Consider the following 144179-nt stretch of genomic DNA (forward strand, 5'->3'; position numbering starts at 1 on the left):
ATACGTCAAGCGGAACTAACTGTACTATTTGAGGAGTGAAGTGACTTCATTCTCAACTTCCAGAGAAGTGGTTTTGAGACCCACTAGGTGTTATATTCTGGAGAGTTCCTGTATCTGTTTAAGGATGCATGTTACACCTTCTCCATTATAGTATGCAGCAATAATGACCAGATGAAGAGCTGAAATTATGGGACAAGCATTAAATGGGCATTCCCAACTGCCTAGCTGTTAAGCAGGAACACTTTGCATCACTTTATGAGGAGGTAGCACTGCTGGGTAGCCATTGATTGGCTCTTTAACTTTAATTGTAATGGTGGAAAAAGTAGTATTGTTAGTGTACAGTGTACAGGGAAATTCTGACTTGATTGCTTGATCAACACGCAACACTTTCCTGCCTTCTGGCACCGTTATAAACTAAAGTGCATTAAAATACACAACTTCATTATTTACTAGACATTACAAATCAATTTACCTGATGTACTCCTTTTACCCCAATGTTCTTAGTTCTGGAAACCTTCCAAAAATTCCAGTAAAGTTATGCTAAAGACAGTCATACTGACACTTTTATTAACATGGACAGGAAAATGTATTGGAGGAATAAGTTACAACATTATAAAAAAAAGTTATTTCCTGTCAGGAATAAATGAACATGGAGTTCGAAAACAGTCAGAAGTAAGTCCTGAATAGGAATGAATAATTAGCAGAGAAAGGGAAGGAAAATTGAAACAGAGTACCTGGTATGAGCTGAAACAGCTTGGGGATCATGAGCCAGAATTTTCCTCTCTGCGTGCAGAATTCTCTAACATAAAGATTGATTACCTATCTATCCGTCTTTTGCTAATACCTAGCAAAAGTTACAAGTTCACAAAAAGTCAGTCAAACAATGGAATGTTGGTGCCTGCTCTTTCACAGTTGGTATCAGAACGTTGTGATACCCTCTGACATTGTCATCATCTAACAAAATACAGCCCATTATTCAGGAAAACGTGTTAGCTGTATATTACCCAAACGGAAATTCCAATACCTCAAGTTTAAAGTCAAACTGCTTTGAGGTTAAAAAGGACAAGCCATAGTAACATGGAGAATATGGAGACTAGACAGACTGCACAAATTGAACTGCACGCTCCATGTCCGGTAGTAGTACAGACTACTATGTTTCATCCAAAAGTGCCAACGCATGATTAAAACAAACACAAACAAAGATGGTCCTCATTTAATATGCATGATGACCTTCAAGCCCCATTGCTAAGTTGGAAGGGTTGAAGTTGCATCTGTGGGCACACACCCAAGGGTGTAAAGGACACCGCAGGCACAGTTGGTCGAGGCTTGCAACACCTGGCATGTGGACAATTTCACCTAATACAAGAAGCAATATTTTTGTAGATAAATAATTACATTGAGCATATGATATACAAAGTGAGCCAAAATGAAGTACCACATTTCAAACTTTTATTCTACAAAAACGCTGCAAGATAAAATAAATTTCATTATGACACAAGAAAGGGTATATAAAATAATTTTTTTTACTGTGTGTGTCATCATTAGTGATAGACAATTCGAGATGATTTCTGAACGTGCACATGACACGTTTAGCCATTTCGAAGGGGAGTAATGACAATTCCGTGGCGAATAGCATCCTTGAGGTTTTGAGGTCAGTGTGTGTATACCTTCAACTTGAGAGAGTCCCACAAGAAGAAATCGCATGGAGCAAGATCAGGTGAACGTGAAGGCCACCTGACATCACTACGCAAGGAGATCAGCTTCCCTGGAAACATCTCCCGCAAAACTTGCATGGTTCTCCGTGCCGTATGAGCTGTTGCTCCATCCTGTTGAAACCAGGCATCCACCAAATCCATTTCTTCCAGTTGGGGCCACAAAAAATTCTCTAGCATTTCAATGTAATGTTCTGAAGTGACGGTGACCGTCGCTTCCCCCGTCTCAAAAAAGTAAGGGCCTACAATGCCAAATTCTGCAACGACACACCAAATTGTAACACAATCACTGTGCAGGGAGCTCTGATGAAGTTCACGAGGGCTGGTTTCAGCCCAGTAGCAAATGTTTTGCTTATTTACACAACCATTCAAATGGAAATGTGTCTCATCGCTGACGTCACATGACGATGACATCTCGATGAACGGTTTGTAGAATGTTTGCACACAACTCCCTACAGGTCTTCCAGTCTCTCTCAGTGAGTTCCTGCATTTCCATCATTTTGTATGGATAGAAATTAAGGTCCTCATGCCAAATCCTCTTCAAAGACGTGTTGGAAATGCCTAAGGCAGAAGCAGGTTTAGGTGCTGAACATCTAGGAGACCTGAAAATTGATGCCCTTACAGCTCGGATGTTTTGAGGCGTTCATACAGTCTGAAACCGGCCTGGAGATTTTCTGTTTAATATTGTGTCCATCTGTCTAAATTTAGCCACCCACTGAAGAATTGTTTTCCGATTTGGGATGTCACCGTTAGGAGGAATGCTGAAGTGCTTTGCGAAGACGCATTGCGTAGTGATGATGGATTTGTTGTTTTTGAAGAATGCTTTGACAGTGAACCGGACCAAGGCATGTTGCTGACTGAAAACTACAACGGATCACCTATCAAAGGACCCCCACCCCAACCCACTCGCCTGCCTCTTCCTCACATTATGACCTTGAGAAATGTGGTACTTCATTTTGGCTCACCCTGTAAAACTGAAATAAAATATACTTTATAAGACAACGCTGAGGGTTGCATTTTAATAATCAGTTCAATTACTGGGGGAGCTTATTATTATTTTCTACAACATCTTGTGATGCAATGCTGTATTGGTCATTAATGCAGAATTGCCAACTGTCTGAGACAGCTGCTGAGACAACACTCAAAAAGACTGGCCAATAAGCAGTTACTGGACATATTGAGTTTATACAGGACATGATTTGTTGGTGTTGGTGGGGTGCACCAGCAAACTGAGGGATTCTCAGCAATTAAACATCACGCATGGACAACTTAAAAAATGATTTGTGCCTTAGGCAAGACCCTCGCTTCCCCAAGTAGACATGGGCAACATTTCTGACAACCATAATGAAACAGGACTGTCGAGCCACTTCCCAAGAACCTTCCCTTAGATGATGTCACTGGACATGCATTTTTCAGCAAATAATTATCCACTCAGTTTCACTTCTTTTATTATTTTTCTGTGAGGAAAGAGGTTAAAGCATCAGGTGAAGAGATATGTGTCTCAGAATTTGAAAGCTAAAGGTGTGAGCACCTCCTGCATAGAATATCAAAAGATACATTTAATTTTCAGTATAATATTCATGGCCTCATACCATGTTTTGTTGTCTTTCGCCATCTGCTACCCAATCACCTGCTGAAACAAAATGCCCTTATTTTATAAAACTTTCACCATCTGAGCGCATAATGAGGTTAAGAGGGAGAGTTCAATGTTCAGTCTACAAGCTTCAACTTAAAAATTAAAGAATTCAAAAATACAGTAATTAGAGTTCGTGGAGATTTTGAAGTTGTTGTTTACACGTGTATTCATTTTCTTGAGGCACCTTTGCCTTTAGTAGGATGTTGCATTATTTCTCTGACAGATGACTGACAGGCAACTACTTTACCGACATCATTTTTTTTCTTCTCTGCTGTGTCTCCTGCTTTCATGTTTTTGTTTCTAGTTGAAAATATTGTGTAGGTGTGCCAATGAGTGCTTTGTTGAAGCTTTTATTTCATTTACTTATTTTCCATATTCAGATTTTTGAAAAGTATATGTTTCTATACTTTTTGTCTTTTTGGGAGTTAGAGCTTGGTGGAGGAGTTTAGGGGTCGTCATAGTAACAGATTTTATACCCCTGTTGTTGGCACATTTAAATTTAAAAACTTTTTTTCACTGCTTTCATTAAGTTGTTTTTTACGACAATATATCTAGCTCTAGACAGATATATTCAGACATTTTATCAGAGTTTTAAGGTGTACACCCTGCTCACGTGTGATGCTTACTTTGGCTTTTTGAGGTTTGGTAGAACAGCAAAATGTAGTTAATGAATATTTCACAACTAACATTCCTCTCCATTTCAATTTAAAGTTACTGAAGTGCACTCTACTTAAGTTGCAGTTCTCAGCGTCTAAAACGCATGCCTGATAAAAGATTGATGCCATAATGAAGAAAACTAATTAAATAGGCTAATTTAAGAATAAATAATTCAGTTGAAATTAGTTTGCTACAGCAATCATGCAGTAAAGTAGCCACAAAAGTGAGCAAATTACAATATTTTATGTATTTATGTATAAGCCTGATGAGGAAAGTGGATAAAATGTCAACAAGTTTATAATAATATACTGTATAACAATGAAGTGTTTTAAAATTGTATTAGATTTTTATAATTTAAGATAAACTAAACCTAATATATTTTAGACAGATTATACATATTCTAAAGACGTCTTTCTCAAAGTTTTTTTTCTCTTGATCTGATCTGGCTTTTTTGTGTCTTTGAGACCCAATCCATGTCATGACAGTCAGCTCAGAGGGGGTCCCATTGGAGAATCTGGGCTGACAGTCATCATGGCGGTGTCAATCAATGGGGGGTTTAGAGAATCAGCCTTGACATTCAGAAGGTGGGGTTGCCATCAACCATCATAGCAGAGCAATGTCAATTACTTAAGATGCCCGGCGTGACACATCACAAGACACTTCACAAATCATACACAAGCCTTTTCCATTGAATCCAACGGTGAGTCAAGGCCCTGCATGTTGCAAACGTCAGAAACCTGAAACTATGTTCTAAAGAATCAGTGTTGCAAGTTCTGATAACTTTAATGTTGAAATTAAAGGAACAATCTGCTGACTTGTTTTCTCTGTTGTATTGAAACTTTATTCTCTTAAGACTTACAGTAAGTTTTCAATTCTTAGTCACTTCAGTAGTTTCAAATTTCCATCCAGATCTGTCAGCAGCAGGTGCAAAGCAGGAATCGCCCACCTGAATTAGAGACCAGGCCTTCCCATGACACCAGTTTGCTTAACACAAGCTGAGATGTGGGAGTAAAACTTACAGCATATGCAGGTGCTGCAGTAGTTGCCAGCAAATAATAGAAGCAGTGATCAGGAAACGAAAGACTGAATGGAAGGTTTGGAGTACAGTAGGCAGAAAAGCAATTGTACTTCCTTAAAATAAGACATTACCAAAAATGTCTCAAACTGCCGGATCATTCACATCTGTTTTTCAGTCTTTTATAGCTGCATTCATTTTAGCTGGTTTTGTTCTTTTATCTTTGTGCAGGATGATATTGACCATTTGGTGGTTATCAAAGTTAAACCATATGAATTTTATTTAAATCTTCAGACTTGTGCAAAACTTGAGCATAGTTGGCATATGATAAAACAAGAGGGTTTTCATCTTGCCAGGGTAAAAAGTTTTTGTAAAAATTCTAAACACACACTAGAACAGCATATTTCTCTAATCTGATTAACACTAATAGAAATAATCCACATTTTTTGATATGATTATCAGACTCCTGCCAATAGCTCTTCATTCAATGCAGATGAACTTCTGAGATTTTTCATAAATAAGGTTTGAGGTGTAGATGGAATCCAAAATATCTGAAAAAACATGGGAGTGAGTCCCAGCCAGGGTGGGTCAAGGTTCTTAGCCTGGATGGGAGGCCAGCACAAGAAACAGGGTGAAGATCGACCTTCCTTAACCAGGAGATGGACAGAAGATGCCAGTGCAGCAGTAAGTACACTGGCATCTGGGCAGGGTTGGACCGAAGAACAATACCTGGCCAAGAGGACACAGCCGGGACAACCTGGCAGGGCTACATGCTCCACTGTCACTAACTAACTGGTGTGTTTTTCTTTTGTTTTTTCTGTCCTCCTGGACATTCGACCGTTTTCTTTGTTACATATTATTGCCTGATCTTGTTTGTTTATGTTTTATATTAACTTCTATTAAATGTCATTTTGTAAAGCACTTTGAGCTACAGTACATTGTTTGTAAATGAATGTTGTTATTATTGTTGTTGCTGTAGGTGGCAGCCTCCCTGGGCAGCACTGCCTGTGTGGACACCCACAAGGCAAGGCACGCTGGGAACCATAGTCTCATAGCCAGCCATATCGGGTTCCATGGATGCCTCCAGTGGGTGCTCCAGGGATCTGTCATCTATACTTTGTGGGGCTTTTGTTTGACCTGGAAGCACTGCTGGGCCCAACAAAAGAAGCAGCTCATCCATATCATAGGCTCGCCTGGGAGGAGTGCATGTGAAGAAAGAGAAAGAGAAAAAGAAAAAGAATTGTGTTATGCCACTATTACAAAGAAGCGTTTTGTAAGGTATTTTGTATAATAAAACATGTATTTGCACCCAGGACTTGTGTCTGTGGTTTGGGGTGCTGCAACGCCCCCTACTGATCAAAATTCACACTCCATATACAGCATCCAAACTGGAACTTGAAGAAAAGAGGATCCTGAAAATGTGATGTATCGGAGCTGCCAGTGTAAGGGAAAGACTTACTGTGTGAATTCGTGAAGTGCTTGAGACTGTGCCAGCGAGGACATTCTGAAACATTTGTACCAACACATTAAATTAGAGATGAACTCATACAACATTTTAACTTTTTATTTTATTTTCTGATAATAATTTGCATGCAAGGAGTCTTATTCTATTAACCAGATGTTTACCCAAGACATTTAAGTTGTTTAACTATATGTATAGTATAGGGATTCTCAAACGAATATACCATTTATCTATGTGCTGATTGGTGTAAACTGAAATGTTTTTGAATATGTTATGTAAATGAACTTAACGGATTAAAGAATCTGTTCTGTTAGATTAATAGGTTTTCTCATAGTGAACTCAGCTGTTCACATGGCAGGGCTTCACCAGCCTAATGCAGTAAAGGACAGCCATCTCATCTCCAGAGTACTGTTTATTTACAGAGTATGTTCCCTGACACCACCATGTCCACCAAACTGAAATGTGTGAATTGAAATGTATTCTACTTTTGTATTATGCCAGTACTATTAAGTTATTACACTAATAACACTTAAGCAATTAGCCTAAGACAGCAGCATTAATCTCACAGGGTATATTCTATGAAAATGTTATGTTTAGAATCATAACATAAAGGCAGAGGTACTTATACTTTGTATTGAATGAAAATACAAAAGAATTCAAATGTTCTTTTTACAATACTCTATAAATGCTTTTCAGTACTACATTATATACACTGCTGTAGAAAGCCACAAATGCTTTCTGTAAATTAGATTTTGTCTAACACATGACAGGAACGAGGGCTTGCTGTGTGCTCAACAAACTTATTGGACTATTTAAAAATGAAGAATATTGATAGGCCAAGAATGAGAAAAACTAAGAACAAGACACAGACTCTTGTCCTGTTCAGTTCCTAAGAGCTTATTTAAATTAGACATTCCGCCTGCTTTTAGAGAGTCAAGTCTCTGCAAATTAACAGCATGATTAAGTGATCAATTTCATAAATTCTGCCTTCTTTCTGTTCCTCCTGATAAATCTCCATGTCCTTACTTTCAGGCATGTCCTCCAATTCCTGCATCTTTCGATTAGATTGAAGTGCTTGGCAGGGCTTGCTAGATTCAGATACTTTAATATTTTTGCACACTTCAACAAAATTTTCCACTTAACCTTCTCGTTTCAAGGCTAAAAAGATTAAGTTCTTTGTGTTTCTGTTCTCGCTGCACTCTATCATCTAGCTCAGGAGTCATTCATTTTATTTGTACATTTTTCTCAAAGTGTTGCAGTCGCCGTGACTTGGGAAGCCTGAAAGTGTGGTATGCAGTGCTCTGAGATGAGTTTTAAAGTTAATTCTCTGGTAATAATCTCGGGTTTTCCAGAGTTTTGATGTTTTATTCAACATACTAGAGGTGAGCTACTGAAACTTTATTTCTCATTTTAATGTGATCAATATTTATGGATTTAAAGGCTTTGATAAGCAACATTAATTGCATAATTGAAATCCGTAGGAATTTAAAGGAATCATTCAGAATGGATTTCTAATTGGTTAAAGGCAAGAAATAATGACTATGAATCAGAAGCTGCATTATACACTGAAGCAAACCTCAAGGATTGACATTGAAACCCTTCCTAATTGAGGCATTCTAATGAGTCCTGAGAAGAATAACAAGATTAATTTGTGGTCTAAGAGGCTTTAACTATGATGAGAAAATAAACATATTACATTTATACTCTTCAGAAAAATAATTAAGGTGCAGCCATCCAGAGTGTTATTTTTAACCATTAGTGGAGTGTGTGGAGGTGGGGGAGAGAAATGAAGTTGTCCACATAAAGCAATGCAATGAATGTAAGAATCCTTTACTATTGTTCTAAAATCTCTTCACTTGTTTTCTTTTACATTTTTTGACAAAGAGACTCCTATTGTGCAGGTAAATATAGTTTATTACTGTGTGACAATGAGTAAATAAAACAAGGAAAAATTATTTGGCCTATTTTTATGCAATGATTATAAAATGATGTGTAATTTCGAGTCACAGATTTACATCCTCGTCACGGAAAGACCAGCTTGCAATGGGCAGTTAAAACAGTGGTTTGGCAAATCTGTTTTCACTGCATCGTCATCAATATCGGTAGTTTAACAGCCATTTTCTGGTATTATCCATTCTTTTCGAATAATCTGAAGTCAAATCTTCTTTGGCCTCCATCTTCCCCAATAATCCTCTGCTTTTCGCTTAACACATTTAGACTAAGTTAGTCTGCTTCTCCCCTGTGCAAAACCTCAGCACTCTGTCACTCTGTAACACTCCACAAATCATCTGACCATTGTCATCTCCATTTTTTTTTAGCTTTTCATTGGTCATACGTCAGTTTCTTAAAACATACTACCTCTCACACAGCTTTCATAAACTTTACCCTTCAACGCCTGAGATATTCCTTTATAAGTCACAATGAGAAACATCTGGAATTTCTTCAATGCACCTACGTCTCACCCTGGCTGTCATTGTTGTGTCCACACTTCACTAAGTAGCAGAAAGATCTTACTTTCTCCAAAACAATATCATTGATATCTAAATGCACACTTACTACATCAACAACATTTATTTTGATAGCACATTTTCATATCAAAAAATGTAGCTCAAAGTGCTTTACATAATGAAGAATAGAAAAATAAAAGACACAGTAAGTAAATAAAATAAGTCAACATTAATTAACATAGAATAAGAGTAAGGTCCAATGGCCAGGGTGGACAGAAAAAACAAAAAAATAAAACTCCAGACGGCTGGAGAAAAAAATAAAATCTGCAGAGGTACCAGACCATTAGACTGCCTGACCAGTCCCCTCTGGGAATTCTACCTAACATAAATGAAACAGTCCTCTTTGGATTTAGGATTCTCACGGAAGGACTTGATGATGATGGTCATGTAGACTTCTGCCTTTTAATCCATCCATCATTGTTGGAGCATCATGAAGCTTTGAGTAGGTGGAGGTGGTGCAGGCCGCCACCACAAAGAAACTGAAAAAGAAACAGAAGAGAGAGTAGGGGTCAGTACGGACTTTAGAGCCACCATGTATAGTTATTATGAGGAAATTGAACATACAGAGTATCAGGATTAAGTTACAGTGAAGTTATGAGAAGGCCATGTTAAAGTAATGTGTTTTCAGCAGTGTTTTAAACTGCTCTACTGTATCAGCCTGGCGACTTCCTATTGGCAGGCTATTCCAGATTTTAGGTGCATAACAGCAGAAGGCCGCCTGCCCGCCTCACCACTCATCAGCATCCTACATCGCTCTCACACACTTTCCACAAATATATATCATAACTACTACCTGTAGAAACCACTGTATTTTTATGCATCAATTTCCAGCAAACTACCCATTACACCAGTGGTTCTCAACCTGTGCTGCGGGCCCCCCTAGGGGAGTGTGAAGTAACAAAAAGGGGGGCGCGAAGATGTGAAAAAAAGAAAACAAGAATTAAAAATATGAAAAAAAACATCTGTTGGAACCAAAACAAATTAACTTAAACTACATTCTGATACTAGAACAATAAATATAGAGTTCGATAAATGTCGAGAAAAGTTAAGTAGGAATAATAAAACATGCATCTACATTTAAAAAAAATGTTAGGGGGGGCCGCGATTAAAACTGTTATGAAAACTTGGGTCACAAATACTTAAAGGTTGAGAAACGCTGCATTAGACTGATTGTCTCCCATATGCACTAACTTTTTCCTTGCTTTCTGTCCTGTCGTTTCCAGTCATCACCTTGCACTGAAAAAAGTATAGCATTGATGTTGTTCATTCAAACTAAATTTTCTCTTTCAAGCAACTTAAGATTAGCCATTTAGTGTTGTAGCTTGAAATATTTGGTTTCCGATCTCAATCAAAGTAAAAAAAATGTGTTTGCACAAAATTAAGTTATGGTGGAGGGACTAAACATAAAAATCCTATTTCAGTTAACCTAATATTTTAGGTTGTTCGTGTGCTGTGTTTGAGGGGCCATTTGTATTTTCCTTCGGTCGAACTTTCCAGTGTGCTGGTTTTATTCAACTGCCAAAAAAGAAGAACATTTTCCCGAGTGGAGTGGACGTGGCTCTACAGGTATATTTAAGATTTACACTGCAAAATCCTTGTGTATTTGCACTAGATTTTTAAATAAATATAAAAAGTACAGTATGGGAATGTGTTATGTTCATAATATTTCTAATAGCATAAAAACAGGTTACGACCAATAAACCATTTAAAATTGTAACAACTTAAAAAATAGATTTACTTCAGTATAAAACAAGTGGATTGCACCCAATCACTTGAAATGATTTGCCTCAACTTAAAAATTGTGGGTTCAATAAGATAAAAAGAATTACATTGGTTCAGCTTGAAAATATCAAGTGTGAATCATTACCTTCATTATTTTAAGTTGAATGGAGTTTAGACTTTTTTCAGTGTGGGCAACCATTTCTTTGAAACCTTTTGCTTCCAAACTAGTATTCCATTTCAAAGTCTTCTCCTTCTCTTCCATTTAACTTTAAACCCCAAAATAAGTTAATTGATCTAAAAGAGCTCTCATGATAATAATTCATTCACTTATTTGGCCGCTCTCTCTCTGTCACTATCATGAAAATCAACAGATTCAGAATGGATTCCTGGTGCAACCTTTACCTCTTTCACCATACGCATCTGCCATCCTGACCACTGTTTGTGCTCTCTCATACATTAACATCATTGTAGATGCTAACCATTCATCCTGTGAAAGAAAAGTTAACTGTGTGCAAGCTACTAAGGGTTAAAAGCTGGCAAAGCTGTTTTGGTCTAACGGCAGGTTATTCATACAGGCGTCGGTTATAAGACAGGGTGCAGTAAGCGGGCCTCGGACAACTTCCTCTTTAGGAACGCGTTAGACACAAGAAAGATGACCTTACCTTCTTTAGGGCCCATCTGACACGTACACAAAAAAGAAACAGATCGCAGAATTGTGCATTGTAAGATTAAATGCTTAGGCGAAACGATATTATGCTTTTTATAAGTAAGGGGAAATGGGAGGGATGGAAAGAAATATAAAGCTGACTGAAAAAGGCATGAATCCATGTACTCGTCCGTGACTGAATAAAAGCTGTTTCATTGAACTGTTCCTGTCTTCCTCGGAGGGTTTTTCCGCAAACCACACCTAACTTCCTCAGTGCTTATTTCCACACCTCATCTTTGCCTCACAACAAAGATTCCATCTGTTGTTCCCTTCCCAGGCATGAAACCAAGCTGCATTTTGCTAACTTTCACTTAATCCCTGATTCTCTTCTCCAGCACTTTCTCAACTAGCTTCATAATATTCTCCGCAATATTTTTGCAAAATTCTCCCACCCGGGATCAGGTAACTTTTTCTTCACCATAACAACTGAAGTCATTAACTAAACTAAATTGAGAAATGAGAGAACACTTTTTGGAAAATGTCTAATAAAAGGCAACCATTCTAAACCCTCTTGCCCAAATTAAGTGCACACACCGGACTCACTGTCCACTAGCGGGGCAGACAGATTGTCAAAACATACTATTGCTACTAAAACATTTTCATAATCAACGCTCCCATTAGAATCAAAAACTACACTAAGGTGTAAACAGAACAGAACAACGCATTCTAAGGTTCTGTTTTGCCTTTCAGCTTTACCACAAGACACTTCATTTAGGTTCAGTTTATCAAGACCTTCATGCTTCAGCTATTTACCTGAAATCTGTCAGTTGAAAAGGTTCAAGTATCTCCCACACAAATCTTTAATTCAAACCTCTTACTTACTACCTAATCTTCATCTGCCCAGCCACAAAACCTCCTCCTCCCAGTGTGTCAGGTCTAGAACCATCATAAACTGGGTTTGCCCATCTTTAGGTCAGGCTAGAATACCATGGGCTCTGCCATACTCATTGTAACTGTTATCATTGTACCTCTTCATCAAGGAAATATTGAAGCACACATATGTAAGGCCAGATGCCCGTATTAATGCCAGCACCCTTTAGTTGCATTTAATGACATGCCAGAGGGACAATGCCCTTATTCTAACCCAGGTCACTGGTGTAAAATCTGTGGCAAAATTGTTCTCATAAGCTTTAAATATTTTCTTAATATCTTCATACTTTTTATATGGGAAGGAAACACCATTTGTTGTAATTTATGGGAAAAATGAAATACAATGAAGGTATACCAGTTTGTAAATTTACGTTCTTTTTACTCCAGCCATTTTTCATGTTCACCTTCCAGCATTGATGGACACCTGTGACAGATTTTGAGAAAGTGCTACTCACAAAATGAGTGACCAGAAACAAATCAATAACAACACTCAATAAACTACTATATGTAAAAGTTTATAGTCATGGCTTGTTCTTTACCAAATATGATTGAAGTACAAGATCCACAAGATGCAAAGGGGTACATGATAAAGCCAGATATTAGCTGTATTCCTCCTCACTTAAACACCTGACATCGGTCGTAAACCTTGATCTGAAGGTTTGCTGGATTGCAAACCATTTTTTATTTGCTATTGTTCTGCTTTTTGTTGCTTTAGTGTAATGCATTTGGTCTTTCAGTTAAACAACAATGAACCAACCACCGCTCAGTACACAAAAGCTTATTTCTGTTTTTTTTAATAGATAATTAATTTAGCAGAGGATCAATGATGAGGGTAAAAGTGAACCAGCCACCATTACAAGCCTTTATGGATGGTGTAACCTTTACAACGTGGCCAGTCACAAAAAGCAGGGCGAGGAAGGAGGAGATTGAGAAGCTTTGACTAACATTAAGCTGTGTGAATCTGGAGCTTGGTTCTAAACAAAGGGAGGAGAGATAATAATACCCAGTTATTGAGAGGAAATACCTACTCTGTCAAGATAAAATAAAAAGAAAATTTTCTTTGTCACTGTGGTTTCCTCCTCACTCATTAGTTCATCTGTTTTCTCAGCCTACTTTAGACATCATGTTTGAACAGATTTCTAGTTACAAGGCTGAGATGATTCATTTCAGGTTACACACTCACATACTGTACATCAGCACTTGCTCTATTTATAACTACAGGCAGACAAAAACACAAAAATGTCAGCTACCGCAATAGCACGTGCAGGTAAAGCAGCTGCTGATTTTCTTTGGGCCAGGCAGATGAATGGTAGGTACAGACATACAAGCTCGGTTTGTTGATGGCCAGAGAAACACAAGACCACCACATAGTTGGAAGAGTGAGAAAATAGAAATAAAACTCAGACTCTACCTAGCACGTGACATTTACTTTATGGGAAGAGAACAACTACAGCTCAAGGTAAATGGCCAGCTTAACAGGACAGGATATCAAGCAGTCAGGGAGACAAAGCTCACTTAAATGGGCAGGATGGTTGTTGCACAAGGACACATCGATGGCTAGGCAGGAGCAAAAGAGTTTAAATAAAGTAAATTGTCACGCGTGCTTATCAGTGGTAAGCAGTACCACTCTGGGACACACATCATCTCCTCTTTCTCCCACACCTTTGAGGGAAGCTCACATTCCCTTTACATTCCTTTGCATTCCCCTGCTATACAACGTGGGTCCTGTCATTCTGGAGAGAGCAGACCAGACAGCTCAGCCTTGGTAACCCGGAGGATTGCTTTACTTTACTGATTTAAGTTTTGCTTGTATTCTTCACACCTTTGAGCACCTGTTTAAGTTATTTGGACTTGGCAAAAGATTAAAAGGGGTGACCCAGTTGGTGCCTCTGTGACCAGTGTGTTCCCCTTGTCAAGGTCAAACTCTTTCCAGGAAAAGAAAAAAACAATCTATCCTGGATACCAAGTCCCTTGTTCACTTAAAGTAAAACAAAACCTAAGTATTTTGATTCAAGGGAAAAAAAAAAAAAAAATCAGAAAGCAAAAGCCAGTCTTTTTTTCCAAAAGGAAGAATTTGAATAAGTATTACCCAGTACATAACTTTCCCTCCATATTTTTGAAGTGAAGGACAATTTTTTATTATGCTGAATGAAATAAAAAAAATCATATTATCCTGAACAAATATACAGTGGCATGCAAAAGTGTTCAATTCCACTGAAAGTTGTCATAATATTCTGCATGACAAAAGATTTGTACACCTATTTATCCATTCAGTATCTTTAGTGTAAACTCTTACGCTGTAATAATACATTTTCAAACTCAAAATCAACCATTTTTTGTAATAATCAGGATAGAATTGAGGGTGTAGAGGTGATTGAACCACTAGGGTCACGTGACCAGAATGGAATACAATTCTCAGTATTTTATAAGAGTGCAGAGACAAAAACTAAAATTGTTAAGTTGAACTTTGTTGGGGCAGATTTTGAACAAATGCGACAAAGTCTAAGTAGGATAGACTGAGATAAGCTTTTAAGTGTGGAGACAGTCTAGGAGCAGTGGAACAGTTTTAAAAATGTTTTACATGTAATGCAGGACAGATACAGGCCTAAATTTGGAATTAATACGAAACTATAAAAAACTCCACGGTGGATTAATAAAGATTTAAAAAAGAAGTTGCAAAGGAAAAAACGGCTTTATAAGGCATATAAGACTAATGACTGCAAAGTGAATTGTAGCGCGTATGAGAAAATGAGGGCAACCATTAAAAAGGATATCAGAGAGGCTAAAAGACAGTTGGAGAGGAATAGAGCAGATAAGGCGAAAGAAGACCCCAAGAGATTCTTTCAGTATTTTAGTAGTAAAAGAACAATCAAGGAGGAGGTCAAGTGCATCAGAAATAGTAAAGGGGAATTAAAAGATACAGACAGTGAAAAAGTGAATGCCCTAAACTTACATTTTTCTGAGGTGTTGACAAGTGAGCAAGTGGATAACCTCAGAGCAGTAACAGGGACTACTAAGGAGGTACTGAGGGATTTGGAAATTGTAGAGGGAGAAGAGCTGCTCAGATGAAATAAGATGAAATCAAACAAATCACCAGGACCAGATCATATTTAGCCTCGTGTTCTTAAGGAGGCTAGTGAGTACAAATAGATAGATAGATTGATAGATAGATACTTTATTAATCCCAAAGGGAAATTCACATAATCCAGCAACAGTATACTGATACAAAGAAACAATATTAAATTAAATAGTAATTAAAAATGAAAAAAATATAAATAAATATAAACCCTTGACACATATTTTTAGGAAGTCATTGCACACTGGAGAGATTCCGAAGGACTGGAAAATGGCAAATATCATCCCATTATATAAAAAGGGTGACAGGGCAGATCCAAGCAACTCCAGGTCTCCAGGCTACAAAAAGGACATAGCAGTGCTTCCAGAGAAGAGCGACTAGTCTGATTCCAGGGCTACAGGGTTGAGTTATGAGGAAGGATTAAACGAGCTGAGCCTTTACAGTTTAAGCAAAAGAAGATTAAGAGGTGACCTAACTGAAGTGTTTGAAATTATCAAGGGAATCAGTCCAGTGGATCGAGACTGTTATCTTAAAATGAGTTCATCAAGAACACGGGGACACAGTTGGAAACTTGCTAAGGGTAAATTTCGTACAAACATTTAGAAGTTTTTCTTTACACAAAGAACGATAGACACTTGAAATAAGCGACCAAGTAGTGTGGTAGACAGTAAGACGTTAGGGACTTTCAAAACTCTACTTGATGTTATTTTGGAGGAAATAAGTGAATCGGACTGGCGAGCTTTGTTAGGCTGAATAGCCTGTTCTCGTCTAGAGTGTTCTTACGTTCTAATTTTCTGTAGATTATTACCTAAAGAAGAAAAATACAAAGGTTAGTATTTGCACCAGTATTCAAGCCCTACACATTGATACTTTGTCAAGAACCCTTCTGCTGCAATAACAGCCTTAATTCATTTGGGCTAAGGGCAGTATGTATCACTTTTGCACATTGTTCAGGAGTGACTTTTCCCTATTGTTCTTGTCAGAATTAAAAGAGATCCTCTAGGTTGGTGGGATGGCACTACTGGACAGCAGTTTTCAAATAGTACCATAGATTCTCGATGGGGTTAAGATCAGGGCTTTGACTTGGCTATTCCAAAGCATTCACCTTTCTTTTTCACCCATCGCAGTGTCGCCTTGGCCTTATTCTGGGTCACTGTCAAAAATGAATGGCAAAATGGTAAAATGAATCACCTCCCGAACCATGGGTTTATAGCAGACTGAAAGAAGTTCTACTGCAATATTGTGTTCATCCATTGTCCCTTTAACACTGAAAAGATTTCCAGTCCCAGCACATGAAAGCACATCCCCACAGCATGATGCTGCCACCGCCATATTTCACTGTAGATATGGTGTTTCTTGAGGCCTGGGCAGTGTGAGTTTTATGCCACTCTTACCTCTTTGAAGTTGCCCAAAATAATTCTACTTTGGTCTTATTTGACCATATAACCTTCTCCCACATCTTAATAGGATCTTTCTCATGCTTTGTCACAAATGCCATACGTGGTTGTATGTGGATCTTCTTAAGGAATGGCTTCTTTCTTGCTACCCTCCTGTATAGAGAGCTCTTGAAATTGTGGACCCATGCACCTTGACTCCAGTTTCAGCCAAAGAGCACTTCAGACTTCTGAGAGTGATGGTTGGATTTTTAGTAGCCTCTCTCACCGGTCAACGTCTTGATCTCATGTTTAGTTTTGAGGTACAGCCTGTTAATAGTCTGGGTGCTCAGATGAACCTTCCACTTTCTGATGATAATTTCAATAGTGATTAATGGGACATTCAAACTCTTCAATATTTTCTGTAGCCATTTTCTACCTTGTAAATTTCAGTGACTTTGTTTCTCACATTACGAGAATTCTCCTTTGTCTTCATTTTTGCAGGGATTGTCCAACAACTATGGCCATAACAAAGGATGCTTTTTATATCCAGAGAGATATAAAGGTCTTACAAGTAGTACTAATTATGTTTAATTATGGTCAAATAACTGTCACCTTGGTGTCATTTATGATTAATTTGTAATTTGTGTAAACCTGCAGGTTCCAAATCATAGAGGTTTAAATACTTATGCAAACGCAAACTTTTGAATTTTTCTTCTTCAGTTAAATATCTACAGAAAATGGTTTATTTTTACTTTGGAAATGTATTGTTACAACAAAATAGTTCACATTAAAAATACTGAATGGATAAATATGTGTACAAATCTTTTGTCATGCAGAAAATTAAGATGACTTTCAAGGAGATTATACTTTTGCACACCACTGTATAACTCTTTCTCCAGTTATGCTGTATCTATGGCATACGTATTTCCAAACACAGCAAATTATTATCCCTTAGAGCTAGGGTGAGAAGCACAGACATCTGGGAGAAGCTTAGAGTAAACCTTCTGAATCAACTTGTGGTGGTTCGCACATCTGATACACATGCCCCCCATGTGCCTCCCTGCTGGAAGGAGACCTTGCCTAAGAACCAGCGCCCACTGGGAGTGTTATATTTCACAAATGGCCTAGGAATGACTTGGGATCCCACAGTATGATTTGGCAAGTGTGGCTGGTTCGTTCTGACCATTAGGATACTGCGTGTGAACTTTGGTGGAACAGTCTGTCAGACACTCAGCTCGTGGGTGGAACGGGAGCCAGAGTATAACGCTGAAAAAGGTGATGAAAAGAGTAGTATGTTGGTGGGTAAGTACATCAGGCACTCTGCCCAGTAGACAGGGAACCCTGTATTGTTGAGGTAGGCACAAAGGACAGCTACGTCTTAGTTATTTGTACCTATTTTTGTTGCTTTATTCTCTCCCTTGTATTATTAGTTACTTTCATAAAACTATCTTTTTTGTTTACTTTTTGGCTTCACTGACATTTTATGGTCTCTTGGCAACAAACATTTGAGTGGATTCAATAAATTGAATATGAATGTGTGGAGTTAGAAAGCTTAATGTTTAAATTCTTACTCTATTGAGGCTTATTATTCACTTAAATAAAAATACTCATATAGCTTAGCTCTCTCATATATGATAAAGTTACTTTCTAAGTGATCAGCACTGCTGCGCCAAAGGTCCAGAAGACTGTCATCAAGTCATAGTCCAGGTGAAGCTTTCATTTCCCCCATGTACTTACTCTCTGGGCACCCTGGTTTTGAATTGTTGGATGTTCATTATCAATTGATATACATTTGTATTATGCACATATTAAAAATTCACTCATGTTTACATACATTAACTAGCTTTGTCAATTAAATTTTTTATCAACAAGAAGCAAAAAGCCATACAACAGCACGATGGATAGATTAGTGTCCGTTAAACTCATTAATATGATTTGTTCTTTTTTAGCATAAAATGTCTAATGTAACATAACCATAAGTATAAAAGTTGAATAAGTTATAGCGTAATGAAAATTGCATAATTAGATCTGGACCACCCTATATGTTGGCCTATACACACACTTCATATGAAAACTGAATGTAGTGCCTTGTCAGTCAGTTAATGGCTTCCAGCACAGCAGGCATGCCGGAGATGAAGCTTAGTCAAGATATTCCTGACCTGTCGACCAGTTCCCTGAAAAGTGACAATAGGAAGTCTCTATAAATTGACAAAAAGCAAAAAAAGTTCTTTAATTGCAAATTAGCATCATTGGCCCTCTTAAAAAGGAACTAAAATAGCTCTGTCTGTTGTGACGGACAGCCGGGTCCCATGCCCGGCCGGGACGCCTCTGATGCATACGTCCCGGGGGAGCCATCATGGACTTTGCAATACCTCCCCCGGGGCGCTTGGGGGCAGTCTCCCTGGCAGTGGATTCCTCCTCAATCTCCCCCGTGGCTCCATGGGACATGGAGTCCACCACAACAGCCCGGTTGGGAGATGGGGTGGCCGCTAGGGGGTGTTGCAGAGATCCAGCCACCACACTGGACGGTTTATCAGCCCCACCCGGAGGTGCAATTAAGACCAGCTGGTCAGGCACCTGGATCACTCCCGGTGGGGCATAAAAGGGCCTGCCTCCCAGCAATCGAGGCCAGAATCGGGAGGAAGAGGACGAGGTTGCCTGGGAGGAGTGGTGGAGCAGGAAAGTTTGGTTTTGTGTTGGTTTGGTGCTTGGGACTGTGTTTGGGCTGTGTGGCACGGGGAAGACGTGTCACACGGCTGAAGAAAAAAGAAATAAAAACCTTTGAGTGTGAACACGTGCCTCTGTGTAAGTCTGTGCCGGGTCGGGCGCTATATAGCGCTTGTTTACACTGTATATTGTATTCTTTCAGTTTTGAGGTTTAATGTGTTTGTCACATCTATGCACATTATAAGAACAGCTCAGTGATATGAATTATTATACGTGAGAGTCATTATGTAGCTGACTTGGCTGCATTTCCTTACTTGATCAAGGGTGTCATCATGGCCGGCTCCTCTGACATATTGTGTTTTTGTAAACATATTCACAATCTCCCGACTTTCGAGGGGAAAATAGCGGACACACATTTCAGGCCTCTTTTTGTGCATACACAAGTTGTCTAAATCTGACCCCTGTACATTCACTTACTGTAGGTTAACATGACAGGAGGACTGTTGGATATTCAAGCTGTGCACAATCTCTGAATGCTCGGAATCAGCATGCTTATTCAACTTTATTTTAAAACATCCTTGCATATATTTTGTAATCAGCTTATTCCAGTTCAGATTCATTGGTAGTCTGGGGTCTTGACTACATTTGCTGCGTGGCATGAACCAAATGTGGATGGGCAATAACATACAAACACACAATCTAGGTTAAATTAAACATGCAAAATCTGCTCAGACAGAGCATTGTGGAGCTGGAAGTTCGCAGCTCTATCCAGTGCGCTATCGTGCTGCTCAGTATAAAACATTTTAAAAATGGCTAAACATACTGAAAATCATTGAAACAAATACGAGAGAGCGTTTTGTGTGTTTGCTATTTATGACAACTAGACAGCAGTCATCAGAAAACCTTGGCAGTGATGGTAGGTGGAGCAAGTAAAGCGGCTCATTAACATTTCACAAGACTGAGATCTTAACTGATCCTACTGTCTTCAAGTGCTTTTTATTATTTATTATTTTGTTTCACGGAAAACAGGAATGCATATGCATATTTGAATTTGTACTCTAATTAAACAAATGGCAAAATGAATGGTACATTTAGTGGAAAGATATCTATAAATCAATACTTCATGAGACAATACTTTTGAGAATCCTACTGTATTTTGTCATTTTACTGTACAATTAATTGACAAAAATGTTTACATTTTATATTTATCTTATTTCTAATAAACTATATAATGGAAGCCATATTCATCTTTAGCACATGTATTACTATAATAAAATTACAGAAGAATTACATTAGGTGAGCAGCTACATCCTCTAAGCACTTTATTAGTCTCTTTGGTGTGCTCCAGTCACACGTCTGGGTGAGGAAGAAAATTAATAACTCTTCTGCCCATAGATGTTTTTTTAATAATTTTAAAATTATATTCACTTAATCTTTTTGTGCTTTTGGCTGTGGCTGGCACATCCCAGCCCAATCACCACCAATTTGACACTTGCACGTTTTCCCCATGTGCTTTCTACTTTCTGCAGCTATCAGCACATCCCGAAGAAGTGCGAGCGAGGTTCATTAGTGACACTAAACTGGCTATGTGAGGGACCGCGTTCTGTGTGACAGGCTGCTTCCACTCTTGTGCCCAGTGCTGCCACAGTCTGTTTGAGTAGGCAGGTCTATAAAATGGATAATTTAATTTACTCCATGCATTCTGTGTTTAACAGCACATCTTGTTATCTAATGCATTCTAGTTTGTGTGGTTAGCACCATCATTTGTGTTTTTTTTTTTTTTTTAATTCAGCCATAAACCACATCAACTTTAAAGAGGTTTAGCTTCTCTGGAAGCCCTTTACAGACTGGCACTCCAGCCTGGTGTGTTAATTGGTCTTTTTTAACTCAGATTCTAATCTATATACTGTAGGTGTTTGGCTTCACACTGCACCTTACAAAGGCAAGTTGACTCTGCTGATAAGTGGTGCGACACTTGGGGTCACTGTTACCCCGTGAAACCCACCAGGCAGGCCTCCAGGACACACTTGTAAAAGCACCAAGAAGAATCTTTTAATATTTTTCTTCAATAAAGTGCACAAGCACCACACACGCCACAATTCTCCAACAATAATCAATATTCAATGCAAATAAACAAATCCTCCGCTCCCAGCAGCTCCGTCACACTCCCTCCCAACTCTGGCTCAGCTCGCTGGGTTTCCCATAGTCCTTTATATAGTCCTTGACCCGGAAGTACTCCTGTCCTCCAGTCCACGTGATTCAATAGCACTTCCAGGTCAGATGAAGACTTGTATTTTTTCTTCAGCCCGGAAGTACTTCTGTTCTGCCATTCCCGTGACTTGGTAGTACTACTGGGCTATAGGGAAAATAAATCCCCCTGTCTCCCCCGCAGCGTCACACAGCCTCACCCACAGCACCCAGCAGGGCTGTGAAGCCAAACTCCATCTCCCATGGTGCCCTGCGGGAATCCGGAGCACCTCTAGGCTGCAGGGAAGTCTCCATCTAGTGGCCTGGATGTGTCGGCTGGGATGAACTGCCGGCCGTCTGTCACAGTGGTAATCTGCAGGCTTAAAGAGATTAATAAAATGAGGGAAAATGGGTGTGATTTACATAACAAAAAAAAACACGCTGGGGTTTACAATGAACATTTAACAGATGTAGTGTGGAAATTTAGAAACTGTAAAATGTGAACAAACATTTGCACTGTGAGAATGTGTTACGTGACCTCTATGCACACAAGTGTACAAACACTGCATTTTGAGTCATCCATTCATTTTCTAAGGTACCTCAAAGGCTGGCACGTGCAAATGCTTTTTTACGATGTATAGTGTAGTTAAAATGAGTTTATGGAGGTTCAGCCCCGAACACAGACAGACGGACAAACACCAGCTGTCCAAGAAACACATACGTTTAATATTTTTGCAGTGTATTACAGCACCTCACAATGCCATTCCATACAAACACTCAGTCCCTTTCTCTTTCTTCTTCTTCTTCTTCTTCTTCTTCTTCTTCTTCTCTGTCGCCCTCACTCCTTCTCTCACAAGCTCCGTCCTCTTCCACCCAACTCCGGCTCGACTAATGGAGTGAGGCGACCCCTTTTATAACACCCCAGATGTGTTCCAGCTGCTTCACAATGATCTTCCAACGGCACTTCCTGGTATGGCGGGAGTGCCGCATGAGCACTCGGAAGCACTCAGGGTGTGCCAGGAATTTCTTCCGGTTGCGGTGGATGTGCAGCAGTCCAGGGCTCCATAGTCATCCGGGCGCCCCCTGGCGGTGACCACGGGCCCCAACAAGGTTGAGCTTCTAAGCTCTGATCCCATGGCCCTGATGCAGACCAGGGCTGCTGCCCTCTCGTGGTCCAGATGAGGTATTGTCCTTCTCCCGGTCCCTCCAGTTGTCCCGGCTGGGCAGGATCCCCAGCCATCCGCCACAGTTAAAAAAAGGCAGGCTAGAGTGTTGGTGGTGGGAAAGGGGCAGGGCATGACACCATAAGATTCATCAACCTCAAATGCATTTTCCTTGCATTTCTTTTATAGCACAAATTGGTGTTATGATTCATTGAATGAAGTGGAAAACAATCGTAAAATTAACGCCCTTAAAATAGCATTTATCGGCAACTTATTAATAGTGCCATCCCATTCAGGGTTGGACCCTGCTTTGTGACTAAAGGCATCATCCCTAAACTGAAATAAGTGAGCTTAGAATTAAATGGATAGATGAGCATCTCATTAGCAGAACCTAAAAAAAGCATTCCTACCTTTCTGTGAATTCGATATTTATGACTGAGGCCTGGAAACACTTCTCTGCACAAAGAAATGTGGGAATCTGGAGCACCTCAGGTAGCAGAAGTATAAAACCTGAAAACCTTTAAAAGGAATCTGGATGAGATGTTGGGATGACGTAGTTATTAGCTAACCAGATGAGGCTGATGGACTGAATGATCTCCTCTTATTGGTCAAACATTTTCCAATCAAATAATACTGCATCTGTACTGAGGACACACATGTGCTGCTTTGTCAGGTGAAAGCATTGTTGATTGTGCTTTACCAGCCTCGTTTCATTCATTCAATATACTTACAAAGAGCTGAGTGACTTCATATGAAAAAAAATAGAGAAAATGAAACTGTGTGGTCTAAGCACAAATGTGAGCTATTTGTGTAATTGCTTTTTTAGGCAATCAGAAATGGTCCTTCAGGAGCCGTGGTGACACTGTTCATTTCCTTCATTTGGCAATTAGCCTACCATTCTCTGCCTAGAGTATTGCACAAGCTGTCTGTAAAAATGTGTATGTTATTTATTGTCTTTAAGTGATCCTGTGACCTTTGCAAAGCAAATCTGTTGTTTTATTATGTTTTATGTTCAGACACAGTAATCATCACAGCTACGTATATTTAAAACTGGCCCTGCCTCAGAGTCAAACTGTCTTTTGCATTTTATACCTTGACATGTGATTCATTTCCCAGTCAAACACATTGAAACCTGCTTGCAGTCTTTGGGAAAATTTCCAAATTTTGACATTACAATTCAGGCCTTAATTATTTATTTATAAAATGATTTTAAATATATTGTAATAGTCTAGAAAAACTTGCAGGAGGTCAAACCAAACAACTTCAATAATGGTGGCTTGGTGACACAATAGTTAACTCTACTGACTGCATCTGAATCTTGTCTGGCTGATTTCTGCCGGATGTCTGAGCATTCTTTCCATATGCATTATGGGTTTATCTCCAGGTACTCTACATTTTTATCACACATACCAAAAACATACAAGTTAGGGTACTTTCTGCCTCTAAATTGCCCCTGGTGTGAGTGAGCCGGTCCTTCAATGAGCTGCCATCCTGCCCTGAGGCTGTTCCTGCCTTCTGTGTGATGCTGCCATGGTAGACTCTATCTCTGTGAATCCCTGAAATGAACAGAAAATTGGTGAATGTTTGGACCTTCCGCCAGCGTTGTGATAATTCAACTCATATTAATGGGGATCTAAAGTAGGATGTCATTTGGAATGTTTGATATGAGGCTGTTATTTTTCAATGGACCGTTTCTATGTGACAGAATGTATTCTGTTAGGCTGCTATACAAAGATATGTATGTGGGTACGCTGTAATCCGATAAAAGAAATACTACTCTTCCATCTAGTTGCTGCTTGTATTATTTAAAGTGGCTACTACAGTAATACCATTCTCATATTTAAATGTTATGGTGTACAGGACACAACGCAATTGTTCAGAATCCCACAAATGATTCAGGTTGACAAAATGGTTCAGACTACAGAATTCTGTACTTTTGCAGAAAGGAGGCTTTCATCTTCTCTAATTGTGTTTCTAATTGTGTAATTGTAAATGACATGACTGGTTAAGGGCGGCATGGTGGCGCAGTGAGTAGCACCGCTGCCTCACAGTAAGGAGACCTGGGTTCGCTTCCCGGGTCCTCCCTGCATGGTGTTTGCATGTTCTCTCCGTGTCTGCGTGGTTTTCCTCCCAAAGACATGCATTGGCGATTCTAAATTGTGCTTGGTGTGTGGGTGTCTGCCCTGCCCAGGGTTTGTTTCCTGCCCTGTGTTGGCTGGGATTGACTCCAGTAAACCCCTGTGACCCTGTAGTTAGGATATAGCGGGTTGGATAATGGATGGATGGATGACTTGTTAAGTAATAGCTTCTTAATTAGCCACTAGGATGATATACACTTCAAAAGGTTGTAGGTACGTTTCTCTGGCATATTACCTGAGTTCTCATTGTAGGATATGTCAGATTTGCTGACTTCGGTGGTTGATCTCATTAGTGGAGCTTGTCACACTTAGCAACTTAGTTTCCAGCACAGCCATGCTCCCCCCTTTCAGTGACAATTAATGTGCTGCGTGACAGAGACAGCGCTGTACAAAGTGTGAAGCGGTTCGGCATGTTCAACTGCAATCTCTGCCCTCTTTTTTTAATTTTTCCAGTTCTGTCATGGTATGTAAAACGTGAGACATCAGACAAACAAGCTTCCCTTCCTTATTCCTCTTTGCTGCATTATATGCATTGTACTTGACATTCATTGGTTGTCAGCGTCATGCACACAAGGCCAATCCCTACCACTAACGACAAAATGTTTGATTTTGTTAGAGCAAGTCATGGACTAGTTGGACTGGGTCACTAGGTATGTCACATTACGCAACTGACCTCCATGGAGGTGCACCGCCAACTGTTTTTGACTCACTAAGATTGTGTTAATGAAATGAAGAGCTACAAATCGCTGGAAACGTTGTGTGATGTGACATGGCCTTCTGTGTGACATAGTCTCTAACTAACATCTTGGAGTTTCTCTTGTTCAGTCGGGGTCTTATCAGTAATCAGTTTAGTTATTTAGATGAACTGCTCTAATCTACTCTTTGGTAACACAACATAATAAGAAATATTAATATCTTGCTTTGGAAAATCTCAGCCTTCCTATAAATTCCAGTAAACCCTTATAGTGTATGAGAGACTACAACAGAAAGGTAAAAGCACTGGACTGTTTGCCTTGCTTTGACTGAAATGCCCTCAATGTAATTTTCGTCTGTTATTTGAATTTTTAATTTTAAACTGGCACAAACAAGCACAGTCATTTTGAGCACTACCAACCATCGTATATCAATCCATCTATACTCTGATAATCAAGACCTGAACATTACAATCTCAGTAACCACAGACAAAAGGCAGACATCTGTCCTGGAAAAGAAAGCATTCTACTTCGATAAACCATAAGGCCAGAATTCCTTTTCTAATAAATATTATTATTTGCTTAGCAATATGTCAAACAACCCAGCTGCTAAAGTCGAGGCTCTAGCTTACAAGCCCCAGTGTGCTCGTCTACACATCATAAGTCATCATAACTCACACTTCACTTGTACATTCCTATCAGTTATCATCTAAATAAAATAACTGTTTTAATGTTCTAGGCAGAAGTAATAACTTATACCTTTGACCTTGTTCCAGCAGTATTATTAAAAGAGACAAATTCAATACCAGCTAACCACATTTTAAGCACAATCGATAACTTCATCCCCTCTGACACTGTTTCATGCACCCTTGGGTCTGCTGCAGTGAATTTTACTGTTTAAAGCATGTACTCTCATTTCTGTCTTTTTTTTTATATTAAAATATAGTTCATTTTAATATTTTAAAACTAAAGGAGAATGTATTAAAAGTGCTGTCAGGTTGGTTTCTTCTTAGGCTGTGGGGTTTTCCCTGGCCATGCCTGTAACAGTCAGCAGGTGATTCCTAACTGGTCTGGTGAAAGTGCACGTGGGTCACATTTAAGGTCGATGCTGCCTTGTGCCCAAACATACCTTTCAACCCTGCAGGTTCTGAAAACACATTAATACATAACACTAAGGGAAGAGTACTGGTTTGTGTTTATTAGTATTGTTTCTGTAGAGGAAAATAAGATAATCAGTTTGTACTACAATTTCACCATTAATACCTTTTGATTTTTTTATAAATACCTTGAAAAAGATACACCCTGTGGTCCAACAGTGCTTTGAATAAATAAAATATTAAATTACAGCTAGGTTCCTCAGATTTTATGCAAAATTTAATATTCCTGTAAAATGGAAGACAAGATTATAATGTCTGAGGTGAAAGAATAAGCAGCAGAGGATATTGAAGGCTTAGCCTTCCGTTTTGAGCAACAGTTGATTAATAACATAAATTAATAAACACATAATAAATTAAATGTATACATAAAAAATGCTTTGATATCACCAATATGTATTTTCAGTGGCCACTTTATTAAGTAACACAAATTACCCGCGGGTGGCACGGTGGCGCAGTGGTAGTGCTGCCTCCTCGCAGTAAGGAGACCCTTCTGGGTTCGCTTCTCAGGTCCTCCCTGTGTGGAGTTTGCATGTTCTCCCCGTGTCCGCGTGGGTTTCCTCCCACAGTCCAAAGACATGCAGGTTAGGTGCATTGCCGATTATAAATTGTCCCTGGTGTGTGTTTGGTGTGTGTGCCCTGCGTTGGCTGCCCAGGGTTTGCTTCCTGTCTTGTGCCCTGGGATTGGCTCCGGCAGACCCCTGTAACCCTGTAGTTAGGATATAGCGGGTTGGATAATGGATGGATGGATGGAAATTACCTGCTCCCCCAAACAGTCAATTATGTGGTTGTAACTCATTATATGGAGCACACAAACATGGTGCAGAGGCTTTGTTGTTTTTTGTCTTAACCTTGTAAGAGAACTCGATGTTGCCAAATGTGATGAGTTTGCATCATTTTTAAAACAAAGGTTACTGATATTCACGTTAGCATAATACAGCCTGCAGATGTTGACATTTCTGACAATAAGCTTGATACCAGCCTAACTACTTTTAAAACTATAGATATCAATTGTCTAAACATGTTCCATAGACCATATACCTAAAGTGATGTTCAAGCAGACATTTTCTTTATTTACTGAATGGGTACTTCATATTGATCATATATCACTTACTGTATAATATGCACTTTTGCAGATGCACATGTACCCATAATAGCCACAGTCCACACTATTCCTGATCAATAATTCCAGCAGAAGAGTCACATCACTAAACAGACAGCATCTCAAACTAATTACGCAAACGAGTCAGTGATTTCAATTTATACCGATGGTCTGCAAAGTTCCCTGATCTCAATCCAGTAAAACACTTTTGGGATCAGATGGAATAAGACTATAAGAACATGAATATGTGAGTGAAAATTTGCATGATGCTTTTAAATGAGCATTAAACAGCCCATAAGGAATGCTCTCAGCACCTTATAAAATTAATTCTGTTCTAGAAGCTAAGAGGGAGTCCTACCTGGTACCTTCTTGAAGTAATGAATGTTCCTCATCCTTTTCACTCCACTGGCTCACAGCTTGGATTGGCAGTGAGACTGTCAATTTCTGATCCACGAAGAAAACGAGGTTGTCAGTTCTCTGTTCCCCAAATGGAGAAAGGCATCAGCTTTTAGTGTCAAAGAGAAGTTTTAGAGTTTTGCAGAGAGACAGCGTAGTTTTACACTGGGGAGGAGTGCCCTAGGGACTCTGAGATTTTCCACAGAGTTCCCTTGAGAGAGCCAGAGAGTGTCCAGCATTCCCCAGGATGGGATGAGTGTAACTAGTTTAAAGGGAGTGTATAACTTCTCCTGTTTGGATTAAAGTCCCTTCTCGTTAAAAATATCAATGTGTCCTCAAAAGCGAGTTCTTGTGTCGATCAGATCTGTCATCCCTTGAATTATAGCTCTTAGTTCTTACATGAGCCCATTTTATGTCTTCTGGCTCAAGAGGTCTGCAGAGGGGCGTCTAGAGAGATGTCAGTGCTACTCTGATTTACACCACTGTTATCAGATGAAGTCCAGGCAGGTCCAAGTAGAAGCTTAGTTTGAAATGCAAGTGGGGTAAGACGCAGCTGGATGCCTACATCCCTGTTGAATTTGCTTTCTTAAAACAGGCCTAATGTGCCACTAATGCCTAGCAGAGCGGACAATCCCACTTTGTCCTGCATGAGTGACATGGCATGGATTAGGTAGGGCCTCTCAATGAGTGTCACTTGTCAAACTTTGAAATTGCCTTGTGTATGAATTATTATACTCTAGTGGCCTATAAACCACAAGGTTTCTGCTTCAGTCCTTGCCTTCTACTCACTTTGGGAGCTCTAACAAAGTCGCTTAGCCTGTCAGATGTAAAAATAAAGGAACAAAGAAAGAACTTGTACAAGTCCGATTGTGTTTACTGTAGAAAGGAAACAATAAAAAAAATGCTTTGATTCACTTGCTGCCTTGTGCCCGGTGATGCCAGGATTGGCTGTGGCCACTAACATACCTGTAATTTAATATGTGGGATTGAATAATGAATACATAATGTGATGAACTAACATTACAGCCAGTATTGTACTGAAAAGTAGGTGAGGAAAATGAATACAAAATAGTCAGATGGGTATTATCTGAACTAACTAATGCATACAGTACTTGTATGTTTTTTGATATTTAACATTTTGTAACATTCAGGATTAGAAACAGGTGAAGGAGTGACACATAAAGGTTCATTGAGTCTAAGCAATAAAGAAAGACTTGATAAATCTTGAGCATTCCCATTAGAAGTGTCCCATGTCTGTATTCACCCAGATATATAGATAAAGGGCATTGTGCTTGACTTGTTTTTATGTCTCATTAGAGAGGGAAAAAATAGAAAGCCTTGTCGGTAGAAATGGGACAACACATGACATTTCATAGTTATATGACTGCATGCTTATATAGTCTTGTATTTGTCACCTCTGCTGGCCTCAGAAGACATATAAAAGGAGGTATGGCTTAGGATGATTCTGTTTCTGAGTTATAGCATTTTGCTCTGGGACAGCATCATGCACCAGACTCGACTTCTCTTGCGGATGAATTGTGCTTGTAATTAATTGCTTTCATGCAGACCTTTTGGTTTTGTACTCTGGAGATATTAAATAGCAGCTCTTCTTAGATTCTACCTGCAGCTCTAAAGTATCTAGTGTATGCCTTATTATAATTTAGTAGTCATATGAGAGTTGGAGACCTTTCTTCTCAAAAGACGGGCAATATTTTGAACAAGTTGCTTGACGATTGCTGAATTTTTTTTATCCGATCTACAGGTGTCACTCAATTTTCTTTTGGCAAGTAATTTTGTGAAGATGGGGGCTCAAATAAGAAATTATATTTGATTAACGTATGAATGTTTTAAGGAGACAAACTGATTCATTCTTTAAACCTTGATTAATTAATTACCCCACAACAATTTAAAATGAATTGTGTGTTACTTGATATTCATAAAGAAGCGGATGTAGTGACAGATGACTTTTTCTGTGGGGAAATAAAAAGAATTACATCTCTCAACAGCCTAAACAATCCAGGCTGGCATAAATGGTTTTCAATCAGACATAATTATCAACTCTTGCGGGCTCAAGCAGCCTAGCCTGTAAAAAAAAACGTCTTATCCTCGTCTCGATGGGGTACCAGCGCCAAACTCTCATATGCAGTCTTACCTCTTCAACAATAATAATAATAATAATTACATCTTTGTGTCTCTTTTTCCTTACAAAATATGTGAGCTCTTATGATTTTAAAACAGTTTCTTTCATTCTTTTTCCTGCCACCTCCGCATTCATGTACCTTCATTATTGGGTCTGAGTTTTAATGAATATAAATAACATTTTTGCTATTTAAGAGAAAAAAAAAAAGTTTTTCAAGGTGGTCTTTTTAGAAAAGAAAAATTGCAGAATGCTTTTAATCGTCATCAATGAAACCTTTGTCTGGGAGTTTTAGCACTTCAAAAAAATCAGCTTGACATTTGAAATCAGAGATCTAAAAGCAAAATGATCTCCTGCAAAGTGGAAGGACTCTGTTGACCAAGTAAAAAAAAATGCGACATTGTCATTAGTTTGTGCACAATGCATGTGGAGGAATATAAAAAGAGACAAAGAGTGATGAGCAAGCCCACCCACAAAAATAATGAGGTAGCTGTACAAAGACCTTCTTTTAATCTCCATCAAATGCACAGTGTCATTTAGAATCTACAGAAGCCCACGGTTTTTACTTAAAAAATGGGTCACGTAAGAGCTGGATTTCTCTTGATTTCACATTTGGCTGCCAAGCTGTCCCACGGTTACTTGCATGCTCAGATAAAAAGGAATGTAACAGATTATTTTCTCCTAATGAGCAAATCTAGCTAACATGCAAAGCAGTAATGCAAAAAAGAGTTCATATCTACTCATTTGTATTCTCACTTTTAGACCGTGAAATAGAAGGCATTCACAAATATCCATTCATTTGCTTTGTCTCCAGTAGGCAAGCTGTTTTAAATCCTTCTGTAAAATAGCAGTTAGGCCAAAATGTGAAGAAAACCTAAAAATGAATACAGTGAAATCTGAGTAAAATTTGGACAACCGTCCTTTCGATTGATTTAAGTTTTTCTGGGCTTTCAAGCTAAAGGATGACACTTCCTGAAATAAATTCAAAGATGGCCTGTTTATTTGTATCTGATAATAAAGAATGTTTCTAAATTACATGAGGTGACAAAAGTGAAGGAGAGAATTGTGTTTAAAAGCAATGTGCTTGAACAATTCCTCATGGTAATCCACTTTTCCATTTTGTAAATTACAGATCTACACTGTAAGAAATGACTGCAGTTATTTTCAGTAAAGCACCACAGAACCTTACTATTTAATTGCGTGACAAACCGTAACTGTAGTTTGCAATGTAACATGGGTCCCCAATATAAAATCAGTACACTCGTAACAATAAAGGTGCCAGAGTGACTCTCCAGAGTGGGAAGCAATTTCGGTTTCCAAAAGACTCATCCACATGAAAGTTCCGGAAAGAACCTTAAATTTATTTAGGTCTACACAGTGAATAACCATGAAGAGATGGTAACAGACTTGTGAAAAGTCATGATTTTAACGGGACTCTTGCTGCATCCAAGGTTCAAGGTTCTTTTATTTGCCATTTGTGCATAAAACCAACAGTCAAAGCCCATTGTAATTCTTGTGCAGGGCTCTGTCCGAGTCATAGTAAAACATTAAAAAAATATAAAAACAGTAAAACAATATAATAATTAATATAGATTATACCAGCACTATACAGAAAGATGGTAATATCTACACAAAAAATACAATATATTGTAGGTATTCCACAGTTAAAATATTGCACATTTTTCACTCATCATTTACATGACAAGTGAAGTGAGGTAGTGTGGGGTTATTACACATATTCAATAATTTTGTTTTGCCATCAGTCTTATAATTAGTTGTGTTAGTGAATTAAAGGAGTGGATGGATTAGAACTACTTGTCTTTAAACACAGATAGAACAGAAATGTTAATTGTTGGAGGGAATGACGCTGATCACAACAATATTCTGTCGTCATTTAAATCAGTTGGAGTCCCCATTAATTTCACTGAATCAGCCCGAAATCTCTGAGTTATCTTTGACTCTAGCATGAAATTAAGGCGCTTTCTAAATAAACAGGATTCTGAGAAATTAATTCATGCATTTATCTCTAGTAGGATTGACTACTGCAATGCGGTGTTCACTGGATGTTCAAACTGTTAATGCAAAATACTGCTGCCAGTATTATCACAAGAACAAGAAAATACGAACACATAACTCCAGTTCTTAAATCCTTACACTGGCTCCCGGTTAAGTTTAGGGCAGATTTCAAAATCCTCCTTTTAACATATAAAGCCTTAAAATGGCTATGGTCTGGCTTACTTGTCTGAACTTATCATGACTTACAAACCAAGAGCGCACAGTAAGATCTCAAGATGCCGATCTGCTTAGGATTCCAAGGATTAATAAAATAACAGTAGGAGGTCGAGCTTTTAGTTACAGGACCCCCTAAACTGTGGAGTGGTCTGCCTGTTACTATAAGAGATGCCCCATTGGTCTCAGCTTTTAAATCCTGGCTGAAGACTCACTACTTTAGTTTAGCAGACCCTGACTAGAGCTGCTGATTAACTGTGCAGACTGCATCTCTGTTGTCAGTCATTAGCACTAAAACAGAAGTAACACGATAGTTAGAATTGAATACTAACCCTCACCTATTCTGTTTCTGTTCTCAGTACTCAAATGTGGCACTTGGTGCCACGGCCCACCTGCCAAGTTGTTGTGCCTGCCTATGGTAAAGTCATCCCTGATGGAGGATCACAGGAATCATGGGAAAGAGAGGTCCTTTCATCGGATTGGCTGGCCCAGCACTGTTTCAGCTGTGGAATGGCCAAATGGGGGAGGCAGCTTGATGGATGAGGTCTCCAGGACTCTAAAAATATCCAAATCTTATTATGTGATGTCATCCACTTTTAAATTCTGCTACGTACTTCTAAAATTTTTATTTTTATACTGTATTGAGGATTTGTTCTGTTCTGTGTATTGTATTGTATTGTATTGGCCCCCTTTTTTTGACACCCTCTGCAAGCCCAACCTACCTGGAAAGGGTCTCTCTTTGAACTACCTTTTCCGAGGTTTCTTCCATTTTTTCCCTACAAGGTTTGTTTTTGGGAGTTTTTCCGTGTCTTCTTAGAGAGTGAAGGCTGTGGGGCTGTCAAGAGGCAGGGTCTGTTAAAGCCCATTGCAGCACTTCTTGTGTGACTTTGGGCTAAACAAAAATAAATTGTATTGTATTGTATCGGTCTGACTGTGGCGGGGAAAAAGCTAATGAAAACCCTTGTTCTGAGATTGATGATACTGTCCGCTCTGCTGTGTCTCAGATTGTAAGTACAGTTTTTGTGTCTGAGGAGAGAGTGAGCTGGATGGACTGAGTCCCTGATAATTAAATAATGATGTGCATACATAAAGTCCATGGAAGGAGGTTTTGTCCATATGATCCTCTTCTCAGTCTTTATGACTTTGCCTGTGTGGTGTTCCCATACCAGATTGTGATACCTGTGGTGAGACTGCTCTCCATCAGTCCTCTGTAGGCCTGGGTGAGAGGGCGATGGTTCAGGCAGGCGTTCCTGAGCAACCTAATAAAATAGAGCCTTTGCTGGGCTTTTTTCACTGTGGCTGTGGTGTCCAGCTCAGGTCTGATGTAACCTGCAATCCCAGGAATCTGTGGCTGTCGGCCCTCTCCACCTCAGTCCCTTTGACGATAAGAGGCTGTAGATGGGGAGGATTCTTCCTGAAGTTCAATATTATTTCTTTGGTCTTGTCTATGTTGAGGATGAGGTCATTCTCCTCTCTGTAGACAAGAATGTTGTTTACCAGGGTCCTGGATCCTGACTCTCCCCCACTTGATGAGCCCCAAGATGGTGGTTTCATCACCGTATTTAATGACGATGGTGTTTTCCTGGGTGGAGACGCAGTCATAAGTGTACAGAGGGAAAAGTTTGGGCCTTGTAGTGATCCAGTGCTGATTGTGAGCTCAGCAGACACCAGTCCTCCCATTCTCACCACCTGTGGTCTATCTGTTAAGAAGTCCAGAATCCAATTGCAGGTGGGAGTTGGGACACCAAGGTCTGTCAGCTTCTTGATCAGTTTTCCCAGGTGGATAGTATTGAAAGCAGAACTGCAGTCTAGGAAAAGCATCCTGGCATACGTTCTGCTACTTTCCAGGTGTTGCAGAATGTGATGTAGGGCTATTGCTACCGCATCATCCACTGATCGATTGGGGTGGTAGGCAAACTGGAGGGAGTCAACAGTGTCCGGGACCATATGGTTGATAAGCAATACATGCAATAACACAAGCACTTTTTCTTAACCCGTTACTGTCCTGCTAGGTAGCCCAGCAAATATTAAAGATTTTGTTTTTAGGAAGTTTCTGGCTGTTTTACAATAACATACTGCAGTTCTTATTACAGTATTTAACAATTTTATGGTGTGTTATTAAAAACATTTTTGCCAGTCATTTACGGTAAACCGTGCAGCGTACCTTTACAATATTGAACAGGCAGGCACTGTGGTGTAGACGATAAGGCTTTGACAGTCAAACCTGAGGCAGTGGGCTGCAATGCCATGACTAACACTGAGTGACCATCAACAAGTCACCTCACCTGCCTGTGGTCCAAATGGAAAAGCAAAAACCAATCGTAACCAATCATATCTTCCAAATATTTGTAAATCAAATTGGGATAACAGCATTTACCAAATAAGCAAATGTACGGGTATTGTTATGTTGGCAATTATTTCAAAGGAAAAATATTTCACAACATAACATTGTCAATTTAAGGTATTTAAAACAATTCATTGGCAAGTCGAGTTGCTAGGTAACATCTGCAAATCAAGAAGTAAACTAGATTACAAATAAAATGCAATGTTACTGTAAAAAAACACCCTCTATTTTACTTACAAGAAGAAGCTGTACATTTGAATTCAGAAATACACTGTAATTGCTTTTTACGGTAATTGACTACAATTTCACAACATCTTACTGGCAATTTACTGTAAATTATATAGCACATTTTGTACAGTGCCTATGGACAGCTTTGAGCAGAAGATGTGAACAAACCCTGGACAGGCTGTTACCTAATTACAAGGCATACCTCCATTATACACACTTATCCCTATAGGTAAAGCTCTCATCAATTACACCACCATAAAGCAATTTTTAGTTGCTGCCTTCATTTACACCATCTTACCAACTCGGGGGCAGTTGCAACATGCTGTCGTGACCACCAGTCATGTTCTGTGCCATCCCCAGTGACTCTGTCAGAGTGGTCTGCAACTCAAAAAAAAGGGTAAGTCATAATAGTGGGCTTGTGTGTGCAAGAGACGTCAACCAATGAATGTTCACCCGGAAGTACAATGCATACAATGTGAATGCAATGAAAGAAGATAAGTCATTGTTTTAGGCCATGAAAAACAGAAGAGAGGCTTGTCAGTCTAGTGTCTTGTGTCATAAGCATAATGCAAACTCACCATATCTGGAAAACAATCCTACCGCCCCTGGCTCTGTCAGGCAGCATGTCAATTGGCTGTAAAAGATGGCGATGTTGTGATACTGGCTGAAATGTCATGAGACACTTATGTAATCTGTCATCCTCTGTGATTTCTAGTTGTGTAATTTGACATTTTCAAGGTGACAAGATTCAGAAACCACAGTTGTTAAGTTTGACATAATCTGTGACTAGTCATGTTAATAAAGTACTGGTCTATCTATCTATCTATCTATCTATCTATCTATCTATCTATCTATCTATTATATAGTGCCTTTCACTCTATCTTTCTATCTATCTATCTATCTATCTATCTATCTATCTATCTATCTATCTATCTATCTATCTATCTATCTATCTATCTATCTATCTATCTATCCTAAATGGCTTTGAGATATCAGAGAAAAATATACACAGACACAGTAAATCCACACGAGTGATGTAAGGGCTGGTATTCTACTATAAAGGGAGATGAGGCAGGTTTTTATGTGTCAAGAACTGTGAGTCCCAAAATACACAAGTCCTATAAATACTTCCTAACATTGCTTTCTAAGGATGATTGCTGGCAAAATCTTGACTAGAAACAAAAGAGGCCTTGAAGAAACTTTATAAAATAAAAGATTTATTTTGAACATAATTGCTCTGTAGCAAAAGAAGCACCTTAGAGTGCAAGGCACTCCACATCAGACAGAGTCAAAAACAGGTTAAAAAATCTAGGAAATCACAAAAAGCACAATAGAAACATGAGTAAGCACTCCACTGCGAAATGAACCACCAGGAACAATGGAAGGCCCTCCAATTTATACTGGCAGTATACGGCATTTCCTGGCGATGATTGACAGGAAAGCACAAGTTACACAACACATGCTACATATAAACATAGACAAAACCAAAAATAAGGAATAAACATTAAGTATATAAATTAAAGAATCAAAAATAAACCTGAATCCCAGCCAGAGGAAGAACCCTGACTTAGCTATGACATTATGATAAAGAATAAACATGGTCAGAAGTAACCTAAAGTTTGTTAACCAAAAATCAAAACTGATATGTCATCCAGCCTAAAAGTACTGTAGTTCCAAAAAACAAGGAAAAAAAATCAAAGCCCATAGTCTTTAGCCAGCAAATCACTGAACAAAATTGCACTTGGTACAATAAAGGACTTTAACCACAAACTACCCTTTCTGCCTTATTATCACAGATACCTCTTCTGGTCATCCAAGCCTAACAACTCTGTAGTTGCCAAAGCAAATTGTTAGCAACCATAAAAAAGAAAATGATGTCACAGGAAGACAGTCAAATATTTTAATATCTTTAAATAAGTGGTTTACTGATTCTGCATAATTCCAAACTACAATGTAAAAAAGAAAATCCAGGAAAAGATCTAATATGTGAAAAAAATGGAAACAAAATCAAATTATGACAGCCGGATATGAAGGAATTCTGGATCTTGGGGTGGGTCGGTAGTAACACTGACCACTGCACTCCCATGCTGCTTTGCTTCTTTTTGTGGCAGTGGCTTCAGGTCCTGGTCTGATCTCTATTTATGCTAGATCTAAGAAAAAGAAAATGACTCCAGGTCTAATCTTCTTCATCTTCACAAAGTTAGGTCTTTTACTGAAACTGACCACTCTAATCTGGCCTACTATAGGCATGTGAATGTGAGTACAGTATGTGATTTGGAGTGTAAATTCATTGTTTTATATTGCCAGCACTAAATATAATAAATAAGCTGTGAAGTGTTTCTTCTGCGGGATGTTTAGGTGTGATGCAATGAACTATACTGTACATGAACTGTGAACTTCCTTTCTAAGACTTTGCTATTCATACTCACAGAATATGTTATTTATTAAGCATAGCTCAACATATTTCTCAGTTTATATATGTTTTGTGTCTGTTATGTATCAAACTGACTAGTTTTGTCTTTAACTTATAAGCCAGGCTGTAAGTATTTATGCATCCATGGGACTGAGAGAACATAGATAAGACATGAAGTGCTAAGTTGAGGTTTTTGAACAAAACAGCTAGCAATTCACCAATTATCACTGAGTAACATCACAGGGTCTGAATCCTCACGTGGGAGTACTGGCAGGAAGGACAGACTGCCAGAGTATGAGAGCGAGTGACTCTGTCCAGCAGGGCTTAAAAGACAATGCCCATGTTTCAGCTTGACTTGATAACACCACCCTTAATGCCACTCCATCTTATGGACACTGTTCCTGTCCTGGTACAGTTCTTCAGCCAGGGCTTATTCCCTGCCTCATGCATATTTTCTGCTTTATTGTTGTTTTTGAATTATTGTTTGTCATGTCTTTAACTCATTTCGGTCAGGTCTGCATGTTATTTGTTATTCCTGGACATCACTGTTGTTGGCTCCTTTCTCTGCCTAGAGATTGAGGTCAGAAAGGTCAGAGAGGTGGTGGATCATTGAGACTTGTTTGAAGGTTACCAGGTTTGTTTTCTATTGTTATTTATGGTTTTGTGGATTATTGCTTACTTTCTTGGATTATATTTTGGGAATTATTGGCCTTGGATTGCCTTTTAGGCAAATTATTATTATTTTTTTTTTGCTATTTTTGTTCCTTTTTGATTATACAATAAGTTCTCAGCTGAATATGATGCTTTGTTTTGGGTAGTCTCAATAAGACAGAGGTTTGCATTGCCCTCTCCCTTGTGATGCATTTTGGACTTTAAAGCCAGCTCCCCCTTTTGGACCTGGGCAGGTAGCCTGCCCTGCAGGTAGTAGTTGGGGACAGGCAGCCTGGGGAGAGGTAATTCTTGGGTGGATCTAGCAATGTTTGGCCTGTTTGTGGAGCGTTTTGAAGGTCCCACACCTCTTTCACCATGTTTGTGACACAAAATCATAATATCAAATTCTTAAAGTAGCCTCCTTTTTATTTGAAGTCTTTGGAAGGCAAAAGGGACTTTACCTCCAGATTGTCTTACTCATTTATTATTATTTATTTCTGTGTCTATATTATTCATTGCATTTGCAGTTATTCATATATCTTAGTAACATTTGCTTTACAGTGGAACCTCGGTTTACAAGTAACTTGGTTTATGAGTGTTTTGCAAGACAAGCAAAAATTTTTAATAAATTTTGACTTGATAAACAAGCGATGTCTTGCAATACGAGTAGTATGTATAAACTTTGTCTGCTGAGCGTCATGTGATCGCAACTGAGCTGATGGTTCTACTCCCTCTCTCCTTATCTCGCTCACTCGCTCACCCAGCGCGTCTCTCTCTCTCTCCTTATCTCGCTCGCCCAGTGCGTCTCTCTCTCTCTCTCTCTCTCTCCTTACCTCGCTCGCTCGCTCGCCCAGCGCGTCTCTCTCTCTCTCTGGCAATCGTCTCCTATTCTCCGTCTGAGTCTGTGTGCCTCACTCATATAGTCAACATCTGTTTACTACAGCATTGTGACTGTGTGTGTGTGCGCTGTGAAGTGTGAGTCCCCATCTTGCTCCCCAAAACACAAAGCTGAGTCTCAGTACTTTAACACCAGCTTTATTCAGCTTGAAACAGCAACAGCGCTGTTATTTATTGTAGCAGGATCTTTATAATGTTCCTTGTATGACCCATTGACGACAGGCGCTTATAGCATGTCTGCGATCTTTTTGGATGCGCTTATACGGCGAACTGCTACAGCGCTGGGAGACTGCGATTGCTTTGGGGCGCTCTTCGCGTGTTGTCCGTTGGGTGGAATCCCACATGAGTTTAGAAACTCACCCCAGCCATGATTCTTTATAAAGGTAAAGTGCAGGTTAATTTGTATTATGTATTTTACTTTATATTTTGTATTAATCATTTTTATATGAATAGTTTTGGGTTGTAGAACGAATCATCTGAGTTTTTATTATTTCTTATGAGGAAATTCACTTTGATATACGACTGCTTTGGATTGCGAGCACGCTTCCGGAACAAATTATGCTCGCAAACCGAGGTTCCACTGTATTTTAAAACTGTCATATGTTGTCTGCACATCTTGAATGACTGACATAATAAAGTATATACAGAAAAGCAGATCTGAGTAGGTTGCCACTTCTTTCGAACAGGGTTAGCCGCCAAGAAGGGACTCCTTCAAAAGTGAGCAGCCTGGGAATGAATAATGCCCCTTGGTAAGTGGTCAGTGGTTAGGGGACACCCGTCTGGTGTGCTCAAGCCAAAGCTACTGAGTGCTTATGTGCAGTGCTGACGAGTGAGATGCTGGGCGGGCATCATTTCAAATCAGTGTTTAAGTGGGTATAGTGTGCACATGTGCTAAACCTGAGAATACAATTGTCCATAATGAATCTGGAGAGACCCACTGACTCCACAATAAAACAGCTTAATAATAACAATAATTCATTCTGTACTTCACTTTAATAAAATGGTTTTCAAAGCACTTTCCTAGGATGCAAACCCATGATCTCCTTACTGCGAGGCAGCATCACTACCATTGTACCACCTGCTTAGCGAAGAACTTGTGATCCATCCAAGGATGGTTCTTTCCGTGTGTCTTATTATTTTCTTCATAGTCTCACTCTGCATTTAAAAAATAATAAGATTTTCAGAATGGATAACTGTGCAAAAAAACTTTAAAAAGGTTTATTGCTTTGTCCTACTTTTACACTAATTGATTCATGAGACCTCAGCAGGGTGGCTTGAGAGTTTTCAATTAGCGAAAAAAAGACGAGGATTTTTCACCTAAAGCATTGTTGAAATATTTGCATAATGATCAATTACACTGACCTTATGCAAATGAGCACTACTTTGGGTGACCATATGCTAATATCCTCCTCATGTCGAAAGTCACATACATTGCTTCTCCTCATTGCCCAATCTGTTGCCGTGTTTTAGCAAATGGATTGACTTTTTGAAATTCTGCAAGTCTGGTTTATAAGACCGAAAGAAAAGTGCAGAATGGACAGCAAAACTCACTCAGTCTGACCAGACATTCAGTTACAAGGCCACCCTATTAGCCACTGTCGGAATTACTCATCTTTTGTTAATAAAGTGGTGCAGCAGTATACAGTAGCTTATGACTCAGTTTCTTTCAAACATTTGCTGACAAGTTGATTGCTCATTTTTCCATTATTCCTGAAGTGGCCATACATGTGGGTTTATATAAGTTTGCAGTACGCAGGGGTCTGGTTATCACTACCATGCCAGTCTTGGTTTGTGACTATTTCTTACAACCTTAAGATACTGCAAGGATCGTACTAATGATTTTTTTTTTATTTTAAACATTATGCTTTCTTTTCCCGTGTCAATGTTCCATTTTACTGAGGATGTTAAAGCTAATAAATTTAATTTGGCTTTTTAACATTGATCAACAAAAAAGAAAAGTCTCTTTAATGTCCAAATGAAAACCTCTGTCTTTGATCTAAATTAATTACAAATATAAAACAAAAAATAATTGATGGCATAAGTAGTCAGCTCCTTCAGGTCAATACACCTTGAGTTTGTGTGCACAGGTCACTATCAGCGTTGAACATCTGTGACGATGTGGGTTCGGCTCCATGCTCCCATCTGCTATTCGGGAGCCCTTGAACCCAACACCGTCGATAATGTCACCGAGTGAGCTAAACAGTGAGGCAACATTTGAGCAAGGGGATGGTTAAAAAAAAAGTGCATAGTGCTTTCATTAAAAACAGTCCCTCAAAAACAAAGTATTCATAAAGTGCAGTGCTTCAAATTCTTCGTTAAATAATTCAATAAGAAAACGTGGAGGTTAAAAAACAATAGAAAAAAAAATCCTTTGAAAAACGAGGTGACAATGTTCAGCAGGAAGCAGTCTTTTCAAACACTAAAAACCCGGTGTCTTCAGCTACCATGGCGGCTCCCCTGCTACACCCATCTGGGCTGCTCAACAGGAGAGTCGCCTACCCTTCACTCAGGTCCAGTAGCCCTCCGCTCCTTGGCTAGGTCGGGCTCCCAACCGGACCAAGACTTGGACAATTTTCCCAGCGGCCAAGGCGCTAACGCCGGGACTAGACCAGCCCAAAGCCTCATCGACTCCCACTCCTATCGATGGCCAAGTCGACTCCTCTACCGGTCACTCCAGCTACTTAATCACTCAGTTGGAGCGACCGCTACCTTCAGCCCCACTGAATGTTGGCCAAACACTCCCCTCGTGGGCTCTCTTCCCAGCTGCCTGCTTTCTCCCATGCGAGCCTTCTCTCTCGTGTTCGCGATCTCTCTCTCTCTTACTTCCTGCTTTCTTCAGCTACCTCCATCTCTTTCTCTTTCCATTTTTTTTTCTCTCTCCCCTTCCCAACCGCCTTGCGCTTCTTTTATACAGCGAGGGGCCATAGCAGCTGCAGCACATTAGCCACGGGAACAATCATGGATGTGAGCAGTCCCTCCTCTGTGCACTCGGTGAGAAACGGCCACACCGCAGATCTCCCTGCGGCTTGTTACAACCACTACGCCCCCTCACTAAGCCGTGAGCGCGGTGATAATTTATTTAAAAAACGGCCTTTGCTCAGTGAGCTGTGGACCCATAACACCACAACATCTGGGTGATGATATTTTTTACAGTTCTCCTTTGCAAAACTGCTCAAGCTTTGTCAGGTTGCATGAGGATCACAACTGAACGTTATCGACTTTATCGAGTCCAGCCACACATTCTCAGTTGAATTGGATATCTGGACTCGGACATGGCTATACTAGGACATTAACATTGTTGTTTTTAAGCTTTGGCTTCATACTTGGAGTCATTATATTGCTAGAAAACAAATATTCTACCAAGGTGCTGATTTCCTGCAGGCTGCATCAGGTTTTCCAGGATTCTGCTGCATTTATTTTACCCTCACAAGCTTTCCAGGTCCTGCTGCAGAGAAGCATCATTGCATCATGATCCTGCCACCACCATACTTCACATTGGAGATTGTGCAGTACACCAAACATGACATTTGATCTGTTGGTCTAGAAGCACAATTTCGGTCTCATCAGACCATAGAACCTTCTTCTAGATGACTTCAGAGTTTCCCAAGTACCTTCTGGCAAAGTCTAGCCAGGACATCATGTAGATATGATGTGGCTTTCTCTTTACCTCTCCTTTATAACGCCACGACTGGTGGAGCCCCCAGGCAACAGTTTCTGTCTACAAAGTGTCTCCAATCTCATTTGCTGTGGCTTGTAATTCCTTCAGAGTTCTCATATGTCTCTTGGTGGCCTTCCTTACTCGTCTTCTTGCACGCTCACTAAGTTTTTGTGGATTATCTGCTCTAGGCAGATTTATAGCTGTGCCATACTTTTTCCTTTCTTGATGATTGACTTACTGTAACTGACTCCAAGGGATGTTCCCTGACTTGCATATTTTTTGTCTCCATCCCTTGACTTGTGCTTTTCAATCATCTTTTCACAGTTGTATGGAGAGTTCTTATGTCTTCATTGTGTTGGTTAGGCAATATGCTGCAATATGCTGCAATATGCACCAGTTGGACCTTCCACATTCATGTGCATTTATACTACAATAAACCGAAACTGTAGGCAGGTGATCTTCAGTGAACTACAGTACTTATGTGACTTCTACAACCAATGGGCTGCACGAGTAAAGCTTTAAGTGTTAATGTGGGTGAATTCTTATGCAATTTGTTATTTTATATTTGTAATTAATTTAGACCACTTTGCAGATATCTGTTTTCACTTTGACATTAAAGAGTATTTTATATTGATTATTGTCAAAAGTGCCAAATGACATCCACTACGAGGTAATGTTTAAATCCAAAAAAATATGAAAACTTTCAAAGGAGTTATTGCTTTTTAAGGCACTGTATTTCATCAGAAGAGTAAGATTTCTCTTTTCATATTAAAAAGAAGAAGCTCTAATCTGCAGAAACCTTTGCGTAGTTGATTCTGGCATGGTATTACAAGTTAGCATGCCCATCAAAGCTAGCAGGAAACTTGGACTGAGATTACTTCTTCAATATGACAGTAATTATTCCCAGAATTCTGCCATAATTTTCTCTAAATTATGTTCTTGCAGTGTTTCTGAAGTATCTTGTTCCAGATTGTCATTAGAACATGGCTGCTCATTGACCCTGATCATCAGCTTTCTTTCATTATCATTCTTTGACAAACAAAGGATTAATCATTTGGGATCATCAGAGCAACATCTCACGAGCACTGAAGAGTGTAACTTTGAAACCACTTGCATTCTGAAGTGAGGCTTGCTAAAAACAAAATGTCTAGTCTCCAGAAAATGTGCAGCCACTGTGCACTCATAGCAGCTTCAAAGCTCTCTCTGTAGGACTCAGTTTGAGGACAAAGCCAGTCATCCCCAAGCTCGAAACAGGCAAGTAGTCAGCCCATTTGAAAGTAGCTCATGGGCAAATATTTCTGGTTCACAGTCAAACTGATACTGTTTTTAAGTTCAATGAAGCAAATCTCTGAGCCTATCATTTAGTGATCTGCTGCTGGGTATGATAAACAAAAGTTTAGACACTTAGAATCATAAACACATTGTACAAATAAATATATGTTCTGTGATTGTCCACTCATACACCCTGTCCCTGCAAATGACTGGCCGCACTGCCCAGCAGAGTTCATGCTGCCCTTAAATATGTGCCACTGCTACTGTAATGAAAAATACCATCAGGTTCATATACATTTCACTTAACACAGCAAAAATTCAATTGCTCCTTGTCATGATGTGCCACAGTGTCACTTAGTCACTGTCATATCAAGTGTTCTTTGTTTTTTTACTAGCCGTTCCCCGCAGCTCCACCTGCATAGTAGTGAAACAGGACAAACTTTAAAAATGAATCAATAAAAAGGTATTGCTAGCTAAGCCGAGGTAATGACCACTCCAAAACACAGAGGTAGACTGACTCACCACTCCTGATGTCCCATCGGCCCGCAGCCTCTGTCTCAGAATAGCGCGAATATATCGCTCCTGCAAGCAAACTATGATTCTTAGTGCGATGACAGAAGTTGCAAAATCAACCGGAATGTTCAGTAAAATTCTAGAGAAAAACCTGATCTAAATCCAATAAGTGGACAGACTGACAGACATTGGATTTTATATATATATAGAGAGAGAGATTGTCCTTAAACTTCCACACTCAAGCCCTAGGCGCCAAAATGCTATCTGTGAAAACAGTACAACAGATTGGATTAAATTCTTACCTTTGTCTATTAAAGAGGTAGATACTTTTTCCTTATTCCCCCATTCAAAAAAGTAAGTATGTGTTAATCCAAGAATATAATTGATATATTTTATTTCTTACCTACAACATGCAGCTTCTCTCTTTTATGGACAAGTAGAAATTGTTTCAGCAAGACAGCTGGGACAAAAAAAGAAAAAACAACTATGTACAGTACATAAAATATGATACGTACTGTATTGAGATGCAATCTAACTACAGCACTTAATATATAAATATTGTATAAATCTATAAAAGATCAGTTAAGTTTTTATTTACTTCAGATAATATTTCAAACAGAGCCAGGTTTTGGTTAAAGTGTGTGTGTGTGTGTGTTTGGATGGTTTGAGTGCTATAAGAGAGTGTGTATGGTTTCTGTGCCAGCTGGCCAGGCCCCATACTGCACATACTCTCTGCATATATTTTAGAAGAGCAAACATCATGATAGATAGATAGATAGATAGATAGATAGATAGATAGATAGATAGATAGATAGATAGATAGATAGATAGATAGATAGATAGATAGATAGATAGATAGATAGATAGATAGATAGAAGTTTATTTGTGCAATGGGGAAATTTAGCTTTTTACAGAAGTTCAAGAAATGTCATAAAAACAACAACCACCCTCAAATACACACAAACAATTACAAAAAATAAGAAAACTTCTGACTTAGCTAAATATAAATGAACAGTCATACAGAGACATTATAGAGCAGTAATATTTTAGGTATGGAGGAGCCTCAGTAGTGTATCTTGACACACTTCTGATGAATTCATTTGTTGACTAAAAGAACCCAATGCTAGTGTGTCAGAGAGAGGATGTGCAGCATTATTCATAATGACACTCAGTTCTAGCTTCACTCTCTCCTCTGCAACTACCTCCAGCAGGTTGAGGCTACATCCCATAACTTCTTAATCAGTGTATTGGTTTGGTGGACGACTCAGGAAGTGATGTGATTGGCCCAGCACACCACAGAGCTGAAAATCCCACTGGCCATCACAGAGTTGTAGGGTATATAAAGGATGTCACTACTCACATTAAAGGAATGCAGAACCTTAAAAAAAAAAGTGTCTGCTCTGCCCTTTCTTAAATAGATTCTTAGTATTATGAGACTAGTCTAGCTTGTCATTGATGTGGACCCCCAAGTTCCCATTTGTAACAGTACATCACTCCATGAATAGTGTTGGGCGAAGAAAAGTGTTTTCTATCATTTTTTAAACCCGCTTAGCCCTGAACAGGGTCACTGGTTGAGTTGGAACCAATCCCAGCTAGCACAGGGCATAAGGCAGGAACAAAACTGGACAGTGTGCAAGTCCATTACAGGGCAAACACACACACCCACCCAGACCCCACACTTTGGCCAAGTTAGTATTGCCAGTCCACCTAACCTGCATGTCTTTGGACTGTACAGAGGAAACCAGAGTACCAGGAGAAAATCTGCCCAAACAAGAGGAAAACATACAAACTACACGTAGGGATGACCCAGGATGAGAACCCTGGCCTCCTTATTGCAAGGTAACATTACTATTGTGCTACCACGCTGCCCACCATGGGACCATGCAAAGATATAAAGCAGTTTCAGGGTGTGTGTAGCGGTAAAGTATGTGTAACTCAGTGTCAGGCACTAATAAAATCAAAATCACATATGGATTGAATGATGTGTATGATGCAAATTGTACAAATACTATACATTTGTCAACAATGGATTCTTTATTTAATTAGTACAGTTCAAGTAGTAACTTTAACAGTTATTGAAAGAAACTATAACAATAAGAAATTACTGCAGAAATACAGGTTTGGAAATTAAGTTATGAATAGATAGAAGAGTCACTGTTCTAACATTGTTATTACCAGCCAATAACAAAAATATCACAGTCTATAACAATAAATGTGACACAAAAGCATTACATACATAAATAAAACAATATCAGGTTGTATATATACTGTAGTTACAAGAATGAAAAGACCAATGACTGGTCGAAATGTTGTCCATGCAGCAGGTTAGTACTACTAGCTCACAGAATCCTTTAATTAGATCCCTCTCTCTGTGTAAAATCTGCACGTCCTCCCCATACTTGTATGTTTTTTTTTCTTCTGAATCCTCTGGTTTTCCGCCAGAATTCCAAATATTAGTCCAATTACACTCATTTACTTTATTATCTCATTATTATTTTTCAGAAGACATGAAGTGGTGTCTATCCTGGTTGCTCTTCCCATTCAGCATTGTAGTTTAAAACTTAGCTATATCAAGATTCAAGAAATGTTTTACAACAACAACATTTATTTCCATAGCACATTTTCATACAAATAATGGAGCTCAAATAAGCTTTACACGATAAAGAAAACAGAAATAAAAGACAAAGTAAGAATTAGAATAAGACAACACTAATTAACATAGAATAAGAGTAAGGTCCGATGGCCAGGGAGGACAGAAAAAACAAACAAAAAAAAAAAACTCCAGACAGCTGGAGAGAAAAAATAAAACCTGCAGGGGGTCCAGACCACGAGACCACCCAGTCCCCTCTGGGCATTCTACCTCACATAAATGAAACAGTCCTCTTTGTATTACGTATTATGTTTAGTTTTTAAACTTTGTTTTTCATGAAGTAAAGAATCTGTGAAAGACTAAATTATTTTTTGGACAAAAATCATGACCTTGGTTTGTTTTGTCTGCAATTGAGTGGGTCTCGTGGTTCAAAGGACGTTGACAAATCAGATCAAGGAAATGAAAAGATTATTACTGGAATGTAGCCTCCTGTATGGATAACATGGATAGGGTTGGAGAATATCTTTTCTTCTTTCTTTAATGATAGTCAGAGAAGTACAGCATAGGAATCTTGAGGCACAGACGTTGTCACTATTTGGTAAGTATACTGTACGTTTGAAGCGGTAAATTTAAACATTTTGAATTTGTCGCAAAGGCCCAGGTATTGTTCCTACCCTCCACCCAATGACTGCTGGGTTAGGCTCCAGCTGCCCTGTGACCCTGCTCTGGATAAACAGGGTGAGAAAATGGACGGATGGGACAGACAGACTATGTGCAACATATGAAAACTGTTATCACTGCAGATTATAGAAACAAAATTAGAAATAATAAAAATGTAACATATGCCCGTCTGATTTGCCCGTGTGTTTTTGTTTATTTTATATATTTTATTTACCTGCACCAATTTTACTCTTTGCTTTCCAGATGTAGTCCCACGAGATGCATCCCCTTTTTGTGACAGCAAAGTTAAAAGCAACTGACTGAACCTCTTCCATAGCTGAGCACTTATCTGATACTTCCTGATCAATGTGCTCACTCTTCCAGTTAATATCTGAAAGCCCTTTACTCCTCCTTCTCTGCTTCAATCCAATTTAAAAGCACATTTGTTCTAGCTGACCTCCCCTTCCCTTACTTTTCTTGCAGCTCCCTGGCCTTAGCCTGTTACACTTATTATATGTTTATACAAGAGTTTTCTAGCTGTAATTTGTAACTGTGCGCTGTGAAATGTTATTTATAATCCTTGCACATTCTCTCTGTTTATCTATTGTCTATGAGAGTCAGTTTATTAAGCCGTGTAAGCTGCAATTCTCAGATCTCAAGTGTGATCCTTTTAGTAATTTACTTGAATATCATGTATCGCTACAGCAGAATGCATCACCTTTCACTCCTATTGACCTAAAAAATATAAACATATTTTATGTTTACAGTACATTTACACACAAAAGATGCACCTTTTTTTCACTTGCATTTCCACCTTAATAAAAGGTCAAATATCTCTGTGTGTCTGTCCATTTGCTAGGGTTAGGAAGAAAAATGTGGAAATTGGCAAAACATGTAGAGAAAGGTTAAAAAAAATCAGAAATGAGAAAAAAAAATAAAATAAAATACCACATAAGAGTTTCTACATAAGAACATTGGTGTTGCCAGCCTATTCTGTTCTCTGAAGTTATGTGCCGGAAACAGAAGTGTGCTAGCAACTTTCTTGAATGCACTCAGGCCATGTGAACGAGGTTTATAGCCGTAACGCTATCGACTGATAACTGGGACGACGGATCAGTGAAAATAATGATAAACCTACAAGCACATTGGGAAAACAAAGTCGTGACAAGACTAGGCTGGAGTGACTAAATACTGTAAGGCCAATGCAGTAGTGACCACTGCCCCATGCTCCCTGAAGAACATTTCAACTGTGATAAAGATGAGGCAAAGACATCATCAAGGTTTGGGGCAGCCACACGTTTATTGTTCCAAGGCTGCTAAACAAGTTTCAAGATGAACAGAGAGGTTCACTGATCTGAGTCCAAAATAGGAATGACTGTATGGAGGCAAGATGGCAGCTTTAAAGACCATACAGGAAGTGACATCATCATTGGGGCCGGAACCAAAAGTGACATCGTCATTGAGCACAACGACCGGAAGTGATGTCATGGGGACTGGAAAGGTGATGTCATCAGAGGCACCGGAACCTGGTGGGATTTCCTGAGAATGGTCTGCCATGAACTGAGAGAGACAGCCAGCGCACCCCACCACCCCCAATTACTCAGGCCTTTTAGCTGCCTCCTACTTACACATGTGTGACAAACAATAAGAGTTGTCAGTTCAATGATTGATACTGAGAGCAAATACGGGCAGCTCTATCTTAAGAGGAAAAGACTGCTGTGCAGGAAAGGGATTGGGTGTGTAGCATAATATCAGACCAAATTCACAACTCGTATATATAATAAAAACATGAGGCCTACGTGGATTACTTAGATTTCAACCCATCATAGACTGGTAGTATAACTAGTTGCTTAATAATTTCAACCAGCTAATCTATACCACTCAAACTTGCCAAGGATGGTTTATTTCACTTGTGCTCCATATTAAGACTGTCCAGAACAATTTGATATAATACTGTATGCTGCCTGGGGTTGGCCAGTTGTCCTCAGTCTCATGAACTGTCACTTTGTTTGTTATAACCAGCTGTGGACCCCAAGAGGTTTTTTCTTCCAGAGTTGCTGCTGACCAGAGGTTTTGTTTTCCTGGCCTCCTATAATGATATATATATATATATATATATATATAATTTTTAAGATCCATTTATGGTAATCAGTTTTGTTTTATAGGGTGTTTAGCCACATCTTTATCTTTATATGTGTACTGCATGTATTTTGCAACACTTCTCATTTGTATTATATCAGCAAATTTGTTTCAGCACTCTGAGCCTACACTCATTTGAGGCTGGACAGACAGGCCAAGCTAAACTCAGCCGCATTTTCCAGCTACTTCTAGGGAATCACCAGGCATACGCAGGCCAGTTAAGAGATGAATTCTTCTCACTGTGGGCCTTGCCTTGTAAATTCCAGCCACTTGAAAGAAAGCAGTCATTATCTCAGTATGCAAGAAGTTGAGAATTCTAAATGTAAAAACTACTGTGGAATCACCCTTTGTTCAATTCTTGGGAAGGTCTTCACATATGTTATCCAACTCCTCCGACAACTAGCAAGTGGTTTAGACCTAACTGCAGCTGCTTCAAACAAATTATGCCCTTCAGCTGCTGCTGGAAGAGCGAGCAAGCAACTGATCATTGTATTGATCAACTCCAAGGCCACAGTTGATTGTACCCACTGGCCAGCGCTCTGGAAATTCCTGTGAAACATTTCTGTGGCCACAAAACCATTCATCTTCCATATGCTGATCCTGCCAGTCTTACTGTATGGTTGTGAAATGTTGGCCCTTCTAGAAAGTGGACTTAAACAACCTTGAAACAATCTAGATGAGGTATTTATGCTAGATCCTGGGTGTTTCTCTATGTGACCGTCTCAAAAATAAAGACATCAGGTTCAGTATGGCAATCTGTGCACCATAGAAGCAGAAATACAAAAATGTTGCCTTCAGTGCTTTCGACATGTCTGTCGAATGGCCAAAAAAAAAGGATCCCATGTCGATTACTCTGGAAACAGCTTCTAAAGCACTGGAAGGTCCTTGCACCTAAGAATCCTTGGCTCCAACAGGTTGAGGAAGCTCTAGTAAATCACCAGTTTACCCTGGCCAATGCATGACTTAAAGCTATGGATTGAAATGTTTGGAATACTGTCCTGATCTACATCCATGAGCCACTATGACTGCAATATTAGGCACAACCAATGGGCCATTAAAGAATAAAAGAGATGAGTTATTTTTGAGTCAACTTCCTCTTGTGCTTTTGGTTCTATCATCACCTTTGCTTAATTGATTGTGGAAGCATGTTAGGTAGAATTAATAATGAAATAATATCTGAGCAGGGGTCTCCTAAAGCATACAAAACGCTCATTGGATGTCACCACTTTAGTTGCTCACTATATACAAAAGTATAGTGTTCACAGCTGTCCTTTAAAGTAGTTTTAGGAATAAGGTAGATCTGAAATCATCCTTTTTTTTTTCTTGAACAAACTTTTCATTTCAGATTATTCATTCACCTTCATCTAGTCAGCTTTAAAATCAGACTTTGACATCATAAAGCAGGAACTGCACAAAAAGGACAAGGGCTTGCAAAATACCATGTTGGAAGAAAGAAAAAAAAGGCCCTTCCTTTGTCATTGAAAAATATATGCAAAAACCTTCCATTCTTAAAGGAAAAGGTCTGTCATCATTCAAATTCCTAAGAAAAGAAGATTTGTTAAAGCTCTTATTAAAAGATGTAGAATCATGAGATTTCTTACATACAGTCCTGGCTTTATTATGAGGCTAAACTATCTTTAAACTTCATAGTTTGAAAGTGAATAACAACTTTAATGCTGCTCCATAAACTTCAGAAATCTGCCAATTATTAGCTCAACCCAGGGAGTGATACCTTTACAACCTAACCCTAACCCTAATTTGTCATCTGTTCTCATCCTGCTAGATCTCTCCTCTGCCTTTGACACAGTCACCTTCTCTAGCCTTGACATCACTGGGATTGCCCTAAGGTGTTTTGAGTCCTATCTCTGTGGCCCATCCTGTGGCGTGTCCAGGTGTAGAGAGATGTTCAGGGTGCATCAGGCAAGCATGTGGGTGCCTCAAGGATTGCTGGTGGGCCCCCTCCTGTTCTCTCTATACTATTCCTTACTAGGTTCCATTATCATGTCTCATGGTTCCTCTTATCAGTCATACTTTAATGAAACAAAGCTGTACCTTGCGTCCACTCCACATTATCAACTAGAATCTCTGTGTGTTTCACTGATATTGCAACCTGGATGAAGGAACAATATCCAGCTCAACCTGGCACAGGTGGAACTTCTTGTTATTCCAGCTCATCTGTGTAATCAGCATCCAGTCTCTTCTCTGCTTAGCCCATTATCACTAACACCTGCCATGTTGGTATGCAACCTTTGGGTGGTAATCAATGACAGCTGTCCTTCAAGGTTCATGTTGCTACAGTCTCTGGGTCTTGTAGATTCACTCTATACAACATCCACAAGATGAGACCATATCTGACAGAATGTGAAACATAAGTCATCAAGTCACTGTCAACAATTCAAAATACAGTGCCATGTCCAGTGTTCAACCAGACAAGGGAGGCACACATCACTGCAGCAGAATGTATTCATATCTTTGATGCTTGTCAATAGGTCAGCACCTGTCGATATCGAGACAATTGCAATGTCTTGTTCTCCTCCTTGACCACTCAGGTCTGCTGATGAACACCGCCTGCTGATGTCACCTCTGCATGGCATCATATCTCAGTCCTGATTCTTTTCATATGTAGCTTCTAACTGGTGGAGCGAGCTGCCCACCTCCACCTGAACTTCTCACTCCCTCAACGTGTTTAAAAAACATTTGAAGAGTCTCCTGTTAAGTAAATTTCTGTCTAACTGATATTAGTTAGTTTTTTTTATTGTAAACTAGGAACTGTAAATTGCTTGTGTTTTGTTCCGAGCTCTTCATTTGTAACGATCAATTTGCGACCTTGTCCTGTAATACTTGTTCCCAAACAGTCCCCCAGACTGATGTTTGCTCGATTATGTTGACCTCTTTTGTAAGACCCTTCAAATAACAGTGTCTACTAAACAAATATATGTAAATTTATTTATTTTCCATTGACATCCTAAGGGTGTGCATTAGATTGATTGGCAGTTCCAAACTGGCCTTGCATGGAAAGATCCACGAGTTGGCCCAGTTTTCAGCTGGCTGCTGCTTTGTGGTTCATGCTGAATTGGAATAAGAAGCATTAACCAAATGCAACATGTTAAAAGTTCAAAAGTCCTCAGCAGAAAATGTGGTCATTGTTTCTGTTTATTTCCTTTTGTAATCCTAATTAAACTGAAAACTCTGTACTGGACGATCAGAGCAGCAGATACTGTGTGCTTGCTGTATGTGTCTGCTACTTCTAAAGGTTTAATATTACAATTATAAAGCAGTAGTAGGGTGTTGCACCTTGTTAGGCATTATGGATGCAATGCGAAGTCAAGCAAAATGACACCTTTTATTGGCTAACTGAACAGACTGCAATATGCAAGCTTTTGAGGCAGCTCAGGCTCCAACTTGCCTGAAGAAGAGGCCTGAGATGCCTCAAAAGCCTGCAAATTGCAATCTGTTCAGTTAGCCAATAAAAGGTGTCATTTTGCCTCACTTCTCATTGCAGTTATAAAACAGAAATCTTGTGAGGTGTCATGTAATAATTAAAGGTGTGCCTGTTTAGGTTCTGGCAGTGTGGCTTAGTGACTAAGGCTTTCAAACATCAGACCGACATTTTGCTCATAGAAAGACTGTAAAAGCTGCCTGTAGACCAATTGCAAAACATACAATCTCTATATATAATCTTCATTTGGGTCTTGATCTTTGTTTGTCCGCGAATGAATTAGAAGACGAAGCACTAGATGGCAGTAGAGAGACAGCTAAAGCATAGGCATTGCATTAAGAATCTCCTCCAGGCTTATACTACTGAAGACTGTAGTACTCAAGTCACACCTCAAATCACAGACATTCAAACTAAACAAATTGTTGTGCTTTAAATTAACTAAAGAGACCTTCATTTAGATCTTGATCTTTGTCCGCGAATTCCACGCATACGTAGACCACCTTCCAGTTAAGTACGTTGTTACTCACGGATGTCATCAATGTGCCGGAATAACGAAAGGGGTGATGGACAGTGTTACACTGATTAGCTCCTGAGGCCTGGTTAGAGAATGAGATTGCCGAAGATAAAAGGTACGTACCTACGTAACATATGACTGAAAGAAAGACAGTGGGTAAAATGAATGACAACGTAACAGCACGTTCCGGAAATTATTATTGTTACGTTGTAGCCAGTGAGTGCTGCGCGTGTCACAGTTGTACTGTGGCTTGCTCACATGTCAGTGAAGTGATCCCTATTTATGCTTTATTAAAGAGCCTGGATACCTTTGTGTCCCCCTTTTATAACCTTTGCTCCGTTTATATTGCCTTACTCTTTGGATTGCCACAAAGCAACCTGCGAGATTGGAGAAAGGTTGAGAAGATATCGTGAGAGGAAACGACAGCGTCCTGAAAACGAGACGGACTGTGAACGGACAGAAGCAGAAATGCTCCTACACCACCACATAATTACGATTCGGACAGCGATTCCGAGTAGGCCGTCCCTATCGAATCAGTATCCAAGGGTTTTCTTTTGTAATTTTGTTTCCCTTATAAAAAATCATAATGCTGTGCGACGAAGGGCCCAGTTCACGACTGGCAGCCGCGTTTAAACGGAGCCCTTCACAGACAACTTTAACATGCGCAACGTAGTTGGGCGCACATGGCTTGCATATAAATAATTGCACTTGTAAGGTTCCTTGGTATGAGGATTACTACAGAATTGCAATATATAAAGTAAAATAATCAATTTCTGGTTTACTTTCAAAACAAAAAAAAAAGTGAGGAACAGCCATCCCATTCCATAACACTCCAAAACTTATTCAAGAGGAAAAAAATGGCATTAAAAGAGTGTCAAAGGGATTTGACGAGCAATGCAAGTTCTGTAGAATTTTTAAATTAGTTAAAAGAGATTTAGAAGGACTGCGACGGAGCTCAGTGTGGATGAACAAGAGTCAGAGACAGGGTTACAATTAGCATATATCATCAGTTTATTCAAATTTTGCCCTTTGCGGGATACTTTTTATGTGTGTTTACGATGTACTGAAGCCTATACCTGCAAAAAAAAAAACAATTAGGTATTGTGTTAAACGCAATGGGTAAAGGAAATGCTGGAAAACACGTTACATAATTATCTGACATTTATCTCAATGACTAATTTGTGGTCTCACTGCATAACACAGATAAGAGTGGATTTGAAGCTGGTATGATCACCTTTAAACATACATTGATGTCAGATTGACTCTGCTATGCTCCTATGATCAGAAGATGATAATATGATTAAGCTAAATGTAAAATATATTTCTGTCTTCACCGAATGTTTATTTTTTAATTTTATTTTTACTGGATTAAAAAATGACACTAAACACTGCCAACCGTAAAGGTCTGTTCTTTTTAAGTTTCCTTATTGTTCCCATTACCTTAAATATGTTTCTTTCATGAACTTGTAGTACTAGGGTGTTGTATCACCATTAAGAATGTAGAGAAAAGCCAAGCAAAATTACACCTTGTATTAGCTAACTAAAACGATTACAATATGAAAGCTTTCAAGACAACTCAGGCCTCTCCTTCAGGCATTACATCTTGACTACATCTTGCCTGAAGAAAGGGCCTGAGTTTCCTCGAAAGCTTTCATGAACTTGGAAACATTTAGAAAAAACACATACAAAATAGTGTATCATCATTTCTTTGACATCCTACTTCTTAGAACAATTCATGATTGCAGGACAGCTGGCAGACATTGGCAGACTCTGTAACACTGGTAACATCTCTGTAACATCTGCCATGGATCTACCAGGCAACAGAACCAAAGATTTCCATTTGTTTAACTTCTCTCTGTACTCAGACTGGTCATGTGGAGCTGAGTGAAATAGGCGTATCAAAAATGGTAAGATGGGCAGGATATGTATGGCGCATGAATGACTGAAGGACAGCAAGATGAGCAGGAAGGCCAGGTCGAAATACATGGTGACAGAGGAAACGAGACAGAGAAGCAAGGAGAAGAAATCTGGAGGAAGTTGCCCAGGATGGAGAGGAGGAAGTTTTATCACAGGTGGGGACACAGCATCAAAGACAACGGAAGCGAACTGTCTCACTAAATCTCTCTGCTTTTAAAGTGATGTTAAATACTTCCAAAGAAATAGGAGATGTGCAGTTTGCCAGCAGTTTCACAAAAATGGAAAACCAGAAAGCTCAGGAAAAACTGAGCTTACTCTGGAAGATGTTAGTTAGTTAGTGTCGCTTAATTTTGTGATATTAAAATTGCAGAAATTAGAGAGCATGAATGATGCAGAGCATAGAAAATATAGAAATATGAAATATTTTGGACCCATCTTCACAAATGGATGGATTTCAGTTGTCCAGAATAAAAGATTCATTAAGGTCATCCCAAGGCCATTAGACTCCTAAATAACTGACTGGAGTTTATAACCGTGGTCCACCTCATTCTATCGACCTCACACAACTGCAGTTGACTTGTCCATCACACACCTATCTGCATGTTACACTTTATTCTTCTATTCTGTTTTTAGACTTTATGCTGCCTCTGTTACCTATTATCTATCTGCTACTTACTATTTATGTCTCTCTTTATACGTTGGTTTTGTCATTTGGTGTGGACAGCAAAGAAAGAATTTCATTGTACAGGGAAACGTGTTTCCTTACTGTGCACATGACAATAAACTTTGAACTTGAACAATTGCTGAAAAAAGTTTCCTTTGGCAGCAAATATATAAAATATATACAGAGCAGCTTTGCATAAAGTATGACTGGCTAAAAACCTAGACAATGCAACATGAGAACCAGTAATAGCATCCTGGTCTTAATAAAGTGCCCAACATATAAGATTTATTAGTTGAAGCAACTGTGGGAGCCTTCTTGGGTATAATCCAACTAGCTTCACACACCTAGATCTGGCTAGGTTCTGAATACTTGCAAAAAAACTTCTAAATTCAATAATTCACTTTTTCATTCTTGGATTATTGAGTGTTGCTTTATGAGTGAAAAAATTTAATCACTTTAGCATAAGGCTGCAACATATGAAAAAATGAAGGGGCTTGAATACCTTTTGAATGACACAACTTAAGTGAACTGTTTCTCACGGAGAACACAGTTGGTAGGAGTATTACACAGTAAGACAAGAAAAGATAGGTACTTATGGAATTACTAATTTACGGTTTTTATTTGTAATTAGTTTAAAAGCAACTGCAGAATTGTATTTTCATTTAGAGTTTCTTGTGCTTGTTAATGGCAAAACACTTCAATGAATTATGCCGAGATTCAATTTAGTAAAACAATAAAATGTGAAAAGTACATGTAATGTAAAAAAAAAGTAATTCAATTTAATAAAATTATACAAATTCTATACCGGTTTTTCAATTATCTGAAGAAGACTACTTCTTTAACAGTGGGTGCATGGCAGAAACCAACCATGGGCAAAGTGCCAGTCCATTGTAGAGCAATCAATGTGTACATCTTAAGGATGAAATAGAAAAACTGGAGAAACCAGGAAAACACTCACACTGATAAGAGAAGATGTGAAAACTTTGCTCAGAAAGTGACTTTGCCAGGATTCAAACCCATTTGGGAAGCAATGCAGCTAGCCAACGGGCTGCTCCTTTTAGATAATTACAAAAAATTGTTTTACTTTTGAAGAAAGAGTTAATAGGATCTATTTAAAGAACTACTTTACGTTTGTGCGTTTTAAAAGTCAAATGTCCACTAATGTACTGAAAGTAACTTTAACATCCCAATGTATGACCAGTTTACCTTCCAGTTTCTATGACAGTAGGTATTGTCAGAAATGTACATCCTATTGTAATTTTTCCATTTTAAAACAGCAATTAGCTGTTTCTGAGTTGTTAAATATTACTACTTTAAGCTGTTTTTATAGTACTCTGTAACTGTTGAATTTAAATCATGAGGGTTTGAGAAAGTTATTTTTTGGCAAAAACATCATCTTCATTAATTATGTATCTGAATGACTGTACACAAATGATGAGCATATAAACAGCCTACCAATTTACAATTGCTGCTTCATATTACAGTAACCTTTAGAAGTAAGAATTTAGTAAAGTTAAAACAAAAAAAGTGTATTCCATTACAATATTTAAAAGACTCAAGGTACAAAATATTTTATTTTAGATCAGTTTTCTACCTAAAAACAGGCTAATGGTACTCAAAGAGCCATCTCCAAAAACATTTGCCTTGTGTAGAGTTTGGTATTAGAAAAGGAATAAGATCTTCTATCGTGCTTCTTGAAATATTGATTTTGAAGCTCTAAACAATAAAAAGTAATGTGCACTCCATGGTATTACTATAAAAGTCACTTTGCATTTCAACAAAATATTAAACTAAAACTATAAACCTAACTGACCCAAATGGCTCCCCAAATCCAATAGGTGATGGTAGCCATATATGTGCTAGCACCCTGATGTTTATGAAGAAGTAAAGCTCCAAGTCACTCGCTGTGCTGTTTTACCTGGTACCACTCTGGAGTAGTCTTAAAATGCTTTCCGTCATTGTAATTATTGTTATAAAATGACTAGCTTTGCACATGGTGCCCTCCAATAGAGAATGATGCAGCAGCCTTAGCCCCTCTCTTCTCCATGCTTACTGTCCAAAGCATTGAATACCTCACAGCCATTGTGGCATTGCAGCAGGAAGCAAAAAAAGGCCTTCTCCTCATGACTAATAGCAAAGAAAAATATAAGCTCAATACAATACAATACTATTTATTTTTGTATACCCCAAAATCACACAAGAAGTGCGCAATGGGCTTTAACAGGCCCTGCCTCTTGACAGCCCCCTAGCCTTGACACGGAAAGACTCCAAAAAAAAAACCCTTGTAAGGAAAAAATGGAAGAAACCTCAGGAAAGGCAATTCAAAAAGAGACCCCTTTCCAGGTAGGTTGTGCGTGCAGTGGGTGTCATAAAAATGGGGGGCAATACAATACAATACACAAAACAGAACAGAACAAATCCTCAATACAATATAGCAGTGCAATAGAAATATTACAAGTACAGAGCAGAAGTCAAAAGTAGATGATATCCCATAATAGGATTTGGATTTGTTCAGAATTCTGGAGACCTCAGTCATCAAATTGCCACCCCCTATTGGCCATTCCACAGCCGAGTCAGCCAATCCAATGAAAGGATCCCTATTTGCCACGATTCCTGCGATCCTCCATCAGAGATGACTTTACCTTAGGCAGGCAAAACAACCTGGCAGGTGGGCAGTGGCACCAAGTGCAACATTTGAGTACCAAGAAGAGAAACAGAATAGATGAGGGTTAGTAACAGATTAGAACTATCATAAGTACACTGCCACAGTATCGAAACTGCTGGATCGGGAGACTAGGTATGCAGCGGTGGAGAGAGAGGCTCTCACGATTAAGTGGGCGATTACACAGTTGAGGTACTACCCCCTGGGTCAGGAGTTTACACTTGTCACGGACCATGCACCTTTACAGAGGATGGCCCTACACAAGGAGTCCAACCCTCAAGTCACTAGATGGTTCCTTGATCTGTAACCTTATAAGTTCTCGCTCGTTCATCGGAAGCGCTCTCTCCATTCCAACGCTAATGCTCTCTCTCACGTTCACGACCTCTTGGTGCAGGTCGCTTGACCAGACAGGTCTGGGCTGGGGGGGGCGTCCTGTCACACACATGTGTTTAGGAGACAACTAAAGGGCTTGAGTACATGTAATTCCACGCCGGACCAGGGGGTGGCGAAATGCACTAATTCTCTCTCTCGATTCCTTACAGACAATTCTAGGGAAATCCTGCCCGGCTCTGAAGCGTCCAACGACATCAGTTCCGGTTCTGGTTCTGATGACATCACTTCCCTTACTGGCCTTTAAATCCACCATCTTGTTTCTACTAAATCAGTTCTGTTTTGGACTCATTCGTCAGAACATGTCTGTTCTTTTGAATCAATTTTGCAGACGGGAAAAATTATACGGATGGCTGCCCCAAACCTTTTCAATGTCTCATTTGACAATATATATATATATATATATATATATATATATATATATATATATATATATATATATATGTATATATGTGTGTGTGTGTGTGTGTGTGTATGGGTTGTACAGTGGTGCAGTGGCTGGTGCTGCTTCCTCACAGATCCATTATTCTATGCAATGTCTGTTTACATGTTCTCCCTGTGTCTATATGGATATTTCTCCAGGTTTCTCCTATATGGACATATGATTCCAAATGGACTCCATGGAAGCAGTAGGTTTGTGCATGATTATGCACTGTAACGGGCTGGCACCCCACTCAGGTCTGATTCATGCCTTGTGTCTGATCCTGCTAGAATAGGCTCTGGACTTGGAATTGGATTAATAAGGTTTAAGAGTCTTATCTTAAGTAATATCTAAAGTAAGTTAAATAATTACATTTTTAATCAGGCCATTGAGATCTGAGTCTGCTTTTTCCATAATAGGACCAGTAGACCTAATTCAGGAGCATTGTGTGCATGGAAGTCAACCTAACTGGCATGCTAGCACCTCACAGAGCACATATATTCATACACTACTCATTCCAATTAACAATATGACAGGAAACTGGGAGATGGACAGTAAACCACTGAACTCCTATTGTGCTGGTGATTGTAGATCCCAGCAGCTGCAATACAAAGCACTTTCACATGGCATTCCTTAGAATACAGTAATGCATTTAATTTAAACTTGAAATTTCGTTTTTCAGATTTACTAGCTTAGTATGAGGAATGATTCAGAAGGCAGAGTTGTGGATCAGTTTCCTGTTGTGTGCACAATTATTTGACCTGAAGTGACTTTAACCTGAAACTTCCACAAAACTTTGTTCTCCTGTTAGTGGACTGCTGCTACTGAATCTGCTTACACATTTAACTAAAGTTCTTAATAAGAAACTTAACCTTCTGAATGGAGGCATATAGTGTGCAGTACGTGTTACCTAAATTACGTGCAGGGTGTTGTGGCTGTTAATGAGTGTGCATCTTGTTTGTATTTCTATGGAAACAACAATCTTGAAGCAAAATGGATTTCCAGTTTGAGAGAATGCAAGAATGCAACCAGCGGACAGGTCTCTCTATGTATTAAAGACTTCTGTAACGTTTCAAGAAAAGCAATCGGCTACTATTCACAGAGGACACAGTGACCTAGGGCATTTACACTGCCTGGAAAGAACATGTCAGAGCCTTATGGGATAAACTGAGCAAGAACCAATCTGAATTCCCAGGGTAGGTAAATACAATTACTTACCTGAGGTTCTTTAAAGTCCCTTAGGAATGCATAAGAGGCTAGCCTCAGTGCTGGGAAGCAACACATTATAAATAACAAGTTACAGTCTTGAGATTGTTTCAACACAATATCTCAGTACCTGTGGTGCTGCACATAAAACTGACCATAAGGCCTCTTTATTACTTTAATAATGACTCGCATCTGAGGGCATTTTAAACTTCAACAGCATTGTTCTAGAGAGACATGTTTGTAAAAACATTTTACTGCAGTGCTCTTGAGAAGACTGAAATATAAAACAATCCCAATATCTATATATATATATATATATATATATATATATATATATATATTGTCACACACGTGTAAGTAGGGGGATGTTGTGTGGACCAAACAAAGGTAATTCTGCGCCAGGCCAGGGGGTGGCGGGCTGCTCTAAACCTTCTCCTGTTATCTCTACAGACCAGCTGCGGGAAAACCTATCTGGTTCAGTGCTGATGATGCCAGTTCCAGCACCCAGAAGAACGTCACTTCCGGTACACAGGCTGACATCAGAAGGACATCACTTCCAGTTCCCCTACATCACTTCCAGTCTAATCTCTTAAAGCCACCATCATTTTCAACCCTCGTCAGTTCTGTTTTGGACTCAGTATTATTATTAATACTGTTATTTAAAAACCATTTGCAGCCAGGAATATTATACAGGTGGCTGCTCCAAACCTTTTTAAGTGTGTCGAGTCTGTTCCTTTTTCACAATATATTGTCATGCTTGGGTCACAGATTTGCACAGAGACACAGGAGGTCGTAGAAACAAGAAGGATTTTTATTCAAACACTGCAAACACATGAGCTTAAACGTGCTCCATGACAAGTCAGAGATGACAGTTCCGTTAGGAGCAGAGAGAGATAAAAGCAAACAATCAATTCCAAATCTGACAGGCGCTGCGCACGGCTTTTAAGTCGGTGGAGTACCGCGCGAGGCTTGTATTACGCGTTATAGTGCAAGGATGAGGAGCAATGTGAGGGTAGTCAGTGTTTCAGGCTTTGTGGTTTTCCCAGGGGCGTTTGTCTCTATTTGGGGTGCGATCAGCCCTCCAGCTCACAATATATACAGTATACATTGTGACGGTCAGCCAAGTTCCATGCCCAGCTGGGACGTCCCTTCAACACTGGATCCGGGGGAGCAGCCATGGGATGCACTCTAAGTTCCCCGGAATGTGTGGTGGCAGCTCTCCTGGGTTACATCGGGGCCACAGGTGTGGGACTTCAGGACTCAGACCTGTTGGGCTCCGTGGCCACCACCCGGAGGAGCTGCACGGCTTAACAAGCCTCTGTGGGCTGGAATGCAGCTACACCTGGAAGTGCACCCTAATTTGGCCAATTACCACCTGGAGCACTTCCAGGAGGGCTACAAGAGGAGCCTGCAGCCATTACTCAGGGGCCAGAGTCGGGTGGAAGGAGGACAAAGCTGAGTGGGAGTGGGAGTGGGAGTGGGAGGGGTGGTGGAAGAGGAGGAGGAGGAGGAGGAGGTGGTGGTAGAAGAAGAAGAAGAAGAGAGTGGTTTTGTGGTGAGGTTTCAGTGCTTGGGACTGTGTCGTGGCTGGAGGGATTACGGGGAAGACGTGTCCTCCAGCTGAAGAAAAATAAAGTCTTTCATTTTATACGTGCCTTCGCGTCCATCTGTGTCGGGTCAGGCGCCTATATATTGGGATTATATTGTTTCTTTGTATCAGTATACTGCTGCTGGATTATGTGAATTTCCCCTTGGGATTAATAAAGTATCTATCTATCTATCTATCTATCTATCTATCTATCTATCTATCTATCTATCTATCTATCTATCTATCTATCTATCTATCTATCTATCTATCTATCTATAGCTCCTTTTTATTACTATATATATATATATTTTATTTCTGTGAATTATATTACTTTTTCTGTGCTATAAGATTGTAGCATGATAAGTTTCAGAGAGATAGACTGCTAAAGGCTTATGTTCTGGTCAGGCTGGGATGAAGATGTGACCAAGAATTCCACAACAGAGGATTATAGTTTGAGAATCAGTGCTCCAAGCATGTGAAGAGATGCCATTACCTAGGAGAAGAAGTGTGCCAGTTAATAAGAGGTGCCCAGGAATCATCTGGATCTCTGTTTCAGATACATAGTGCCATGAAAAGGATTCACCCCCTTGGAAGTTTTCACATTTTATTGTACTACAACATTGAATCACAATGGAATTGATTTGCCTTTTTTGGACAGTAATTAACAGAAAAAGACTTTTTAAAGTCAAGGTGAAACCAGATCTCTGCAAAGTGGTATAAATCAGGGGTGTCGAACTCCGGTCCTAGGGGGCCGCAGTGGCTGCAGGTTTTCATTCTAACCATCAACTTAATAAGTGACCAGTTTTTGCTGCTAATTAACTTCTTTTGCCTTACTTTTAATTAACTTGACACAGGCCCCTTAGTCGTCATTTTTTCCTTAATTAGCAGCCAAACAATAATTGAGACACAAAACGAGCCGCCACATGACCAGCTCATCTGTGCCCATCACACAATATCTGAAAATAAAGAAAGGCGAAGGTCTCAGTAAGGCTGATCTCTCAGGTCACCAACACATTCTGACGATGTTCATAGAAAAAACAGAAAATCAACAGTTTTGGAAATGTCTGCTGTGGCAAATGAGAGCAGCAACAAGCCGTGGAGTTAAATAACAGGCTTCACTAACAGCAAGAATCGGCTTCTAGTTAAGGAACTGGCTGGAGGGAAATTGGTTGGTGTTTGTAGCCCCAATATAGCTGGTCATCTGTTGGCTCGTTTTACATTTCATTTCAATTTGGCTGTCATTTAATGAAGTAAAGAACGCAGATGACTGACTCCTTAAAAACAGGGCTTTTAAAATGAAGGGAAAAGAAGTTAATTAGAAGGGAAAACTGATAGGAAAAGGGTTAGAATGAAAACCTGCAGCCACTGCATCCCTTCAAGCCTGGAGTTCGACACCCCTGGTATAAATTAATTAGAAGTATACCAATCAATCACATAAATATTCACCTCTTTTAATATGACACTCCTCAAACATGAGTGGTGTAGCCCATTGGTTTTAGAAGTCTCATACAGTAATTAGTTCAATGGAGATCATCTGTCTGTAGTCAAAGACTTTCACTTAATTGTAGTAAAATGCACCTTATCTGGATGGTTCAACTTATGGTGAGTCAACATGGTGGCCTAACCTCCATAAAAAAGACAAAAGAACACTTCAAACAACTCAGTGAAAGGGCACAAGTCAGCGGATGGAAACAAGAAAACATCCAAGTCATATAAATCTTCCTAGAGCAGGCTGTCCACAAAAACCGAGTGATTGTGCAAGATGGCGACTAGCGAGGGAGGCCTGCAAGAGACCTATGAGAGCTCTGAAGCTCTGAGTTACAAGCTACAGGAACTGAGAGTGGAGAGGCTGTGTAGACAGTAACTGCTGCCCCTCTGCTTCTCCAGCCGCAGGTTTATGAGACAATGCAAAGAGAATGGCACTGATATCACTGCAAGAGTTTTACAGAAGGCACGTGGGAGACGCTGAAGTTAGTTGGGAAAATGTCTACTGTTGGCTGAGACCAAAATTAATCTTTTTGCCCATCAAACTTGTAAAGGAAACTCTGTACATTATCAAAACCACACCATCCTCACAGTGAAGCATGATGGTGGAAGCATCATGGTATGGAGAAGCTTCTCTACAGCAGGCCCTAGAAGGCATGTAGTGGTACATGGTAAAACAAATACCACAAAATAAAAATGGTTTCCTGGAGTAAGATTTCTTTTTCAGCAGGAGAACAACTTTTAGCCAAAGCTACATACTATAGGAATGGCTTCAAAACATCAATGTTAACGTTCTGTCAATCCAATTGCGTATTTATGGCAAGACTTGAAACAAGCTATTCTCTCACAATCCCAATGCAACCTCACAGAGCTTCAGCCATTTTGCAAAGAATACGAGGAAAAATTGCAGTGTCCACATATGTGAAAGTGATAGTGATCTGTGCACACAAATACAAGGCATGGACGTCTACTAAATATTGACTCAAAAGGGGTGAATACTTATTTTCTATTTTAAATTTGTAATTAATTTAGACCACTTTGCAGACATCTGTTTTCACCTTGACAGAGTCGTTTCCTGTTGATCGGTGTAACAAAATCTGAATTAAATCAACTGTGATTTACTGCTGTATAAAACTAAAATGTGAATAATTGCAAGAGGTTAATACTTTTTATAGGCACTGCAGCATATACAACATCAGGTAAAGAGAACATCCTTATTCAATACTGAAACGTAATAAAAATAATAGAAGAAGACAACGTGATTGCCAGATTCCATATGTACTTCACATTATTTCTGAATTTGACACATTTCATTTATTCAGAAATTATTATTTTTTTCTTCTGTTTCTCTTTTGTGTCCTAATTACAGCATCGTCATTTGGGTTTGTCACAGTTGATGCTTAGGATGCAGTTGCCTCTGCTACACAGTAAGATCACAAATGCTATATTAACACTTGAAAGTTTGTACATGTACAAACACCAGTCCGATATACACACTTGTAACAGTTAAAGTAACATTTTGCTGTATAGGCACATGTTTCGACACTTTACGTAAACTTTGACATCTTATTAAAGAGTGAGGGCCATTCATCATATTGTCTGAAAGGACACAAGTTCAGTAGAAAATGACTTACAGAGAATTTTAAGACGTCAGCTCTGGACGTTTTAAGCGTTTCCAGAGTTTTGCTTAACCCCTTTCTGATACAGACTTGTTACCTTGGTTACTCCTTCTTGCCTATCCTGCTTTACATTATGGAGTGTTTGTCTGTCACTCAAATACAGACATAAATAAGTGTTGTCTTTTCAATTCATTTATTGTCAACTTGATATGTGCACAACAAGGCAAAAGAAAAGGAATGAAGATAATGGCAGTATTAGAAAAATAGATGTGCCGATAAGAAAAGCCTGCCGAGAAATTGACTATATATGCTCACACCTAGGATGAGCTAAACTAAGATTAGCAAGAGTTAAACATACAAAGAAGGAGACAACACATAATCTCCACACACCCACATACACCATACACACAATACCTAAAAACAAAAAAGCAATTAAGTTAAAATGTAAAACAGCTCTGTGAACAGAGAGCAGTGCACCGCTCTTAGGTGCCACTCTGCGCTTTGCAATGTCATTTCATTCTTTTGCATATTTAAAATATGGTTTCAGACAAATGATCCATTTACTTACAGTATTTTACGTCTGCATGAAAGAGTGCATCATTTATAAACAACAAACCTAACAATCAGTTGAATGCTGGCAGAAGCCATGCCTGTACGACAGAAAAAAATAGGTCTTGCATTTCATGTGCATTTGGGAAAAGGACCCCTGTTTCAATTAGCATGAATAATTTATGTATGATTATGGCTATCTCAAAGTAATGACTTCCTGCAAACCTTTAGATTAAAGTCTGCCTGCATGCTGCACTGGGGGAATCTTGGTGGCTTTGTTTTATAATTTATAACAACTTTATTCCCTTCTGCTCAAACAAAAAGTGAAACCCACACCCCATCTTTGTCCCACTTGGTTATGATGATAAATGTTGAATGTTGATAAGGAAGCCAATTAAAAACAGCCTGTCACACATTTGTTACTGTCGCCGTGATGCTATTCTTTCCATAGCAGTACCTGTCGCATTTTTTTCTATTGTAATTGAAATATACCATTGTGGACAGTGAAGGATTAAATTTGTATAGGCAGGGTGCTGTACTGCAGAATGTAATAAGGCATATTACACACTTGATGGAGAGTTTCTATTATTCCCACTTCTATTGTTTCATTTACCAAGTGTGCCACTTTGTTTACACGTTTTTCAAATCAGTTGACTAAAGAATAATTCCTTGAGCTATATAGTCTTCTACTTGTCTTGCTTCGTACAGTTAGAAGCGCAATTAGTAAAGTATAATTTTTTTGCTTACTTTTTTTTAAATAATATGCTTCCTATGGGAGTCAAAGAATGATTCTTAAAAGACACGCAGTAGGCACTACTTATAAGATATACTCACTGATGATTTGCAAATTTACACATAAGGACCTGTTGCCAGTTAAGGCTTGCAATAATCTATAACTTGTAATTTAGATAAAGAAAATGGTTTGCAAATACTACATTAACATTTTCCTATGACTGTAGAGTAGCAGTATGCATACAATTTATGAATTGTGTTAATAAATAGATAAATGTCATTTGTTTTTTCTTTGGAACATGTGCCAAATTAAAAGCAAGGCCTAAAATTATTAACTTACACAATTAACATATTTATAAATGTGAGACTTTTTGGCACATTTTCATCATTGTGTTTTTATTAGACTTTGTCCTTTTTTTTGTCTGTTTGGCATTTATTGCATTCTGTGTTGACGAGTGCCACGTGGTGGCCATTGTTAACACCCATGGATACTGTTTAAGTTGGTTTTGTGCTATTTTTGTTCATTATAAGGACCTGAATCCCTGACTTGGCTGGGTTTCCCAAATAGGAGCCTACCGTTTTTCACTTTGATTTTGTTTTTCTCCACTTAGGGAGTCTTTTGGTTTCTATACATGCAGTATAATGTAGCTGTATTATTTTCAGCCTGTTTGACTATTTCATGGGGGGCATTTGTAATTCTTTACGTTGTACCCAACTGGTCTTTTTGTAGCCATGTTTGTTTCATACTAAAGCTGTTTTTTTCAGTAGTGTTCTGAAGATCTTGTTTTCACATCTTGATGGTCTTTCAAATATGTCTATTGGTATAGCGATTGAACACATCCTGCCAACAGCTGCTTTGTCTTTATTTTATTTATCTTGTTCACTTGGAAACACAATCAATCCCAATCCTAAGTGGTTACTACCCTCATTTTTAACCTGTTTGCTCCTCTGACCAGCTCACAAATACCTGGAAGCTGTCCTCCATTTTTCTGTCTGCAGCTGGCCCAGTCTCCAAAAATCTCTCTGTGTTGTTGTAAGCAAAGTAGAAGTTCTTGTCAAAATAGACAATCTCTGAGACAAAATTTCCGAGAAATGAATAACAAAACCAAAGAATAAAGAACATGAATAATTGTAGGGTTACCAAAAGGGTGAAAATCAGGAAGTAAACAACAAACCTCAAGATACTAGGCCGAAAGCACAGTCAAAATTAAAAGAAGAGCACATTTTTTGACTACCTAATATTCTTTAACTGTTAACAAAAATATGAATGGACATTTGTGTTTTATGGTTATAACGGGGAATATAAAATTACATTTTTTTTAGTTTGTTAAACAAGACTCGTAATATTTAACTTGTGTGTTTTATTTTAGGCTAATTTGATAAGATGTAGCTTTTAAGTGCATAAACAAGACTATAACTATACTGTAGAACTCATAAAGGAAAGCTAGCATTGCTTTTAATTGTGTGTATTTATAAAACCTGAGTTTAGCAATAACAACCTGACAGGCAGGCAATGACATCATACTGACAGCAGGGGGAGTGGAGCAGCTGTAGAGGCTGACTTCCTATATGAGACGGAAAAGATGGTCTTACAAAGGTTTAGAAGTGACATTTTTAAAACACTGAGTGGCCCCCTTTAGAAAAGGGGTCTATTAGATTTGTCCTTCTTTTGATCTGTCAGCCATACACATTCACAGAAATAATAATGAATTTTAAGAAAAGTGGGATTGGAAAATAAGTGAGAATTCCATGAAAGGTATGCAAATGTTAGGAAGAACTGTTATTATCTATTAGAATATTCATGTTTAAGCGCAGATAAAATAACCAGTATGTAAATGCTTGTAAGAAGATGTGAAATTGGTCTGTTTGGGGTGCGTTTCTTTAAACACTCAAGGATAAATGTCATCTGGTCCTGGTGATTCATTAGATTTCAGACTATTTAATCTAAGCAGTACTTCTCCCTCTACAATTATCAACTCACTCAAAACCTCCTTAATAGTTCCTGATACTTTTCAGCTTACCCACTTCCTCACATGTGAAAACTTCTAAAAAATACAAGTTAGAGCATTTACTATTTCACTGTCTCTGTATATTAATTCACTTCTCCTCCTATATTCACTTATAACACTTCATCTCCTCATTGCTTTGTACAACTAAAATACTAATCGCTTTGGGATATCTTTTGCAATATTTCTTTCAAAGTGCCTTTTTATCTTTCCTAATATTTTTCGTAATGGTTGACTTCATTATGCCCAACAGTTAGCGCTGAAGTTATTTGTCTTACATGCAGGGCTCTGAAACTGGCCATGCACCCCCTGGTGGTGGCCACAGGCCCCAGCAGGGTTGAGCTTCTAAGCTCCAAATGCATGACTCTGCTGTGAGCCAGGGCGGTTGCCCTCTCGTGTTCTGGGGGAGGCATTGCCCTGAATATGCCCTCTCCCCCTGTCCATCCATCATCGGGGCGTCTCGGCCAGGCAAGCGCCCTGGCTGTCCTCCACAATATATAAATGATGTGGATAAGAATATACGCAACAAGCTGGTTACATTTGCAGACGATACCAAGTAAACTGGATCATAATCTAGCATTCATTCAGTCATTACAAAGGGACTTGGACAGCATACAGGCTTCGGCAGATTTGTGGCAGATGAAATTTAATGTAAGTGAATGTAAGGTATTTCAGGCAAAGAGTTAAAAATATTACATTTGAATACACAAAGAGATGTCTGGAAATTTAAAGTACACCTTTATGAGAAGGATTTAGGAATTGTAGTGGACAATTCCAGATAGTGTTCAGAAGCCATTAAGAAGGTTAACGGAATGTTAGGTAGGTTACATTGCATGATGGGTAGAGTACAAGTCAAAGGAGGTTATGCTGAAGCTTTTTAACACACTGGTGAGGCCTCATCTGAAGTACTGTGTGCAGTTTTGTTCTCCGGGCTATAAAAAAGACATAGCAGTGCTAAATAAAGTGCAAAGAAGAGTGGCTATAGTGATTCCAGGACTAGAGGGTATGAGTTATGAGGTGAGATTAAAAGAGTTAAACCTTTTTATTTTAACCAAAAGGAGATTAAGAGACGACATGATTGAAGAGGTTGAAATTCTGAAAGGAATTAATACAGTGGGTTCAGGTTGTTATTTTGCAATGGGTTTAACAAGAACACGGGGACACAGTTGGAAACTTGTTAAGTTTTAATTTTGCACAAACACAGCCACATGGAATAAGCTACCAAGTAGTGTGGTAGACAGTAGGACTCTAGGAATATTTAAAACCCGACCTGATGTTATTTTGTAAGAATTAAATGGACAGGACTGGTGAGTTTTGTTGGTCTGAATGGCCTGTTCTCGTTCAAATTTTCCTAATGTTCTTATGTATACTCGGCCTTGGCCCATGCATGCCTCTGACACTAAGATTTGGTTTCTTCATTTTGTATTACTATTTAAAGTGCAGAGAATTTCCTTTGTGTTTGTTGTACTTGTTTTTACTTTAGTATTCTGGTTTTGATGGTGGTTAAAGTACTTTAATTTATTGTTTGATTATTTTTTGTGTGTGTTCTTGACACTGGTCTGGACTAAGATACAAGGTTCGTCTCTGGCACTCAACATTTAGAAATGTCATTCACAATTACACAATGTTGTCCTCTTAATTGACTTACTTTTGTTGGCTGACTCGACTGTGACGTTATCAACAACAGTTTTTATTCTAACCCTTTGGTGTCACATGACCATAGATTCTGAAGGTCTGCTACTGAGATAAACTCTAACTTGTTATGATCCCATTACTGATGGGGCTGCTTAAGAAAACAGAGATATTGGTACACCCGTGTATATTTCAAATACATTTCAGACTTTTTTTTAACCTTTTTAATAAAAAAGGAATTGTATTGCCCTATACAGGGATTTTTTTAAACACACCGCTACATGCAGTTAGCATTTAGTGGCTCTTATAGTACCCTAAATAAATATTACAAACACTTTTTATTTCACATTTGGCATTCTTAGAAGTAATCATTTCTACTTGACAAAACCCTGCATTATAAATATTTAGGAGCACTTTTTATTAATATTTATGTCAAAAGGTTAATATATATTATTCTTTTATTGTAAATATTGCCAGAAAGGTAATGAGGTCATTCCTCAACAGCACGCAGAGAGTCGCGCTCTTTTTTTATAAACATCACTACAGAGACATGAATAATTAATACAAGTTTGAAGGTTCACAGCCTCGAACTTCTCTCCATCAGAACGGAATACAAAGAGGACTAAGCTGATGGTTGTGTTAGCATATATTATGCAAAACGGTTTCACCCAAGAATCTTCAAGGTGTTCTTATTGACATGCATAGAAACAAATTTGACACCAAATGCTAAACAGACTTACAGGCTCTCAAGTCATTCAAGAAAAATGACACAAGGTGAGCCTTCATTGACACATGAGTGACTCCTTTGAGGGATAGGATCAAAAACCAAAGGGCACTTCTTGGTCTCAGGCCATCAACAAAGAAGGGAAGAAAAAGACGGCAAAGAAAGGAAAGTAAATGATCTAGTTATATATTTTTACAACAGAAAATTAAAATTGTACATAAACTGAGCAAAAATTATTGCCTGAGTACATTAAATGGAAACACTTTATAATAATTTTCATCACTAAATTATTAATGACCATTAGATAATGCTTAACAGTGTATTAGTTCCTGTATATTCAAATACTTATAAATGTCATTAAATAATTTATATATTAACAGTTCATACCTTTCATTAATAAGTCATTAGCAAACACTATAAAATGTTTCTTTATATCTTCACAAATTATTCATTACTTGGAGATCTTTTTTCAGTACCTATGAAATTTTTTAATGAAGCATTATTCTTACCACTTCTAAAGCAAGTTTCAGCCTAAATTCGTATGCTAACAGGTGTAAGGGCCATAGTGGATTACTTTTTGTATTAATAAAAATGGTGAAAACAGGAACTTTTGCAGACATCAGTGATGGACATGGGCCATATGACGAGGGTATTCCATTACTGATGCTCCCATACTCTTTTTTTATGGTGGCCCTTTCAGGTTAATATTCACTTATCTTATTCTGTAATTTATATGTGTCATTGAGTTTATTTTTCTGCTTACCCACATGAATGCTTTCATTGCAAATGTTGAAAAGATCCCCATCTAAGAGAAAAGAAAGAGGTGACAATCATCATCATTTGGTGGGAGACAGCTACACGGGAACTTTACTAGTCCCAGAGGAAACTGAAAAATCCCCAACAGAAGAGCAGTGCAATAAAAATGGGAGAAATAACTTGATATTCTTTAGAGAATAAGAAAACAACATCACTTGTTGCAGTAGGGGTTTTCATTATAGAGTGTCAAGACTGCTATGACCTCATGTAGCGCTCTTTGTAACAGTACACTTACTGTACATCAGTCTTTTGATACAGGTGATCCCCTGTTTACCTAGTTATATTGTCCATGATGGTCAGTAATTTATTAAATGACCTGTTCTCAACTACAGCCTAACAGAGTTTCCAGATTAACTCCAAGGATGGTGTCAAGTTTCCTTGCTACTTTACAGAATTTGTTGGGCTCACCGACACTAATGATATTACCCAACAGGCAGCTGCATAGACAATTGCACAGACAGCTAAGTTAACTGTAACAGAGCCATATGTACCTGAATGAATCCATGCCTGTTTTCTGCAATGTCTCAGTATTAGTAGTCCACTCTAGTCTTTTGCTCAATTGCACAGGTACTTCTGTGTTCTAACCAGCTTTATGGCATCTCTCTATCAATAGAAGATGGACTTCCTTAAATACATGGCCATAGTGTTTGTCTTGCCAGTTCTGGGCTGCATTTAGTTTTGTTAGCATCACAAATGTTGCACTTATATTTCTGCTCTTACTTGATATGCCCTGCTGATGCTGTGTTATCAGAGGTATTCCACCGATAACATGACAGAATGATGTACATAAAGTCTTCAATGTTCTGAATAAACACAAACAGATTGGTATAATACCTTCTATTGGCCTTTGTGCTGATAAATAGCATTGTAAACATACTGACAGTTATATAGGCCATACTCCAGGATGCTAGAATGAACCTACTGTAGCTTCTCCCCAACAACAATGCTATATAAAATTGAATACAATGGAGACATTTTTAAAAACGACCCTTAGAATGCTCCCTGCGTTTTCCTAGTGGGAGAAGGTAGTATTCTTGATGACGTGGACAGCATTTTCAACTTCCATTTGATCCTGGCAAGTAAACCTAAGGGGGACAAGAACTGAACTGAGCGGGCATGCCTAACCGGACTCTCTTCAGTCTTCATGAATGTGACGTTCAGAGCAAGTGGGTTTATAGCAATTTAAGACTTCCAATTACACTTTCTTTAGTACAGGGTCCATGCGGAATATTTTCCAGATCATTAAAACTCTTTTCAGTCTCAAGATCAGATTGAACAAATGCTGTAGTTATCCATAAAGCTGTTCTGCAAACAATATCAACACTTTTGGGATGATACCGTCAGTCCTGCAGCTTTGTTAAGGAGAAGTTGTCTTAACTCTCATATCACCTGGTTTGCAGTGAAGGCCAATCCTGAGTGCAAGATGGCAGTGAGAGAAGAGAGTACAGAGGAAAAATATTGGTTGTAGTGATGCGCTGAATGTTGTAGATAGCAGATTTGTGGCAGAGTGGTTTTATCTTTAGCTAAACAATGGCGGTAATACCAAAATGTCCAGGGGACAAGGATAGCTTGTTTGAATGGGGCTAGTCGGGAAGCATTTTGTCATACCTGTTGAAAAATGAATTATACCCATTTGACCTATCATTGGTATCTTACAAATTGGCAGATTGGTTGTTCTTAGCCCGTAATGTTCTCCAAATTCTTCCACATCTCCCACAAATTCCAATTTCTCAGCTTGTCTTCCACCTCCTCTGGTAGGTATCTTTAAGCCTCTCTGATCTTCATTTTTCAGCTCTTACTGGGTCTTTCATTACCACCCTGTTATGTTTTGTGAATTCTTTCATCTTCTGGTTAAGAAGGGCCTTCAAATCACTATTGCTATATACAGTTTTAGTGGGTCATATAATATCGTTGCAAAATTTAATGTAGTGCATAATGTAGTCTTTTAGACCACGTTGTTGTATCTCCAAGTCTTGAACTTCACAGTAGATCCTTAGAGACTCAATGACCTCTTGTAACTATTTCCTTACTGTCCTGGTGGCCAATGGTTGTTATACAATGGGTTAATACAAAAGCATTGTGTCTATCAGTTAATGGTCTGATTTACAAGAGGTCAAAATGCCGTGTACCGTGTTTCCCCGAAAATAAGACTGAGTCATATAAATTTTTGCTCCAAAAAATACACTAGGGCTTATTTTCAGGGGATATCATATATTTATTCATGTACAACAATATACATTTATCCAAATACATTCATGTCATCTTCCACTGGAATATCGTCATAACTCTCTACATTCAAACCCTGAATTTCAGCCTGAATTTCTTGCTACGTTTTTAGGATCCTACAGGATCGACGTGCGTACTTCGATGTTTGATGAATGGTTCGATGTGGTGAAGCAAAATGCCGTCATACAGAAGCATTCGTGGTGCTTTGATATTCAAGAGTCGCATATTCCCCAAAGTAATGATAATACATTTTAAAAGTCTCACATACCATCTTCTGTGCCATCTTTTATACCATCAGAATGTACGGCGGTGTACAACTTCAACTTTAAACTCGAAATGTCCTTTTTAATCCCGTAGTTTACTTTCTCATTAAAGCAGACCGTTATAAACGCCATCTTAAAACCAACCCAGTTGTTAAATTGCTAAGCACTTCTGGGGCTTCCTCCTGACATGACAGCAGCGGCAAGCAGCATCGCCACACAGAACACATTAAATTTATAATATTCCAGCTGTCTGCATATTTAGAATTCTTAGATTTATGCTTGATATCACTTTCATGCATTAAATATGCATGTTTTCATTTTACAGATTAATCGTTAACTTTGTTTAAATAATCAATACTGCTAATAGTTACACATATGGGGTGGCAGAGCGGTAGTGTTGCTGTCTCACAGGGTGTCACGTCCCTTGTGATTCCTGCCTGGAGTTTGCATGTTTTCCTGGTGGGTTTCCACTGTGTGCTCAGTTTTTCATCCAAAGACGTGAAGGTTTGGGGATTTGGTGAAGTTACAATGGCAACAGTGTATGTGTGTGCTTGTGTTCACCTTGCAATGAGCTGGTGCCCTGTCCAAAGATTTTACTTCTGTCTTGCGCAGATGCTGCAGGAATGGGCACATCCCCAAATTGATGGATGTAATCCTTAAACATCCTTTTCAGAGATATTGTGGCAAGGTGTTCTCAGAATTTAATGGATGTTTTGGGCACACGCGTTGCATCAAGTGAAGTATCAACCCGGCCTTAGGCTCCTTACTTTTCAGCTGACGATCTTGACTAGGGCTTATTTTTTGTCGTAGGGCTTATATTACAGAGCAGCCTGAAAATCATGCTAGGGTTTATTTTCGGAGTAACACAGTAGTTATACACCACTTTGAACTTAGCATACAAATAGTCTGGTTTCGTAATTTTATTTTTTTATTTTCAAAGTTGTTTTGTTTGAAACTAATTTTGGAATGATTTGAATTTAATTACATTTTTCTCATGTATTATTTATGCAAATTAAGTCATATGACCACACTCATCATGATTATCATGTAATCGAAAGTTTCAGTGTAAATATGGCCACATCACAAGTCGAGATTATTCTTCAGTTAGATAAAAAAAAATGAACAACAATTTTAGTGCTAGTTTCTATTCTAAGCAGGCCAGATGCTGGGTTTGTTTTGGTTCAATCTATTCTTTGCCTTTGAGTTTGGTTTGCCCCAGTGCATTGTTTGCTTGATATATTTTGTTCTCCTGGTTTTGACCTTGCATTGCACTGACTATAAGTCTGGTTCACAATATTATCTCCTGGTCCATTCACCATTTTCAATAAACCCACAGACGCTGTCTCACCACAGTCCAAGGTCCTGTTCTTCTCTGTACAGCACTTAATAAACTAGACGAATGTGACATGGTGTCATCAACCATCACTCCATTTTGGCACTGACAGCCTCTGTAATAAAGCATATGAGGAACAGTAAGGAAAGAAGAAAGCAGATTTCTGGAAACCTTTCAAAATAAATTGGTTGAGAATGAATGGTTTGTGGTCCAAATATTTAACTCTGCAGCCATATAGGAACATACAGTATATATTACTAAGAACGTTGTCTTTTTGGCTTCATATGAAAGCAGAGAAATACATTAAATAACTACTTTATTCTTGCTTTAAGGTATTACCATTTTTTAAAACATGCTGCTACCAAAACGCTACCATAAAGTGATTTTTACAAAATAATAATATTCCTGAATAATTGTTATTGTGAAACATTCAAAATTATGGACAGCTTTCCAAGACTTCCTTATAAATAATAACGAACCAGAATGCTTTCTAGTTCAAGTAAGACACTTATGCATTCATTTGAAACTGCGTGATTATTTAGAAAAACAAAATGACTTTATTTTACCCACAACTAGATAAGTATCCTTCTCCTTAAAAACAATTTGTGAATACTAAATTCAAGGTCACAAGAAACACTGCTACCCCATCACAATTAGTGTAGAACTGTCAAGCACAGTTAGATAAGAGTTATAAGCAAACAAGAAGGGAATAAACAGTCACTTTAATAAAGCTAAAGCAAAAATAAAAATGACAATCAAAATCCTAGATGCAGTAAAATGCAGATAAACTGAAGACTTCAAAATACTCAAGACAACTGCCAAAATGACCTTGTTAACAATAATAAAGTTAAAGTATTTCTGTTAAACAAGAGATATAATTTTATAGTTACCACTCTTTTGTGTCATTCTTTAAATAACGTTTATTGGACTACAACTTTTTAATGTGTGATCTCACATTTTGAGCCAATCTATAGAAAACGGGAAAAACTTACTTATATTTTATTTGTTTAAGAATTTAGTGTTACAGCTGATGATGTGAACTAATATTTGGTAAAATAGATAGAGAATAGTAGAGAACTAAAACCATTAAGGCATTGGAACCAGAAACAATTTAGTGGTTTTGGGGCCTAAGGCGAACACAGGCAAGGGGCCCTCCACAAACCTTGTAATCCCTCTTTTTCAATTATTACTTACTCAAGAAATACAAATTTCTAACTTGACGTACAATGATATCTGTATAGCTGGAGCTGCATTTTTTAGCAAAACACAAAACATGTTTAGTTTAACAAATGCACCTACTGTAATAGCTTATTTTCATGAACAGTATGACCTCTGTGTGATAACACTGCACTTTGACTATTCACATGGAAGATCTGTCACCATTTACCTTGGTTTTCCAGCAGGCTCTCTGATAAAAGTTGATTATGGTCTTCTGTTGTCTATTTTGTGTCAAGAGGGGTTGAAAGATTTTCCCAGTTACTGGACCCATTCCCAGTTAGCTGAGTACTCTGTCCTTGGTTTCCAAACAAACAAGCGGCAACAAAAGCACATTACACAGCCCTTTATTTTCATTGTGCATAGGATACAGACCTAAAAATATCTGGGAGTGCAGCTGGATGATAAATTGGACTGGTCTGCCAATGCTGATGTTCTGATTAAGAAAGGACAGAGCCGACTATACTTCATTAGAAGGCTGGCATCTTTCAACATCTGAAATAAGATGCTGCAGATGTTCTATCAGACGGTTGTGGCGAGCGCCTTCTTCTACGCGGTGGTGTGCTGGGGAGGCAGCATAAAGAAGAAGGACAAACTGGTGAGGAAGGCAGGCTCTATTGTAGGCATTGAACTGGACAGTTTGACATCCGTGGCAGAGCGACGGGCGCTGAGCAGACTCCTGTCAATCATGGAGAATCCACTGCATCCACTGAACAGGATCATCTCCAGACAGAGGAGCTGCTTCAGTGACAGACTGCTGTCATCGTCCTGCTGCACTGACAGACTGAGGAGACCCCACACTATGAGACTTTTCAATTCGACCTGGGGGGGTAAACATTAACATTATACAAAGATATTGTCTGTTATACATTCATTGTTATCACTCTTTAATTTAATATTTTTTTTATCAGTATGCTGCTGCTGGATTATGTGAATTTCCTCTTAGATAGATAGATAGATAGATAGATGTGAAAGGCACTATACAATAGATAGATAGATAGATAGATAGATAGATAGATAGATAGATAGATAGATAGATAGATAGATAGATAGATAGATAGATAGATACTTTATTAATAACATCTATCTATCTATCTATCTACAATTACTGCTTGTTGTTGTGTCTTTGCACAAATTCAGACAGGGCACAAATGAACCATAGGTGTTGTCTTCCTTTTATTGAAAAGAACCTTTCCTTCTATGGTATATACAAACACAGATAAGAAAAAGGGATGTTTCTATAATTATTATATTTAACATAACCCAAAGATTTCAATATATACATTATAGTTTTTGTCTTTGTGTCATCTTCACATTGTTTAGTTGTTGATTATCATCAGTATCACTATCTTCATCACCTCCTTTTACCACTTCCAGTCAAAGTTGAAGGATCCTGTGAGGTTGTCCTGCATGTAGTAGCGCTGGCACAAACAGCAGTTTCTTGCTGCTTTTTAGTAATGTTGGTGTTGTCAGCAGCTGCCATAAAAAAGTTTATGGAATAAACATTCTTCTATTTTCAAGGAAGCCATTCCCAGAGACCAGATGAAAATGCAGAACAATTCTTTATTAGCACGTAGACATGCACTAATGTCTCAGTCCATGGAGTGAGCCATCAATAATATAATTCATTCCCTGTTATACTTTTCTATTACCATTACCTTATCAAACAAATCACATCACGTCATTTTTAATATGGAGAATTCTGTCATCTTAGCCAATCAACTGCAGTTACCAGTAACTTCATATACATGTCAATTCTTCCATTGTTTTAACCACTGCTTTGTTAATAGGGATGTCTTACAGATTTTCCCATTGATCTTATCAGCGCTTCACATTAGGGGTGTTTGGGCTTTCTCACTAGTTTGTTTTTCACTTTTTAAGGAGGTGTTCATCTTACATTTACTTTTTACATTTTAACCTTAACATCTACCTTGATGGCAATCAAAGACGAGGCAAAAGCCTCCTGTGCCCAAGCTTTAAGCCACATTTAGTTAACCTTTTAGTTACCTTCAGTCCTTTTCCTTATGTTTTAATTAATTCATTATCACAACTTCATATACAGTAAGTATATACTTGTATTGAATTTTAGACTTTTTAGAACAGACTTTTAATTGGATATGTATTTAATTTTACTATGTAATAAATTTTTTTGGTCTTCTTGTGATTTTTTTCCAGTTATCTGTAACTTATTTTGGATTTTGTTTCCCTTTTGGTTTGTATCTATTTTTTTGTTTCAGGCTTATAAAATACATTCCACTTCCTTGTTATATTTTTGTTATGTATAATGTCTTACTGTGGTTGTGAATGCTAAGTCAGAAGTATTCTTTCTATTGAATCATTCTGGTGTGTGTTCAGAAACATAGTGTGTGTGTGCGTGTGTGTGTTTCTTTATTTAATGAGATCTATCTAGTCTGACTCCCTTAAATGCATTACTTAACAGTTTATTCTGCTCATAGCCCAATAAACACAAGGGTGTAAGCAAAATAAGCACAGAACAAAATATGGGACTATTTGCATATTTATAAAACACCATAAACAATTTTAATCTCAAAGTCCTTACAGAGACAATCCAGGCTGTTAAATGTATGAACTTCTACGCCATGTAAACGTTTAACAATTAGTGACTAATCCTCACCATAGACATGAGGTTGTTCTTGTGTATGTAGTGGCTAAATCCCAGATCTATGTCTCCTCACTTAATGGTTACATTTTGTGTGCTTGTTTTGACAGTGATGATTCAAATTCCAAGCAGGCAAGGGACATTCTTATCCATATTTTCCTGTAGGTGTAGAGGTTATCATTTGTGGCTGTGTTGTCAGACAGAAGAAATTCTATTCTGATATTCTGCATTATTTTTATATATTGTTTAGTTTTGCCTAGAGCCAATACACACTATTTACTGCACCTGAACTTAAAAAAAAAATAAGTCATTAAACTCATTTCTTTCAAATAAATGACAGGTACACATTCAATTGCAAAACGAGGCCCTAACAAATCTTCGGAAAGTTAAGCCATCACTCAGCTAAAATCAGTCCATGGGCTTCGTTTTTTCCTTTTTAGTGATGGCTCAGTCAGCAGTAGGAGGTTCGTACTGTTGATGGAAGCAACAGCCCTTCTTCCAGTCTGCCATTTGACATTTATAGTCGGCTATCTAGCAGTACCTGTGAGGCACAGATTATTTATTTAATTCAATCAAAAGAACTTATTTTCATGTCTTATTTTTTTAGCTTTCACTCTGTTATTAAGACACATTAGAGATGACCCTGTGTTTTCGAGAAAATATAAATGTTTTGGTGAGTAATTCAATTTTCAGCTAACTTTTTAGTGTGACTTTAGAAAATTTTCTTAGCCATTATCAATTAAATTATTTCACTAAATTCATAAATTATATTATGTTCTTTATTCTGAGCAGTGTTGTAAAATGTCATAACGTAAAGTTAGAAAGACATACCATTAAGGAAAATAAGTTTAGTTTTTTATATCTTTGCATAACCAAATATAACGAATAGTGACAAATACTTAGACATATAATATTAAATTGTAATCTGTACTAACATGATAGTGTTTTATATTTTGCCCAATCAATAATTTATTCAATAAAAATTGCACTGAAGTAAATTAAAAGATGTAGCTTTGTCCTTGGTGTGACTGCTAATAAATGTATTTAATTTATAATTCATATCATAACCTAAAGGCTTACTGAATGCTTCAGTTATTTTAGTTTTGACCTTGTAACCCTAAACTGGACTGTGAGAGATGGATTTTGCTTTAACTTGATTTAGAGTGTAAATTACTTCATATTACTTAGCTCCCTCTAATATACAGTAGCACTTTTATCCAATGGGATAACAACGGAAACTGCACATTCGTAAGCATCATCTTTTTTTACAAACACTACGCACTAGCTTTTAAAAAAATTTAAGTCTAGCTTTTAGCTCAGTCACAACACAGAAATAGGCTTACTGTAGCTAATACTGTAAATGATATTTGAAGTTCCTCCAGTGCAGCAAGTGCTCCAATTACTGTGCTTTTAGATTGAATAGTAATTTGTAATCCTGTTGACTGCAGCATTCTGCTACACATGCTTAAATATATAGTTCATCTGTAACACATTGTTCAAATTTGGTTTGCTAATAATTTTATTAAAGGTTTTCAGTGCATACAGTGGTCTGAAAACAGTACACCCTTACTCCCACCCACAGTTAAATGTGGTGCTCCATGTCCCTTTGAAAGGTACTATGTGCATTACATAATCCAGAAGGCATATCTGTGTATTCATAGAGTCCATACTTTTAATGAAGGCTTTCTCTTGTCCTTCCATTACAGTCAGGTCGGGCAATAGTTGATACACCACCAGACTCCACTCTCTCCCTCCTTTTTCTGAATAAGGACAGCTGGTGATGCCCATTCAGACTTTGAGGACTTGGCAACTACCACAACTGTCACTGCTTGTAGTTGTAGCTGTTGTTCTTCCTGGTAGCCTAAAGGGGTGCATCTCAGGGACTGGCATACAGGTTTCAGTGTGTGATAGCAGTGAAGTGTCTCAGTTCATTGTCATGAGCTGCAAAGATGTACTGGCAGTCTGAAAGTATTGCACTTAGCTGTTCTTGCTGTGCCGGAATAAGACCTTGACGGGATACAATGTTGAGGCTTTAAAGGTATCCAGGCAGTTTCAAAACACTTGCTGGTTGGACTCTCCATGCTTTTGACTGGTGTTCAGGTGTTCCCTTTCGATTAAGTTCTGAATCTATTGACTCTGGAAATATAAGTCATTGAGTTTCTATGAGTAATCCCACACAAGTGTCCTGTGGAAGGTCAACACCCCGCGACAAAGCATTGGATAAGTGAACAGGTATATCATTTGTACCATCTGTACAAGCACACTATCTGAGGGTAGGCAATAAACTCGGTGGCTCCAGAACTTCAGTATCAACAGTCCACCACACGTCAAGCTCACTACAGGGCAGGACTGTTGATATGTGCTCTATGTCCGATGTTCATGGGATATAGCATACTCTTGTATAGCTCCTCCCACTATTTGAGTGGATAGTGCTTTACCCTCAATAAACACCTTGCCTCCTGTATGAATCGTCATGCTTATGGTCAGCATGAAATCAAGTCCTAGGAGAAGATGATCTTGGAGAAGGGCTACATGGACCTCCTATTCTCCATGACTTGCTGATGATTTTCAAAGTTACCATCACCCCTTTTATAACAGTGAACAACTTTCCCAATTTAGCACTATGGAGTGGAGACTAACAGTTCTTCCTACCTTAGCTTCTGATGTAGGTATAATAAAGACCTCAACTCCTGTATTCATAATAACCTGAATAGGCAAATTGTTTATTGTGAATGACATATGTAGTCTGTGTTGTGGTGCAACCATTCTTCCCACACTGGAAAAAGATGACTTGGTCAGCCTCCTAACATTTTCCCCACAGTCTCTGGCATGTGGATCAGCTGCGGCTGACTTTCCTTGTTTCACAGACTTTGTGTATTCCCTTGGGCTTGGTGAACAAAGGCAGTTTGTGCAATGTTCTTCCCTCTGCCCATTTAAGTCAAGTTCTGGAAGATCTGCCTCTTGGGAATGAGGGAAGCACATGAAAAGGGGACCCTTCCAGAATTTCATAGATACAGTCTCTCCAATTTATTAAGTATCACTTACATCTGATCCCTCGTGATTGACATGGAATTTCTCAAGGACATAGGGCTTTAGAGTAACACTCATGTCTTTGTCACTTCAGTAGACACGTCTAGCACATTCTTTTGCATTAGGGTCTATGCTAAATGTTGCCTGCACCTCAACTATCCTTTGGGCTTATCACCAAGCTGTTGGATCTTTATTCAGGACTTCATAAGTGTAGGACAAACCAGGCATTGTCCATTCCGCTGTGCTGCAGAGGCATACCAGGTCTGTTAAGAAAGAAGATTTAACAGGGATTCAGACATCCAGCTGCACCTTCCCTCACTTGCATTCCAAACGAAGTGACTAAACTCCATCTTGTAGTAGGATCTGCCTGGACTTCATCTGATCACAAAGGTGTAAATCAGAGTTGCACTGACATCTCTCCAGAGGCTACTCTGCAAACCTCTTGAGCCAGAAGGTGCAAAATGGACACAAGCAAGGAGAAAGACCTATAGTTCAAGGGATGACAACTAAGATAGACAGAAGAACTTGCCTAATTGGAAGACACAATGATTTTTTAACTGGTAGTGACTTTAATCCAGTCAAGAGAAAGTTCTGCCTTCCTTTAAAACCACAAGCACCCTATCTCTAAGTGAGAAGAAGTAAAGAATGGCAGAGAATGGGGAGACACAAACAGAAGCTTGGAGAATTGTGAATTGAACACACTCACTGAAATACTCTCAGTTCTCAAGGGAACTCTGGAACTCTTCCCAGGGTCACTCTGTGCACATTCTCCAAAATGTCAAACTAAAAGCTATGAGCTGCTCTTCACTGCAGAGCCAAAGCCAGCAAACTCTTCTCTTTGTGGACCAGAAGCTGAGACTCAGTCTGTCAAGCCAAAGCTATGTGTCATGAGTCTAACAAGGCCGAGAAGTCATTACTTTAAAAAGGGAACTTCAGCATCTAAACTCTTGGCCCAGAATGAGTAATGCTTTTCCCTGTGAGGTGGCAAAATGACAGCAGAAGGCAAGCTGAGGAAGTTGCATCACAGCACTGACAAGGATCATACAGCAAAGAGAAAGAGTGCACATCAACGCATGAAGAATCCTCCACTTGACCCAGGACCAACAACAAAGCAACAACTGCACACAACATTGGACATCATCCATTAAGACTTGGTATAATAAAACTGTGCCAAGGTAAATTAGAACTTTAAATAACCAGTCACCAGCTAACCTATATGTTTGTCTGTCTAATCTGTCTGCGTCCAGTCGTATATATATATATATATATATATATATATATATATATATATATATGCAGTTAACATACTTCTATAATCCTTGTGTTTATTAATAAATTGTATTATTCTGTTTCTTGAAATGAGTGTGCCTCAGTTACCTTGACACTGTAAAAGTCTAAAGGCCAGAGAACAGCCTCCTACAAAAGAGAAAGGTAAGGTAAATAAAGTAGAAGCTTTGACAAATTATTTGATTAATTACCAGCATTGCTGAAGGCAAAACGTATAATTAAGCAACTTATATTTCTTTTTCAAAATCCTACATTTGCCATGTGCTGGTTGCCCTTTCAGGAAAATATTAGCAGTGAACTGGTCCAGGAAGTCCAGATTTACTCTAGGGTATGCTAACGTCACCAGACAACAGTCTTTCTTTGCAAACTCTGCCACAGCCTTTTTTTAAAAACTGCTCCACACCACAGATATCCATCAGAAAGCCTTTATTCAATAATTGAGGAGTATCCAAAAGCGTTGAGCAGTACACAAACATTGTAGTTACTGCCTAGAAGTTTGTTGCTCTGGCTAAGGGTATGGAGTGCTTTGAGCATGTTTTCATACACAAGGCCCATGAGCAATCAAAAAACCAAGCCCTGGTCCCACTGTGCATGATAACCTAAACATAAGAATAGCTGAATAAAACCTTGAACTTTTCTGGTTACTACAGTACAATATATTTGCTTAATACATGATTGATTTGTTGACAGGCTGTCCAAGTCATTTGTTTACTTCTCTACAGTTAATTCAAAATGTAGCAGGAAGGATGATATCTAGAAATACATAAGACTTAAAATAATTCTAGTGGCTGACTCACTATTCTGGTTTCCAATTACATTTTAAAATACCTTTTGACACATAAAGCCATAAATGTGTTAACCACTGCCAGTTTACAAAACCTCTTACAGCATTTTGTGATGTCAATATGCAGACCCGGATAAAACAAAATGCTAAGGTTTGTCTATTTGCAGACAATTTTATTTTCAGTGGAGAGCTTGTGCTGTAACATATGAGCCACGAATGGGCCATGCGAGGTACCTTGACCCCATAATTTGGCTTCTCAAGACAAGGAAAGGGACAGTTGGTATATGCCGTTGCTGAGAGCAAACCAACAGCCGTGCAGGCACAGACATGGCATGAGACATGGCAAGCTGACACAGACAATGGCTGTTTGTGCACATTGTGCTGACAGTGAAGTATATTGCACAGGCCAACTGACTGTTTGCACCACAGAAGCTGCTGCGTGAACACATGGCGCTGACAGTCAAGTGCATCGCACAGGTCCTACACTCTGCTCGTAAAACAAAGTGCACATACCAAAGCGAGAAGTCAACCACATGACGCGAGCACTGTAAGCACAAGTCATAAAGAGACACGACCACAACAGCTCACAGCGGAGGACATGTTAGCAACCGTGGCAAAGTTACCTGCAGTCCTGCGTTTTGTGAGAGGAGCTTCTTTGAGGACCTTTAGGTCAGAGTCCTTCTTTTGAAACACTCTTTAAATAAACAACCTTTCACTGTGGTAGACTTATTATTTTCATTTATTTTGATTTATTTAATTTCATTGTTAAGGCTGTTGCAATGGCTATTCATTTTACCTTCTAATAAATGTAACAGATTTTCTGTTTGGCAGTTCAGTTTTTTACATTTGTTTGAGGACCTTCGATGGGTCCAGTGATGAAACCTTTCTCACATTTTCAGGTTGCAGTGATCCTAATTTTTCTGTTCCAGATTGTGGCTGAACCATGACAGGGACAAACACTTTTAGACACTTTAAGAAAGTTTTGTAAGTGTTTTTTTTTTTAAATAATAGTAGTTGCATATACAATATATTGCATGTCATTTTTCAACATTATGATTTGAGGTATTGTTAACTGTCATTTTGTGTCATATTGTAACTATACACTACTTGTCATAATTTATAATGTGCTCACAACATACAGTAAGTGGAAGCGTTCTTTATAAAAATGAGTTCATCTGAATTGAATTGATAAATAATCCCCATGTTGCTTGTGGATTCAGTCTGAAAAACATACATTTAGAAATAACTAGCCAAAGTACTTGCTGTTGCCTGGGTATATTGTATAATGAGTTAAGTTAATGAAAATATTTGTGTTTTTTAATTGTTGACCCTTTTTCTGAAATGCCATCATCAACACTATCTGTCTGAAAACTATCAATTTCTATGCTCTCATCAGTTGAGAATTTGTTTATTTTCTATACGCAATTGAATTCCATTATTTCTGTAACAATCATTGGATTGTGACCATTGTAGCGTGCAGCCGGGACGCCCCCCTGGACACTAGATGGCAACCCCTCTGGCTTGCAGCAGTGCCTCGGACTCCTGCAGGGCTTCATGGGAGTTGGAGTGTGGTGCAGCCCTGTTGGGATCCACACAGCTGCTGAGCCCTTATGGGCAGTTCTTACGCTACACCCGGAAGTGCTGCCGGAAATGAGTAATCAAGCACCTGGAGCAGCCACTACTCAGGGAGTCAGAGTTGGGATGAGGAGCGACGAAGCTTGACCCAAGGAATGAAGGAGGAGAAAGATAAAGAGAAGGAAGAGATTATGGTATTGTGCTTTGCTTGTGCGGGACTGTGTTATATTTGTGGGGAACGGGAAGGCGTTTCCCACAAGGGAAGAAGAAAATAAAAGTGTTGTGCCGTGAACTTGTGTCCCACGCATGTTTGTGTCGGGTTCAGCTGGCGGTGCCAGCCTGGTGGGCCCCACCATGAACGATATTCCTTTTTTTTTTTAAATTTTTTAATTTAACAAATAGATTTAATCACACATTAATAAACTGGAAGGCTTGTTGAATAACAGAATCTTTGGCTGTGGGAAGCATCTCAAGTGGGGGGTTCCTACGGGGGCTGTGGTTCACAGATTTCACTGCAAGTCATCACCAGTGATGGTATTCAATAATATTATACAGATGATTTATTCAATGTTCATTTAAAACTGCTGAAAATCACAATGATCTATTGGCATCAAAGCCTAAAGTTGTAAGTGCCATAGAAAATAAACTTGTATAAATGACTACCATCCAAGAAACTGTAAAAATGACTAACATTGTCTTAAGTCATAGTCTTCTACCATATCCTCACCAGTGATAACAAATCACATTTCGTTCTGTTCCATCATGACTTGCCTGAATCGCACTTAGTAGTGATTTGCAGGTATATGATTTTTTCAAAAGTTTAAGGTTTTGCTTTGGGAGAAAATGTGCATTTTGAATGAAAATCAGTTCATTTGAGAGTTATAGTTTCTAGTAGGGTGCAATGATCTGCATGTTTGACCAACATGGAGCAGGCCACTGGCAACCGGAATCTTGTTATGTTGGTTACGTACAGCATAATAGAGCATCACACAATAAAAGGTAGCCGTTAGGCTAGGGGATAACAGCCCGAAGGCTAGACCTGGGCACACTGACACCCCATTTAAATATTTAAATATTTTAGGTACTGAGAGTGTCTAAGAAAACAGAAAAAGTAGTTTTAAACGAAACAGCTAAGTTGTCTTTCACATACAGTCTTGCAACATTTCTGCTAAATTTCATTTTACATGTGATTTTTTAACTTGGAAACTCACTTAAAGGGGTGTTTTCACATTTTGATTTTTGAAAGAATGAAACATTGCTCCATAAGGGTTTGACAAGCATATACACCTCTTTTGGACCCTTAAAGCTCGGGCCAGAAACAGTTTGGAGAGCTATGTGCACAAAAAGCTTTTTATAAAACAGTCTTTCGCATATTTTAAAACAAAAACAGAACAGAGGTTTAGGCCAAGCAGACTTATTTTAGAAATAATTCCGAAAAAGCTTTGCATCCTTCATCCAAAAGGAAATTTGTTTTTCTAGTTTCGCAGAATATCCTACAGCATTTTCTGGTTGCTGTATAAAGGATGGGTTAGTATTCTTCTGGTTAAGCAAAATGTCGACTTGCAAGTAATGTAGTTTAGGAAGTAATAGTGAATTTATCATTATATAATGTTACCCATCTAGTATTTTAACAGATTACTGTAGAAACGGAACACACCTGAAATGCATGTGTTCCAAATAATGATCTGTTATTTCCACTCTAAAACTCCAGCACTTCACTCCCAGATAATCAAACAAGGTATGAGCTGGGAGAACTTTGTGCACATTCTACCATGGTGGGGTGATGGAATAGCAGGCTGCTTGCTGCTTGTCTTAATCGGTACATTTACAGGACAAAAGACGCTGACGGAGAGGTGCGAACGGATTTAAGGTGGGCCGGATTTACGAGTTTTCTTGTAGGCTCTGGTAATTCTGGTGTTAAAGGAAGTAACAGTAACTGAACATTCTAATATTTTCCCTCTCAGTTGTTTTAATCTAGGACAATCTCAAACAGAGAATGCTGTTAGATGACAGTGTTCCCATTTATAACAAAAATCCCTGCTTTATTTTGGAATGTAATTCTTATTAATTAAAAAATCACTATAAGGCAGAAGTTGCAAGTGTCTTTCACGTTGCATGGCAACAATTATGTCAAGTGCTTAAGAAAATGTAGCAGTCATCATTTCATTTACATAAAGACCATGTATTGAGCTGCCAACTTCTTAATATAAGAAAATCAACAAGATAAAGCTGAAGCATGAACTCTGTGACCCGATTTTGGCAATAGACTGAGTCACCACATGTTTTAAATCAACATAATTATGAAGTGATTAAACCTTTTGGCTTCATATTTTGGCTTGTGCTAATTTTCTTGCAGAAAGGGCTCATCTTCTCCTAGATTATCTTCGCCTGAAAAGTCAACTCCACTAGGTTCAATAGAAAACAGAGTGCTAACATGATATGACAGTGCTTGAGTTGTAATGACAGACGCGTCAGAGTTAATTACAATGGAACAGATTTTAATGTCACTAAGTCAGCATGTTTTTCAGCCTTCATGGTTATCAGACAGTTAAACTTTTGGGGATTCACATTTTCATCATTTCTAATATGATGGATAATGTTTTATAAACCTACTGCCTTTTGCTACACCACGGTTGTCTTAAATACATAACACAACAAGATGAATAAATGTAAAAATTAAAATGGCATCCAAAGCTAAATGATTTCTATTGAAATTTGTTTCATTAATAGGATGTTTAAAATGTAGGGGTGTTGCATTCATCTGGTTTTCATTGTGGGTGACAAGAAAAACAAAAAAGAAAGCCGTGAAATTGCTTTTGATTCAACACCGTTATGGAATGATAAAAACTATCAGGATCATATTTCAGTACTTCTTCCATAAATGTTCTACTACTTGCTAAAATAACTAAGCACAAATAACCAAGCAGGACATAGCTATGCTACTTGACACCTTACACTGCAGTGCTTCATAGTAACATTTTAGATATTCAACATGAAATTCACAATAGAAAACAACGTAGAATGAAACAGGCGTATACAATGCCTCACCCTTGGATGTTTTAGTGATTTTATATAACGCTTTTTCGTAAAGGACGCCACCATGTCACCTTATGGTAGTACTTTATGAAAATCTTGATGATGGCTTTAGAAGTCACTGATTTTTAGAATATGAAGGAGCATTAAAAATTGAAGGGTTTGATGCCTTTTATCTGCCTGCACTGTAAATAAACGCTAAAGTTTTTTCGAGTTTGATCTTAAATAAGATGTGCAGTGCCAATAAAAAAGTATTCACCCCATGAAAGCTTTCCAATTTTATTATTATACAGTCTTGAATCACATTGGGTTTAATTTGGCTTTTGTGACACTCAAAATAATTGATTACACAACTCTTCACCACTTCACCCAAGTCAGTATTTAGTAGATACAGCTTTGGCAGCCATGACAGTCTTGTATCTGTGTCCAATGCTCTCTGTTTGTTTTGCACATCTGGACACTGCAATTTTCTCCCTCATTCTTCTGTGCAAAACTACTTGCATGGTCAAGTTGCATGGAGATTGAGAGTGATCATCCATTTAAAAGTCCAGTCAAAAATTCTGAATTGGATTGAAATCTGCACGCTGACTCAGCCAATTCAGGACATCCATCCATCCATTATCCAACCCGCTATATCCCAACTACAGGGTCACGGGGGTCTGCTGGAGCCAATCCCAGCCAACACAGGAAACAAACCCCGGGCAGGGCGCCAGCCCACCGCAGGGCACGCACGCACACACACGGGACAATTTAGGATCGCCAATGCACCTAACCTGCATGTCTTTGGACTGTGGGAGGAAACCCACGCAGACACGGGGAAAACATGCAAACTCCACGCAGGGAGGACCTGGGAAGCGAACCCAGGTCTCCTAACTGCGAGGCAGCAGCGTTATCCACTGTGCCACCCATTCAGGACATTAACTTTGTCATTTTTAAGTCTTTCCATGTGTAGTTTTGGCTGTATGTATCAAGCTGTTGTGCCTTGGGAGAAGATTTGTATTTTAACAAAGACAAGTTTCTTCAGGTTTTCCACCAGGATTTCCAATTATTTTGCTACATTCATTTTACCCACACAAGCCATCCAGGGCCTGCTGCAGAGTAGCAACCCCACAGAATGATGCTGCCACCACCATTGTCGCAGTAGGGATGGTGTGTTTTTGATAATGTGCAATGCTGAGCTTACGCCAAACATAGTGTTCAGTCTGATTACCAAAAAATTAATTCATGGTCTCTTTTGACTATCGAACCTTCTTCCTTCTGACTTCAGATTCTCCCATGTGCCTTCTGGCAAACTCTAGCCAAGATGCCATATGTGTTTTTGACAGTGGCTTTCTCTTTGCCACTCTCTCATAAAGCTGTCACTCCCAACAGTTGTAGTCTGCACAGTCTCTCCATTATTCTCCACTATGCCTTGTACCTCTTGGTGACCTCCTTCTCAAGAGTTTTTGTGTACAGGTAGATATGCACCTTTGTCATATTTGTTCCTTTCCATAATGATAGATTTAGCTGGACTCCTAAGGATATTCAGTGATGTGGATATTTTCTTGTCCCAATCTCAAGAGTGGTACTTGGGGCCAGCTTAAGCATACATTGACCCCTTAGCAGACTCCCAGAAAGAAACATCAAAAATTAGAGTCCCTGTTTTAGATCCATGCAGTCTGCTCCATAATTGAAATCAATGAAACAGAAGGGAGGTCCCCCTTGAAGATTCATGCCCTCATGATCATTAATGACTTTTTGACAGCCCCTTGTTCATAGTGCGTGAACTCAGCCTATGCCCAGCGCCCACCCAGCTTGGATTGTTCTTTTTTACCTTCATTGGGTACTTTAGACCACTATACTGACTTACTTCAAGTTGCACCTTCCAGATACGGTAGCATTTATACTGCAATATATAGGTGCTCTCCATTTCACTAATTATGAGACTTCTAAAACCAGTTGTTTGTACCAATGATGGTTTGGATGTGTCAATTCTGGTGAATGCTTTTGCAATTAATTATTTTGTGTTTTACATTTGTAATTAATTTAGTTTACTTTGCAGTCGTGTGTTTACACTTGGACATTAAAGTGTCTTTTTTTACTTATCATAGTGTCAAAAAAACAAAATGAATCCACTGTAATTCAATGCTGTATTACAATAAAATTTGAAAAAATCCAAAAAGATTAATTAGGTTCTGTAACTTTATAATCTTGAATGAATGTGGCAAATAAATCAAAAAAACACTTTCTCTGTGAAAACATTTGTACATTATTGAAACATTTCATTAGTAGTGTATGTAGTGTATGAAAATAGAAAGTTGCACACTACTTTTAGTATAAGCCACAGAACCTGAGAATACGTAATTAACTTATTAAAATTACATAATACACATAAAAGTATAAGAAGCAAAATAAAAAGAATAAATAAGTTTGATTTATTTTTAATGTGGGTGGCACATTTGTGAATGCTGATACCTCACAGCTCCTGGCTTCCTGCTATGTACTTATTGCTTATGCTGCTTCAGGAAATGATAAGATGGATGGGTACCTAAAAACCAGAAATGGCAACTTTGTATGTATGATTTGTGGCATATTCTTCTGTTCTATAACAGATGCACACAATGCTTTGTGCAGCTACTCTGTTTGGTGAAAGCTCTGAATTAACTGAGTGCAAAGTTATGGAAATACGAACCTTCAAAGAGTAAAATTAAAACATTCAGTGAAAACAGCATTTTTTGTTGTACTGCCACATAATGTGGGAAAGAACACATGAAAGTGTCATCAGGTTTGCACAATTATAGATTCCAGAATCAGTTACTAGGTTACTATATTAAGAACACAATATGCATTAGAATAGCAAGGTTGATGCAAGAACTAAAAACAAAAAACACCAAAAACTAAGAATAAAATTAAAGGTGAGCATTTGTAAAATCCTGCTGGGTGTAATATTTTATAAAAGTGAGAAAGCTGAGGAAATTTAAAAAGGTGGCTTTAGAACCTTACATCAGAACATTAATCACAAAAAGCCTTCAATGAATGGTCAACAATTGCTAAGAAAGAAATTAAACACAGTATGATATAAACTTCAAAAGTACAGTCATAATCCTAGAGCTGAAATGTCTGGATGATTGCAGTTCTCTGCTGTGATTTAAAATGCAGTCTGTTGTTCAACCAGCCAAAGCGGGTATTGTGATAAGAGGTCCGTGGTGAAGCACAATTATTAGATCAATGGGAGTCCTAGAACATGAAGGCTCCAGGAGGGTGCAGGTGAATGTGATCGTGCACGTAGCACTCCTATGTTGATTGGAGTGCATGGTTGATCATTCATTCACGTGCAAATACAAGCGGGTCAGTCTAGTCCTTAACATTAGAATCCCCGAAGCCTACAAAAGAAGTTGCAATTCCAGGCCAGCTTAAATTCCTTCGCACCTCCTCATCTGTGTCTTTTGTGCTGTAAATGTGTCGATCAGCACAAGCAGCAAGCAGCCTGCTATCCCATCCCCCCATCACCAATGCAGTTGAAGATCTCCCAGCTTAAGCTTTGTTCATTTGGGTGTTAGGTGCCTGGAGTTGTATAGGATAAATAATACAGTATATCGTTATTTGGAATCCATGCATTTCATGTGTGTTCTGTGTCTACAATGATCTGGGTAAATGTAGGATGACAGGAAATGTTAGGCAAGAAATGTCAAACACATAACTAAAACAGAATTTTTTATGAATAAACACTATCACAAAAAATAGAACAAAACAAGTGCACCTCTATTCCAAAATATAACTGAAGAAAAAGAAATTATTCAACTTACATGTTTGCCAATATGTAAAGACCGAATCCCAAATACCAACTGCATGGCTGGTGTAGAGGTAACAACAGCTGCTTCTGAATCAAGAGGTTGCGGGTTCAACCCTGGGTCTACTCAGTATTTTCCATTTTGAGTAGTGACCTTCTGTTATTATTACTGTTATATAATAAAAACATACATTTGCTTTGAGTCTGTAACAGCCGGTGTAAAGTTTTGCCATACAACATGTTATAGTAACAGCATGTTACTATAACATGGAAAAAGTTTCTGTTTTAGTTATTTGTTCAACATTTCTTGCCTTGAATTCCTGTCTTCCTACACTTATACAGATTGTTGTACACATGGAATGCACATGAAATATATGTATTCTAAATAACGATATGTTATTTATCCTCTACAACTCAAGGCAACTCACACCCAGATAGACAGACTTGAGCTCTGAGAATTTTGCGACTGACTTCAGCTCCGTCTTTTGATAGCAGGTTGCTTGTGCTGATCGACACATTTGCTTAACAAAAGACGTTGATGGAGAGGTGCAAAGGAATTTAAGGGGGCCTGGGATTATGAGTTTTTGTAGGCTTCATGGATTCTAGTGCTAAAGGACAGGATGAACAAAGTGAGGTGAGACAGGAAGCTCCAGAGAAAGTGGACAGTTGCCTTTCAGAAACTACAACTACAAAAACTAAAGCTCCAAGGTCCTTTTAGTTAGTCGTAACCAGCCAAGTGTTCCACTCCATAATCTAAAGAACAAAACTAAAATCAGGCTCTTTTTTGAAACTTGTGAAGCCACAGGAACTTAACAAAAATCGCCATATTTGTTATCCACTAAATAAATTAATATTTTGCCTCTAAACACATTATCTTCATTCTTTGCTTTTTTCAAAACTAAAACAGAACAACAAACAGAAACGGTTACAGGAGGAGTACACAGAGACATCAGCCACGATAGGGGGCCATATTGATTCAATCCATAACACCAGAGTTCTCAGGAGGGCCCATAATATTATTAAGGGCACAACCCACCCACATGACATGACGTGTTCATACTGCTAACATCAGGGAATCACTTTAAGAGCATAGCAGCTTGTAAATAAAACCCATCCACTGTTCCTCCTCTCAGCACTGCAGGCTAACTCGTGTCTGGGTCATGGAAGGCCTTCTTAAGACCACATCGCTGCAGAGCTTACAATGAATCATTTATTTATTTGCATGTGCACTCTTACTTCTCTTTGCTTTTTTGCATTTCGTGTGCACATTGGGTGTTTCTGTTTATTGTTGTGTATTCTTGTTTATTGCTAGTGGACTCTCAGAATAAGATTTTCATTGTAGTGAGTACATATGACAATAAAGTTGAAGTTTGAAAGGCAGCAAAGCATAATGGTGCCTATAATATCATGAAGGTACATGTGTGTTCTCTTGTGTGGCGGTGAAAAATGCAATATAGCAACATATACATGAGTTAAACATGGTCACCACTGCAAAATGCACAATGAAAAAAGAATAGAAAACCAATAATGACCCAAAACAAAACAAAAATCCACAAAATCTTGGAACCAGCATGACATATATTCATAGGTGACAACTAAGATTTTAAAGTGTATTATCACAAGATGAACTTTGGAAAAATAAACAGAAAACTAAACTTGAAGCTGAAAACAAACAACAACATTTATTTCTATAGCACATTTTCATACAAACAGTAGCTCAAAGTGCTTTATATAATGAAGAACAGCAAAATAAAAGACACAGTAAGAAAATAAAATAAGTCAACATTAATTAACATAGAATAAGAGTAAGGTCTGATGGCCAGGGAGGACAGAAAAAACAAACAAAAAAAAAGCTCCAGATGGCTGGAGAAAAAAATAAACATCTGCAGGGATTCCAGACCAAGAGACCACCCAGTCCCCTCTGGGCATTCTACCTAACATACATGAAACAGTCCTCTTTGGATTTAGGGTTCTCACAGAATGACTTGATGATGATGATCATGTGGACTTCTGGCTTTTAGTCCATCAATGTTGGAGCATCATGATGCTTTGAGTAGAGGGTGGTGGTGCAGGCCGCCACCACAAAGAAACTGAAAAAGAAACCGAAAAGAGAGTTGGGGTCAGTACGGATTTTAGAGCCACCATGAATAGTTATTATAATGAATTGAACATACAGAGTATCAGGATTAAATTAAAGTGAAGTTATGAGAAGGCCATGTTAAAGTAATGTGTTTTCAGCCGTGTTTTAAATTGCTCCACTGTATTAGACTGGCGAATTCCTATTGGCAGGCTATTCCAGATTTTAGGTGCATAACAGCAGAAGGCCGCCTGCCCGCCTCACCACTTCTTTTAAGTTTTGTTCTTGGAATTCTAAGGAGACACTCATTTGACGATCTGAGGTTACGATTTGGAATATAACGTGTCAGACATTCTGATATATAAGATGGGGTGAGATTATTTAAGGCTTTATAAACCATAAGCAGAATTTTAAAGTCAATCCTGAATGACACAGATGACCAGTGTAGTGACATCAAAACTGGAGAAATGTGTTCGGATTTTCTTTTCCTAGTTAGGATTCTAGCAGCTGCATTCTGCACCTCTTACAAATGATTTATGTCTTTTTTGGGTAGTCCCGAGAGGAGTGATAATTACCATAGAATCAAACAATTAGCATCAAGGCTAAATTGCAAACAAAAAGTCAAAATGTATGGCCTAATTGTTTGCAACTACTATCCTGAAAAAGCAATTTGCAAAAAATGCTTGAGAGAGTATCCAGAATCACAGACAATGAGTTCAAAAACAGTTGTTGTTGTGGTATTGCAAAATATGATCCATCTTAATTAAAGGATAAGTGTCCGAATGTCTGTCTGTGTGTCTTTCTGGCTGCTATGACTCCATCACAAGCATGTTTAGTAATGAAAAGCATTGTAATTGTCATTCCAATAGATGGCGCATCAGAAACATTAGCACTGCTTTTATGTATCCCATACCAAATCGCATGTAACGATGATGTGTGCAATGCAAATGTTCATGCCAAGGCCTGTGTTAATTATTTACATTTCAATTAGATAGGTGGCACAGCTGGCATTACAGTTAACAAATAAGCTCAAAGTCATATTGCACATAGAAAAGTAAGTACAAATGAATTATTCATATTTCAAAACCCAAATAAAGAACCAAAAAAAAAGTTAAAACTCTGGACGCACAAGCTAACGTAGCAAAAACTACTTGTACCTTTCACCCTCTTCATTAAACTCATAAAAAAGGGCTGGGATTTTGTTCATAATAATAATCATAATACATTTTATTTGAAAGCGCCTTTCAAAACACTCAAGGACACTGTACACAGTAAAAAATAATAATAAAAGTAAGAAAATAAAAAGCAGGCAAAAGAGCAGGTAATTTACAAGATCATAAAAACATAAAACATAAAACAGTTCCAAGATAGGAAAATGGAGAAAGTTATGTGGGATAAGCTATTTTGAATAGGTGAGTTTTTAGTCTAGACTTAAAAAGAGAGAAAGAGGTGGTGTTTCTTATTTCAGGAGGTAGGGAATTCCAAAGTCAAGGAGCAGAGCAACTGAAAGCCCTGCTCCCCATAGTGACAAGACGGGGGACAGGGACAGAGAGAGAAAGAGAAGAAGAGGATCTGAGACACCGAGATGGGATGATGATCTGTACCAAATCAGAGAGATATGGAGGAGAGAGATGATGAATAGCCTTAAATGTATACAGAAGTATTTTAAAATACTTTAGTATTTAGTTCAGTGGCCTTACTGACAGGATGTGCCTTCCAGTCATGAATCTGTCATGTAGCTTCCCTGGACTCTCTTCATTTCATTTTTGGAATTTTTTAAAATATGTATTTATTTCTGTTTATTCATTCTAAGGCTACAGTATGACACTGGCATTGCTATAACAGCGTTTTACCATCTTCTCCATCATTGTTTGACGTTTGTACCTGGATACAGTCATGTTATTTGTAGAGACAACATCTGTTACTGCCATGTGAATGGGCATCTTTGCAATGTGTGCCAACATCAAGTGGCTTCGATTGAAGATGGAAACATGCAGCAGGTGAAATCCGAGTGCTGAACCTTTTTTATAAACAACCTTTGCAGTAGTGTTTGTTAGGGAAAAGTCCAAGGTAGTATTTGGAAGTCTTGCATGTAACCTTACAGTGTTGCTTTGGCCACTTGTGCTTCTTTTCTCTGGCATTGGAACACCTCTCCTCTTGTCAGACTTCACATTTGCCTTACCTTGCAGACAATGTCTACCATTTCCTAGTTAATTACAGTACTAGGGTGTTGTACCGTGTTAGCCATTATGAATGTAGTGATAAGTCAAGCACAATTTTACCTTGTATTGGCTAACTAGAAAGATTACAATATGCAAGTTTTCGAGGTAACTCAGGCCCCTTCTTCAAGCGGGATGTAATCAAGTTACTCCAGTTAATTACAACAAATCAGTGCACATTTCTGAACAACTCCTCCTTTCCAAGTGTTCATAACACATTGATGCCAGTGGCAAAATCTCCAAGAAGACGACACTGGAATCACGTTTAGTAAGGCTACTCTGAACATAACGTGAAAACATGTGATAAAAGGACAGCTCCATATAGAAACGTATCTGAGCCCATGGATGATCTGACAATTTCGAAAGAAGTTAGTGGGATTTTCAAGCCAGTGTGGAACAGGAATAGCAACAGGCATGAGCAGATCAAGTGTACATTGAACTTTTCTGTAAAGTTACAGTATATTATTCATGATTGATAACAAGACTCTCCATCAGGGCTGGAGCAATTCACTTTACTGAGTTATTATTCTCTGATTTCTAGTAGGTCCACAAATTATCACCAATAATTATGCATAATTACAAGTGATCCCAAAATTTAAATGAGTTTTAACCAAGCCCAACATGCAAAGTGAAACATAATCAGTTGAAGTTTTCTGAACCAGTTTGTTTCCATTAAAACATCATGGAGTGTAGGACCAGTCAGTAACAGGAATGAATGCCTACACAAAATGACGCTCACTAACATTTGGATATCTGCAGTTTCTCAGGAGAAAACCCACACCAAACGTAACTGCGGTCATCAGGCAGAATTTCAGCCCTGGCTTCTGACGAGGTGAGGCAAAAGCAGCTGCTAACTATTATACGACTGTAGCGTTCTCATTAGATCTAGCCATTTTTAAAAATAATCGTAGACGTGGTTGATTCAGAAATGACACAAAGTACTGTACTACAGTAACTGAACTCATTCATTAAATTCAATGGCTATCAGCACAAGGCAACAGTAATTCTGTTGAATTTCATACATAAAGAATCTAGGCTTGCCCCATTTGGTGGACAGTTTTGTTAATTAATTAAGTCACCCTGTACCTGTTAATTAAATTATACATAAGGGTGACAAGGTGTGATGAGGCATAATTGGGAGCATCTGCTCACCTCAAGGCAGAATTGGAACAGGATGGCTTTCTTTCCCAAGCAAACTGATAAAAAGTTGACTTGGAGCCAAATTAAAGAGCTAACATATTGTGTGTAAATACTGAAGTCATTTTGTTAAAAAGAATAAAATCACTATATTTATGGTTGCAGTTTACATTAATCAAATGCACAGAAGTAAATACATTAATTTAAACTGTTTATCCGTAGAACTAAAACTGGAGCAAGTCCTTCAGTTTGCTTTTTTGCTTTTTTTAATATTACTGGATATTTTGGTAGTTGATCTGAGTCCTAGAATTTCATTGATATTATTTTGCTTCAAGGAATTTTTCAGGAGTCATAATTCCTTTTATTATTAAAGCTGTCCTCCTTAATGAGCAATGGTTTACCTCAGTTAGATATGAACCACACGGAGTGCCAGAGTCTATCCCAGTTAGCACAGGGCACAGGGCAGGAAAGAACCCTTGACAGGACGCCAGTCCATCGCAGGGTGAACACACACACACACACACACCCAATTTAGTATCGCCAGTCCACCTAACTTGCATGTCTTTGGACAGTGGGAGTAAAACTGAAGGAAACCCACGCAGACACGGGGAGAACGCAGGGAGGACCCAGGGTGTGAACTCCAGTGACAGGATATTTAATAGTGAAAACATTCTTACAGGTAGTATGAAGCATTATAGACTAACCACTTATGGTTTTGTAACATTTGGAGGAAGCTGGACTTTACTGTGAGAAATAAAAACAGCCACTGCGCCTCTCCCAGGGCTGGTCAGGGGATCGCTCTGTTAGATTTTCTGACAGTGAAGGTAGGAAGGAGCCACAGGTATAGCATACGGTTTAAATGATGAAAGAAAAACAATAAATAATTGATGTGGCTAATATGGATTTTACACTGGGACATGCTGAGCAAACTACCTGAACATCAATTCTTTTTACTCACTACCTGCTGTTTACTTTTTTTTTTTTAACTGTTTCTGCTTCTGGCCCATACATATAATATTGTTTTATTGTTTTGTAGGCATACATTTGCTTCACATACTTTACCTTTTGCAAATAGACTCAAGGAAATCACAATATAAAGAAATTTAAAAAATAATTTTACCCTACCAATAATGAACTACTACATATTTAAAATGAAACCTACAGCACAGAAAGAAGGGAAGGATTATTTCATCTGAACAATCTGACCTTTTTTCCTACATCTTCTCTTATGATGGAAGTGTGTCTTGTTTGGATTTCTTCACACTATCTGAACACTTACTGAAAGGTCTTAGTTCAAGTTGGGCCAGGGTTAAAAATCGAGGCCAAGTGTGTAAGAGTGCAATGCAATGGACTAGTGTCCCAGGTAGGGATGCCTCCTTGTGCCTTTTGCTTTCAGAACAGGTTCTACTATTGGGGCTCTGAGCAGATACCTGTAGATAATCCTCAATAATGAAACACTAGATTACTTATATTTTTTCTTCTGTTACACTTATATTAGAGCAAGTATATCCTGAGTGAAAACAATAATAGATTGTCCACATCTGAAAACATTTGCTCATAAATCTGCTTGTTATCTGGCCAGGCATGTCAATGGGTTTGCACTATTTGTTTTTTTCATTAGATTTGATGTGTTCATTTTGCTTTGCTGATTGCTGATCTCCGACTGTAGGACAATGAGTGTGACCACAAGAGTCAGCATATGACACTCCTCGCCCAAATGAAAGCTGGCCTAGAAGCATAGCATTTTCGGATGCCTTTCTGAGAATTTTTGGAATTGCTAGACTATGTCATTTTGACATTCTTTTGTTATTTGCTTTTGATGTTTTGTCTTTGTATTTTGAGCATTTTTGTTGTTGTGTTTCATTTTTGTTTTACAGTAATCCCTCGTTATATCGTGCTTCGACTTTCGCGGCTTCACTCTATCACGGATTTTATATGTAAACATAACTAAATATATAACGCGGATTTTTCGCGGGTTCTGTGGACAATGGGTCTTTTTACTTCCTGTACATGCTTCCTCAGTTGGTTTGCCCAGTTGATTTCATACAAGGGACGGTATTGGCAGATGGCAGAGAAGCTACCCAATCCGAGCACGCTGTTAAGTTCCTGTGTGCTGATTGGCTCAGCGATGGAGCGCTGAATTCAATTACACTGCGTTAACCAGGAAGTCTCTTCTTGCTAATTCAGCATCAACATGTTTCGCTGTGCAAAGAGTTAACTTTTGTGCTCTTTTGTGTTTATCTTTGTGCATAGTCAAGCCCTTTGTTATGGCTCCAAAACGATCTGCTCCTGCTACTGCTTCAGGGGCCATGCCCGTGCCCGAAAAGGTAAAAGTTTTGGATATGTTGAGGGAAGGGAACAGCTACACCACTGCAGGACACCATTACGGCATCAATGAGTCCATGATTGTTTTTATTTAAAAAGAAGGAAAAGAATATAAGATCTACGGCTGCAGTGTCCTTTAACCAGAGCGCAAAACGAGTTGCAAGTGGACGTGATAAGGCGGTAGTCAGGATGGAATCTGCTTTAGGGATTTGGATTGAAGAAGAACAACGGCAGTGCTACACAATCACCTGAACAGGCTCCTTTAGAAGAGCTGTAACACTCTCCTATGTTGTGCAGTAAAATTAAACTCATCGTTATCGGACAAGCCATCGTGTCATTGTTGGTGAGTAATCAAAATTAATTTTCTACTTACAGTACTTAGTACATCTACGTACGTTTAGTGTCACTGTACACACATTTACTGTATATAATTTTTCTTGCATTGTACGTATTTATTGCTGGTGGCCTGTCTATCATAATGGCTGTAACATATGTGATATCGGAGACGCTCAATATCTTTAAAATAATATTTAGGTTTTACTGTATATAAATAGTGTGTTTACATACATAATTTCAATTAATCTTACCTAATATCTAAGAGAATACAAAGGGTTTATGCTGTATAACTGTGCGGGAAATGTTTATAGTAGTATGGGAGAGTTTATAAGGGCTTAAAATATATAAAAATAACCATACAAACATATGCTTTTTACTTTGCAGATTTTCATCTTTCGCGGGGGGTTCTGGAACGCAACCCCCGCGATCGAGGAGGGATCACAGTAGTCTGTTTTAACAATTACCTTAAGGTGAATACTTCCATAGGCAGGTGACCGTGTGGAGTCAGGGAGTGAAGTGAGTTCTTTTAAGGCCTACATTGAGCTTCTGTTTGGGTTCCTTTTCAGGCAGGTGTTACAGCCTTTTTGGTTTTCTGGCATCACATAGCTTACTTGATTTTAAAATTCATGTAAATCAGCAACACATTTTTATGCCAGCATAAAATTTAATTTTAGGTGCCTGATGGTCATGACAGTTGCAGAGTACCTTGGGACAAAACTCAATGAATAATGTGGCAATAAAGTCATCTGATTTGACACTTAGACACTGAACAGCCTGAACAGGTAGTTATGGTGTCTTGGGAACTTATGGTAGACACGTCTTTTGAATGGACCCTTTCAATACCTCAGCAGCAGAAGCTATAACAAGGAGCTGCAACAAAAATGTTGCCAGTACTTTTCATGTCAATAGTGAGGAAAGATATCAGGTTAAAGAAAGAGGCCCTCCATGTGGTGTTAGCGGAAGCTTCTCCAGACTTGATGGGGAGATACCTACTAAACAAGATTATGGAAGCTGCAACTGTGGCTAAAGAGAAAATCTTTGTATGAGAGACATTTGGTAAGACCAAGAAGAATAATTTCTGGGCATCCTCAAAGAGGTGCTGGCCAACTAGTTGATGAGTCCCAAGCGTTCCTAAGCAATATGAGGAAATGATGTTCTCATCTGAGAGGTGAAAGAAACACCTTGAATAAATCCTAAACTCAATGGACAACTTCTTCAAAGTAGGATACAGCACAGAAAGTGTCTTATGGTGTTGGCGCCATTTCTGTGCCTGAAGTGTTTGCTTTGGTTGAAAAAGAAAAGGGTAGAGGGGTGGATGAGATGTGATAATGAATGCTGGAATCCCTGGATATTGTAGGTGTGTCTTGGTTTAAAATGGTTTGCTCAATAAAGTATGAAAGAAAGGAAAGTGCCTTGACACTCTGGCAGGGGTCCCCAACTTTACAATGGTTGAAAACTAGGTGTGTTCCACTTATCAGATAATCACACAGGACAATCCAGGAGTATAAAATGAAATACTATCACAGAAAGATGGCTATAAATATGAATGGGAAGGAAAACTCCATACGAGTGAGAGAGTTTGAACCAGGTATGGAGATCTTTATCATACATTTTGAGTATTGGAGTGTTGACAGTTCTGTGTGATTCAAGCTAATGGATTTTCTTTTCCAGCAAGAAGTGAAATCCCACCCTTGCTCCATTGAACTAAAAATGTTGAAAACTTTTTCATCCAGCAGGCCACAACTGCTCGCTGCTGAATGAGCACAGGTGTCAGTTGGCAATAATTACTGTACATATCGTCTTTTCAATCTTCTAAACACGTTTGGTTTTGCAGCCATAAACGTGACATCCTTTCATTAATTCACTCACCAACCTTTACTTTGTTATCCCACACACCATGTCTTGTGAATGTTGCCACTATCACATCATTACTGGCTATCTTCACTGCCTTTTTGGCACTCAGCACTTTGCCATTGTAAATGAAGGACATTTGTACACCTAAGATATATTTCTCTTATTAAAGTGTCAGAGCAGCAGCTATTTAAGTTTGAAACCTTGTCTGCTTTAAAATGAAATCAGGCAAACATTAGTGAGAAAAAAACATGTTTGAAAGAAAACTAGGTCCATACTCATGCAGAAGGTCAGGAATCTAAACAGTGAGATTATGTTTCAAAGCATGCACATAAGTGAAAGACCACGGACAGACTAACAAAACGGAATTCTGAGTAGCACTCAGGACCATGCATATCAAGACGATGCCAAAGTACAAATGGCTGTGGAGTCTCCCTTATTAGCTTTGATCTTATGTTTTGTATTACAGTGAAAACTAGCCTGCAGAAAAGGTGAACCTGAAGAATACTAAAATGAAATCATTGTCTTTATAGAAAATGTTTACATTGTGGTGATCCTGTCTTAATAAATATCTATTGAGAGTGTTGGATTGACAAAAGATTAAAGGAAAAGTGCATCAAAAATACAGAAACCCTCTTCTAATCCTTCTTGCTCAATCATTGTAGCAGCCATTCACTGAGCATAATTAGACAGAAAATCAAAGTGGTTTTTGTGTTATAGTTGGTGGGCAGTCCTGTATTCCGGAGTATAAAGTATAACACAATGATCAGTTCTGACCATTCTGAACTGTTAGCTTGGAGATCCTTAAACTGACTTCACGTTATCGAGAGTAAACTGAGGAGGCGCAGGAACACCTGCATGTTTAGGTAGCCACTTGATTCATTTTCCTCATTCTTTTGTGCTGATTTTTAGGTTCTTACATCCTATAATGACCATTGTATGCTAAGTTTCAATACCCTGCCCTTTCATCACTATCGAGTAATACATGATTCCATATACTGTATTATGTAATTAAAGGTGCCAGGTGACTGAATTAAGGAAGTGAGATTAAGTGAAATGTGCATAGAAGGGGTGTAGGTCTACAGTGCTTTGACATTTTTACTTTCTTCATTTCAGATTTGGCTACAGTATTGTTTATTGACTATTGTATTCTACTATTTTTGTCTTTACTAAATATGAAGAATTTTCCTTTAATAGTTTTTAACTTCATTAAAAATGTCATTTTATTAAAAATTAACATAATGTGTTTTTTCTTACAAAATAACTCATTCTAAACACTTAAAAACACAATGACCTACAGCATCTTAAAAATCCTACTGTTTTTGTTTGATGGGGAAATTGTATGCTGTTTAATTTTATCCATCTGAAAGTCCTGCAATTTAAAAATCAAATGTAAGACTTATGGCCCCACTATCGGTGACATTGATGTGCTCTAGCATTTCTTCTTTTTTTCGTCCATTAGCTGTCCAAGTTTCAGGCATTGTTATATTTTCCACATATATGAGTTGTGTCTATATGCAAATATAGTGCTCTACTGAGACATATTTCTTTGTACAGCAAGTGCATTAATGCCTGGGCCTAAAATGGATTCTAATACACTGACATCAATGAAGTGTTTGAAGCTTGCTTTTTTCCAGCGCAGATGTTGTTTACTTTGTGCTGGAAATGACTCTTTTCATGCTGTAATCAGTAACACTGGCTATCAATGTTTCAAATTCTGCCATGGAACTAACATACAAATTATACAATGAAGGCAAAACACTATTGCCTATATCTTTATGTCAACTTTTATTATTGTAGGCTTACAGATATATTGATGCCTGCCATACATGAAGATGTTTTGGCTTGGTTTAACAAGAATATTTTAAATGATAATGTTTGTTCACAATATATGCTATGTTTTATAAATTAAGCTGCGATATAAGATTTAACTGAAAAACTGAGAATCAATAAAGCCTTCATTACATTTCAGTGGATCTGGGGTCAGACTCTTTGTCTTTACAACTGACATTGCTGAAATTTTATGACTGACAGAGAACATTGCTCTCAGAATTATGACACGTATTATACATCACAGCGCCAGTCTACTGTGTATAGTACAAACTGCCTGAGAATCTATGACCAGTCGTGGCATCAGAACAAATAAACAGTGCGTATTTTATAACCTTATTGCCAGTCTACAGCTAGATGCAACAACAGTAGAGGTCATCTGTAAGTTCAAATAACATGAATGTACCTAATCAAAATGTCAATAATGGCTGAGAAAATGAGCTTGCCATTTGTTTCTTAAGGAGGGCATTGGGTTTGCAGGTGACTGTTTTGGGTGGGCATTATCCTTTGTACTACCAAATATCACCTTGTCTGTTCTATTATGGACTTTAGTGAGAAAGGATTTTTGATTGTTTACAGCTAATGACATTTGAATTGAATATGCAGTGTGTACTATGGCTACAAAGCCAGTAATGCCTCTGCTGAGAGCTCCTTACCTAGCATGGCATGACAACACATTTCTCTGGTCCTCCAGGCTGAGCCAACAGTAATGCTGATTTCTTCTAAACTAGTAGACTTCCAATTGTTGAGAAATTGTCTTCTAACCTTTTCAAGACTGATGACCAGTAACAATTTCTTCTCTGAGATCATCCAGAATACTTTACACTGAACCTGCAAACATTCTACTTCACCTAGATGTAATAGCAATTTTGGACTGACAAATGTACTGGATGTGCTACACTTTACTTTCCTCAATGATGTGGAAGTAGAAAGGATGTGCTTACATTTTCACAAATTCATTAGTTTTGTTGTTTTGTATAGCTGAATATTAGATGTATCTAATTTCAGGACTTGATGATGGCTAGTGGATTGTTGAAAATCATCTGTATAATATAAAATGCTAAGGTCTACCCATCTACCCATACTTGCAAACTACTGGGGCTACAACCTTGATGTTGATTTTAATCAAACATTTATGACCTGATATGTTCTGGAAATTTTAAAAAGTTTAAGTAGCAACTGTGACCTGTGGTCGTGGATTTATTACAGCCAAGTGATTGCTAAACCAAAAAAAGTTTACTGTTCTTTGTATTCTGCCTTTAGTTGTGTCACACAACCCTCTCCCCAACTCAAAAAGCTCCTTACTTTATCTTTTTAAACCAACACATTTAAAATATGATTGCAAAACCAAGTGACATGGTGGAAAGAAAAAGAATAGCAGCGTCATCTGATGAGCGTCAAGCAACCTGCAGAGGCCAAGGTGAAGAAGAATACCATAATATCCTGTCAAGTGTGGGATACTCAAAGCAAGAATTAGAAAGAAGAAGAAAAACATGCTGACAATCTAGAAGATTGTTAAATATGTGTTCAGAATTTATAATCAAGTGTGAATTCTTTTTTTTTTAAAATTTTATTACAATCCATACATAGCAATCAAGTTTTTACAAAAAAAAGAATTATGTTAAGAACAGATCGATCCCCACCCCTGGTGTGAATTCTTACAAGTATTAACAAACTTCCAAAAAGTTTACTGTTCTTTGTATTCGGCTTTTAGTTGTGTCACACAACCCTCTCCCCAACTCAAAAAGCTCCTTACTTTATCTTTTTAAACCAACACACTTAAAAAAGATGACCTATTTTTGAATTTATTATATTTATTGATCATGGAACATCACATTTTATTAACTGTACATAAAGTACTGCAAAGTGACTTTTGATTGTGTGTTTATGGCAAAGTGATCAAAAAACAAAGTGCTAATCACTATAATGACAGGAAGAAGAAAAAGAGAAGCAACATCTGCTGAGCATCAAGGAAATTGCAGATGGGGGCTTTAGTGACAAAGAACAAGAACCAATAAGAAGACAACACACTGAAACACATTGCCAAGCAACAAGTAATCCTGAATATAGACAAACCAGTAACGGCATACTGCACGATAACATGCAGTGAATACACTTGACGTGAGCATTCCTAGTGTTCATACTCTTTCTCTGTCTCTGTTTACCATTTGTTTGCTTAGACGTTGATGCGCTTGTTTCTTCCTGAGCAGCTCTTCTTTTCTCCACACTAGCGGCCCGCTGCTTCTCTTCTTTCGTCGGCATCTTTTCGCGTTAAAACTGATTAAGTTAGTTTTTGTGTTGCAATTACTTAGTATGTTTTCTTTAAATTTTCACTTAAGCTGGCACTTAAGTCTTCAATCTGCCTCAAGAATGATTAGTGAAAGTGGTAGGGAATGAGAATGGTACCCATACGCATGCGCCGCATGGCCGCACTGCCGAGAGTTGATTCTACAAATAAATAAAATAAAAATAAAAAGAGTAATAAAAATCATCACCCCGAAAGTGGATAGTAGACGTCACATAATATATGTGTAACCAATTTCAAGTCAATAGGTAAAACGGTTTGCAAGCTACAGGTTATTTGAAATCCTGGAGAGACAAATGAACAGCCACGGTAGCGTACTATATAGGAAGAAGATTGAGAAGCGGACAATCACGATGGTTCATACGCATGTAAGACTAAGTCCAGGATACAGAATGTAAAAACGAGAAGATTGTCAAATACTCGAAACTTCTGATCATATGCAAGCATTGCTTTTATATCCTTAGATCACTGTTTGTTTGAAGAGCACTACTTAGGGAAGTGAGGTCATCAATATGATTACTGCAAGGCTGTCATTTTTAATGATAAAAACAAAAGAAATGTGTCATGGAAATGGAAAAATACAGCTTGCTGTATATGGTCACATGTAAGTCCAGTTCAGCTTGCTGTATAGGACTCAGTTGAAGTACTGAAACAAATTATAAAAGAAATAGAAAGGAACTAAAAGAAGTAACTATTGAAAACACATAAGCTAAAATGACCTGGACATCAACACAAATTGACGAATACCCACGAGCTTGGTCTGCAATAGAAATAAAATCTTTCAGTGCTTCTTTGTATTCACGCTTGTAGAGAGCAGGGAATATAAACTACCATCATTACACTAAAAATCTAATTACCCTTCATTATCTCATAATATGGAACTAATGTAGGAAGCACTTTAACACAGAAAAGCTTTTTTCCGTTGCACGTCCACATAAACATCTTTTTCCACCCTCTCTAACATATACACGATTTAATGTCTAGAAAATGTTCAGGATTAAAACATTTAGAGACTCGTACATATGTAGATAATATCTTTGATCCTACGAACAATTACACTTCAAATACAACTTCTCAACACATTCCTCCACTACTTCCTACCTAGAAACTCTGCTAAACAGAACCTGCCCAATTTTCCTCACCTTCCACCTTGTTCTATTCCAGAAAAATTACTGAAGACTCAGATAGCAGCTGTACAATTTATAAAAATATTTTAAAGTCTCTTCTGTTCAAACACCCGAGAGTACATTATGGAAAGGATCCGTCACTCAATATTTCAGAAAAGCAGTGGAAGGCAGCCATGCACAGAATACACTCAAGCTCCATATGTGCAAAGGCAACTCAGTCATTCAACTTAAAATCTTTTATCAAGCACATCTGTTTAATTTAAAATTGTCCAAAATGTTTCCAGGGCAAGATCCAACCCATGAACGTTGCAATTGAGCTCGAGCATCACTGGGCCTCATGTTCTCGGTGTGCACCAAATAACATTTTAGACAAAGATCTTTGCATGTCTATCAGTCAGCCTTGGTGTTCCAATCCCTCCTAACCCACTAACAGCTGTGTTTGGTGGACTCCCAGATTGACTTAAAGTGGAGAAGGACAAACAAACTGGAATTCCTTTACCTCACCACTAGTATGTATGTAGACTTATCTTGCTCAACTGGAAGAATCCCACCCCACCACTTTTAAATCAGTGGGTGACTGATGTTTTGTAATGCTTGAAATTGGAAAAAAATCAATTACTCACTTACAGGATCTGCTCAAACCTTTTTAAAATATGGCAGGATCTGATCAATAACATTTTAGAATAAGTTTCCATTTCAGGGAGAAGGATACTCTTCCTTTCTTGCTCCTTTGATAGAGTAGCTTCGGTTGCTGGCTTCTCTCTCTTACTCTTTGCTCTTAAATTTGACTTGACTGTATGGAATTTTATGTTTCCAATTAAAATCACTAAAAATATATAAAAAAGAAAACACATAAGAACCATCAAACAGCTCCTAATCTTTAAATAGGTTTTTATTTCCAGTATATTTTAGGACCATAGGACCATGTCTTTCACTAGTAGAATTAAAAATGGTGTACTTTTTCACAGTACTTTGGCTTCAGTGTTTAAGTGTTTAATTACGTAAGTAATTATTATTATTTATTTTTTTCAGAAAGAACAACAGAAATTTATCAAAATGATTAAATAAATCTTTTCATTGTTTTATTTCTTTTTTCACCTTTCAAAGAGTAGGAAATGACTCCCTGTGTCCCACATACCAACAGCACAGGAACAGGAGTTTGAATCTGAAACAAGAAAATGACATGGCCACAGCACTTTTGAATCATTGCAATGTTTTCTCTCTTTTCTTTTTTATCAATTAAGTTCAACTCAACTAATAAAAACAACTGATGTTGTAGAGATAAAAAGTGATAATATAGTCCATGACCTTGCAAAACAATCCAGTATAATGAGCTATTTTTGAAAAAGCATAAGCAAATAAACAGAATCTCAATTTTTCATGTGGAAAAATCTTCAACAAAATAACACATTAAGCAAAGGATGGGATGTAGGTGTCAGATTCAACATATTGGCACTGTTTTAATTAAATATTGCTATTTGTCTGGCCAGAAATTGCACATTGTTTCCTTGGAACCAAGACGGCTGTGATGTCACTTGGCAGGCATGGTCATTTTATGTTGTTGTGAGACATCACAAAGGCAACTTTCTTTATCAAAAAAGCATACCTGAGAATGAGGCATGATCCTTGATAGAAAACTCATATTGTCATTAGCCATAAATAACAACATTTATTTATACAGCACATTTTCATACAAACAATGTAGCTCAAATTGCTTTACAAGATGTTATAGAGAAAGTTACAAGAAAAGAAAAACACAAATGAATTAGTTGAGAATAACAACGAAAAAATAAATCTATACGATCTTATAAAACATACCTGTATAATTAGTAGAAAGGTAGCATCCTTATATACAATATCATGGTGTAAGTCTCTAAAGATAATTCCAGTGATAATGTCAGATAACCAGGAGAACAGAAAAAAAAAGTTAAGCTGGAGATAGGAAAACAAAATCTGCAGGGGTTCCAAGGCCAAATGACCGCCCAGCTCCCATTGGGCTTTCTACTTAACATAAATGTTCTTAAGTCATTCCTCAATGGCTCCAGGCTTTGTCTAAGAGGATCTGATGATTTCTTTCCAATATCAAAAGTGACTGCATGGTGCCTTGATCAGTAAAACTGGAAAAGAAAGCAGAGAACAGTAGAGATTAGTAAAGATCGCAAGACCCCAAAAAATATAATTCTTTGCCTATATAGTCTATTAAGAGTACAAATAAGATGTAGCTACAAAAACAGCAAATTAAAATGATGGGTTTTTTTAAATGTTCCACGGTATTAGCCTGGCATATCTCTATTAATAAACACTCAAACATACAGTATTTCAAACGATGTTTGAAGCCAGTTTCTTAATTTTTTTTAAAAACATACTCTGCTTGGAGTTTCCATGTACTCTATTTCATGTTTATCTGTGTGTAAGCCAGCTTTTGTTTCAAATCTACTGTACTTGAAGAGAATCGGTTCAGGCTATGTCATATTATGTTACTCTTTTCAGCCATAGATTTCATTTACAGAATTTTAGCGAGTTGAAGGCAGTCAGCATCCTATTGAGCAATGTGACATACCCATTGCCTCACTACAATTAATCTGCGACTCACTCTGATAAAAATCAAACTTTGACTTTGTCTTTAGTCTTAGGGATTAGCTGTGAGTGCATGAAAACTGACAACCAACGAATACTCATCTGGAAGTATAATGCATCTAATGCAGCAATGAAGATTAAGTGTTTTGGACGTCACAAACACTAAAGAAGCTAGCCTGTCTAACGTCTCATGTTTTACATACCACAGCAGAGCCAACAAAAGAGACAAAAGACCCCGACTACTGCCGAATGCTGCTGTAACAGTTAACCCTTCGTTCAGCATCAGTTTGTTGGGCAGCACATTATTGCCTGCTAGAAAAAGGGGCAAGCAGGGCTGTGCTAGAAAGTTGGCACTCAGTTGCTAAATGTGACATGAGCAGTGATTTTTCAGTCGTGACATTATCTTTAATAATACGTGTTGTGGTCCAAGATAACAAATGTCATTGTCCTAAATAAAAGAGTTACAAAAAAAAGAACTTGGGGAATGGGGGAATGGAGAGCTTTAATGTGAACAGGAAAACACAAGTCAGATCCAAACGTCAGAACTATTACTATAAAATTAGGAGCTCTAATGTCAAAAACCGATACAAATATTTGATTGCTCTGAAATGAAATGAATCCAAAAATTTACAGTAAACACTAAAGCTTGCAAGCTATGTTTTACATTGGTGTGATTGTGATGTTACAAGCTGCAATATACTGCGCATGTCACATGATATGCAACTGTGTCTGACATTTGTAAATAGTATGGCAGTGCCTGTGACAAAATACTACAAAATTGTGACACCTGTGGTGATTCTAAATAAAAAAATTTAAAAAATGCTAATAACAATTTCAAAACATGAGCATAATGAAATGTGAAGTAAGATAAATTCCCCATGAATCATAAGAAAAGCAGGGATATTGTATGGAGACACTTGAACATTGTTAGGTGAGAGATTTTAGGTAAGAGACCAAAACCTGAGAGTCTTGTCAAGTTGAACACAAGTGCAGAGTGTTCTGGGAAAGGTGAAAGACAAAGCAGGATTTAGAGTATTTTACACACTAAGAAAGCAAAGTGGGAACTTACAATGTTTTAATAGCCAATCTGTTTGCAGCTTTAAAGAGCTTTTGATTCAAACTGGAACTGATCTTGAGCTTGTGTGATATTTTGAGAAACTGTAAAAATGTTAGCTGCTCCGGTAGCAGAAAGGAAGTCAGATGCCCACTTTGGGCAAGAAGGGAGAGGAGAGTGACTGCCTATTATTAAACTATTTCCATAAAATAAATTCTCTAAGTTCAGTTGGTGTTTTGAGTGTTTAGTTCAGTTGATTTTCTGAGGTAAAGAGCTCAGCTCAGTTACAAAAATGTGCACTTTGAGAGGAGCCTCAGGCCCAGAAATAGAGCTTTCTGTCGGCTGCTGCTTAGCTGCTGGACACTTGGTAAAGGACCTCTCTCTTTGGACGGAAACTTTCTTTTCATTTCCACTTAAGGATATATAATCTGTTACTAAGGAACTGGGCCATCTGGGACTAAACGAAAGCTACATACACCCACCCAGGTTGTATAATTCTTTGCATTAATTATTTGGTGCTGTTGATTATTATGCAAATAAATATACATTTTAAGTGAAAGCTGAAATTAATGTGTCTGATTAATTACTAGTGAGCCAAGAGCTTGATTGATTATTATTGTGTATGACAGGGCACTTGTGTGAAGTCTTCGATTGGTGGTAAATTACAGCCCCACTCAGCAGAGGTCCCTAGGGTTGAATATCCAGGGTACAATAAGGACAGTAAGACAGGTGAGGGGCTCAAGGTGACAGGAGTATACCTGAGTTTGACATTTCTTCTTAATCCGCCATTAAGAAAAGAACCAAAGAGGAAATCTGATAACAAAATAAAACAGATACAACCTGCATTGTGGGTTGATTATCAGATATGAATATTATTGAGGGAATTTTTGAACTTTTTTTGTTTTTATTTTTTTGTTGACAATTTGTATTGTTGTACATGTATTTGCCTTTTTATCCACTAAGCATACCTGTGTGATTTCTTTTCATTCACCATCTAACAAATCTTTCTGTAGACCTTATAAAAAAGTCCAAATGGCATTCAGTTGATATGGAAAATGAATACACAATTATGAAGTATTTGGTTGCTAATATAATGTTAAAAGAGGGAAACGTGTACAATGTAAATGTAGTAATGAGAGAGCCTGTTGAATAGAAAGGCATTGAATGACATAAAAAGAAAATGAAAAACATATTGGAAACATAAATAGCTTGGGCTCTCTGGGCTATATACAGTATTGTGCTTGTTGTTTTTGTCTTTATCTGTCAGCTGTAAGCTCTGGATCAGCCATCAGCTCTGTCTTACTGACTCTCCCCCTTCTTCATCCCCCTCACACTGTGCTGAAAATACAATAGCGTCAATCAGGGTTTACGTTCCACTGACAGCTCATCTCCATGTTTTCTCTCTTGCTTTCACTACTTTAATAAAGATGGCATGCATATGTCCACTGTCCTGTCAGATGAGAACAAACAGCTGTGTTTATAGATAAACTATTTGTAAAAAAAAAAAAAAAGCTTCACCTCGATTATTATACTATACTTGGAAATAAATAGTGTTTAAATGATGTTAATGTAAGGCATTAAATGTGTTGATGCAGTGATTTAGTGCTGCAAAGCCTCAGGTAGATGGGTTCAAATCCTGGCTCAGACACACTTATTTTCTTGGCCGTTCCCAGATAAGTCCATGTGAAGTTAACTGCCAACTTTAAACAGGTCTTGTGTGAATGTGAGCCTTCTGGGTCCTCTGATTTACTGGCACCCAGTCCAGACTTGTCGCCACACATTGCACCTCATGGTACTGCCAGGATTTGTCTCCAATTTCCTGTGACCACGAATTCCACAAAATGAGCTTCTAAATAGATGACTGGATGGTTAGGCAGTCCTTCATATACTTAATGTTTATGAATGATTTCCTGATCTAGACTTTCTCCCTTATTTTTGTTCAGAACTAATTTTAAAAATTTATTTCATAACTTTTAAGCTCCATTTTAAACTATATACCTCTATACCTGTTTATGTAAATGTGACTAATCTACATGTTAGGGCAATCAAGGTGAAGAACTGTTCATCAGCATCAAGATCACCTTATACCTGTTCTCACCGATTTGATCTTTTCAAAGAGCAAGCTATTAGCGTATCTACTATATACAGCACACACAAAAAAGTACAACGTAGAATCTTACAGTTTATTGCACCTTTTTTAATTTTACAGACAAAAAGGTTCAACCAGCTATGTGCAACTTCACACCTCACAAGAACTCACTCAAAGTTCAGTTCACACAGATTCAAATGAATAAATTCACGTTCATAGTTCACCATTTCAATTTGGAACCTGTTCACGTTCAGTTCATTTTGTATTATTGAAGGAGTGAGAGTAAATGATCCCTGAGTTTACTTTTTTCAATTTTGCAAGCCTTATATTAGGCTCTTACAGTGTTCTTGAATAAAATACAATAATTATGAAGACTTTTTTGTTTAAATACACTTTTTTGAGATACCCAGCAACAAACACGTATAACGTATATATGCTAATATCCTCCCGGTCAAAAAAGCAATTAAATAGATGCGAGTATACATATAAATGGCCGCTCTGTTTCCAACCATGTGACACAAATGGTGACTGTGGAACCAATTTGTAGGAGAACTGACCGATTACACTTCTTGTCAAAATTCACATCATATTGCAGGTCCAACGGGGAAAAGTATAAAGTCCAACGTTTTCCTAAAAGCGAAAGCAGAGCTTCACCGCATGCTTATGTCCGCGGGGATGCAGCCTAAGCACAACAGGCAGACACAGACTGCGCCGATTTGATTTTATGTTAATTTTTTCCAAATGCAAATGAAATAAATATTTGTAAAAATCCACTATTTGTGCTTATCTGAACACCGCATGCGGAAAACGTTTAATCTGGACCTAAACCAGATCCAGTATGTCACATAAAACTGAACTAGCTCACATTCAAGTTCTTCACTTGCAAATAAGTTCACCGTTTTTCGAAAAATGAGCTTGTTCAATGAATGCGCTCTTTTGAACTAGTTCACGCACAACACGGGGTACAATGTAGAAAGATAGATGGGTGATATTTTTTTATTCCTGTGGAAAAGCTGACTAGACCAGTAGCAAAACAGAAGATTACACGCCTACAGAACCAGACAGAAGTTCAAGAATTATACACATCATACCTTCATGGTTAGTGTGCATTTAATTGATTGCTTCCCTGTTGTAATATTTATTTCTATACTTATTATTCTATAATAATTAGTTGGACTGAAGATTGGCACAATGGAAGGTGGAATTTTATAGTCTTTTGGCCGTAGACAAAAGAGAGCCCCATGAGCATCTATTACAACGACAAAGTGAGTCATTGCTAGAGATGCTCCATGACAGGGAAAAGATGTGGTGGCCGCTAATGTTGTCATTATCCTCTTCTCTACCATTGTCTTTAGTGAGTCTAGTGTGAGTCATGTAATTTATTCATATTTAAGTTTATTGTCATGTGTGCAGTGTACAGTGAATTTTAGGTGTCTGGTATTCCCTCATCTGGTATTGCTCTCCCAGTAGACAATGAAACAGAAGAATACCCCACAATAAAAGACCTGGGAATCCTAAAAAAGCAGCCTGCTCTGCACTTTTTCATCGTAATGCTGTCATCTGAACTGTTACAGTAGCTCTGAAGCATTTGTTAACAACAAAAGAACAATTAACTGTGAAAAGAAGACTTTGCAAACTTTTTTTCTGTAAAATACATTGCTTAAGTTGATTGTACTTAAAGCTACAAATATGTCAAAGAAAGGCTGCCATCTGTATGCTTTCTGGTTCACATTGTGATTACAGATCCTTTAAAGCAGATGAGGCAGGAATGAGAGAATAAAATTTATCATCCGTGCATCACTCACCAGGCCAGAAACCACAGCAATTATGCCTTGTATGAAAATATACTGTATATATTGTGTTAAGTGGTTGCATAAACAGTTAATCTCTGGGAAGAGGTAATTAATAGCACAATGGTAAGTAGCTGTGTGAGTGTAAGCTAGCCAGGATAGTCTGATGAAAAAACATTAAGCCTGTCATATAGCTGCTCAATGAAAGGATGCTTAGAGTATTGTGCTTTTAGTGTGGCCCTTGTTATTCTGAATGGCAAATTAGAGGCCTTCTGGCAATAAAGGAGTTGAGACTTTACTAATAGCATTTTATTCCTTGCCATGACAGTGTTTTAATTGGGCCCAACGTTACAACATTAATGTTTGTAAGTAATGTTTATAGTCTTCTGTTCATTACGATGTATTCTCAACAAGATGAAAGAGGGATAAAAAATTTTATTCTCTTCCATCCGGTCATCCACATGATGTGCTACATGGAATTTTAATATAAATAGATAAATATAAATAAATAGCATACAAAGAAGACAAGTTCTTTAAAAGCATATAAATCAATACACCTTTAACAGCAAGACAAGATAAACAGCTGAAACTCTACACTTTTGCACAGATATGGAGTAGACACAAAAAATAACACAATGAATATCTATTGGAAATGGCTGCGTAAGTCCAAGCATGATGTCAAAGTAGCCATTTTCCCTATAAAAGACAGTCCAGTGCCTGTCTTTATTCTCGTCTCATAGTAACTCCTAGGAATTGCAGTAAAAATGTTACCTCAAAGCAGAACATGAGAAACAGCTGTGAAGCGTCCTACTGCTAGTCGCAGCAAGGAGTAGGAGGCCATGCCTGAGAATGAATGAGCTTTTGTAGTTTTTTGATACTAATGCTAAGGTTTCACCATAAAGAGAAAAATGATTTTAGTAGTAATAGTAGTAGTAGGATAAGAAGGAAAACATAATAAGCTGGGATGATGGGCTAAGCAGAACATACTGTATATCGTTGCCACTTGATCACATCAACATCAAGAATAATACTGTAATGAGCACCAAGATGGGAAAACTGAGATACGCACTGAACGTATATTAATAGGTGTGTATTTAATAATGAATGATCCACTGCCATACTTTCAGAAGAATCACCTTCCCACTGCTATAGCCATGGGGAGTGTCTTCCAGGGTTATGTTCCACTATGTTATCTTCTATGACTTTCTATTTATCTAACACCTGAATTTCTGCCTAACCTTTTTCAACCTACCTGGGCTTGTAAAGTGTTCCAGGGGCTTGAAGAAAGACGCTGATGGAGAGGTGCAAACGGATTTAAGGTGGGCCGGGTTTACGAGTTTTTTTCATAGGCTTTGGTAATTCTAGTGTTAAGATTTTGAGAAACAGTGAGTGGAGCTTCCCCTTTAGGACTGCAACTCCATCTCTTATGACTTCTACAGATGCACAAGACTATCCCAAAAGCCCTGGATGGAACATTTTGAAAATGTTTTGAATCAGGAGTCCAGTGTCAGTCAGTACACAACTAACTGTATTCCACAGCACCCAATATGGGACTACCTGGGAGGGGTGGCAAAGGCTGTCCAGAGCATGAAAAACACGCAAGAATAACACAAACGGACTCAGGGAAAGTCCAAAATGTGAATTCATGGCTAACTCATTTTGAAATTGTCAGACTGTCTCTTTTGACTTTCTTTATCATGCTTATTAGATATTTTTTCTACATTTTAAAATGATACATTTGCCTGTTGCTTTTACATCTTTTAACACAATTCATGGGTCCTTTCTTTTATTTCTTTTTTATATTAGTTTGTTTTGTATCAGCATTTCACTGCTTTGAACTCATTAGGGTAAGGTGAGGGCTTTGGCTTTTAACTGATCCTTTCACACTTGTTCTAGGACCCTTTGTTTGTTTTCCTTACACACGCTAAGATCTTTGCATCTCCCTGTTACAATTCAATTAAACTGAAACTGTTGCATTGAACAGCCAGATGTGTTCTGTTTAATATTTATTATTTGTTGCTATTACTCACAGTAATTTACCTTTACTTGAGCATTTGTGCATTATTTGTTAATGTCTGAGCACAATTCATTTATGGCTTGCATTATTTTTTCCTATTATAATGTGTTGTGTTTTTCATGCCCTTTCAGTCATGACAGAGAAATGGAGGTTGCACAACACTATAAATTTAGAATGCCAGCAGAAGAGATTTGCGAGAGTATTAATCCGTTTAAAGCAGTACTACTGGATATTATAAATTGAAATGTTTCTACACCTGTATGTGTAGTTTATAAAACACCAAGAAACGTTCCTCCAAAGAAATGCCAAAGAACAGAAAAATCAAAAAGTGCTGGCACTGCAAAAGTGGCACTCCTGTCATAAATGTTGGCTCTAACCAGTATTTCACTTTGCCCATTAGCAAAATTCACATGTACAGTACTTCACACTGAAAACATTTTCACGAAAAACGGTGATTGAAATACTCGTAGTCTAGAGTTGAGTGCACTATGTAAAAATCAGGAAAAGTCTGCCAGTAATAAAATTTTCTGTGGTGCATGGTGATGCTGAAATAGTTTTAGGTAAAATGAATGGTCAATACAGTCTATTTTTGGGTTGTGTCTTACCAGCAGAAATGCTACACTTTTGTTTGAGCTTTCACAGGTAGCAGTCCTAGTTAGTATACTATGAAGAATTGCTTTGTCAGTAATGCCACAGTGAAACGGAGGGCTTGTTCAAGCTTGAAAAAGTGGGACAGCAATTAAAAAGCAACCGAGACCAGGTGCATCTTCAGTCTGGATTTGATAGGAAAGATAGATGGATCCTCACAAATAGACCTAAGGAGATATTCCTGACAAGCTCTTACCACATCTGCCAAATTTTAGAAAATGGCTTTATAACACTGTGATGGGCTGGTGCTCTACTCAGTGATTTGTCCCTTTCTGGTACCAAAGGATTGCTGCCCCTAGACCCTGCCCTGGATAAACAGATTAAGAAGATTGATAAACGAATGGATGGTTTAGAAATAATAATAAGGCCAGTGGTCAAAAAGTTCATCCATCCATCCATTATCCAATCCACTATATCCTAACTACAGGGTCATGGGGGTCTGCTGGAGCCAATCCCAGTTGGAGATTTCTGTCGTGTAAGCACCATTCAAGTTCTTACTTGCATGTCAAGGCAACATTCCGCATGTCACCATTTTCAGGAACAAAAATTAGAAAGTATTAGTCAAAAGTGGATCTTACTTTGGAACCTCTCCACTCTTATAACTCAATCTGACTCCGTTGCTTTTCATGATAGGATAGTGATGGAAGTAGTGACCCGAGAATTGCATGAAGGATTACCATGGGAGCTCTCTTATTGTAATGATCATGCATTGATGTCGAAAAGTAAAGCAGAATTGAAGTAGAAGACACTGAAATGGAAAGCCAGCTTAAAGGCCCGAGGTGAATGGATGGAGGCAAAATAGCAGCAGGTGTAGAAGAGAGTGTGTGTGTGTGGTAGAGATGCTGGGAGAAACTTAATCCATTGCACAAGAGATGTTGTATGAATGATGAGAATTAAAGGGAAATGTCCTTTAGGCATGTGGAGTGAAAGGCAGCGCTTATTGGGTGATGTGTCCCAACATAGAGATGAAGGGGATGAGGCCAAAAGGGCTGACAGAAAAAATATGGTTGGAGGTGGTGTCAGATGATGTGAATGGGCTTCACCTCAGGGTGGCACAATGGCACAGTGGTGTCACTGCTGCCTCTCAACAAGGAGACTGTGGTCTACATCATGGATGCTCCCTGCATGGAGTTTGCATCTTCTACTGAATCATAACAAAAGCTATAAGGAGAAAATGTTTGAAGCAAAGCTGTAACAAATGTAGCCAATGTATTTTGTCTCAGGTCTGTAATTTTGGTGGAGAAAAAAGTGGGATTTGTTATGTTTAATTCCTTGGGTAATCTTTAAAATATAATTTTCTTTTTAGCTTTGCTTCTTGTGTGTAATTTGAAATGAGATTAAAAAAAATAGTTATGAATAATATGAAGCAGGCCAACTTTAATTGCTGCTAGAATTGGTATAGCCAGTACTGAGCTACCGATGCATCATTTGATCTAATGTTCTCAAAACAAAAATACAAATGAGTTTAAAAGTAAGAATATAAGAACATTTGTCATTTTTAAGGTAAAGACAAGTAGCATAAGCAAGTCCAGGCTACCAGGTCTATAAGACAGATTTAATAAGTTAGGTGCTAAGAAGGTAAGCACAACTGGCAGTCCTCCCTGAAATCCTCACCGCTGTGTGCCACTCAGGTAAGACGTGAGAGATCCAGAGGTTTAATAGGTGGTGCAGGTTAGGGGGATACAGGAAACTCAAATGATATATCTGATTACTCAACAGGGGGTCAGAAACATCTAGGTCCACCTTACAAGGAAAACGTGGGAGTTGTAATGGACTCCAAACTGTCATACAGTGTACAAAAACAATGAAGACGGCTCATACGATGTCAGGTCACATGACATGATGTGTTGCGTCCGAGTGATGGGAGGTTATTCTGTGCCTGTACGACACTGCACTAATGAGGACCCATCTAAAATACCATGTGCAGTGCTGGTGTCTGTCACAGTTACGAAAATATAGGTTTGTTTTCAAATATATCAAACTTAACCATTAAGCAAACAAATGTTAATCATGGTATTCAAAATAACAAATGGAATCAGTAAAGTGGAACTCGCCTATTACTTTAAAAGAGTTTTCTTCACCGAGAATGTAATCAATGACTAATTTGTTTTGTAGATAGTGCTACTTTATCGACCTTCTGAACTTGACTATATGATATTTTGCAATTGGAAAATCTTTACACAGTTGAGACACCAACTTTATATGTATAAAACTGTTCATCATTACTAATACAGATAGGGCTAAAAACTCTTCCTATAGCTAATTGACTTTGTATAACACAACATAACATAAAATATCATATTAGCTGGAGAAATGTGTTGCATTTCAGCTCACCTGTACAAAAGTTATTTTTTCTTTAGATTATTATTCAGTTCAAATCCCATAAATGCCAGAAGTGACTCTACTCCGTTAGGCCCCTGAGCAAGGAAGGCCCTTAAGCTGCAATTGCTCTGTTTTGGGTATGACGTTAATCTGCTTCCAGCCCTGCAAGTAGGCCCTCCATCGTGCAGGGAAAACCTGGGAGTTGGTGACAGGATTGGCACTCCAGCCACCGTAAAAAACCTCACACTGTTCAGTGTAAGGCTGAGGTGTCGGCCATTGCACGGCTGCACTTGGATCTCAAACCGGGTGGTTCACCGTGTGATGGGTGCGGCAACGTGCTGTAATGAGCGCAGGCTGCCAACCTCAACCTCTCTTATCTGAAAGGAAGATTAAGAATTACAAATTTGACATTCATCTCGATTGTTTCTAGCTATTAAAATAACCAACTGATTTTTATTTATTTTGTGAAAGTTACTGAATGGATGGTTACATGGGTGTATTTCACTTTCATTTAATTAAATAATAAATGACTAGCTACCAAAGGCCTTTAGAGATGAACATTTTAAATAAGATCTTACATTATGACATACAGTAGACTTCTTTCCATTTTAATTCCCTAGGCACTGTTTAAACCCTAAAGTGACTGGTTATAAGAATAAACTGTTTATTTAATTCACTTACATGTTGCTCCATTAGTGCAATATATGCATTACTCAAAAAATTAAAAGAATAATTTTTAAAAGGTTCTCTGCTAATATGAAAAAGCTAACTGAACAGTTTATTTCATATTAGCAAAAAAAAACAATCATAGTTGTCAAAGAGTATCTTCAGGGATTATTATATATCTGACTGTTAGTCCTGATTATCATTTAAAAATTGCTTATTTTAATATATTCTACTGTAATGAACAGGCATCCCATCCTGGGTTGGTTCCTGCCATAATGTTTGATGTTTCTATTAATGGAATGGAATGGAAACAGATGGAGGGCTGTATGCATAACTGAATAAAATACGGGCTATTTCATAATTACTGCATGCTCTCCTTTTCTCTTTTTTTTTAACAATAGGGGTCAATTTGAAGTTTATCACAATGCTTTAGAAAATGATTTATAATGTGAAACAGCACCTATTATCTGTATTTCATCTAATATTTTTTGTGCCAGTCTTGAAAGCAAAACTGTCAATATTTATAAATTTGGACATTTATGCTGATACCTCTCAGCATTCTGTCACCGAAGGCAATACAAAGTTTAATGCCATTCAAATTAGTCACCATTATATACAACAAATGCCAAATGAAAATGAGAAACTATAATATGGAAATGACATTATAAGAGACATAATGAAATTCAATCCTCTTCGGCAGATTAAAGACATTAGCTGCAGATTATATGAATCATAAATGCTGGGGACAGGACTTGTATTTCCTTATTGTTCGCACATAAATCTTCTGCTGCTTAGAGGGTTGCCCTGCATTTGAAATAAATTGTGTGCAGTAGACCTATCCATTGAAGAACATTTCCATTATAACCGGAATAGTGAATACATATATTATTTCTTTTAACGGCAGAATATAAAATTTTCACCCAGGTAGCTAACAAAAAAATATTTAGTCAGCTTTTGGCATAGACATTTCTTTAGCATTTGGACTTTTGCCTCTATACCCCGGTAATGTTTATATATATAATTTATAACACAACATAGATGTCTTTCAAGCAACCATATAAAGACTATTTTTCCATTACAGATTAATGTAAGGAGTTGCTTCCTCCCCTGAATTATGCTGGAAATGAACATGGCATTTAAGGCTAAATATGTTTACTGATAGAAGAACGAACAACAATTCTGAAATGACAAAACTCTACTTACAGCTTTAGTATTTTCGCCAAAAGTTGTCGGCTTGTTTCAGACCCTGTGACCAGTAGTCTAGCTTGTGCTGTGACAATTTTGCCAAATGCATGAAAGCTTGTCTGGTGCACTTTTACCCAACAGTGTCCAGGTTAAACAATATCTGATCAGGTTACCCTTTAAAGAGGTCCTAATTAATGCAAGACAAAGACCTCACTTTAGCAGTTTTCATAATGCAGTCATGTCAAACTGAAGACCAAAGGCTACATCCAGCCCTTGGGCCTTTTTTTAATGTGGCCTCCATGATCAGTATTCAAAACATTTTATACATGGCATGCAATGACCATTGTTGTTCTCAAAGGCGCCCGTTAATTTGCATTTCATATATAGATTGTATCTCTTTAAAGAATTTAGCCAGCACGTCACAGCTGATAACCTGTAGTTAGAAACTGTCTGCTGCTTGTAATGACCCAAGGAACAAGAAAAAGTGAAAAGAAGGTGACATGCCACAGTGCTATAAAGAACTTCATTGCTCAACTTTACACATGCTGCTGTGGCCACTGCACTCGCTTTTTAAAGCTGTTCAAGTGTCATGGCTGGCCACCCTTCCACAGCTTACCTGTCTGATGCTCTGCCCAACACAATTCTTTTGTCTTTTCCACTCTCTTGATTGTGGTTGGAGGATAGAAAGCACATTTGCGTTTCCACTCGTATCAGATGTATTCGCCATCCTTTTCTGATCATCTCCAAATGTGGTCTTTGTGATTCATTATGAAAATGTTTGCATACTTTTTCTTAACACTAAACAAGTGCCATCTGTTACTGACACACGTTACTGCAGATGTAAACAGATTTTCTTTGCTTCAGCTACTGTTGAACTCTTGTATGTGCCCAGGCTGTCCCTCTGATTAGAATTTATGTGCTGATGTCATTTTATTCCTGTGGCTGCCGGTAGCCAAGGCTGATAAAGTGGACGGACGGTTTCAAGAGAGGCACGAAGCAGAGATCGAGATTGGGATGAGGAGGGAGGTGCCCAATGTACCTTGTTAGGATAAAACTTAGAAACTGACACACACTAAGACATTCTGTAACATTTCTACCCAACATAGTTACCAAGTGAATGAGGAAGTAATGACAATTAAATACTTTTATTTTGTCCTGTATAAAAATGTTTATATCTAAAGAGCAATTTCTTTTTAATGTGTACTAAACACTTTTAATCTGTCTAACTATTTTTGGACTTTTAGATAATACTATGAGATAGATGTATGAAACATTATACCATTTATCTGTATACTGATTGGTGCAAACTAAGTGTTTCTTGACGGTGTTATGCAAATTACAAATCTTTGTTATATTTCTCAGTCTTATCGTGCTGATCTGATCTGATTGCATGGAGAGGCTCCCTCAAGCTTGTTGTAATAGTACTTATACTGTTTGTAACAGTCATCTTGACTTTTCTTTATTTAAAATATTTCCCTGACAATCATATGTAAACAAAATGTGGCAGTGGTTGTTTGTTGGTGTATTCCCGCTCTCATTTGGTACATAAAGTGCTTTTTTGGCCCTCATTGAAACTGAATTTGACACTATTGACCAATATGCCTTTAATGTCACCTGAAGCAACTAGATGTGGTATGGCAGGTCCACGGCTCAGAAGAAAAGCCCAGTTTTTAAGCAGATAATCGCCGCACTCACAGCTTATAGAGCGGGCCCCCGTGGTAGTGTGGCCAGAGTGGTTCTCAGATGCTGCGTGATGCGGGTGTTTCCTCGCTTAACTGCACAGTTGAGGAATCGTCCGCATCTGTAATTGACGCAGGGAGCTAGTAATCGCCACACTTCTGCCACGTCCCCATTATATATGTAGTAGGAGCGCAAGTGCAGAGTGAAAAAAGAGAAAAGTGGACGGAGGATATGAGAGAAGAAGGCTGTAGGAAGCTGAAAGCCAGTGCGTGCAAGTGTGAGTGAGCGAGCGAGCAAGTGGATGAAGGCAGGCTCGCTAGAGAGAGCAAGCAGCTGGGAGAAGAGCCCCTCGGGAGTGTTAGGCTGACACTCAGGGGCAGCTAGAAGTGGTCGTTCCTGCTGAGCGCTTTGGAGGAGCAGGAGTGACTAGAAGCTGGTTGGCTCGCCGCAAAAAGTAGCGAGAGTCAGGAGGCTTGGGAGGTGGCAGCCCCAGCATGAGCGTCCTGGTCGCCCAAGTCATAGTCTGGAGAGTCCTACACAGTCAGGGACCACAGGGCTATAGACTAGAAGGAGAAGGTCAGCTGCAGGTAGGGCGACTCCCCTGGTGTATAGCCTGGATGGGAGAAGCATGGGAAGCCGCCAGTAGAAGAAGGCAATGGGATTTGTTTAAAGGACTGCTTCCAGCCGTAGTATTTTAACTTTGTTTTTATGGATTTATACATTGGATTTTAACCTCTACCTTTTCACTGGTTTTTAATGGATTATTTATTTATTTATTGACTTTTAGAAGCACTGCACTATTTATTTTGAACGCTGTTTTTGGTTCTGTTGTTTAATAAAAGCATTTACACCTTTCTGCCCCATCCCTTTGCTTCATTGTGTCCTCATTGTCCAGCTTATCCGGTGACGTTACCGACGATTTTGGGTTCAAGAGCTCCCAAAAGGGATATGGGAGCATTGACTAGAACCCACATTGTCACACTAGACCACTGGCATATTGCAGGCAGGCTTGTAACGTGTCATCATTAAACTCCTCCACTGTGTCCCAAATTAAGAGAACTAAGGGAACGTTTCAGCACACTAGTAGGGCAGATGACAGTAATCACACTAGACCACTAGACCAGAACCAACACAACAGAATGGTTGACCTTAAGGATAGTCTCAGATCTGTGCCCCATACTACTGGTGAAACTGGTGGAAGAGATAACACCCTAGTTAGTAAAAGGACGGTGAGAGCTGACCTAACAACAAGGTGACCTGTCAGTACTCCTCTGCCAACTCTTCTTAAGTGACCTGATCCTACAGGATGACAATGCCAGGTCACATACTTACTTATCCTGAGGAATGCTGTTTTGTTGGTGTTACCTTAGCATGCCTTCTCTCCTGAGTATTGGCGAATGGTGAAATTCATAGAAGCATTTTGCGCAGTGAATATTCTGTATTCCTGGGTAACCTTATCGGACAAATATTTTCCTATTATTTCACTTTGCGACCATTTTTTCCAAGATCCTTATGAAGCCAGGACGACATCACAGAGCTGTAGCAGCCAATGCACAGATCTTTCATGTGTGAGTACTGTAAGATCATTGCCGATCAGCTTTGTGCATGTGTGATGTCACAACCCGATCGATACTGCAGCCAGAGTTCCACCTCAAATGCATTTGAAAATGCAGCATTTTTATGTGAGGAGTACATTAGCTGACCATGATAAAAATATTATGAGTACTGCCACTGGGTATATAGCACTGATCCCTGTGTGCTAGCGGTGCAGAGCCACCTGGTCAATTTGCATACATAATGATCTATGTGCCCAGCTACAATCTCAAAACAAGCAATCAAGGAACCCACCTTTTCCCTCCCCTTGTCAGAAAAAAAGGGAGGCCAAGCAAAATAACGTTATTATTATTTGTAAGGGGTTTCTTCCTCGGGCAGCACGGTGGCGCAGTGGTAGCGCTGCTGCCTCACAGTTAGGAGACCTTTAAGGGTTCGCTTCCCGGGTCCTCTCTGCGTGGAGTTGGCATGTTCTCCTCGTGTCTGCGTGGGTTTCCTCCCACAATCCAAAGACATGCAGGTTAGGTGGATTGGCGATTCTAAATTGGCCTTGGTGTGTGTGTCCTGTGGTGGGTTGGCACCCTGCCCAGGATTGGTTCCTGCCTTGTGCCCTGTGTTGGCTGGGACTGGCTCCAGCAGACCCCTGTATTCGGATTCAGTGGGTTAGAAAATGGATGGATGGATGGATGGTTTCTTTCTTCTTGATGGAAGAAAAAAGTGTGAGGCATCTACACAGATAAATGCGAAACAAAAAAAATTGGGAGTGGTCTCCCCGAGACTTTATCGTATACTCAGATATGGGGATGGATATTTGTGGGGTAAACCACAAGACAACAATTATATTCTTATAGTATGTACATTAAAGAACCATCAACAAAAATCAAATCAAATTAATAATATATTGAACAATTATTATAAAAGTAAAGTTGCTTAAATCGGACACTGCAGCTGCATGAATAAAAATTAAAGTACCACTTCTGGTTGACAGAAATAGCCCAAATGTTGAAAGAAATACATGTTTTGTATCTAATACTTGTATGTAACATTTGGTTGACCTAAGTGAAAGTGTACTCAAGTTATTGTTTTTACACACACACAAACAAACAGGCATAATTCCAAAAATTGTATTTTCGGACTCAAGAATTTCTAAAATGTTGATATTTATCAAAATCTCAACATCAAATCTTTGGACGATTACAATACTTTCCCTATACTTTGCACACGAGAAAGTAAAAACAGGCTTTCCAACTTCATTCGGAGGTGTAACTTCAAACAATGAAACAATCCAGTCCCATGCTGCCGCGTCATGGCATGGACAGTGTGTGAGCCAAGACTGGAATTCTTTCAGTGCAATGATCTATGTTTTCTTTACTTTTTCTAGTTTGTGGCCATTTGTTGTATTTTGTTTGTGGTATTCATTCTTTTGCTGTTTGAGGCACGGTGGCCTTACAGAAGAGATCACATTTTTCGCCACAATAATTGGTCCAGCATAGTTGGAAGATACTTCGCTAGCCCTCAGGTAGGTACACTGTATAATCCAATCCAAGCTAGTTCAGTTCCTCCTTTCCCTTTTGACTTCAATACAGTTCCTGAACATTTGACTTAACAAAGCTAACTCCATGAATATGCCCTGCTCCTAACCTTAACCCAGTAGATCGCCTTTGAGATGTGACTTTCTGCCTGCCAATACCCTGCAACTGCATCAGGGTTTCCTGCTGGAATGGGGTAACAGATAGATAGATAGATAGATAGATAGATAGATAGATAGATAGATAGATAGATAGATAGATAGATAGATAGATAGATAGATAGATAAGGCACTATATAATAGATAGATAGATAGATAGATAGATAGATAGATAGATAGATAGATAGATAGATAGATAGATAGATAGATATGAAAGGCACTATATGATAGATAGATAGATAGATAGATAGATAGATAGATAGATAGATAGATAGATACTTTATTAATCCCAAGAGGAAATTCACAAACACAACAAACTGCATTCTCTGTAGGTCCTGACATTTTTCACCAGCGTGGCCAGTTTGTCGATCTCATTTGGTAGTGAGTTCACATTTTCCAGGATCACAGAAGCATCACTTTCTCGCTAGTTGCTTGGCTTTTAGCTTAGCTCCGGCTCTGCTGCCACAGTACCGCTTTCTTACCTCGTCAGGTAAATAGGGAACCACACTGGCATGGGCATTTGTTCTCAGTGCTTGAAGTTGACTACTTGAACAGACTAGTCTTGGCGTGAAAAAGTCCATTTCCAAGTAGTAAAAGTGTCCAGGGAACGAGTTCACATAAAAGAAAGTGATAGGAGTGATCAGTAAAATAGAGAAAAAGGTAGAAAAATAAAGTTTTACACGGAGCTGCTGGAAAGGCATACTATACACAAATAATGTTTAGCTCTGTGTGCGAAACGTGTCAAAAAATAGTGGCTTTTAGAGGTGGACACACAAGGTACAAAAGGACTGCAGGGCAATTGTTGTTAATCTTCAGTGTTATTGTTTTCCAGTTATTTTTTTTTTGCTTACTGTTTTTTCCCTATTGTTCTCAATTGTTCATTGTTATTTCACAGAATGGGAACATTTTAGTCCAACAATTTTTGACTTTTTCTTTTTCATCGGTACATTTTATCCTGAAAGTGAGCATTGTTGTAGTTATAATTAAAGTACTATTGGCAATGGTTACTATACAAATCTAAATTTTCTTTACATCTTTAACAACAAACAAACGAGCTTCCAGACTCATGGAAAAACTTAGTTTGCCAATCAATTCTAATAAAGAATAGCTATTTTATTTATATGTTAATTAAAAAAATTGTTACTGTTCTCTCAAAAAATGATTTCAAGCCATTCAGAGGCGTTAGAAGATCTGAGCTTTGCATTCATGAGGTGTTTTTTTGTTTTAATTGAATTGAGGTCTTTTTAAATAGCACCTTAAAAAACACCAAGTGAGCAGCAACAATCAGAAAGTGCGTTAATTGTATCTAATTGAATTTCCAAATGTCAGATGCTCTGAATTGCTCATTTCAATCAGAATATGTATTAAATTGAACTGATTAATTGTAATAGTATATTTATTATCAATTAACCAACAGAATGAATGCAGTTGGCTTACTTTAACTATCTTTCATTATTTCTTAGGCTACATTCCCTGTGCAATTGTTTAAGTGTCATTCTGTGCTGATTTAATCTCCAGTCACAGCTACAAAATGTCAGTTTATTAGGGTAAGCCATTACTTCTCCACGCCATCATTTCCCAGTGGATATATTCTTATAATGTATTCATAGCTCCTGACAGTGCTCATCCAAATATGCAAGCCAACTAAAGGCCCAAGAGATTAGCTCCAATAATGACAGAGCAATTAACACTATCACAAGTACAGTATACTCAAGTCATAATGAGATATCACTGAATACAACTGGGGAAATAATTACACATTACACTTCATGCCTTAAGCTAAAGTTTTGCTTGCCAATGGCATAGGTGTTGCACGACTTTCCTCTGGGTAATATGTATAATAATTCCAGAATAAAAAGCTGTAATTGTATATCATTCCCTCCATTTCTGTTGTCTGTACCTCGTTTTCCCTGGTCAGAACTATGGGGAGCGAGGGTCCATCCCAGAATTCTTATTCGCTATTTTTAGTTTGAGCTGTGAGAATGGGGCTAGTGGGGAAGTTTTGTATTATTTTTCCAGAGCCTTTTTTTCAGTTGGTGTATTTTGGTTTTCTATTTAATTTGCCATTCTCTGAATTACATAATAAGCACAGCACACTGAATATGAATTGCCATGTTACTATAGGGTGGTCCAGATCTAATTATGCAACTTTTAATGCAATGCAGGTAAAACAATACAAGACAAAAGAATTGCTCTTCGGCTGACAACCGTCTCCCCGCCATTTTAGAATGCAAGGCAGGTGCTGCCATCAATCAGCAAAAAAAAAGATTTTTTTGTGAATTCTCTGTGTAATAAACTTAACTTAAGTTATAGCGTAATGACCATTGCATAATTAGATCTGGACCACCCTGTACATTATGTCATGTTAAAACACCATTTTATAAAAAGTCAAGCAGAAAGCATAGAGCTCTTGATGGTGTGACATTTTATCTACATTCTTATGTCAGCAATCTGTGCATCAGCTGTCATGATCTTCTTTCAGATTTTCTTGATTTATTTTCACTTCTTTATGACATATGTTTTCATTTGGGATTTCGTTATCCATGGTATTTATTTCTATTATTATTTTTCAGGATGCTCTCTTATTTTTAGGACCCATAAAACATTTTCTCGTGACATCATTTTGTTTCTCATGGATGACGTCTTTTTGTGCAGTATATCACAATATCACAAAATGCACAAGAACTCACCACTTCTTCACCACATTCAGAATGGATGTCCTGGAACAGCGAGAGACCCTCCAGATATGCAGGGCAGAAGGCAGTTCCTGGCAGTCATTGACAGGTGGCCACACCTCTTGGGGGACCACCCTCAAAATACATGGAACATAACACCAGCAGCTTACATGGATTGGCAAAATTATAATGTACACAATCAGCAACACTAACGTAAATAAAAGAATCAAGAATGAACAGAGAAGACAGTTGGGAGAGAACACCTGGCTGAAACATAACACATAACTTTTATGTGGACAAACACACTAGCTAGGGAGCAGACCAGTATCCTCACTGGTGTACCCAGTACAGGCACACTTAATCGATGCAGGTCCCATGTCTCACCTGCTGGCTTTAGGGTAGCAGGCCCTCAAAATAATAAAAAGGGCACAAAACTAAGTCCTAAAATACACGAGCAAGTGCCCTTACAAGGAGAGGGTAATCATAAACCTCTGGCAGTATAATAAAGGGCACAAAAGATTTATTATAAAATTCTCTATAGATGCTCAAACAAGTGCACAAAAGGCATACATGGATGTGGCTGAAGGCAATTCAAGAGAAAACGGTCCCTAAAAAATAAAGCAAAGGTCAGAAATCCAATAAAATATAAATCACAGAGAAATGCAAGAGAACTCACCTCACCAAGCATAAAAGACAAAATGAATCAGAGTTGACCAGTACGAGGCTGAGGGCGATTCCACATGGAGACAGACAGGAGACCCCACCTCTTGGGGGACCTCCCGCAAAGCACAAGGGACATAGTTGAGCATGTGACAATCCACAGAAACTAAACTTCATATTAATATGATATTGTAAATAAAACATAAAGTAATAAAGCACTTTGAGCTACTGTTTGTATGAAAATGTGCTATATAAATAAATGTACAATAAACAAATGAAACATACATGATTTAAACAACAAAGACATAAATGGAACTGTAAATAACCAGAACAAAGACAGTATGTCTTTTTCTAGTAATTTATATAATTTGATTGCTTGTGTGGTGTAGTGGTTAAGCTTTTGGCCTTCGTACCCTGAGGGTGTGCGTTCAAATCCCACTACTGACACTGTGTGACCAATGAGCAAGTCAATTGACCACCCAGTGCTCCAATTGGAAAACCAGAAGAAATGTAAGCAATTGTATCATAAATGTTGTAAGTCACCTTGGAGAAAGGCAACAGCCAAGTAAGTAAATGTAAATCATGCTTTTTATCCTACTGTATAGTGACTGCATTTATTTGTAGACGGTGCTTTTTAAAGTATTGTCATCCACCATTTCTCAAAGTTGTTATTCTTTTTCTTTACTTTGAGTGACCTAAGGAATAGTTTCATTTTTCCTACATTTAGGACTTTAGACTGCAAATTTAGCCTGGACTGCAAAGTAGGCATTTTCTCTGCTATGTCAAATTTTGCAAAATCTTCTTAAGAGTTTGTATTAGTAGGTTAAGGGGGGAAGAGAAAGAGAGCAGGCTTGATCTATATCTAATCTATCATCTCAATCTTTATAATTATAACTATCGACGTAATAATAAGCTGCATGGCAACAACTCTTGGGGGAATAGGAAATTAAGACCTAAACTATTTCACTTCCAGTTAAGACTATAAAATGACATCAAAAACTCAGAATTAGTGTCTCCATGATGGGACAGTTAACTTCGTAAGCTGGAATGTTAAAGGCCTGAATCACGAATTAAAGAGAAAGAAAGTACTTTCTCACCTAACAGGTCTAAATGCTAAAATAGTATTTTTACAGGAAACCCACTTACTAAGTAATGATCAGTTCCGGCTGCAAAAAGACTGGACTGGCCAAATGTTCCATTCTAGTTTTACAAAGAAAACTAGAGGGGTGGGAATTCTCATACATAGAACAGTACCATTTGTAGCATCAGATGTAGTATTGGATCCTGAAGGGAGATATGTGATGGTCATGGGAGACTTATCTAACTGTAAAATGATTTTGATAAATGTTTATGCACCTAATGTTGATGATAAGGAATTTATACAAAATTTATTTGCATCCATTCCCAATCTGAACACTCATAAACTTATAATGGCTGGGGACTTTAATTGTGTTCTAAATCCACTTTTAGATAAGACTTCCTCCACAGGGGGAACGGCAACTAACACCGCAAAGATAATTACAAAGTTTATAACTGATCACAACTTATCAGATCCCTGGAGGTTTTTAAACTCAAATTCAAGAACATATTCTTTCTACTCACCAGTACATCATTGCTACTCAAGGATTGATTACTTCTTTATAGATAATAACTTCTTGCCTAAGATTAAATCTTGTAAATACGATGCTATTGTTATTTCAGACCATGCTCCGATGATCTTGGAGCTGAAATTACTAAGCCCCATACACTCACCCGCAGATGGCGCTCAATCCGCTTCTATTAGCTGACGAGAATTGTACTGAATTTATATCCAAACAAATTGAATTCTTTCTAGAGACAAATACATCCCCTGAGATCTCTGCAGGAATACTCTGGGAAACTCTTAAGGCCTTCTTAAGAGGACAGATTATCTCATATCTTTCCCACAGAAATAAATCCGAAGCGAAAGTAGCAGAGATAAAAGCGAAATTACTAAAATAGATGAAGAACATGCCAGACTACCAAGCGAGACTCTACATAAGAGGAGGCAGGCTCTACATTCAGAATTAAACCTCTTGACAACTAAAGAAACTGAACAACTAATTTACAAATCCAAACATCATTATTATCAACATGGAGAAAGCTAATAAGCTTTTAGCGCAACAAATTCACAAGCAAGATATGCATAGCAATCTCGGTAATTACTAACACGAACGGAGATAAAATCATGAACACAAAAATATAATGTACACTTTTAGAGACTACTATAAATCCCTATATACTACTGAGTTTAAAGAAGACAATATACAATCTAATGCATTTCTGGATAAATTACAGATACCACAAATTGACGCTTTAGTGTGGAGGAACTCGATAAACCTCTGTCATTATCAGAATTACTGGATGCTATAAAGTCACTCCAAGGTGGAAAAGCAGCAGGCCCTGACGGCTACCCTGCAGAGTTTTACAAGAAATTCTCCGCTCAGCCAGCTCCCCTCCTATTAGCCAGAGATAACCAATCTCTTCCACAAACCTTTCACCAAGCACTAATCACTGTCTTCCCAAAACAAAATAAGGACTTATTACAATGTGCATCATACAGACCAATTTCACTTCTGAATAACGACGTTAAAATACTCTCTAAAATCATAGCTAGAAGGATGGAGAAAGTGCTCCCCTCAGTAATATCACAAGACCAAACTGGATTTATTAGGGGCCGACACTTATCTTCAAATCTTCACGCCTGTTTAATGTAATATACTCACCAACTAAATCAAACACCCCAGAAATATTATTATCATTGGATGCAGAAAAAGCATTCGACATGATTGAATGGAAATACCTTTTTACTATTTTGGAGAAGTTTGGGTTTGGCCCGAACATTTGTGCATGGATTAAATTACTGTATACTAACCCAGAAGCTTCAGTTTGCATCAATAACATTTGCTCAGACTACTTTAAACTAGAGCGTGGCACAAGACAAGGATGCCCTTTGTCACCACTGCTGTTTGCAATTGCCATTGAACCACTGGCAATACATTGTCGAAATACTGATCAGATAAAGGGGATTAGCAGAGAAGGACTGGAACAGAAAATCTCATTATATGCAGATGACATGGTACTGTATATATCGGACCCAGAAAATTCTGTGCCTGCAGTCTTAGCAGCACTCACAGAATTTCAAAAGCTCTCTGGTCTCAGAATTAATCTGAATAAAAGTGTACTCTTTCCGGTGAATTCTCAAGCATATAATATTAGATTAGACACCCTTCCTTTTATCATTGCAGAACAGTTTAAATACCTCGGGGTAAACATCACAAGTAAACATAAAGCTCTTTATCAACAAAATTTATCGTCTGCATGGAAAAAATTAAACAAGACTTGCATAGATGGTCAACCCTTCATCTCACACTAGCTGGAAGAATTAACACTGTTAAGATGAATATTCTTCCTAAGCTCCTTTTTATTTCAAAACATACCAATATACATTAATAAATCGTTCTTTAAGCAATTAGATTCAACAATAACCTCATTTATTTGGAATTCTAAACATCCACGCATCAAAAGAGCGACCCTACAAAGACAAAAGGCAGAAGGTGGCATGGCTCTACCTAACTTCCAGTTTTATTACTGGGCAGCAAATATACAGTCGATAAGAACCTGGACACAAATAGAAGAACATACACAGGCATGGACCGCAATAGAAGTAAAATCCTGCAGTACTTCTTTGTATTCCTTGCTTTGTGCTCCAATAAACACACGTTATCGGCAATACACTAATAACCCAATTGTGCTCCACTCACTTAGAATCTGGAACCAATGTAGAAAGCATTTTAAGACGGAGAAGCTTCTTTCTGTGGCACCCTGCAAAAGAACCACCTCTTTCAACCCTCACAAACATATGCAGTTTTAATATCTGGAAAAATTTGGAATTAACTTGCTTAGAGATCTTTATATAGACAACGTCTTTGCATCCTATGAACAATTACATTCCAAATTTAACATTCCAGCTACAAATTTCTTTCACTATCTTCAAATCAGGAACTTTGTTAAACAGAACCTTCCAGATTTTCCTCATCTTGCACCCTCATCCACGCTGGAAAAATATTGCTCAATTTCAAGGAGTTAGACTCCATCTCTACAATATATAAAATCCTTTTACAATCCCTTCCTTTCAAAGATCCAAGAGGACACTGGGAAAATGACCTCTCAATTAATATATCAGAAAAGGAGTGGAAAGTAGCAATGCAGAGAATTCACTCAAGCTCCATATGCGCAAAGCATACAATTATACAACTCAAAATTATATATCGAGCACATCTGTCTCGACTAAAACTCTCCAAAATGTTTCCAGGGCATGATCCAACCTGCGAACGTTGCAACCAAGCCCCAGCCTCACTAGGTCACATGTTCTGGGCCTGCTCCAAATTAACATTATTCTGGACAAAAATTTTTAATTACCTCTCAGACAGTCTTGGACTCACAATCCCTCCTAACCCATTAACAGCTGTGTTTGGGGTTCTTCCAGAGGGTCTTAAAGTGGAGAAGGACAAACAAATTGTGATTGCATTCACTACACGTTTGGCACGCAGACTTATTCTGATAAACTGGAAGAACCCAAACTCTCCTCTTTTAAGTCAGTGGGAAACTGATGTGTTATATTATTTAAAATTGGAAAAAATCAAATACTCAGTTAGAGGATCTGTGCAGACTTTTTCAAAACATGGCAGGATCTAATCAGTAATATTTTGAAATGAGTTTATAAAGCACAGAGAATTTGTTGATTTAGGTATTTTTACAAGCCTTAAATTTTACACCGTTTGGCTTGCTCTCTCTCTCAAGGGTGGGGATCGATCTGTTCTTAGCATAATTCTTTTTTTTGTAAAAACTTGATTGCTATGTATTGATTGTAATAAAATTAATAAAAAAAAAAAAAAAAAAAAAAGAGTTTGTATTAGTATATCACTTAAATGTCTTCTCTGAGTGATGCTACTTTTCTACATTACAGTGCCATCTGTTTCTAGGATGCTCAACAGACTCCAAAACTAATGAAAAGTTTAATGTTGTGCGAGTTGTCTTAGTCATCATTTTATTAACTCATTGATAGGTTTCAGTTTGTCAATTAGCATATTTAGACAAGACAGTTTTAAAGTGATTACCATATGCTGTTTGCTGGAAGCACTAGCTTGTAGCGGTTGCTCAAACACCATCAGCCACCACAGGCTAATTGAATAGTACTAAGACACTGATAGAATGTTCCAAATGTCATTTTATTTTAATTTTTCTTTGTGCTGTATTCTTAGTCACTGACAGGCATGACAACAGCATTTAGTCATAGAATGGCATAAAGTCATACTGTATGTGTGCAAAGGAAAGTTCCAAGGATAATATAGCCTGGTCTACCTTGAAACCGATCAGTCAAGAGCTCACTCTCTTTGGTCAGTAACAGAAATGGTATTGTTCCTTATGCCCTAACATGAATGAATTCATTTTCTCCCTTTGTGGATCTCCAGCTGCAAATATGCAAACCGTATCACAGACCTTCTCTTCCATATATATATATATATATATATATTGTGAAGGACAGCCGGGTCCCATGCCCGGCAGGGACGCCCCTGCTGCTTATGTTCCGGGGGAGCCACCATGGGCACTCCAGTACCTCCCCTGGAACGCTTGGTGGCAGCTTCCATGGCTGACAGTGATTCCCTAACCACCCACAGGGCTCCATGGGAGATGGAGTCCTCCATAGCCTGGTTGGGGGCTCGGATGGCCGCTAGGGGGAGCTGCATGGACTCAGCAGCCTGACTGGACGAATCTTCAGCCCCACCCAGAGGTGCAATTAGGACCAGGTGGTCAAGCACCTGGAATACATCCGGGTGGGTTATAAAAAGAGCCAGCCACCACCACTCGAGGAGCCAGGGTCGGGAGGAGGAGGACTACGCTTGTGGAGGAATGGTGGCAGAGGAAGAAGAGTGTGTTGTGTTGTGATTTAGTGTTGGTGCTTTGGGACTGTGTTTGGGCTGTGTGGCACGGGCAAGACATGTCCCACAGCTGAAGAAAAATAAAAGTATTTGTACTTTTTATACGTGCCTCCGTGTCTTTCTGTGTCGGGTCAGGCGCCTATATAGCGCCTTTGTTACAATATATATATATACACTGTATATATATGTGTTGCATAGTTAACTGTCAAATAATGCAAAGAGTACGCAACACGTGTTTCGCCCTCATTTGGGCTCATCAGGCGTACACATTTTACTGCTCCCCTCTCGGGGATCGAACCTCGGACGTCAGCGACAAAGGCCTTTTACGCTGCGCCACGGCATGTGGTTTGTTTATTTGACAGCCTGCAGGTCCGGAGTAATTAGATTCATTGTATTCGTAGTCTGAGTCCCGATCTGAATTGTGTATACATACTCCAGACAAATGTCCACAATGATAACAAAACATCTGTGTACCATAAAAAGAAGTCATGAATGCACTGCAACATATATCCACACATTGTAGAGACCTAGTTTCAACCATTAGCACCACAACAAAACAGTACAAAATGTTAAAAGAAACTACATCTCTCTGTAACAGTCTGGGTTAACTTCAAACTCCTTGGCAGCTGAACCCAGATCCATCGATAACAAGGAGGAGCTGGGCAATGAGGACACACACAGTCAATAACATATTAAAAAGATGCTAGTGGGCAGAACACATCCATTAAAATTATACCGAGCCACCGTGATTCACTGTAAAATGGCGTCCCCTCAGCTAACCGTGCAGGTCTCCTCATCTCTAGGCCAGGCCCTTCCCAAGGACCGCCCCAGCTGCGGCGTATGTTGGCTTGCCTCCGACGCCCTACCTGCTCTCCCCGTCGCTTTGGGGGGGCAGGGGCCAGCATGTGGCCTCAGCTGCCGCCTAGCAGCTGGCTTAGAACTGGTGCGGACCAGGTGAATCCGACTATTTAATTAAAACAAAGCATCACAAGGGCTGGAGAGTGGTGTTGACGCGATGTGATTTCTGCCCAGTGCTCTGAATGTCAAAGTGAAGAAATTCAATGAAGCGCGGGTAAATGGCGGGAGTAACTATGACTCTCTTAAGGTACCCAAATGCCTCATCCTCTAATTAGTGATGAACATGAATGGATGAACGAGATTCCCACTGTCCCTACCTACTATGTAGCGAAATCACAGTCAAGGGAACGGGATTGGCAGAATCATCGGGGAAAGAAGACCCTGTTGAGCTTGAGTCAGGCCCATGGGCGCAGTTAACCTTCATTACCCAACTCATATCCCTCTCTACCATCCTATGGTGTCCCAGGGACCCTACATGCCCTGCTTTGGTATTCCATCACCAGTCTACTCTGAGAGCATGGTTGTTCCTGCTCTTTGGGGTTCTCAGCAGGAGTGACCTCCACCCTTCAAGTGTTGGCCACATGCTACTGTTTGGGCCATCCCCAATGGCCTGCCTTCTCTCTTGCACTGCACCAGCTCCACCATATGTCTACCCTTCCTTCTTTCACATTCCTTTACCTTCATTTTAATCTCCACTTTTCTCTCAGGTCTCTCTCAATCCCTGTCTGTCTTTTCATTCCTTTTGTTCCTTCCGGCTGTCTGCTCCTTTTTATCCTTCTGCACTGGTGCTGATTACAGCCTCTGGAGCACTAACAAGGCAATTGATCAAACCAGACATATCTACATAGGAATGCATGATCAGATGATCACCCCCATCAACCTCTGGAGCAACTCCTTCACCCTACGATGCACACCCACACCCGCTCTGAACCTGAGAGCACATTACTTATTCATTTAAAAAAAAAACAAACTCAAGCCGCCACGGACCTCGCTCATCACAATGCCACAATCTAAGCACAGCATACAACTTTACATGCCACAGCAGGCCTAACAGCACAGTGCAACTCCAAACCTCAGCAAAGGCCACACACATGGGTATGACGAAAATTGGTTTTACTGTGAAACTGTCAAGAGCTGTCATAGAATGTTATTAAATGGGACTTTTTTCCAAGTCAAAATTGTCATGATATGAGTGCACTGCTAAGGCAAACAGGGTGTAAGGCCGCCTAAAGGCTCCATATGCCGGACTAGGCCTTATGGTCTATACAAGAAATAAATCGTTGCTGTTGCTATTATTCCTTTTCAAGATGTGTGATTCTTCCTTCATAAAACACCAGAAAATATCCACTGACTCTGAAATTTGTCTGAACCTAATGAAGAATTCTGTAAGCAGGGTTTTTTGATTTTAAAGGATGTATTGGTTTACAACTCCTGCTTTTTCGATTGTACAGACTTTCTCATCTGCTTCTCAAGTCAAAATGGTATAGCGTCAAAGCAAAAAATCGACTGTACTCTGTACACATGCCAGCAGACTTGATCTTAAATTAAATGGTAATATGACAAGATTCATACTTGTGATACCCCAAACACAGTTCAAGGAGCTTAATTTCTTTTCACTCGATATTACATCCTGTCAAATCACCCTATGATTCAATGATGAAAGCCCTTGGTGTTGAATTTGAGTGTTTCACCATCTGAATTTTGATTTGCATACTTCATTTTACTACTTATTTAATATGGACAACCTGTCCATAGTCATTACTTCATCACCTCTCACTTCTCAGGTTTACAAAAATTCTCTCTTCCGTGGTTCGTCTTTTCAAAGTATTGATGGACCACAAGAAATACAAACTGCAGCTTACCACAGTGCTAACTGAGATCATTAGGATCACATTTCTCCTTAACTTCACAAGTGTCCTGCATACAGCATTCTATAATTCACTAGGAAGCACGCAGACATCCGGTCCTCAAATAAAGGAGGTTCATATAGAGCAAGCTGAACATTTCTGTTTTCCATTTTGGCTACACGTTGGTTTGTTTGCAGTATGAACAAATACTGCCACACAGTGAGCACATCACCGATCCAACTTTCAAAAGTAGTGCTCCTCACTCAAACATTGATGTAAGGATATAAAAGTAATGTTTGCATATGGCTGGAGTATTTGAAGATCTCCTTGTTTGTTGGCGTACATTTTTCTGTCAGTGTCATTCGTGCATTCTGTACCATGGGGAAAGTGTGGAATGTGAGCGAGCCACAGTATTAGCCATCTGCTAAATGGCTCTATATTCAGGCTTACCTCTCGCTGTATCTTGTCACTGAAGCACCTCGCCATGACAGTGTTAAGCACTGTAGGTCAGTCTGCACAGGTATTTGTCTGTAATTGTCATTTGTGCTGCTGTTCTCCTCCTTCTTCCTTCTATCAGCAGCATCATCAGTGCACTTCACACTCAGCAGATGTAATTGTCATTTCACCATCAAGCAAAGGTTATTTTGCCTGGAACCATCTCTGCTAAGCTCTTATTACCCTCTCGCTGAAGATTTTGTGACTCACTCTTTGTAAACTTCTAGGAAATACTCTGTCACACACGTGCGCATAGGCCTTAACTGACAGTAAGATGTCGGCTCAAGGTTTGATAAAGTGCACTAACCTCTTTTCTCTCTTTTCCACAGATCAACAGAAGGAAAACCCAATTTCCCAACTTCCGCCTTCCTATCCACACTTCGGCGTCCTACTGACCTCACTTGCACAGACCCACCTCTTACGACACAGCCACTATAAAAACCCACACTCTTTCTACCTCAGTTAGTCAACTGGGACTCCGTCTTTTGTGATTATTCATTGCGTTTTATTGGTGTTTTCTGTCAATATACAGGGTGGATCACCCAAACCTTTTTTCCTTCTGTTGTCTTCTCGTTGCACCTCTTTAATCTAGCTTGACCTTTTTGGTAGCAGAGAATAGTGGATCTTCTGGCTCCAATATAGAAAAATGTCAAATTGCTGTGTATTTGGTTTGGAGTTGTTTGGCGAAGGAGCAGTATTCTCAATTCCTAATGTTCCCCTTTTCTAACTCCTTTCTTCACTGGGGCTCACTGTGTCTGCCTGGCCTTTCTCGGCTGATCTGTGCAGGCACCAGTAGCTTTTAATTTAATATGGAACTGTCTTAACAGGAAAATTTCAGGGTCGGCACGGTGGGGCTTGTTAATGATCTTTTCCTCTTTCAAATACTCCTAAATGTGTTTTATTGTGATTATTATCTCTTTGAGGGCTGAATATTTTTTTCCAAAAAACAATGGTTTCACTCAGAAATCAACATAAAACGTCTGTTGCTGCATGCTGTGGTTGCCAGTTTGCCAAGAATGTGCGGCAGGCTTGCTGCCGGGCTGTCCTTGTCACGGTCACAGTGCAGTACAATCTGGCTTCTACCTCTTATCATTGTTACGTGGCAGTCATCCCTGGCGAACACTGTCAGTACCACGATTAGCTGGGCACCGATCAGCTTAAGCTGGAACCTGACATTCGTTTTGGATCACTTGTATCAAAAACTGAGTCTGGCAGGTCAAAGTTCAGTTGAGAGATAACAACCAAAATGTTGTCCATGGAGTATTTTGCTTTACGCATTCGCTTTGATCTCTCGCCAGATGTCGGTGCCATTTTTGCCGTTGTGTGTACCTTGCTACTCACGAGAGCACTGGGAATCTCACTCAGACCAATGAATCTAACTTTCCTTCTACTAACGAGTGTCCAAATGAAATGTAAAGGTTGTTTTTGTCACAGTTTACAGTCTATACAGTCTATTACCTTTGTCAACTCCTCCTTTTGACAAAAGTCCACATCAGCCCTGAAAGAGTTAAATCTAAACAAACATTGCCTTACTGCAAAAATCTTTCTGAATATTGTTTTTCTTTTAAGGCTGCTACATTTTACTTTTGTCTATTGTTGAGGCTCCCTACATTTGAACACTTGTGGTTTCTAGAAGTTCCCATTTGAATTGGACTGTGTTGTTTACACTGACCTACTGCTTCTCTGAATTAACTTGATTTTACTGTTCCTAGATTGATTATATTTTTCACCTCTTAGTTTAATGAGATTCATTCCGATCTCTGCCTATTCTCTGTCAAAGCTGCATTATTTTTTAAAGGTATACTTTTATTTTTTATTTTTCTTGAGCTCCTAAGACCTTCAGTGTGATATACACTTTGTTTTCAATAACTTGTATTGGAAGGTATCTTGTGATGGTTCACACTTTACAAAATCAAGTTCATTTGACTCAACAGTTTTTGTGCTCTTGCAAGAGAATGATTTTAGGTTGTCTTATCAATGTAACACCCAAGCCAGTCTTGATTAGTCGAATGTTTTTAATTGAAAAGTAAAATGTTTGCTGGTATACTAACCAACTAAACCTGTCGTTAGGAAAAAAAAAAGATAATACGGTCTTTTCAAGGCTATTAGAAAACTGTATATATTTTTTATACTCTCCTTAGCCACTACACTAAAAATGGTCTTTGGATGCATTTATGTAAAAAAAACCAGCAGTGAGTATGCTACAGTGAGACACGGTAAAAAAAGAGAAGACTTAACTGTACTCTGAAAGAAACACAGCCTGACACCGAGGAGGAGCGAGCCATTAATCTTGGAATCCTTCAACATGCTGTCGTTTTGTACGTTTTTCTCCTTTATGTCAACACAGGGACTCACTTCACCACTAATAAACGGTATGAGTAAGAATAGAAAAAATGACAAGCTTCCGCTGGCTGAAATGCTTTCTGTCATCTCAAATGTTATGTTCTTTTTACGGATTTCCAGCCCACTCTTCCTTTAGATTAGAATTGAATCTTCACTGAATAGCCCCGTCACCTATTTTCCCATCTTCATAAGCCTGAATGGCATGACGAGGTGATCATAATTATTACTGTCATGTTGCACCTTGCTCTTAAGACCAATATAATAAAGCTATTTATGTCATCTTTCTCCTTCAGCCTTGTAATTTGCGTTTATTTTCCTCACTCTATTCTTGCATTCTGAGTATGCATTGTGCACCGTTGAACTAAAATGATGTGTATATTGCTGTGAAGCTCTCACGCCATTGGGCGCTTGATGAAATGTTAGCATTCTTACGTGACATCTTTCGCCTGGCTGTATTCAACTGAACTCTAATTTAGTTCAGGGTACCCTATGACTGGGTATAGAATTACTATATTAAATATTCTGGACTAGAATGAGAGATGCTTCAGTGTTTTTCTTTAGCATTTTAAATAAAGTGCATTTTTCTTACTGAAAGACCCAAATGCAGAGGTAGAGTAGAGCATTTCTGACATTCTCACATCATAACAATAATTTCATGCATAACTGCCTTGGTATGCTATGAAAAAAGAATATCACGGGCACGCATACATGACAGCAAACCAAAATAGGTTTATGTACCGTAGTCTGTAATGCCTTGATTAAGTCATTCTTTACAAATATGAGCATACGAGCAAGAGTGTCATCAATAATGTAGGAAACAATACTATAGTTAAGGCTGCAGCTAATCTGTACCTTCTAATCTCAGCAAAGCGGCAAGAAATCAGGCACAGATGAATAATGACTTAAATATTTTAAAAAGGTCCCAGATTATCACCATCTCCTAAAATTTTTCAAATGAAAATGTGGCTCCATAGAGATCTTTCTTGAATGACACAGGATGGCTGTGTTTTTCTCAAATGAGTGCTAGATTTAGCTTTATAATATCCTCACCTATGCCCTTGGATGGTTAGCTGTTGTCTGTTATTTTGATTGCATTTCTGTTTTATGTTATAGCAGGTTTAATTTGTATTAGCAAAATTGTTAAGTAAATGTAACACATCTTTATATTGCATCTCCACTGTAAGATGTGAACAGAGCTGCGTTACATAGTCAGCTGTCTCTCATTGTGTCCTAAAGAGTTAGGTCCTGGTATCAGAATAATGCTCTTTTACTGAAAATCCCTTTGCAAAGTGAATGTTTGCAATACAAACTAATAAATACCATTAATTAAAATAAGAAAAAAATCGGAATCGTTCCCAGGCCCCAAAGAATTATTCTCAGTTTGGATGAAATAAATACTG

The sequence above is a fragment of the Polypterus senegalus genome, chromosome 12, assembly GCF_016835505.1.
Source record: "Polypterus senegalus isolate Bchr_013 chromosome 12, ASM1683550v1, whole genome shotgun sequence".
Taxonomy (NCBI): domain Eukaryota; kingdom Metazoa; phylum Chordata; class Cladistia; order Polypteriformes; family Polypteridae; genus Polypterus; species Polypterus senegalus.